Consider the following 129,123-nt stretch of genomic DNA (forward strand, 5'->3'; position numbering starts at 1 on the left):
AAATTTTTTGAGAATCGAAATTAAATTATATATTTTTATGATATTAAAAATATAATTTTATCATTTTAATGATTTATATCTTTATAATTTTTGAATGATTAATTTTTTATCATTTTTGAAGGATCAAATTTTAATTTTGTCATTACTATTTTAAATTTTTATAAATTATAAAAGGGCCTAAAAATGATTATTTTGGAGAGATCGGGGGCTCCTACTAACTCCTGACTCCACCACTACTCAATGACTGACAATTTTAATAGAAAGATTCAAAAGATCAACCTTGTCATTCCTAAGGCTCCGTAGTTGGTGATATAGTCTATTAAATAGTTTGGGTTAACGTATTTTTTGTCTGAATTTAATAGGTGTTCTCACATTGAAGTTTAATTTTTTTTAAATTAGTCATTGAATTTGATAATTGTTCTTACATTGAGGTTTAAACTACACAGTTATTATTGCATCGAGAGTTGAACTTTTTTAATGTCCAAGTCAGTCTCTAAACATTGTAACTGTTCCTACATTGGATCCTGAACTTCTTTTGAAAGAAATATCATAGATTAATATAGACAAAAAAAATAGATCCCAATATAAAAATAATTGCTAAAAATATATTAACCCAAAAAATTTAAAAATTTACATCGCATGTCGTTGTCGTTATTTATTAAGGGTAATATGTGTATTTATGTGTTAACATTTTAAACATGTAGGGAATTGACATGTGTAGATGCTGACAGCCCGATTGGTTTGCTCTCAAACTCTGATGACAATGGACTGAACTAAATATTGGAATAGGGATTGGGCATTGCTAGTTTCATATTTATGGAAGATAGAAGAAAACGAAAAGGGCGTTCCAGAAACCCTTTCCCTCAGGTATCAGAATACATATTGAATCTAAGTACAAATAAATAAAACAAACAGAACAAAAAAACAAATTACTTTTTCATTGTTTTCAGGTCAAAGCATATAGGTTTTTGCGTGCTTTCAACGCATGAAAAGATGGTCTTCAATTCATCATCAAATACGTAAATGAGTAATTATTTTTAAAAGTTGTTTTCAAAGATAATTTTAAATGATTTTTTGTTTGTTTGATGAAGTGCTATCATCATACTCTTCAATAACATATAAAATTATATTTAGTTTATTATAAACATGAAGAAGAAATAAGAAAAATAGACAATCAACCTATTTTTCACCAAGTAAATATATTTGTTTTTGGCTCATGAAAGATATGTTGGGTCATTGACATTCATTCATTATTACTTAACCCTTTTTATGATTGTATGATATAAAAGTCAGGACCAATGATCATATAAGATTAGAAGAAAAACAAAATCACAGTGGGTGGGCTGTTTTTATATATATATAGTTTGAGAGGGCAGAGATATGACATGATTAAGAGTGTTTGTCATTGGTTAAATGACTTTTCTTACACTCCAAGCGTCACCAACATGAGACTCCCATTTAATTGTGCTTTTTTTTTTTTTGCTGTTGGGAGTTGGATCGGTGAACTTACTAATTGTTGGCTTGTTGTTGTCTTCATATTGGGTTTAAAATCACATCGGATGAGCTGCCGGCTATTTCTTCAAAAATATCTAACATTGATGGGTGTAAATAAAATGGGTTTTTCTTTCGGGGTCGATTTGAAACCGTTATCCACTCATAGATTCGGATTCTTTTGTATGACTGGTTGAATAATATTGTAGCGTGAGCCTAAATCTTGTTTGTGTGTTTGTTTTTGCATGGTTACATCGACGAAACCTAAGTGGGGGCTCAACAACCCACTGACTTGGGTCACCAAGTTTGGGACTGGTTCTTCTAGTTACGTCTTAGACTATGCTTTTTTGTTTTATTTTCTCTTCAGTTTAATTATTTCGAGATTCTTTGTTTTCGTTTTTTCTTTTCTAAAAAAAAAAAAAAATTGATGGGTTATGACTCTTTCAATTTCTGATAAGAAAAAAAACATTTGCTCCAAAATTGTAGGCAAAGGGTGACCCGAAAATTTGACGTAGGAATTTCTTCATAATATGAGACAATATGACTCCTTATCCATATTTGCTTAAGACGACAATGCTTACTCAAAAATATCTTAATCTTTTTTTTTCCATTTTATACATAATTTTGTTCTCCTTGTGACGAAACATTTTCCATTCAAATATTTTAAAAAAAAACCCCAGGATTAGCTGAGTTGGTTCGATATTCATTAATAGGCAAATACCGAATTTTGAGTCTTAATAATCTCATTTGAAACCCCTCAAATTATACCTTGTATGTAATAATCACGTAGAAATAAAATTTGAGGTAAGGTTGGAAGGTGAATTTTTGGATTGAGATTTGAGGTTTATTTATGAAGAACGTGTTTAGATGAATTAATCCATAGTTTGGGCTTTTGATAATGAAAAAGCCCAGATGGAAATTGAGTCCGCCCAAACTCTTTTTTTTTTCACGAGGCTGGGAAACCACGAATAAACTGGGTTGAATCAATGTGAGGAAAATGCAAGGTGAGGAGAGAACATTCGGGAGCTGAAAAAAATTGGGGTGGCAAAGCTATAAATGAAAAAGGCAGATTCTGGTATGCGCCTGTCATTTTACTTATCCTACAATCTATATTGAATATATGCCCAGTAGTGACTGACTGATGTGTTCGTATTAATATTTTCTATGGTATCAAGCTTTCGAAATATAGCTAGTAATCTCAAGACCAGTTTTTTGCTTAATGTAAATCTTGAGATAATTTTGTTTTATGAGATTTTTATATATCAAATAAATATATTATGTATATATTTTTAAATTTATTATAATATAATATAATATTATAACTTAATACATCAATAAAAATTTATTATAATATTTTAGATATTCCAATTGGCTTATTCAAGGGCAAAAGTGTAGGGTAAGCAATGTATGGAAGGAGATTAGGCCAAGATCAAAGAAGTGAGATGGAGTAAGGTAATTTGGGGTTCTTTCGATGTGCCTAAGCATTCATTCTTGAATGAATGGTCATTTCAAACAATCTAGCCACAAAAACTGATGGTTTATGTTCGATATGCCAATTGGAACAGGAGACGAGACCATTTGTGTTTTGCAAGGATGTGCTCAAACTATCTTTCTTGCGCAGCCAATTTATTTATTGGTTGTAAGAATCACAGTGGATGTATGTCATTCTTCGATTGCTTTGGAATGTTCCCTTGTATTGGAAAGAGAACTAAACCGGAGTTAATTGGATTTTTAAGGAAATTTTTAGATTTTGATTGACTGATTTAAGAATTAAGGCCAGTTCTTCATTACTTAAAAAAAACACTTCTAACTCTAAAAATATTTTTGAAAGAAAAATTACGAAGAATAAGCTGCTTTTGGCTGAAATTTTTAGCTTTTTAGAAGTGCTTTTCAAAAGCATTTCTGGAAATGAGCTAAAAAGGAGAAGCTAAAAATTTTAGCTTTTCCTCTCCTAAAAGCACATTTGGTGCTTAATTACTTTTTCACCCCTCCAATAACATAATATTTTTCTTTTTTTTCTTGGTGTTTAATTACAATTGTGTTAAAATCATTAATTAAAAATAAAAAATATTTTTAAAATACTAATTACAAATATTTAAATATTTAAAATATAGTTTATATATTCTAATTAAATTTTATAAATAATTAATATTTATTGCTTAAAATATTTACAATTTATATTTTATATATTAAAATATTAACAACAAGTTATAATAATTTTTTTATATTATTACTAAAATATAATAATATTAACTAATTTAAATATTATTTAAATGCATATTTGTTACTTGATAATAACATGTCTAAAATAGACATTTTATTTCTCAAAAGCACTTTTTGACAGCAATGCTAAACACTCAAATTTTAAACCAAACTTTTCAAAAACACTTTTCAAAAGTACTTTTACATAGCACTTTTCAAAAACAATGAAGAACTGGCCCTTAATATGAATAATAGAACCAACGTATCTTATTTTACATTCAAATTAAATGAGTCAAATACGGTAATGTACTGAGTTTATAATTCGATAACCACATGCTTATAGCATTTGAAGATTAGAGGAGTTGGCCTTAGTTCAATTAGCATCTTATTATTACAACAACAACAAAAATATAGGTTTCAACGTAGTTAAGTACATTTATTTTATGATTCACGGATTTGAGGTTATAAATAGAAATAGATACTAAATTAAAAAAATAAAATCTACTGATTCGGTATAGAATTCTTTTCCTATTGATAAAAACTTGTGTTATAATGTTGTGACTAATCTATTTAGACCATAGCTTATCCTTGAGTTTTATAAAAATAAACTAAATTAGCATGTAAATTAAATATGCAACGACAAGATCTTAATATTTGAAAAAAATCTCTTTTGATGTGGTTTATATAAAAATTCCTTTTATTTTGGCTATAGGATAATAAATAATAGAGGGGGTATAAGAGTACTTTAACCTATTTAGTTGCTAAAGTGCCGAGCAGCAGCAGGGATAAAGGCTTTAACTTTACCCTAATTTAAACCCTTCGGCGTTCGCTCTCTTCCTGTCTCTGGATTCCCGTCGCTGAACCTGTAAACTAATCGAAGCCTTGGCCATCTTCTTCGCCAACTAAACTGTCTGACAAAGAAACAAGGACAAAAGAAAAATGGTAAGAGAAAGAGAAACTCCAAAGCAGCAACAACAGGTTTCATACACAGTGGAGCAGCTTGTAGCCGTCAATCCTTACAATCCCGACATCTTACCTGATCTCGAGAACTACGTTAATGAACAGGTCAGTCTCGTTTTCTATTAATGAGCTCATTAGATTTTATTGATTTTCATCACATGGGATAAATTTATAGCCTTAAAAAAAAAAAAAAAACAAAGAGAACAAAATGGTTCTTGTATGTGTTTGATTTGAAGTATTTGAGAATCTGAATATTGGGTCTTATTATATTTTGTTGGATGATGTCGGAATCAGCTTTGATTTGGTTAGCTGCTGCCATTACGGCGACCTGAATTTGTTTGCTTCTTTAATCATTTTAAGTTCGGGCATTCAATAACGAACTGCTTCTTACGGTCAGCTGTTAGCATCTTAGATTGAATTGTTATGAGATCCTTTTTAAATTTGATAGAATCTTCGAGCTTCTGTTTACGTCCTCTAGCCATGAAATTGACATAGCGATGCTTTACTTTTTTTGATGTTAGAATGTAACTTATGTGGGTGAACCCCTTCAGTCTGTTAATACTTGTTTGGAAAAAAAAAAACATGTTTTGAGTTGGAACCCTAAAAGGGAAATTCACATCTAGTGGAGGTTGCTCAAATGATAACAAAATTTGTCTTTATCAGGTTTCATCGCAAACGTATAGCCTGGATGCTAATCTCTGCCTTCTTCGCCTCTACCAGGTACTGCCATTCACTCGTCTTATGTCTTGTTTAGGGTTCACTGTGTGTATGTAAAAGAGAATGGAAGCTAGAGAACACCAAGTCTCTATATTCTTGTAGAATGTGATTTTTTTTTAATTGGTTTAATTGTCTATTTGCAGTTTTAGTCGCTTACTGCTCACAAATTTTTTTTTTTGAAAAGTTACTACTTTTCTAGTTGTTAGTGTTACTAATATGATATTTTCTTTGTTCCTGTAGTTCGAGCCTGAGCGTATGAGCACACAAATTGTTGCACGCATTTTGGTTAAGGCATGTTTAAGCTCTTCTTTATACCTATTTAGAATTATGTATCAGCTTGGTAGTAGGCTAGGATATGTTGTTCCTAATGCTTTCTTTTCCTTCTTCCCTCCTGCTTTTTTGCAGGCTCTCATGGCAATGCCAGCTCCAGATTTCAGCCTCTGTCTCTTTTTAATTCCTGAGCGAGTGGTATCATTCTTTTAGTATATATATATTTTCAGATTTCCATTCGAACTACATCTGCACATCAGCAATCAAGTGTGTTTTTGACTGGGTGTTGGCATATGCTGTCTGTCTTTTCTTTTGGTCTAATTTTGTTGAACGTTTAAACTCTTTTACAATACCCTACGTGTGAATGACAAACCTGTAATTGATATTTGTACTTTGTTAAACTTGAAAGTTTCTGCCAATCTCCCGTAGAACCGCCCAAATCCTGCTTTTTGCTATTTGAAGTAGGCCAAGATAAGTAGTTAATGTCATGTGTATTGCCCATGCATGCACTTTTCTGAACCACTTGGTAAGACACGCATTTGTGAAGGCATGATTGTTGTAAAGCCTAAAGTTCTTCCTTTGTCATCATTCTACTATTACCGGAAAATATTATGCTCGACATCAAGTTTTTTGCTATTTTAAGTAACACTTTGTATTTGTTATCAGCAAATGGAGGAGCAGTTCAAGACACTGATTGTTCTTTCTCACTATCTGGAGGTAAGTATTTTCTTTGGTCAGTAATTTGTGAACAGTGATGGGATTGATGATTGTACTTTACCTACTGCATTTGTAGACAGGAAGATTTCGTCAGTTCTGGGATGAAGCAGCTAAAAATCGTCATATTGTCGAGGCTGTGCCGGGTAATAAACTGTGATGAGATGAATTTTTTGTTTGAATCGATGAACAATGCATCCACTTTCTTTCTTTTTTGTGTGTGTGGTTCTCACTAGAGGATTGAATGCAGGTTTTGAGCAAGCAATCCAGACGTACGCCATTCATGTCCTCTCCCTGACTTACCAAAAGATTCCAAGACCTGTACTTGCTGAGGTATGTTATATGCATTTGTAGTTGTGAGTTTCAGACTATCGAATCTTTCCCTATCTGTAGTTATACGTGTGATATGTCAAACTTATGCATTAGTTTTGGGTGTGGGACAGGCTATTAACATCGAAGGTCTATCCTTGGACAAATTCCTTGAACACCAGGCGGCCAACAGCGGTTGGATTCTTGAGAAGGGTCATGGCAGGGGTCAACTAATAGTCCTACCTCGAAACGAATTTAACCATCCTGAGCTGAAGAAAAGCGCTGCTGATAGTGTTCCATTGGAGCACATCACCCGTATTTTCCCCATTCTTGGTTAAGCCTCTAGCTGGGATGAACACTTTTTTGGAGTTATTTGTGCCATGTTTTCGTTGACATTGCGACCATTCTCTTTGTTTTTTTGTCTTGGATATATATATATATAACTGAGAACAAGCTATTTTAGGATAGACTTGTCAAGCTACCCCAAAGATTAGCTTTGAATCGGTTCCTTTTTATATCTATTTTTTCACTTATCAGAATTTCAGAATATATTTATTTACTGCGCGTTCTTCTTAATTGTTATTATGCTTTTAGCTTTCTGAGTGAGTTCATGGATTTTTCTTTCCTGAAACAGCCAGAGAATTTCTTTGAGAAGTGGAACTAGAAGTTGATTTACCATTAAGTATTGGTTAGAAATTCAATTATTTTGATTTTTTTTTTTTTTGCGTTTAACAAGCAATGTATTAATTATATAATCTGTTGGCATCAATTGAACTTTCAAGCAAAAATAAACAAGGATCTCGTACAAACCAAAAAGGGCATGACCTGTTTTAATAATGAAATAAAGGATCAGATTTGCACCAAAAGTGATTTGGGTTTGGCCCATAAATCATGATTGGCAAAAGAGAAAGATCAACGCACGAAAAGGAAAGTCTCAAATCAAATTAAAAGGAGGAGTAACAAAATAAAGAAAAGAGCCACACCAAGGTTCTCAAATAACCTTATTCTCTTAAAAAATCTCTTGAGAAAAAAGAATGTTTATATAAATATAATATAAAATTTGCTAATTTTATTAGTCATTAGAAATTTTTAATGCTTCGTAAATTAAAAAAAGTCCATGAGATTCGTAACAAGAAATAAAGAGTGCAAAACGCTGCGTTTGCCTGCAGCGAACATTAAACGGGTGGCGGCTTTCAAGTTTCGACGAACCGATCCAAAGCCCAAAGGCTCAAAATCAAATTTTGGAATCCAACAAGAATCCAACAAAGGGGGCATTTCTGTAATTAAATATCCTTGGTCCTCGCGGCTCTATCCAAATTCCAATCTTTATTCGTTCATTAGTCTCACCTTCATTCGCAATCTAAACCCTAACTAGAGAGAAAATTACAAATTAAAAAGATCAAAACCCTAAACTCTTATATTCGTCTATTCACGAGCGTCGAATCCTTAACTTTCTGTAACAAATTACAAAATTTTTATCAATGACTTCCTCGAAGAAATACTACAAGGAAAAAATCGCTCGTCGCAAGTAAGTTTCCCTTGCTTTCTTATTCGAAGCTTCATTTTCTCTAATCCTCGTAAAAATGGATATTTAATGCGAAATCTTCCCTTCAATTTCATTATTTAATAGATTTATGACATTAATTGTGCAGAGAGGAGAAAGCGGAAGAACCAGAGCAACCAAAGTACAGAGACAGAGCTAAGGAGCGAAGAGAGGATCAAAATCCAGATTATGAGCCAACTGAATTAGGTTCTTTTCATGCTGTTGCTCCTCCTGGAACCGTCGATCTTCGGTGAGATTCTACCCTTTTTTCTTGAATGCGTTATTTGATGCATTTCTGTTTTCCGCTTTAGGTTTTTTAAGATGCTCTGCTTCTATTAATCATTTAATTGTTTTTTTTTAATGAATGTGTCTAGGTCAGCTGATGCTCACAAGATATCCATTGAGAAGAGCAAGTACCTTGGAGGTAGGCTTTTCAGTCTTAGAATTTGGAAATTTTAATGACTTGATTGATAGGATGCGTGCAATTTATTTTTTATTTTTGGCTTTTCGGGGGAACTTGCCGCTTCTGTTTAGCACTTTAGCTGCCTTTTCTGTTTTGCTTTTTTTTTTTTTTTAAATCTTGACGGTGTCTCCAACATTCAGGTGATGTGGAACACACTCATTTGGTCAAGGGGTTGGATTATGCTTTGCTTAACAAAGTTAGGAGTGAGATTGATAAGAAGCCTGAAGCCGGGGAAGAAACCGATGGAAAGTCGAGGTAATAAAGTACAATGTTTGTTTATATTAGGTGATGGGCTATAATCATATTGAAGTTTCAGTAATTTCCAAGTTATCTTTAAATTGCGCAATTAATAATCTTGTAATTGTTTTATAAATAAATGTTTTTTGTTCCAACAGAAAATCAAAAGAAGACCAGCAATTATCATTTCGAACAGCCACTGCAAAGGTGCAATAACTTCATCTTGAGTTGTGGAATAATTTTTCCAATACAGTTTACAAAAAAAAAAAGATGCCGTTGGTTTAGGAAGCTGTTCGTGTTGATGTCTCTCCTTTTTTTTTTCAGTCAGTATATCAGTGGATAGTTAAACCTCAAACTGTTATGAAGACAAATGAAATGTTTCTACCTGGTCGAATGGCGTTTATTTTTAATATGGTGAGAATCTCAGACATTTCCATTCTATTCTGTTTGTATTATTTAAAGAGGGATACTATCGGTACTTCTCCATTCATGAACTTTGAGCACTCTGTGCTGTAATTGGTACATGTTTGCAAACATACCCGCATGTTCACTTGCTACATAAAACTTCAATGCATATTCAAATTTGAAGTAAAAATATTCTTTTTATATAATTTCTTTGAAGTTACTTTACAAGTATTTGAGATTATAATTGAATAATTGTGCCAAGTTTTTAGGCATGACTGCCTGTAGAGCATTGTTGATGGTTCTCAATTTTAATACTATAATTCCTATTTCCTGACTGAATTTCCCTTCTTCATTTCAGGAGGGTGGCTATTCTAATGACATTCCAACCACCTTGCACAGGAGTAAAGCTGACTGTCCAGTGCCTGATGTCTGTATCTCCATAATTTCTTTGGACAACTTTTATTTTGATGCTAGATAGTGTTTCAGCTTTTGATAAGACTTCTTGTGCAGGAAATGGTTACTGTCAATGTTGATGGTTCTGTGCTTGATCGAATTGCTAAAATTCTGTCATATCTTCGCCTCGGGTCATCTGGGAAGGTTCTCAAGAAGAAAAAGAAGGAAAGGGATGCCAAAGGTGTTAGCTATATTTAGTTTTCTATTGTAATTTGAAGCCTAACTTTTCAATATGGGTTAATGTTGGATCAACAACTGTATGTGTTTCATATTATTTTTATCTGTGCTTATAGTTATGCTTTTTAATATATATCCTTCTATTTTTCTTATTATAGGGAAGATTTCATCTCTTGGTAATGAATACTATGAAGAGGAAAAGTTATCAAAGCCTAATGATGGAGTGTCTAACGGTAGAACTGAGAAGGAAATTTTGCCCCCGACGCCTCCCCCTCCAAGGAAAAACCATCTTGATTCGAGGGAGAAGCAAGGCCCGACTATTGCTAGAGCAGAAGAGGATGATATATTTGTGGGGGAAGGCGTTGACTATAATAGTCCTGAGAAAGATGCAGTACCAAGCCCTCTTTCAGAGGATATGGAAGAGTCACCTCGACATAAAGAAAGAGTTTCATACTTTCCTGAACCTGCTTACGGCCCAGTGTCGCCTTCTGCTGCTCAGGAATGGCAAGAACTGGTAAGTTGTTTCTACATTTTGTTATTCTTTTTCCAAATGCAGGAGAAACGTGCTGTGCAAAAGGTATTAAATGAAATTGTATAGACTTGTTTGGAGATTAACTACTTAAATTCATTTTTAGCTACTTGAATTTTTATTAAAATTAAGTTCTGGTATACAAATTATTCATTATTCACTTTTCTGTCTGTTTGGTTTCAGAATGGTTACGATGCCCTCCAAACACAGGCCTTGGCTGGTGGGTACCAAGGAGAGTGGCAGGATTACCAATATGCTGACCAATTGGCTTATCCTGAGCAATACCTACAGGCTAGCATGCAAGGTTATGAGGTACAAGCTGGATCAAACATTCCACAAGATCCTCGATATATGACTCAAGAAGAGAAGGACCGAGGATTGGGATCTGTGTTCAAGCGGGATGACCAAAGGCTTCAACAATTGAGGGAGAAGGATGCTCGTGAGAAGGATCCTAATTTCATATCTGAGAGTTACTCTGAATGTTATCCTGGTTATCAGGAGTACAACCGTGAGATTGTTGACAGTGATGATGAAGATGACTTGTCCAAAATGGATATGGGAGGACGAGTAAGCCTATTTTTCCACCTTAAACTAAAAGCTGTTCCTCATTTATTTGGGTAATGATGATGCTTAGACTGGTCTACTAAAATGTAACAGGCTAAGGGTCGTCTTCATAGATGGGACTTTGAAACAGAAGAGGAATGGGCAACGTACAATGAGCAGAAGGAAGCAATGCCAAAGGCTGCATTCCAGTTTGGTGTGAAGATGCAAGATGGAAGGAAGACAAGGAAGCAAAACAAGGACCAGAAGCTCAACAACGAGCTACACAAGATTAACAAAATACTGGCAAGAAAGAAGATGGAGAAAGAATCAGGTGGTGGTGAAGGTGGAAGTCATAGCGATGATGTACAGCCTGGAAAGAAACTTAGGATATCAGGTTAAAAAGTTCCAGTTCCTTTACCAGAAAGGTAAAGAAAAGCTACTATTTCTTGGAGCTGATGTGTTAATTTGTATGAAGGTAGGTCATTGGCAAAGAGTGCAAAATTCATGGAAAAATCTTTTTTTAGAGCAATGAAATGCCAACTAAAGTCGTTATTATAGTGTTCTGAGGCTTTTTTTTGCTTTGCCAACCATAGGCGGGATGCTTTTGTGTCATTTCATTTGTGCTTCTTACATAAAATAAGATTAAGAGATGGAAGTTCAATATGAAATTTACGTCTCATTAGAAGTTAACAGAATAGATTTAGAGTTTAGTTAGAGTTCAATCGCAACCATTTTTATTTTTATTTTTGTAATGTTCATTAAGTGGGATTCGAATAATGACCAAGTTCATTGTTAAAAATAGAAAGCAAATTAATTTTAAATAATGTGTTAGGATATAAAGAGTTCAGGTTCTGAAAGAGAATTAACATCTGATTTAATAATAAAAATCTAAAGTAAAATTTATCGGAAATTTAAAACATGAAACATGAATCGATTCGAATCAAAGCATAATTAATCTCATACAAATTAAACTTGAAATAATTTAGAATCATAATTAATCTCATACAAATTAAACTTGAAATAATTTAGAATCGAGATGATTCAAATAAAAACTTAAAATGATTCGAACCTGAATTAAGTCTCAAATCCAAATTCAAACCTAAACTAATTCCTATCCAAAATGGTTAAAAAGTAAAAATCAATCTAAAACTAAAATAATCTAAACTCAAAATTAATTTAAAAAAAGTAATCCAAAAATTTTAAAACTTGAATTCACCCAACCAACCGAATTCCTACGGCTACCATCAACCTCACACAAATCGGCCTAGACCTAATTTATGGAGTAGGAATTTGTCCTAGAGTACAATCCCTAGCTCTAAGCAGCCCACAGCTTGATATAAGTAACTAATTGGTACTCTAAGGCCCAAAACTATTATATGGGCTACAATTTTAGGATCTAAGCTGACCAATCTCGCAAGTGCCAGCCCAGAGAGTAATTTTATCATATTTCCCTTTTATTTTTTATTTGAGTTTATTCCCTGAGATTTCGTGTATAGGGCGTTTGTTTCGTTCTCTTTATCCTCGAACGACTTCCACCAGAAGCAAGATAGGACACGATAAAACCCGTTCTTCTTCTTCTTCTTATTGTTCTTGTTCATATAATTTAATATTAAAGATTAAAAGTTAAAGACTTCGAAACAAGGATTCAGTTGGATATCTGATCACCTTATACTGATAGTCTGATACGAAAAAGGTACGAATTTTATCCCAATTTCTATTTTCAATTTCCGAATCCAAAACAATATATCAGGCTGGAAAGGTCAACATTTTTAAACCCTAATTCGAGGAATTCTTGTTTTAGTTTGATTTTTTCCTGAAAAAAGCTCCCTTTGATTTATGCATAGGAAAGGAAAGAAAAGTGTTTTTTATCATAGATTTTTTTTCGTGACTTAATTTGCCAAAAACTTGCAATTATTTGTTGTTTAGGGTTTTTAATAGGCGGCTAAGTCGGTATCAATCTTTGAATTTGCCGTGAAATTGCTTCTTGAACTTTGGAATCTGCCTCTTAGTGGTTTGGTTGCATGGCAAGCCTTGAGGGTGGCGTTTCATTTTCATACCTTTCAAAGCTAGAAAAGGGAAATAAAAACGCCTTTCAATTCGATGATGATTATAGGGATGCTGTTTGGACCGTGCCACAAGACAAAAGTATTGTCCCATTAGGCTCAAAGTCGATGAAAAACGATTACCTCTATCAGTTTCGGGCTGAGTCCGATGATTTTATTGATGGAGAATACGATTCTGGTGATGATGTCTCTAAGTCAATGCAAAATGGCTTGTATCCTGAGGTGAACTTGAAGAATGTGTTGAGTGGGTTAGTTGCAATCGTAACTGGGCGTAATAAAGGCTCCCTTGGTGCTTCTGTGGATCAGCAATACCAAAGTTCTAATGTATCATTTCTGGGGTCTGAAAAGAATGGAGATACATATTTGCACTCCTCTGTTTATATACCAAGTGCTCCGCCACTTCTGGAGTCAAGTGGGATAGATTATAACGCATATAAGGAGGTTTTGGAAGCTGAGCCTCCGGAGTGGATTCCGGATAGTTCTACTTCAGTTTGCATGCAGTGTAGTGCTCCATTTACTGCACTTACACGTGGCAGACATCATTGCCGGTTTTGTGGAGGGATTTTCTGCAGAGCATGTTCTAAGGGAAGGTGCTTGCTACCTGTTAAATTTAGGGAAAGAAATCCCCAGAGGGTGTGTGATTCTTGCTATGATAGACTTGATCCGTTGCAGGGTGTTCTTATCAATACCATTAGCAATGCTGTCCAAGTAGCAAAACATGATGTCATGGATTGGACCTGTACACGTGGTTGGTTGAACTTACCATTTGGTTTGTCCATGGAACATGAGATCTACAAAGCATCCAATACGTTGAGAAGCTATTGCCAGGTAAGATCCTACATTTCATTGTTCATAAACGATGATAGATTTATATGTCCAAAACTTTAATTGATGTTGTAATCACACTTCCCAACTAAATTAAGCGTTCACATAGATGGTTTGCACCAGTAATCATCTACCAAAAGACATGCCTTAGTTAAACTAATCTTTTGTATGTTGGATTTACACGAAGAGTATGTTTTGACACTGTGAGAAGCTTCTAGTAGCATTTGTTGAATTGGACAGGTTGCTAGGTTGAATCCAGAGAGATCTATACCATGGGCTGTCTTGAGAGGAGCCAAAGGTTTAGCTATTTTAACTGTTGTTAAAGCTGGAGTTCTTGTTGCATATAAACTTGGGACTGGTCTTGTTATTGCTCGAAGGTCAGATGGAACATGGTCTGCCCCATCAGCTTTGTGCTCTGTTGGTTTAGGATGGGGTGCTCAGGTAAACTTTTAATCAAGAAAAATATACCTGCCCTAGCCGAATATACATGTCTAGGCCAGGCAGCTAAGGGCCAATTGCCTTCCAGGTGGCACAAGTATTTACATGCATAATCTATCAACTAAGTGTTATTTTTATGTGTTTCTTAGATCGGAGGCGAGCTCATGGATTTCATAATTGTGCTTCATGATTCAAAAGCTGTGAAGACGTTTTGTAGTCGAATGCATTTTTCTCTAGGTGCTGGCTGCAGTGCTGCTGCAGGACCTGTGGGGAGAGTGCTGGAAGCAGATCTTCGAGCCGGGGATGGTGGGTCCGGCATGTGCTACAGTTATAGTTGTAGCAAAGGTATTCCATCCTGCAATTTAAATATACCCTTCTTTTGACTAGTTAGTGGACTTGACAAATCCGTTTTGTTGCAAATTTTGCAGGGGCGTTTGTTGGTGTGTCATTGGAAGGGAACATTGTTGCAACAAGAATGGATACCAACCTACGGTTCTATGGCGATCCGTATCTCACCACTGCTGACATATTACTGGGGACCGTGGACAGACCAAAAGCTGCTGAGCCCTTGTATGCTGCACTACATAACCTCTACTCCAGCCTACGCTTTTAGTTCCGGCACTATTTGGCAAAGCAGCTTGTGAAACAAGCAACAGCTTGAGTGCATGGTGCATTTCTTGCCCTGGATGATTTGTGACTGTATGGTTTATAGTTTATATGCATGTGGATGATGGATTGTTATTTGGTGGACGAGTAGGCATTGGGTCAAATATGTATCTACAGTTGTCAAACAAACCATTCAGTTACTATGTAAATATTTCTATTCTTATTCCTTGCAAAAAGATAATATGAAAGCAGTATTTTTATTAGAGCTGCGTTGTTCATATTTTTTATTGATTATTAATTTAGCTGATTCTTAAGATAAAGTCGTATTAGAAAGTGATATCTGATTAGGTATTAAATTTAAATAAATTGAAATACTTTAATTAATTAATTAATTAATTAATCCTCTTAGATTTTAGTTGAAATGATAATATAAAAAAATTTGAAAAATATAGTGTTATTAATTCGGTGTATTCAATTTAGACACAAATAGAGTAAGACTACTTTACAATGACCAGCCCTACAGACTAGCCTATTTGGTAATCGAAGAGTTTCCATGCTATTTGTATCTTTACTTAACGGATAAATTTATTTTATTATTTATCGAAAATAACGACGTAATCAAGGAGGTAGTATCTCAAGTCGAGTATGTCGCATCGTGATTCGTGAATGTGAAAACACCAACAAAGGAAAAGGCAGAGCTAAGAAAACCACTCGAAAAGACAAAAAACAATCCCCTAAAGCAAAGCAGGGTTCAAATTCAAGAAAAGCCTACCATTTTCTTGATGGCTACCATTGATGAAGAAATCTCAATAAAGAAGCGAAGCAGAGCAGGGTTTTCAAAGGATATCGAGATCGTTGACATTGAAAGGGATTCGTTTTGTTTTACACCCATCAAAGACAAAGGCAACTCCAAGACTAACGCGATCTCTGTCGAACAATACAGTGAAGAAAGGGACCTTCAACTTGCCATCAAGCTTTCCACCATAACTTCCGATACTAACTTCATCGATCTCGACAACTACGATGATGGTTTGTTCTTACTTAATTTCCAGCCCCCAAAGACAGATTTCGGTAAAAAACGAGAAAAAACAAAGAAACCCTTCTCTCATCTTTCCGTTACTGAACCAGGAGAGTCATCAAACTGCAAAACTAACCAAAACCCATCTTTTACCTGCGAAATCTGCATCGAACCCAAGCAACCTAACGAGTCGTTCAACATCAAAGGCTGTTCTCACGCTTACTGTACAGATTGCATGATCAAATACGTGGCGTCTAAACTTCAAGACAAGATTACGGTTATAAGTTGTCCCGTTGAAAACTGTGAGGGTTTATTAGAACCTGAGTACTGTCGCAATATACTCCCTAAAGAAGTTTTTGATAGGTGGGGGGATGCTTTATGCGAGGCCATGGTTTTAGGGCTTCAAAGTTTTTATTGTCCTTACAAAGATTGTTCCATGCTTTTGATCGATGATGGAGAAGAGGCCGTGAAGGAATCGGAATGCCCGAATTGTAGGAGACTTTTCTGTGCGCAATGTAAAGTTCCATGGCATGCTGAGCTTGAATGTGGGGAATTTCAAAGGTTGCATAAAGATGAAAGAGAAAAGGAAGATATTATGTTGATGAAGCTTGCTAAAGAAAAGAAGTGGGCTAGGTGCCCAAACTGTAGATTCGTCGTTGAGAGAACCCAGGGCTGTAGGTTCATGAGATGCAGGTTAGCTTTGGTTCTCAGTTTCTTTTTTCCCTTTCATTTTTACAAGCATATAATTCTGAGTTGGATAGCTACTGTTTGAATGAGGGAATTTTGATGGCATTAACACACATATGTGTGTGTGTGTTTTTCCTACGATTTTTCAAAAAGATTTGGCTTATAATACTCTATTGCTTTTGACATTTTTCATGAAAAGAACCTTGTTAAGGGGCCGATCTCTTTGGGAGAAAGTGTTGAAAATATGGTCGTCCGACAGCCGGTCTGTCCTTCAATAATAATATGTATTGTTTTCATGTTGGGTCATCTCTTTTCTCTATCAAGAGCTTTTCCTCAGTGACTTGCAAGACTCAGACAAAACCTCAACACGAAAATAATACCTTAATATTGTTGAAGGCTCGGTTAATTACCTAACAACCTGAACATTCATCGATTGTGCTGCATGTTCTGTTCTTTGCTGATCTTTGATGATTATCTGTAAAACCAGGTGTGGAGGTGCCTTCTGCTACGACTGTGGAACAACCCAAGTGGATAATCATCATCATTATTGCTACAATTGTAAACGTTAATATTCCTTGTGTATATATGCTTCCTTCTGCAGAGTATTCTCTTTGTTAAACTAATCATATTTCTGACAATGGTTTTTGTTTATTATATAATTTTAATATATGTTTTAAGAAAACGTAACACTTTGATGCAGCAGCAAAAGCAATCTACCATTTTAAACTATTGTATTTTCCTATACGTAAAAGTAAACTTCCAAATTCATTAAAATCATAACACTTGTTGGAAAGATTGTCGACCCAAGCACTGACACACTGCAGTAGACTTATGCAGGTAGCATAAATTGATATTTTTGTTTGTATATATAAATATTATTAATTTATGATATATATATATATATGATGCGAATGAAAATTTTTTTTATATAAAATTATGTCATTATTTAAAATAATATTTGTTATTTTATAAAAATAAATTGAGTTGATATTAAATTGATGGGTGATTAGTGTAGTTGGTTCCACGGCAATTTGGCCAGTGTGCATTGTTGAAGTAATAAACTAATGTAATCAACATTCTTTTTGCTAACTCATTGCATGAATAATATTAAATAAAACAAAATTTTTAACTTTTGGCCAAAATGGTAATAAATAATAATATGGTAAGTTATAAAATAGTCACTTAATTATGAAAAGCTATAAAATAGTCACCTAATTTTTAATAAATTTATTTTAGGCCACTAATTATGAAAATTTACAAGATGGTCACTCAACTATTAGTAAATTTATTTTTGATCACCCAACTATCTTGAATTTTTGGTGGAAATCTTATATTTTTAGTGTTTCCATTTCAACGTTAGCCAGTTGGTAACAAAAAAAAAAGAAAAATTAAATAGTTGAATGATTATTTTGTAACTTTTCAAAATTGTGTAACCAAAAAGAAAAAAATCATAGTTGGATAACTACTAGTGTAATTTTACATTAAATAATAAAACATTTATCGAAATATTGTGCATCGGTTTGTGCATGAATATTTTATATATGAAATTTATTTAATACCATCCGTTTGATATTTGTAAATATTTATATATTTGGTAAATATTATACATGTTAAATGTTTTTCATAAATATCGATGAATTTAAAACGATACTGATGAAATCAATACACACGAATTCAAGTAGAGAAATGATGCAATAGTGATTACTTTGTGCACGAACTTAATCGAACACTTAGATAATAGTAAAGATAATTATTTATTAAAAAATAAAAAAATATATTATATCATAATATCAAACATGTAAGATTTAATATTGAAATATATTTACCAATTTAAACAGTAAATATATATTTTATAATAGTTTAAACAGTATTTTTAGGTTTGAAGGAAAAAAATATCTTTTAAGAAACCAATCAATTCAGCTTAACTTTTAAAAACAAAAATAGAAGGCGGTTAAAATCTCCGGATTTTCAGAGACGGATGCTAACTCCTCCTGAACCAAATGACGAAAATGCACTTATTCTATTGAGATTAACAAATAGTTTGCCTTCTTTTCAAGGCTAATTTCGTGAAAAAGGAATAACTCGCGAACGTGGGCTACTGTGACGGCATATTCAAAAAGTCGAAGGATACCTTTTTACCGTATTTAAAGTTTATAAGTAAACGGGGCGAACAGATTATTGGACACGTGAACGAATCAAAATCGCACACGTCACTAGAAAAAACAAAAAAGATACTAAGATCTAAACTAAAAAAAATATTAAAAAGAAAAAGAAAGAAAAAACGAAGGAGCGGTTTCTACGTTAAAAGCTAAACATCTTTTCTTTCTTTTGTAATACAGCCGCTAAGGGAGAAAGCAAGCGAAGCAAACAATTGAAACTAAATTCTGCATTCAACTCTTGAGGTGATACTAACTTACTTTGTAAGTCTCTTGTTGTTTGATCTTTCTTTCTCATTTTTTTTTCTTTTCCTTGTTTGTTTTTGTCTTGAAAATTGGCTGTATTTGAAGTTATTTTTATGGAACCCAGTTTGCATTGCATGTTTGGGAGTTAGGTGTCTGAAAATGGGTTTAACAAGGAACCTGCATAATTGCATATGAAGAGATGTCATGTCTACATATGATGTTTTTCTTTTTTCTGTGAATTTGAGTGGTTGGGGATTTGTTTGCTTAATCATTCTATCATTTATATATATATATGCCATATACTCTTTGCAAATAGCTTCATTACTAACTAATGTTTATATGTCATTATATTCTTGTCCAGGCCAAATACAAAGCAACAAAAAAAAAAAGTGAAGTTCTTGAGAAAGAGTAATTTGGAGTTTTTGAGAGTTTGAATTCGACCGTGTATATAGACAATGGATGATTATCTTGATCAGTATTTCTCATCATCATCATGGTCAGATGTGAATGTCAAGGAAAGATCATATTGGGTCCATAATGAACCTGATCAACCAAATGAAGTGTTTCCTAGTTCGAACTTCAATAGCATCGAGTGTTTAGCTGCACATAATACGCCACCTTTAGTTCATAACCGAGGGTCAGGTTGTAGTGTTGAACATGGTTTGCTGTATGGAGAAGGTGGTTTACAAATGAACGGTGAAAATTGCAGTGGTAACTCTTCACAAGAGATGATGAATGGAAGCTTCGAACTCAGAAACCTGGGACTGCAATTGAATACAGATGTTCATTCCTCTGGCTCATCGAGCCTTGTTTCTTTAAATGATGTTCCAGTTGTTGGTGACATGATCCCATCTTTATCGTTTAATGAGAGAGGGCGTATGATAAGCAATGGAGGTGAATCTTCTGAGTTTCGGAGATCATTTACAGGCTTGGAAACTCTTTCTCCAATTCCACAATTATGGCATCTACAACCTTATGACTCTGTTTCTTCCCTTCCCACTTTGGTGGGACAAACCAAAGTAGATGATGAAGGCAATATTAACAGATTTATTGAGATTGATGAAATTCTGCAACCTGAGAACTTATCTGCTTCCATCAATTCAAAGGTACTAATTTTAATTATGACTAGTATGTATGGTTCATTTAACTGGCTCTACAATATCGTCTGTATTGGGGCTTAATTTCTGAATAATCTCTTGTTGCTTATGTCAATGTATCAGGGACAACAGGACATGCAAAATTCCTTTTACTCTTCTTTTCCCGCTGACCACCCTATAACAAAGACCATGATTGGGTTGCCATCTCTGGTGCAGGTACTTGTAGTGGTCTCAGCCACATAATCTGGGCATGATTTATGGTCTCATCATTTTACTACTACTGATAGATTAGATACAAAGGTTATTATTTGTAAACTTATATTACAGGGTGCATCGCCTAACCTGAACAATGGTTCCGACCGAACTGCGAAGCCTCGAGTAAGGGCACGTCGAGGTCAGGCTACTGATCCACACAGCATTGCAGAGAGAGTCAGTTTTAATATTTCCTGTTGTCTAAGTTTCATATACTTGATTTGTTTTTTGAGATTATAGGTTGCTTGATTATTTGTTCCAATGCAGCTTCGAAGAGAGAAGATTGCTGAAAGAATGAAAAACCTGCAAGAACTTGTACCTAATTCCAATAAGGTATTCTCATCTGGAAGCGACATCTAACCTGGTCTACAGTCAGACATTCTGCTTCTGTTATTGTTTGTTTTTCAATGAAATTTACATGCAATATCTTGGCAATATGAACTGCAAGCATAAATTCTGCAGTTCTTACCCCATCTCAATTAAGTAAAGGTCAAGTAACACACAAGAATGATGAACAATCTTCATCATTCTGAAGATTATAGAGAAAAGAGGATACTTAAGTTTCAAAATAAATTATGCACAATGATTAGCTGATGAGCATTAATGAAACATTGCAGACAGACAAAGCCTCTATACTTGATGAAATCATAGGGTATGTCAAGTTTCTTCAACTCCAAGTCAAGGTAAGACCAACTTTTTGTTAATATCGAAAATCCAAGCGTCAGAAGTTGAGCTTGAACTGACTCGGTTTTAAGTTAAATTTTAACCAGATTTTGGCTACTGTGCTTCTGGAAATTATTTGCAGGTACTAAGCATGAGCAGGCTTGGGGCAGCAGCTGCAGTTGTTCCTCTCATCACTGATGGTCGAGCTGAGGTGTGGCAAATTCTTTCTTCTTTTAAGTTGATTCACTTTTTGATCCTTATTGTGATGTAAACATCATTTTATAATGGTTGGAGCAAAATTCTGTTTGTCAGGTATCTAATGGTTTATCACTTGCACCATTAGCGGGTCAAGGGGTTGATTTTTCACCATCTCCTGATCAAGTTGTTTTCGAACAAGAAGTGGTGAAGCTCATGGAATCCAATATGACAATGGCCATGCAATATCTACAAAGTAAAGGTTTCTGCCTTATGCCTGTTGCACTTGCTGCTGCCATATCCAATGTTAAGTCATCCACATCCTCATCGTCATCATCAGTTCCTGCTTCTGATGAGAGTAAGAAACTTGGCTTCACCAACAGTACTCTAATCAACAACACCTGCAGCAGCAGCAGCAGCAGTAGCAGTAACAGCAGCGGTAGCTTACCTGGTGTTGGGATTCCAAACATCAACGCTGATGGCAATTTTATGACTGGAATGCTTGGTTCTGATATTATGGCCAAAGGTTGTACTGGCACCTTCAAACAAGAGGAACTCAACACTCTTTGCACTGCCAAATGACTGAATCCCAATACCATAAACAGCAAACTTGTCCACTAATATGTCAATTAACCTAGTAGATAAAACACTAGTTGTTTTAAACTGTCGAAGGCTATCTTTGTTCCCTTTTCTATATTTCTATATATATGCATATAGACGACAACCCAAACAAGAGAATGAGAAATAATTGTTTAGCAAAGCTTGAGCAGTTTACTAATTATAGTAGGGAAAACTAGCTTTTTAATTTAAATCATATTCTACAGTTAACTCTTCTTAATCTCTGTTTTGAAGAATACAAAATATTGGGGGGAAAATTGGGGGGCCTGGGTAATGGCTTCATCTATATATGGGAACAACAATGGGGGCAATACATACAATACAATAATTACATTCCTAATATCGTGCCTTTTATCTTATGCATAATATTTGAGGAAGAAAGGCCGAAAAGATTGAAAAATAAAACTAAAAGAGAGATATTTCTAAGTTGTGTAGAATGGAATCTAAAGTGAGTCAAAGGTTTGTCAATAACCATTCACAGTTTTGTGGGGTTTCTTCTTGAAATTTGAGATGCTACAGTGTGGACAAACGTACTCCAGCCCATCTGTTTTTGCATAATCCTACCATTCAGAAGATAAATATATCGAGTTAATTGCAATACAATAGAATAGGTTATTGACTCGATTGCCAACAATGAAAGCAGCTATATTGCTGCGAGACTATTTTTTTCTTTATTTGTGTCTGACAACTCATTTTTGACATATATTGGGTATTGGTATGGGGATATGATCCTCTAAAGACCCTCCATATATATATATAAAACACTCTAGAAAAATTAAATACGCCCCCGTAGGATACATACCCATATCCAATATTCAAACCTGAGTCCGTGTAACTAGGAAAATATTATCATACTATATGTATTGAATTCAGTGCGGAAGACATAACAAACATGTTTTTAGTTGCAGGTAAGGCAAACTTTTGCTGAACTCGTCCAAAACCATACAAAATATAACTTATGTTAGTCTGATGTTTTTAGTTGCATTTCTCTTTTGATAAGTAAATTTTTTAGAAGGTATACCTTAAAGGCTCCAAGACCCTGCCGCCTATCACAGCCAAAGTGTGCCCACTCATCACAAACTCCACAGTTTACCCAGTCACCTGCTGCACTACTGTTGCCACACAGAAACTCACCAGTGTCAGGACTGCAAACTCACAATGGTCATGTAATGTGTGTGAAGTGAGTGCATATGTGTGTGTGTGTGTGAGAGAGAGAGAGAGAGACCTGTGACACAACAAACAGCATTCCCCATCGACATCATCATGAGCCAATTCATACTCTAAAAGGTAAGTCTCATAATGTCTTTTCAGAGTGTTGCCCACTCCCTAGGAACAAACAACAAACAACATTAGACAAAAGCATAGAGTGGAAAACACGAAATGCCATTTAAAGAACTTAAGGATCAAAAGGACAGAAATGTTGAAGCAACGGACAGGATCTTATCATTTTTACTGAAGCTCTACAAAAATTGCAAACTATCTTGAAAAAAAATATTATCAGAAAGGAAATCTACATGGCTAACAACTTGAACACATACAGTCATTCTATTTGTCAATGTGTGATTGCGCATCTTCGAAAAAACTTGTCCCTTCCAATTTATGCCATTCCCAACATGAAAGCCTCCTCTTGACACCACCTGTAAGGGACATATTAAAATACTTCTTTTTCCTTTACAGATTTCAATCATATTTTGCACAAAGAATAGCTTACCTCTCTATACAAGTTGAAAAGGTCAAGCCGCTTTGCATTCAGAATGGCATCAGGAAACTCAGCTAACCCCCCTTGAGGAACAAGACGAGTATGTCCCCGAACTATCAGAAACTGCATTACATCTCTCAGAAACTCTTCCTGCCCGAAAATAAATTGACATGAGGAAAAGAAAAAAAAGAATATATTAGAGGAACATAGTTGCAGAGATACTAAATTATGCAACCTTCAACAATTACTTCTCTAGTTGACTAATAGAGTCACCCAAACACCTATCCTTGTTTGTGGTGAGGAAGAAAAGCAGGTCAACAGAGAGATATAACAGAGAAAATTAACCAATTATTCTGACAAGTCAACACATTTTCTCTAAAAACTTCATTATCACAGTACTAGTTCGTCTCTAGACCTGAGCATGCAATAATAGCCAATTACATTAGAAAAGCAAAATAGTTAATGAATTTTTTCCTAAATCCTGACGCATGCATAAGATTTTTTTTAGAAATATCAGAGCATCAACTATGACATTCCCAATCGAGAGATTGCAAGCCCTATAAGCTAGAGTGGATAAAAATTTGTTAAGTTAAGAGAACAATATCCATAAAGGCATATGAATCTTAGCATAGATCATGATCTTACACTATAGTATGTAAATAAACCCCAAATGCGGGTACCACACAAATTCTTAAACTCTGAGAAGATGACTAACCTCTGAGCAAACCTGTATCGGGGCTCGATCACAACCATGTTTCTTGAGAGGTAACGGATTTAAAGAAATAATCTGCTGGGCCTGATGAGAATTTGATAATGCTTTCCGATGTGTAACAGGAGCAGGTGGCTTCACAGGTACTATTGGCAAGTTAACCTTTCCTTGGTCACCATCATATCTCTCAGCCTCGGAAAATCCAGAAAACGGAAGCATCTTATGACGATGGGTATGAGGAATTGGCCTCATAGCAGCAACATTTGGTTTCAGTCTTACATTACCATTTAAACCTTCCATGATAGTACAGTTTAGAGGTTTAGTGCCCTTAGTTGGCTGTGATCTTTTACGACAAGGTGCCGGAGGCACCAACCAGTTGGGAGATCTAGCAATTACAGAACCATCCCAGAGGGGATCTTTGCCCTGCCTCACGGAAAAGAAAAGCAGACGTTCTGCATCATCTTTTTCAAAAGAAGCAACCGACAACCCTTGAACACTAGCAATCCCCAGCATAACTAAGCTGCGGTAGGATACATCCGGTGCAAGTTGCCTCAAAACCTGTTAAGCCATTCCCAGAAACAGATCATGATTACAAAAATAAAAGCTAAGCTAAGTTAAACAAAATTATCATCATGGAAAAGGCTTCATAAGTATTTCTTAAAACATAATTCAGTGAAAGTTTCTCCTTCAAATGTTTATCCATACCTCCAATGAAGTTTATGGTAAAAAGAACAAACAAAAGAGTTTACACATGCAATAGACACATGAACATATAAGCATATGCATAAAAATAGAAGTGTCATAGAATGAATAAGATGGTTGAAGAGAAAAATCAGACCTGCGAAGCCCATGTAGGAACCTTCATGCACACTTCAAACACACTTGCTCCACAGGCAATTGAGGCTGATCTGCGAGGCTCAGATGAAGGCACTTTGCTTTCATCAGAGCTCGACTGTGCATGGACAAGCTGACTATTCTCGATAAGCTCATTTTTTATATGATTTTCCAATAGCTGAGACAACAAAAGAAAAAACAAGAAAACAAGACTGTTAGGTGTGACCTTAAAGAAATAAAACTAGCAATTAACCCGATCAGATTTACTTGCCTGATCATTAAAACAAGTCTGTGCACTACCGGAAACTAGAAATGATATGTGAGCTGAACTACAGGTTGAAAAATCACAACGCATGGTCATTACACCACGAGAAAATGTCCCAGCCTGAAGAGGTGGTGGTGGAGCACTATAAGAATAGTAGCCATTAGTGTGTTGATGATAATGACACAAAAGAAGCTTGGACATAGCAGTACATGGGGAATGGGAACTCCATAAAAGAAAAGATCAAAGTCACAAATGCTCAGCCCAAAAGAAACTTTAACTAAGCTCAAATTTACAAGTACCTTGCACGGTTATGAAGTTTGCTTCCACGTATCTGAAACAATTGCCATCTAGTTAATAAGTGGTTAAAACAGAATCAAAGAATTAGCACAGATTATGCTCACACATGAAACCACAACACACTGCCAAAAAATCATGGGAATACATGGTGCGCTTTTTCCATGTGAACATGAAAATCAAACAATTGAAAGTTTTCCTGGAATATCATGTCGTTAGGCCCTATACAGCAAAGCCACTGCAAGTGCAACCTTATCCAACTCAATTAGGGCATGTGCAGAATAATATAAATCTCATTCATAAATTTTTCTCATGTCATTTTGATTACAAGGTGATGATGATATGAGCACCCTAGCTAATCTGTGTAGGTATTTTTCAGCTAGCTGATCTTTCCAAGCTAAACTGATTTTTGCAAACGAGAATGCCAACATCATAATGTTGTTTAGACTGTATGGTGAACCAAAATCTAATAAAACAATCATTTTGAAAAATTTAGGAAGAGATGTGAAACTGTTAAGAAAAAAGGAGGAAAAGATTGAGGATCTCATGCTCTCTTCAGCATTAAAAACTCAACAAGTGACTCTAACCAAATTTAGATGCAGCAATAACTAAATCTCTTAGATTACGATGTTCAAAAGATGGTACTGCGAACAAAAATATAAGCTAAAACAGGCAAACTAAGGATATACGTCTAAGGAAAAAAAGCACTTGTACAAACTCACTTCTATGCTCAAGAGGGCATTAAGTCCATCTTCCAGAGACCCCAATAGGAATGCATCCTGCAGGCCATATAGTTAACAACAAATATAAAAAAGTGTGAACAAAATAATTAGTATATGATTATTACCATGAAGAAAATATTAATATGTGATAATTTTTTGAACAAGGAAAAACTGAAACTCAAACCTACCAATAGGCCTGGTGATCCACAAACAAGAAACCTCATAGTAACATGCTCATCATATATCTTAATGGCAGGAAGATTTTCAAGAGAGCCTTCTTCCTCTTGCATATCTACCTCGGATTGAGAAACATCAATCTTGGGAGGCTCACCAAGTAAACATGGTCCTGGCTTAACACTCTGTTTCTGATTATCAGAAGAGGCAATATCGTTGCTCCACAAACAGTACAATCTAAAAGAAGCATGGGCAAATTGGAATGCATCCCATATATGGCTACATGAACTGCATTAGACCAAAACTGCAAAACTTCAGTACAGTCTCTAAATTCCTTCCAGTTTGTAGCCAATAGTGCTATAAACGAGGTGAAGTTTATCTAAAATAGAGTGCATAACTTTAAAATATCAACCAATTTCGGAAATTAAAAGCAGTGGCAGCAACTGCTCTGGAAAACTAATGCACTATAACCACTATTCAGGAAGGTAGGGGAAGTTATTATGTTTTACATACACATACACAGACATATAACAAATATAAGTAGAAGTCTGTACCTTTGAATCACTGATAACAGTGCCTGACGAAAATGGCAAGCTGCATACCGCGAGAATGAATTTTTCCAATATATAACATAAGGGACTCCCTGGCAAGGAGAAATGAATGTCAACAACATTTCAAAAAAAAAAAAAAACATAAAGAATGAATTTCAACTGTTTGCCCGTGACCATAATAAATAATTTTACCTTGGAGTGAAGTGCCTCAGCCAATCTGTCACCATTGGGGGTCTCTAAATAAACCTGCACAAACATTTGACAATAGATTAGTTCAACATATATAATGATATAGAAACCAGTAAAACTAGTAAAAAGAAGAAGCAAAACAAAAGGAAAGGAAAAAATGAACGTAAAATGAACTTAAAATGGGAAAGATCATAAAGTATAAGAAAAACTCAACCGTATCCAGTATCTTTAGCACCATTATCAAACAATTTCAAGGAAAATGAGAACAAACGATAAACGCTACACAGAAATTAAAGTAAAAAACAATCAAGCGACACTAACAGTGGAGGGCAATGTGGAACCAAAGAGTCCGCAAATGGCTTCTGGAGTGGACAAGTCAACATCTCCCAAAACCAGAGAGCCAATATCTTCATCTGCATTCTGCTCTCCTTGAAAGTAAACAATATTTGGCTCCGTAGATTCAAAAACCCGCCGGAACTCATCAATGCTAGGATTGATAAGAAGCTGAACCTTCACTCACACACATGAAAATGTCATAATCTTCAAATACGTTTCAGCTAAAACGTCAGAGTTCTAAAAATATGCAGAACTATTAATCTGAGTTATATACCTCAAGGCGCCCTGAAGAAACAATATCTGGAAATGGGTATCTGGGCTTATGATCAGAAACTGGCTGCCTAAGTTTATTATCAGAAACTTTACTACTACAAAGAACTGCAAGGAGACTGCAATGGTTCCTTGAAGACCCTTGAGCATTAAACATCATGCAAACATGCCAGAACCAATAAGACTCAGGCTTGCCACTAAGTATAAGGCACCAATGCCTGCTTTTAAAAAATCTAAATAACCCAAAAACACTAGAATGAAATAAAATAAAAACCCTAAAAAGCTTGCTGCAAATCAGATAACTAAAAAATCCCACTTCTCAAAAATCTCCAAATTTTCCAAAATTCCACCAGAGAGCGAAAACAAACTTCCCTTTGTATTTGCAGACACTTCAAAATCCCTAAAATACCAAAGCTGGAAACTTCAAAATTTGAAGAATACCCACCGACCCAGATAAGATTATCAAGGGGATCGGGAACCCAAATGAGCAAATTTACCAGAAACGAGGTTACCGAGAAAACTCCCCAATAAACAATAGGATGTAAACGCTCCCAAAGAACAAAAAAAAAAAAACCCTAAGTTTAGAAGATTGACTCTAATAATAAAGAAATCTCAAATAAGAAACCCCGAAAGGACACATCTTCCTTTCACCTAATAAAAATTCTCAAAAAAAATATAGAAAAAAAAAATCAAAATCACGCAATAAATAATTGCAACATAAAGGACTAAAAGCTTTTTCGGATTGTTTAGTTGAGAATCAAACAGCCCAGCCCCCCCCCCCCCTTTTTTTCATTTTTTCTTTGTTGTCAGTTTGCATTTTAATAACTACAGTTTCCTTTTCCCCAATCACATTCTCGTATATCTAGTGTAAGTCAAAAAACAAAAAAATTCATGAACCGTTTGATCAGGAAACCCACAAAATAAGAAAATACCCATTTGTTAATTAAACTCAAATAATCTAAATTGACTTTTTATTAATTCGTTTCTTTCAAGTTTCACGTTTGTTCGACTTTTGAAAAAGCCATCAAGTAAATGACTTCATGTTACCCTGCTTCAAAAGACACTACTACACTGTAATCGCGAACTTCGAGAAGGCGAAATTTTTGTTTATTTTACTCCCTCCTTTTTGTTGTTCTTCACGTTAAAAAAATCTCCTTACTCCACACCATTAGTCGATTACTATAGAGATTCTCATAAGGGATTGGTTTTCTTTTTCCATTTTTTTTTTTCCATTTTTCGGGTTTTCGATTCGGACACGAATTTAGGATCAGGACTGGTTGGTTCTCTTCTCATTGTCCGAGGTTGTCATTATCATTTCCATGATCATTAGATCATTGATAATGATCATCATCAGCAATCTTTTTTTGCCAAAGGAAAAAAAATTCATCAGCAGTCGTTTTTGCTCTTGGGTCTTCCATTAAATAAATTTTTTTAAAGTCTGCTCTATATTATATTAAACTTAATTAGAAACCCAATAAAAAGAAAAAAAAATTAAGTTTTGTTTTTAAGTAATAATCTTGCTTGATAAAACTGTCTGCACTCTGTAAGAACGGGGACTCCCAGGATTTAACTACTTTTATTTTATGCTATAAAGGGAAAAAGAAGTATTCATTTTCTTAAAATTCATTTATTATTCTTTTCTTTTCTATGATCTTCTTCTATTAAATCCCTAACCAGCATGTAATTGATGAAAACCAATAACATTTTACTCTGATCGAAGGGTTTTGTTTTCAACAAATGTTAAATATTTTAATTAAGAATTTTTATACCTGTTATAATTTTTACAATTTTTTTCAAAGTCATAATTATTTATCCTAATAATAAATCAATATTCGAATCTGAATTCTAGCAATGTGGGTGTTGTGTTTATTAAATATCAAACTTGTGTCCAAAATTAAAGTTCACTCGGTGTATGATCTGCGTTAATTTTAAAACTTGATAACATTTCTCAAAATTGTCTCTGATCAAAGTATATTGGTACAACACTTTAAATTCACGTCACATCATCACCTAAATTTAATAACTAAATTTTCATAATTTTATTGCATTTTTAGATTCTATATGATATTTGAAAATTTATAAGTGATAAATTATTTAATCTTATAATGTCACATCATTATATTTTATGAAATCCAAATTTAAAGATTAAATTTAAAAATTATCAAAATTTAAAATTAAATTAGATAAAACACGATTCAAATGGAAGCTAAAATTTGTTAGCAAAATTAGGGATCAAATGTTTATTTATTCCTAAAATATTTATTATATAACCCATTTAGATGTTAATAAAATGATTTTGTCCCCATGTTTTTAACTTCTAGTCATGTTTTTGAAGACTTAAATATTTATGAGTCGCTTGTAAATCAATTTTAAAATTTAAATTAAACCGAACTCTCATATTTAAATTCTAACCATATCACACAAATTCACTTAGAAGCAAAATATTAGTTATCGTAAAACTGTAAATTGAACAAAAAAAATTCATTTATAATTTTTTGTATAGTATTATCACCGTATATGTGAAAACAAAGGAAAATATAGATGCACATGCACGTAAGTCAAAGCTAAAATGGAAAATAATTAAAAGAAAATGGTCAGAACTTTGACGGGCGAGGGGTTTCTTTGAGTGATGGTTTGGGCTACCGTAGCCCAAAGATAGTCCTGATAGGTCAGGTTGGGTCGGGTCCTATCGTCGAAAGTTTCCTCTGTTTATCACCGAACCGACTAGTTGACCCGGAAGTAAAAAAGTGTAGGACAGAAGCTGGTGTCAACTGTCACGCTCAAACACCAAAATTTACAATTTACAGGGATTGTTGACTTCCCGTGCACAGCAAGAAAAGGTCAAATCTTTTGTTCCGTGCCACAAAAAAGTTAAAAAAAAATTGCAGTTTTATTTGAAAAAGGTTAGCTACAAAACTCATTATAATTTTTATTTAATTTTCAAGGTATTTATTGAAATAAATTCAGTAATTAATATATCCCTATTCTGTAAGTCTATTAAAAAGGTAAATATTAACCACAAGTTTTAAAATAACTTTATATCTAGAGTAAAATTGAACCCTTAATAACCTGATTAAGGTAAAAAGACTCTTATCATGTCATAATTTACATCTTTACAATTTTAACAACACTCATATTATTATTATTATTATTATTATTTTGAGTTGAAATATTTCAAAATGTTTATAAAATTAACCGTCAAAACTAAAACGCACTGCAAAATGATTTATTGGACAAATGGCTTTTTATAGATTAACTATGATATATTTGAGAAAATTTTACTTTAAAAATTAATGTAGAAATCAAATTAATTAGAAAATTATAAAATTGAATATTGTAATATTTTAAATTTAAGTTTTATCTTGTGTAATTTTTATTTATTTTATATAAAATTAGAAATTTTTATACATGTGAAAATTAAGTATTTAGAACATAATAAGGTGTTTAAAAATAACACACAATAAATAATAGATGTATGGTTTGAAACTAATTAATAATAGTACACGCATATGGTATTAAAATAAAAAATTAGATTAAACTATGAGTAAAATATATAAATATATTAGATTAACAATATTAATTACGCTATTATGATATTGTCATTAATCTTGAGTTGATATCAAATTAACTTGGGACACTAGTTAAATCAATAATATTATTAATATATACAATTAATTGAGATAATAAAGTGTATAATAAAATTAAAATATACAAAATTTTATAGTAAAATATTAATTTAAGGGTAACATTAAAATTAAATTGGTGTTTGATTGGATATTAATTTAATCCAAAATTTTAAGTATTACGTATGAGTCAATTAGTAATGTCACGTGCCATGCGTGGTTGCCTCATGCACTGCAAAGGCAAATTTGTCAATATTTGAAGTTGCTAAAGTTTTCGCATTTATCATTTTTATGTAAAGGCCGAAGGAAAAGTATAATTATAAAATAAAATAAAACATCTGAAAATAAATTGCTACAGAAAGAAAAATTATGTTTAGACTCATTATTTAAAAAATTAATGAAAAAAATAATTTAAAATGGCGAACACAAGGCGCCCTTTTAACCAATAACCAAAAATGGAAAAAAGCTTTCTAGAAAAGAAAAGGAAAAAGCTTTCACGTTATGTAATATAAAATATTACTCTAAAGTCATAATTTCAAATAATGAGTTGTTAATGATATATTTATTTATTTTTTATAGAAAAATAGTATACAAAATGGTTTAAGTAATATTAACCAATATTCTTTGAATAATAATTAAATATTATTTTAACATAAATTATACATTTAATAAACTTTAAATATTCAAAGATCAAGAAATAAAATGTTCTAAACCCAAGATTCACAAATATAATTTATAGAATATATATTTTAATATGTTGATAATTTAATTGTTTTAATTACATAAACAAAATTTTTTAAAAAATCTTCTTCTTTTTTTTATAAAAAAGAGATTAAAATAAGAATTATCATCACAAACAAAGATCAAGCGGGTTAACTAAAAAGAAAAGGACCGTTGTTATTTGCGAAGAAAAGAAAAACAAGAAAGAACAGAAGAGAGAAAAAGCTAACAATCAAAACGAGAAGTCGAGAACGACACAACAAAAAGCACAGACTTCACAGGAAAACCAAATACACAAATAAATAAAGCGAAACGGGAAACCGAGGAAAAAAGAAGAAGAAAATAATAAGGTAGAATTCTTTCTTTTTATAAAAATAGTAGTAAAAAAAATATTGTTCTTCTTTTTTGGAAAATTCAATCCTGTATTTTTCTTTTGGTTTCATCACTGCCGCCAAATTTTCCACGAAGAAGTCTGGAGGTTAACGGCTTTTGATTTTTCTCTGTTTGGCAGTTCCAATTTGATTTTTATTTCTATACAAGTAGAAATTTAACGTGTTAATTTAGTTTTAATCTATTAAAGAGTAATTCAGTTTTCTTGATGAGATTTTCCATTGCTAGTAGATCCAAACGAACTTTTAATCATATTGTTTTTTTCTTTCTTTTGTTAATCGATCTCTATGAGAATTATCGGATTGATTTAATCTTAGGGTTTCTATGGTATAAGTTATTAATTTTTCAATTTCGTGGTTTTATTGGATGGAGCAGTGAATTGAAGTTACAACTCTAACTGATGAAGAAGATATTGGAATTTGGGGCTTTTGGACAGTGGAACTTGAGGTGCTAGTATTCCAGGTAATTTTTGTTTTTGTATGACTTTCTTTTGAAAATGTTCATGTTATGCTTTTGATGTAATTTTAATTAGTTGCTCAAAGCCTTTAAAAAAAACCATTAGTAGTCAATTCCAATTCAAGTTTTCCCTCCACTTTCAATTAATAGTTTTTTGTTTGGATTCTAAAGTTTCAGAGTAGTAGTTTTGTTGGAACTTAATTGTGTATTTATTTATTTGTTGTGGTTTTAATAATGGCTAGGGTACTGGGAGTAGTGGTTTTTGTAGTTGAGGTCGTGAGAGTGGCAAATGAATGAATCATGATGACTGGGATCAATTTGGATAATTGTCAATGGGCACGTCTGACGACAAACAATCTGACCATGTTGACACTAAGTCGTGGATCCCTAGGAGTGAGCTTCTGAATGTGTCAAGGGATTTTTGGATGCCCGATCAGAGTTGTAGGGTATGCTACGAGTGTGACTCCCAATTTACAATATTTAATCGTAGGCATCATTGTAGACTTTGTGGCCGTGTTTTCTGTGCCAAGTGTGCAGCAAACTCAGTTCCTGTCCCACCTGATGAGCCAAGAGCTGGTCGTGAAGATTCAGAAAGGATTAGGGTATGTAATTACTGCTTCAAGCAATGGGAGCAGGGAATAGCAGTTGACAATAATGGGACCAAAACACCTAGTCCTGATCTCAGTCCATCTCCATCAGCAGCAAGCTTGGCCAGTACCAAGTCCAGCTGCACCTATAATAGTGGTAGCAGCTTTGTTGGTTCTACTCCATATGCAACCGGACCTTACTATCGCGTGAATTATAATTCTGGTCTTAGCCATTGTGAATCTTCCCAAATGAATGGTGCTGAGCAGAACAGTGAGACATCTGGGATGAGTACAGATCAAAGTTCGGCCTTAGTAGATTCTTCTTCAAACCGTTTTGACTTTTGTAGTAACAGGTACTTTCCCCCTTGCTAATGTATTTTTGAGTGAGTAGAAAGTGTTTTTACCTGAATTTGGAATTTCACATGCCTTTGCATGCACCCACACACGTGTGCGTGCGCACATATGTTTCAATGTTTGCTGAGAGCAGGGACCTATAATGGTTTAGCTATGCTTCCTTCATGATACCAATTGTGTCTGGATGAGCTTTTACTTCTTTGCTCAATGTTTTGTGTTACTCTGTCAATTCATATTTGAATTAGACAGCTTGCCCCGGCTGGAATACATGAGTTTTTGTGCTTTTATTTTATGATTTTGGGCTAGTGATCAATACTTATTACTTTCTTAACTGTTGGTTCCAGGAGTGATGACGAAGATGATGATTATGGTGCATATCGTTCAGATTCAGAATCAAAGCATTATGCTCATGCTGAAGAGTATTATGGTGCAATCAATATTGACGAATATGGCCGTGTTTATGGATCAGATAAAGTTCATCCTGATGCAGTAAACATTGATGCGAAATCTTTGAGTGGTTCACCATTAGCTAAGAATTTTGATACAAGTGTGGATGAAATCAAGAAATTTGAAGAAGAAAATGAGCAAGAGAATGCTGATGAGGGTGAAGCTCCTGCTTATGATGTGGATGGTACAGATGCTGAGCCTGTGGATTTTGAGAATAATTGGCTACTGTGGCTCCCTCCAGAGCCTGCGGATGGGGAGGATGAGAGGGAAGCTGCTCTATTTGATGATGATGACGACGATGAGGGTGCTACAGGAGAGTGGGGATATTTACGTTCAAATAGTTTTGGCACCGGGGAACGTAGCAGGGATAAGTCTGTTGAGGAGCACAGGCGAGCCATGAAAAATGTTGTAGAAGGGCATTTTCGAGCTTTGGTCTCTCAGCTTTTGCAGGTTGAAAACCTTCCTGTACGGGATGATGATGGCAGAGAGAATTGGTTGGATATAATCACGTCTTTGTCATGGGAGGCTGCAACACTTCTGAAGCCAGATACAAGCAAGGGAGGAGGAATGGATCCTGGAGGATATGTGAAAGTTAAATGCATAGCTTCCGGGCGTCCAAGTGAAAGGTAATCTCACCGAACCCCATTTTGAAAATTTGTTGATTGTTATGTGAAGAGAATGCTACATCAGCTGTTTTTATTGAGCACCTTTTAATATCCTAAAGTTATTTATCCAATCGCATCCCTTCACATATCTCATCGGCTATCATTTGTGAAGATCCCTCATATTTGTATAGAGTATTCAGAATGCTTTTCCGGTGATTTTTTATGTTCATTTGAGGCAATTGGGAGAGAATAATATGGAAAGATAGTTACAATTAATGATAAAATCAAATTTGCTGCAAAAAGAAAGCTTCATAGGTTTTCTAGTTCTTCATTCTATTTACCATTTACTTTTGCTGATGAGATTCTGATTTCGTTTGTTAATATTTTCTCTAGTGCTGTGGTTAAAGGAGTTGTTTGTAAGAAAAATGTAGCTCATCGACGAATGACTTCGAAAATAGAAAAACCTCGTTTTCTAATTCTTGGAGGAGCTTTGGAATACCAGCGTATTTCTAACCACTTGTCCAGTTTTGATACATTGTTGCAGCAGGTTTGTATTTCTACCGTTCCCTTCTATTTTGGTTTGTTAATTAACCTAGGTTCATAATAAGAGTTAAAGCAAGGAACATTCCTTTGATTCCTACCTTCTAGAACATGAAGCAGTTAAGGCTAATATTTGTTAGCTTACCCTCCTTTCCAGGAAATGGACCATTTGAAGATGGCAGTTGCTAAAATTGGTGCACATCATCCTAATGTTCTTTTGGTGGAGAAATCCGTGTCCCGGTATGCTCAAGATTACCTTCTTGCCAAAGATATTTCACTTGTTCTCAACATTAAGAGGCCACTCTTAGAGCGTATAGCCCGCTGCACTGGTGCCCAAATTGTTCCATCCATTGATCATCTAACATCGCCAAAGTTGGGTTATTGTGATGTGTTCCACGTGGAGAAATTTTTTGAGGAGCATGGAAGTGCCGGGCAAGGTGGAAAAAGATTGACAAAGACTCTAATGTTTTTTGAGGGTTGCCCGAAGCCTCTGGGTTATACAGTAAGTCCTTTCAGTATACATGGTACACATATCGATTTCCTAGTGCTGACATAATCTGTTTATAATTTGGAAAATTTTCCGGTATGCATTGCTGATCTTAATGATTTTTCAGTTATTAAAACTTTTGCATGAAAAGTATGGTTATTTTTTGTATGTTTTGTTTAGGTTATCTTTTATCTTGTTTATGTTTTCCACGGTAACTGAAGATGCATTTGTTTCACAAAGATGAGAGTGATATAAACAGTCTTAAAGGCTCCACGCGCTCAGCAATATAAACGCCTAAAGAGAAACTCAGAAAAAGTCTAAAACAAGCTCCTGCTAAACCTGAAAATGGGTTAAACAGGTCAGGCTTTTAAGAAATTAATGAGCAATCATGGAAGTCTACCCAACATTCATTTGTCATCTCTGACCTGAGTCCAGTATTTTAACCCTGTCTCTAAAGCACGTGGTACAACCAGCAATTCTTTTCCTTAACATTTCAGAGCAATCAGTTTGCACTTTGTTTAACACCATTGTTCCTTTCCACCCATATTGTGTGCACAGCTGTAGTCAAAGTAGTTTATACAGTGGGGCTTTAAGATCATATTACTGTAAGATCCACCTATCCTATTAATTATCATCTACCTGGAGTAACCACAATATGGGGAAGGGCTAATTTACTGAGCTTCATCTGACCATAACTTGATGGAACAATTTGTTTTTACTATAACCATTCTCAGATTCTGCTGATAGAGCAATTTCCTTTATTATCAGGTGACAAATAACTTTGTTAATATGAAAAAGGAAAACACCAGCCATCTAGCATCTTTTGGTTGTCCTATAACTTGCATGTGGAAGAAACCATCTGCCACCTTAACATTCTCCAAATCATCTTCTGCACTCACATCTATTAGAGCACCTTGTGGCTGCAAAAACCCACTTAGGTTCTCTTTGTCATGCACAAGTTTTGGAATAAATTTGTAGTATAGTGTAGCAGTAACTATTGTGGCTGTTCACAGTCAAGTTGTTTGCCAACTTTTAGAATGGTGTGGTGCATGGAATGTGGCTGCATAAAAGCTTTTGTGGGTCATTTCATTCCACTTACAAATTACATTGTAATCATTCTAAAATAATTTTCCAAGTAAAAATGTTTGGTGCTGAGATGGTCTAACTGTTAACTTTGTTTCAGATTTTACTCAAGGGTGCCAATGGAGATGAACTGAAAAAGGTGAAACACGTTGTCCAATATGGAGTTTTTGCAGCTTATCACTTGGCTCTTGAGACATCATTTCTAGCTGATGAAGGTGCCACGCTTCCAGAGCTCCCTTTAAAGTCTCCTATAACTGTTGCCTTACCCGATAAACCATCAAGTATTGACAGGTCTATTTCCATTGTACCTGGCTTTACCATCCCATCCTCCAGGAAGCCGATGGCTTCTCAATCTATTAATGAATTGCAGAAATCCAACAAAGGCGTTGTCTCAGATGGTCCATCATTTGCCAACAATATACAAGGGGACAAATCTACAGGGGCCAATTTATCTTGCTTGTCCAAAGGTCCTCAGACTGTGTCAAACTCCAAGGAATCTGCTTTTGACTCTGTTGAAGATATTTCTTCCTTGAATTCACAGTCTGCTTCAAGGATGGAAACCTCTTCTTGTGACTATGTTCCCTCATCAAATCTTGCATTTTGCAAGGTTGGAGTTGACCCTAAAGAATCTGTACAGAGCAAAACAACTAGCAGTGGAGAAGCTTTAACAGGTAACCAGTTTATTTCTCTTTCTCAAAAATTATCAGGAGCACCACAGCGATGTGGTGGCAGTCATCATGCTGATCGCGCTTTGTTGGCTGCATATCATCTAGATGACCCAGGGATGGCGTCTTCAAAACAAGAGCCTATTAACAATAATGAAGAGGCAGGGTCCTCGAAGGATGAGTTTAGTCCATCACCTTCAGACCACCAGAGCATTTTGGTGTCGTTATCAACACGTTGTGTGTTGAAGGGCACTGTGTGTGAACGGTCTCATCTCTTCCGGATCAAATACTATGGGAGCTTTGATAAGCCTTTGGGGCGATTTTTACAAGATCATCTATTTGATCAGGTATTTTTATTGTTATTATTTCATGTAGAAAGCTCATCTTCCTCTTTGCTTCTCATTACTAAAGATTCTTCTTATCAGAGCTCCCGTTGTCGTTCATGTGAGATGCCATCTGAGGCACATGTTCATTGTTATACTCATCGGCAAGGTAGCCTGACAATATCTGTTAAGAAACTACCAGATCCTCCCTTACCGGGAGAACGGGAAGGCAAGATTTGGATGTGGCATAGGTGCTTGCGATGCCCTCGGACCAATGGATTCCCTCCAGCCACAAGAAGAGTTGTAATGTCTGATGCTGCTTGGGGCTTATCCTTCGGGAAATTTTTGGAGCTTAGCTTTTCTAACCATGCAGCTGCTAGCAGAGTTGCAAGCTGTGGTCATTCCCTTCACAGAGATTGTCTTCGATTTTATGGGTAACGCTTTACATAAGAAATATGAAGTATTATGTTTATTAAAAATAAATATTACAGTCATCCCTTCATAGATTGTATCTGGTGTGTGGTATTGACTTATGAGTTGCCTGGGTCTTCAATGCAAATACTTACACCAGTACATTGGTACAGTTTGTATTACATATAATTAGTTGAGCAGTAATAAGGGATATACCTGTATAGACATATGTATGAGGTTTCCATGGTTAGGGACCTCCTGAAGTTTACCAAATGGCTGTTGCTCCAAGATAAAGTGCCTAATTGCCTTGAATTCCTAGGACTTCCCAAGTCAGCTATTCCCTTCTGGATAAGGAGGGTTATTGGCCTCGAAGGGGATGGAAAGGGCAGGGTTAATTAGTTGTATGAGATATAGATTGTAAAAGAATTCAAAAGGTGTATGAAATAATCAAATGAAAAATATCAGTTGCATGTTGGCCTCTGATTGTACTGTTTTACCACATGCAGATTCGGGAGAATGGTTGCTTGTTTTCGATATGCTTCCATTGATGTCCATTCTGTTTATCTTCCACCTTCCAAACTGGAATTTAATTATGATAATCAGGAGTGGATACAAAGTGAAGCAAATGAGGTTTGACTATCCAAAATTCTTGTTCCAGTTCAAAAAGCTAATCTTCAGTCAACTAACACCTTGAAGATCATTGACGCTGTTTTGCAGGTGAGTAACAGGGCAGGATTCCTTTTTAGTGAAGTGTACAATGCTCTTCAAAAGTTTTCAGAGAAATTATTAGGTTCAGGGTCCAATAATTGTGGCATAAAGGCACCTGAAAGAAGAAGCTGCATCGAAGAACTGGAAGCAATTTTCCAAAAAGATAGAAAAGAATTTCAGGTAGTTGGTTTGAAACTCGTCATGTGCACCCTCTTCTTGTCCCTTATGAGCAACAACTGCTATCTGGTTGCCATAATTAATGCATGAACCTAGTTGTTCAGAAGTTTTACCCATTCTTAAATTTTTTGTTTTTTTATGCATAAAACCACCCTCACATCCCGTCTTGTTTCTTATCTGTTTATTTTTTTTCTTAGGATTCTTTACAGGAAGTGCTTTGTAAGGAAGTGAAAGTTGGCCAACCTGTTATTGACATTCTTGAGGTCAATAAGTTGCGCAGGAAAATGCTCTTTCTTTCTTATATTTGGGACCAACGTCTGATTCATGCATATAGTTCATTTAACAATAATATCCAGGAAGTTATAAGCAGTCCCACCCCAAAGCTTGGACTGAAGCCTACGAGTTCTGTGGAGAAGCTTGTTGAGATGAATGTTAGTCCCAAGCCAACTAAAGTCATTAGTGGCTGCAGCTCTGCCCTAGTTGAGAACAAGTCTGATATAAACATGAATCAAGGAGGCAATACTGATGAAATTAGCAAGCCAGGTGGCGGTCAGAAGGAAAAAGACATGGACCAGGACTTCAATAACAGGAAGGAGGCCGAATCATCTCTTTCTTCTAGTGCAAATAGCAGCCAGAAATCTGATTCTGTGGAGTCTGAAAGAGTTAAAAGAGGGGTCCTGTCAGAAGGGGAATTTCCAAGTATGGAAAATTTATCTGACACCCTTGAGGCAGCATGGACTGGTGAAACTCACCCAGTTAGCGTACTTCCTAAGGAGAATGGTTGCAGTGTTCCTGATTCAGCTGTGGCGGATATGTCAGCTGCAGTAAGTTCAGATCCAGGAAATCGTGCTAGTGGTCGTGGTGAAATGGAAGTGGCACGTTCTCCTCAGTCTGATCTGCCTACTAAAGGACTTGAAAGTATGGAGAAGTCTATGAGCTGGGAAAGCATGCCATTTCCAAATTTTCATGACTCATTTAATAAGAATTCTTCATTCAATGTTCAAAAACTCAATATCAGCGAGTATAATCCAGTCTATGTCTCATCATTTAGGGAGTTGGAAAAGCAAAGTGGTCCCAGGTTGCTACTTCCTATTGGTGTTAATGAGACAGTCGTGCCTGTTTATGATGATGAGCCTGCTAGTATTATAGCCTATGCACTTGTGTCATCAGATTACCATTCACAGATCTCTGAGCTGGAGAGACGAAAAGATGCTGTTGATTCAGCAGTTTCGTCATCACTTTTTGATTCAATAAACCTGCTCTCACTTAATTCTTTTAGTGACATATCTGATACTTACAGAAGCTTTGGTTCTGGTGATGATAGTATATTGTCTTTGTCTGGGTCACAAATCTCCCTGGTTTCTGACCCTCTCTTGTACACAAAGGATTTGCATGCCAGAGTTTCTTTTACCGATGATGGTCCCCTTGGGAAGGTGAAGTACTCAGTAACTTGTTATTATGCAAAGCGGTTTGAGAGCTTGAGGAGGACTTGCTGCCCTTCTGAGCTGGATTTTATACGGTCTCTCAGTCGTTGTAAGAAGTGGGACGCCCAAGGTGGCAAGAGCAAAGTCTTCTTTGCAAAAACTTTAGATGACCGATTTATCATCAAACAGGTTACAAAGACAGAACTAGAATCATTCGTCAAGTTTGGACCAGCTTATTTCAAGTATTTGTCTGATTCAATCAATACAAGAAGCCCAACTTGCCTGGCAAAGATTTTGGGCATATACCAGGTATTCATTATAGTAGTTAAATTTCATGAGTGAACTTTTGACAATTATTCCTAGCAAAAAACTTGATTTAGTACCACAAAGCATTGGTTATCTTTTGCTTTTCCTGTCTTGTCAATTATGCTTTCTGATTCATTTTCAAAACACTCTAGTTAAATCATCTGGCAGTTCTCCCTTTTTTCTCTTTCTGCTAAAAGCACATTTGACAATGTGATATCTTAGGGATATGTGATCTCCTTACTAATCTACTACACCTTTGGCATAGATGTGTCCAAATATGCTGTGATAACACTAGATATTCTAATGTTAAAAAGCCTGAGATATGAGCTGCCTAAGTGCATATCACTGAGAAGATTTTTCAAGTTTTATCTGCTTTGTTATGTTGTAGTTTCCCAACCAAAATTAGTTTTTTTCTTATTTTGTTATAATTATACCTCGAGTTTCTGTTTAATTTTCCTTCTGGTGTCATTATCTTGAAGGTTTCATCAAAGCACCTTAAAGGAGGGAAGGAATCAAAAATGGATGTTTTGGTGATGGAAAATCTTCTCTTCAGGCGTAAGGTTACAAGGCTTTATGACCTTAAAGGATCTTCACGATCAAGGTATAATCCTGATACAAGCGGCAGTAACAAAGTTCTTCTTGATCAAAATTTGATTGAAGCAATGCCGACTTCTCCAATTTTTGTTGGAAGCAAAGCAAAGCGGTTGTTGGAGAGGGCTGTCTGGAATGACACTTCCTTTCTTGCTGTAAGTTGGAATTTAACTTCTCATTTAAATGTCTTGGAGCTGCACATACCATTTTCAATATTTTCTTTATATTTTGCGGTGGTGCTACGGCATATATTTTGGTAATTATCACTATGACATAAAAGAAACAATGGTGTCTAATGTAGTTGGGTGGGGGCTGTCTGTCATAGTGTAGGATTGGTTTCTTCTCATTAGCATTCTTCATTCTATACTATTAAATACGGATGGTCTTCATATTTCTGTTTTGCATATAAGCTAATTGAATTGATCCAACGGTCCAATTTGCCACTTAATGTTCTTCTAATAATTATGTATACATTTTGCAACAGTTAGTTGATGTAATGGACTATTCCTTACTAGTTGGGGTGGACGAGGAAAAACACGAGCTTGTTCTTGGAATAATTGATTTCATGAGGCAATACACATGGGACAAGCACCTTGAAACTTGGGTGAAGACGTCAGGGATTCTTGGCGGGCAAAACGCACCTCCGACAGTGATCTCTCCCCAACAGTACAAGAAAAGATTCAGAAAAGCTATGACTGCTTATTTTCTCATGGTGCCAGACCAGTGGTCTCCTCCGACAATTGCTCCTAGTGGGTCACAAACAGACCTTTGTGAAGAAAATACTCAAGGTGGTAACTCTGTTGAATGATAATGTGAATCCTTTTACTTGTATATGCCAAAATGTAAGTTCAACACTCCTCTCTCTCTTTAGATCTCTTACCTTCTTTAACTTCATTTTTGCCCATCTTCTTCTTTTTTCTCTTATCCAATTGTAATTGTTAAATGGCTGCCACATTTTATGTATCATCATCATCAATGTATGCATCTGTTATTTATTGATGTCCATTGTAAGCTGCAAAAAAGCTATTTTTACTACCTTGAACTAGTGTATTTTCATACTTGTATAGTTTTTGTGTATGATTACTGTTTTTTTTAATGATTTTAAAGCTTTTATATGGAACTGCGGTGGGAATGGTTCCCTTCGCCGGATGCCCTTTTGGCAACGGGACGGGGAACCTAATTCACTTGCGTCATTTGAATAGTTTACCACATCAATTAAACCGTGTTATAATTTTCTTTTCCCTTTTCTTTTCACCAATTAACAACCAAAAGAAAAGCTGACAGTCTCACAACCACAACTTTTAGCATGAATTCTGAGATACTTTTACAACAATTAAAGAGAGTAGTAGCAATGGCTAGAAGTATCCATGCATCTGTTGAATTTTAATCAAATAATGTATTTCTAAATTAAAAAGCTCATTTCATTACAATTTTTCAAATTATAAATATAATTTTTAAAAGTAATTGTTTTTTTAACGAGAAATTCATTAATTCATTCCATGAATGGGATTATACAATTTGGTGAAAAAAATTAACACCCATTGTAAGTGGTGAATGATAAGCTTCACCAACACAACAAACATTTCAATTTTAGCCATAACTCAAATACGATATATTTGGAGCGATTGTAAACAATTAATACAATAATAAAATTAGCACTATATGGTCCAAAACGGTGGGTAAAAATCGATAAAAAAAATTGAGTGTCCATCAAATTGGAGATGATGATAACAAAATCATCCCTAAATTCACTTTCCAAGAGAAACCAATGAAATTTTAGTGACGATTGGCGATATCATTTGTCCATCACAACTTGTGGAGATAACAGAAATACCAACAAAATAAATTTGCAACCTGAAATGAGGGAAGACATAAGGAGTGGATGAGGAAGAAAAAAAAAGAAAAAGAAAAAGAGAATTGGTGGGAGAGAGAAAAAGGTAAACACATTCATTATGCAAAACAAAAGAGAATAAGCAAATCACTAGGAAAAAAAATTGAAAATTTTAAGATATAAACATGATTTTAATTATTTAAATAAGATAGAACTAATAAGCTATTCATATCTAGTGAGCGATAAATCAACATAAATTGATATTTAGTTTCGGTTCAAACTCTAAATTTATTTTATTTTATGTTTAGATAATTAATAATAAATAAATGAAAATAAAAATTGTTTGGTTAAAATGCGGACAATCTGCTTAAATAAATTTCCAATTATAACTTTATTTAAATAGCATTTAATACTTAAATTTAAATTAAAAAGAATTTCCTTAGCAAAACAATAATTAAAATTAGCCAAAAATTAGTAATTAATTTGATATAAGTTTAAAATTTATAATTAAAAAATGTAAAATAATTTATTTTGATAGCTTATTAATAGGATAAATCTTAAAATTATATATAAACTTTGATTTAATGTGTATTTCAATACATGATTTTTATTTGAAAAAATAAAAAGCAATCCAATTTATTAGTAAGAAAAAGTGCAAAATAAAAGTTAAATTGAAATAAACAAATGGACTTTTAAAAATATATTATTAAATCTATTTCCGTTACTTAACTTTCTCTTCTTTTATCCCAATCGAAAACCAACTACAATCTCAGGTGGCAGTAAATACTAACAGTTGAATATCTTTTTCATTCAATAGCTGCAAAATAGCGAATGAAGATTGATTTAGCATTTGCGATCTTAACCATAATTCATTTAGCTAGAAAAGAAAATCTTTACTCTGTTTGGGCTTTGTTCGCAAGTCCAGTACTTGCAACCAAGTAAATGGCCCATTTAAATGTCCAGTGGAGCTCCATAAATGCTCCAAATTTGGCGCTCCCTTCTTCACTCCTTTCAAAATCTTTTCCTTTCTCTCCACCACCATCTCCCTTTCTATTCCTTTCATTTTCTTTCCACCTTTGAGCCATCTCTTTTCCCAGGAGGCTTTTATCTTTAAGCAGTTATTTGGGGTGGTATAGTGAGCGACAAATGGAGCAGCTGAGAAACCAGAGGACGGTTCAACAACAACAACAACAACAAGAGGAGCTTGAGGAGATGCACCATGGCCCGTTCCCTGTGGAACAACTCCAGGTGAAAAAAGAAAAAAAATACACTTCAATATTTTGTTTATTTGTTCTATTCTATTTAAAAATAAGATGCTTTCTATGTGGGTTTTTTTCCAAGTTGCCGAAAAGCTGTTTCTTTACTTCATTTGTCCATATTTTCAGAAGGGATAATTGATAATTCTTTTTTTCAAGATTCTGAAAATCGGAATGGGGTTTTGTCCCTTTCATTGCGGTTAATACTTTTTCAGCGTGGGTTATTTTTCAATATGGTTTTTTACCCTTCTTTTTACCTAATGCTAGAACAAATGGGTTGTATTACTTCGACCGCCTATTAGGTGCGGTGATTTTCTGTAAAGTGTTTCTTGACAATTTGATATGTAATTGTATCTAAAGAAGGGCGCTATGATTCTATTAATGCTTAGCAGTTGTAAATACAATTCTTATTTATTGTCTTCACCTGAAGGAGTTGGGCATTGCATCCCTTGACGTAAAGAAGCTCAAGGATGCAGGTCTTTGTACGGTTGAATCTATTGCTTACGCCCCAAGGAAAGATCTTCTTCAGATCAAAGGAATCAGTGAAGCTAAAGTTGACAAGATCATGGAAGCTGGTATACTGTTTCCACTTTTCACACTTTTTTTTTTCATTTATCTATTATTTGTAAAAGGTTCTGATATTACTATGTTTGTCGTTGGTTCTTGGCAGCCTCCAAACTGGTCCCATTGGGTTTCACCAGTGCTAGCCAGCTCCATGCTCAGAGGCTGGAGATAATTCAGATAACATCTGGGTCAAGTGAACTTGATAAAATTTTGGAAGGTATATGTGCTTTGATGCCTCTGAAGTTTTGTTTGACTTTTGAAACAAAACTCTCCATGACGTTGACTACTTGTTCGACAAGTCAAGACCTAAGAACTGTAATTAATATTTCTGCTAGTTAAGTGATTTTCTGTATCATTACATGCTCATTTGATTTTTCCACAACAGGTGGAATTGAGACAGGATCCATTACTGAAATATATGGTGAGTTCCGTTCTGGAAAGACTCAGCTTTGTCACACTTTATGTGTCACATGCCAAGTAAGAGCTGTTCCTTTATCATTTTCCTGGCACCTACAGTTGTATTCTGCATTTGAAGTTCACTGCTACTCATGTATATTGCACTTGCACATACTGTGGTTTTACTTCCTAACATCAGCTCATTGCAAAGCAGAGCCCTTAACGGTTTATATTATTGCAAAATTGTTGTAATGTTACGCAGTAAGTCACTTTGGCAAGGCATTCTTCTAATTTTCTTTGATGTTTTAGCTTCCATTAGATCAAGGAGGTGGTGAGGGGAAAGCAATGTACATAGATGCTGAAGGGACATTCAGACCACAAAGACTTTTGCAGATAGCGGAGAGGTGATACACGGCTACCTTGAAATGGCCATGCTGGTCCACTGGATGCAGAATCGATACTAAACTGTTGAATGCTGCAGGTTTGGACTGAATGGTGCAGATGTCTTGGAAAACGTGGCCTATGCTAGAGCGTATAACACTGATCATCAGTCGAGGCTTTTGCTTGAAGCAGCTTCAATGATGGTAGAAACAAGGTATTGTCAATACATTTCCTTTGCTTGACATTCTAGTCACCTATCAAGAAGAAGGGTCTACCAGATTGATCATTTGATGGTTTCTTTGCAGGTTTGCTCTTATGATAGTAGATAGCGCTACTGCCCTCTACAGAACAGATTTTACTGGAAGGGGTGAACTCTCTGCCCGACAAATGCACCTTGCGAAATTCCTTAGGAGTCTTCAGAAGTTGGCAGATGAGGTAGGGTGTTTGTATATTTATTTTTGCAAGTATAATTAATGAATTGCTTTCCTGCTTGATTACTAATATCAGTTTATCATGTACTTGAAACTTTTTGTTATGAGCTGCTATAGGTATGGAATTGTGAGCCCTTTATATCACTTGTAATTATCATGTTTTTTCATTGTCTATGATTGTAGTTTGGTGTGGCTGTTGTAATTACAAACCAGGTAGTTGCTCAAGTGGATGGTTCAGCAATCTTTGCCGGTCCTCAAATCAAGCCTATTGGTGGGAACATCATGGCTCATGCTTCCACAACAAGGTTTGATATCAAAAGACCTAATATCCCACTTTCCTGACTCTTTTCTTTAAAATCCGCTAACTATAAGCTCTTACTGACAATAGATTGGCTCTCCGTAAGGGAAGAGCAGAGGAGCGTATTTGTAAAGTAATAAGTTCACCTTGCTTGGCTGAGGCTGAAGCCCGATTTCAGATTTCTCCAGGAGGTGTTTCTGATGTCAAGGACTAACCCATTTTAGCTCATTGTTTGTTTCCGAAACAAAAGTCAAAGCAAAGCAAACTCCTACTGATCAATATGTTTTTGTAGCATACCACAGCTCTGTAATTCTTGTCTGCTATGAAGCTTGCTGGATTTTGGAAGAAGCCATTTATATAAAACTCGCTGTACATTTCGTTGTATATAACATTGGCATCAGGTACTAAGTTTATTGTGATGGAGAGTCTAAGCCTAGTCAAAACCTGACAGTCTAAGCCTAATTCATGCAAGAGATCAATGGCTCAGTTTCGATCTCTACATTTTCCGATAATCATAATTTGGTGATTCTTAGCTTAAGGGTTAAATCACATTTTGGGGTTTGAACTTGATAAATTTTTCCATATTGAGGCTTGAATTTTTCATTTAAGTTAGACCTTGAACTTGGCAATTGTTCTTATATTAGGGTTTAAGCTTTTTTTTTTTTTTTTGTTCAAGTTAGGCTTTGAACTTGGCAAATGTTCCCACATTGGGATTTGATTTTTTTTTTTTTCAAGTTGGTTTTTGAAAATCTTAAAGCTCAAGCCTCAATATGAGAATAATTGTCAAGTTTAGGTCTCAATATGAGAACAATTGTCAATTTTTGAGCTTAACTTGGATAAAAAAAAATTCAAGTCTCAATGCGGGAAAAATTATCAAGTTTTAGTCTCAATGTGGGAATAATTGTCAATGTTTAGGACCTAGTTTGGATAAAAGAAAAGTTCAAACCTCAATGTGAAAAAAATTGTTAAGTTCAGGCTCAATTAGTGATTTAACCCCTAGCTTAATCATAATTTTGTAGGTGATTTTTAGCTTAGAAATGTCGTCTATGAACTTAAAAGTTAAAAGGTAGTATTAACATCCATGAAAATTCAAATAACAAAAAAATAATTCATATTTTTTTTTTGAACATGATTTTATCTTCATCATTCTAAACTTGATTCATACACCATACTATCCTTTGGCAACCACTGGTTTCCCTGAATAAGAGACTCTACGGTAAATCTTCTTGCTTCTTCAGTGGTGACATTCGGCTTAACACCGGGCCAATTTCTTCGTTCATTGATCCCTGATCCAGGCCCCAAATTTTCGTACTCCGCATAAAATATAGTATTAGGCGGATCAACACCCTGCGTCCATTGGGTCCAACCAGCTGGGTCCACAACATCTCCAATATGTGATTGCATGAACATTGTAGTTGCAAAATCCTTCCAAGGCCTACCAAGGTAGGTGGTAGCCGTCAGGTTGTCAAAAGGAGTAATCTGGCACCGTTGGATCGAAATACCGGTGTTCTGATTTGGGTCAGTCTTGCTTTGCGCAGTAATGGTGTTGAACTGGTCAGGCCCGGGCTGCCTGGGTTGAATGCTGCAATTTTGTAGAACCACAGCGGCATTCCCAAAGATGAAATCAACGGTTCCTGTGACATGACAATCACGGTAAAACTGGCGATTGGAATGCACGTAAAGAGTATCCTGATATGCATCAAAATAACAGCGGTAGAACACAGATTGGTCCGAGGACGAACGCATTGCAACAGCTTGCTCTTTTTCTGGGCCTGCTGTGTTTATGAAACCCATGTCTCTTGCTATGAATCGCCTACCAGCAGCAACTGCATCATGTAAAGGGATGAAACCATTATTATTTTGAATCACAAAGAGGAACCTAACAAGCAATAACTAACTATATTTCACTTACGTAAAGTGCCTGACGAAAAGGTAGGGGTTCCATCGACCTTGTTCAAGCTGCCAGAGACGATAGTCTTGTACATTCCATCTCCATAAATCATTACATTCCAATAATCCTTATCGATACTCACGTTCTCTAAATATACCCCTTCTTTTACGTAGATAACGAACCTGGTTTTTTTCTTCTTTGGGATTAATTCAACTGCTTCACTTATTGTTCTAAAATCTCCACTACCATCTTTAGCCACGGTAATATTCGGTATAGGATTTTCCTCCTGAAGCAATCTCCTGTCCCCCCTACGAACCCAGAGAGGAAAACGGGGATCGAATTCAAGACCGTGGTGGTGGCGGTCGAATTTTAGCAACTTCCGATGAATCGGAACTTGGAAACTCTGTAGGATGGTCATTATGTGGGTTGCAATAGCTAAGCTGTTGCTGCTGAATTCAGTGGAGTTCCTCGTAGCATTTTCCATTTCTTGGGGTATAGCCGCATGGTTCGCGGCTTCCATTAGTCCATCTAAACATGTTTCCTGGTTCGTGATTGCGCTGCTGAGCCACGTCTTTATATCGTTAATCTTGGCCGTTGACAACACCATCTCGTCTCCCTGCCCTCCTTGCACGGCTGATATGGAGTCATTGATATACTCAACTGCGTCCTCGAAAAGATTTTCGCAAATTTCCAACTCTTCCCGCACCATGGGATCGATGTTCACATTAGAAGAAATGATCTTTTGGGGCAAAGACGAGAGCCTTATCAGTTCACCGACCGCAACTTGCATGGACAGTGTGAAGACTTTTGAAGGACCAGGGTTTGGGTCAGTATCATTTGAGGAGCTCCTTATGGCCGCTATGCTTGAACCACAAGAATCAGGATACCTGGTCACATCACATATTGCTTTGATGCTCTCTGCAGTATAAGTTGGTGGGTTCTCGTTGGATTTTGAGGATTTTACAGGGAAAAGCGTCCCAAAGACTGCACCAATGATGATGGCTATCAAGACGATTGTAGAGAGTCCGATGATGATTAAGCGCTTGCGGGTCCTTCTCCGATAAGCCTGTTCTTCGAGCTCGTCTGCCTTGCAATAACTCTGGAAGGATTTCATTGAATCCATAAGACTATTCTCCTTGTATTACAAATGTTACAAACAAGTGTGTAATGAATATATGAAAATCCATATCCATATGATTTTCACCCATTTTACATGGCTGGTGAGCCAACCATGGGCTTGTTTGAAATGGTCGAATGATACTGAGGGTCAGCTAAACCAAGTCAACTTCCACTCCTTTTTGTTTTTCTTTTTAGGTCAATATCTTCAAAAAGTCCTTAAACTATTACACTTGATTTAAGCAAGCCCCTATATTGTTTTTGTATCCTAACTTATGATTTTTTAACCATGAAAGCTTTTGATTTTAATATTAAAGTACAATATCTTTTAATTTTTAAACTAATTTAATGAGAATAATTTACTAAATAAATAATAAAATATATTTTTTAAAAGTACTAAAATAAAATAATATTTTAAAATTTATTTAAAGTGTTTATATCCATAACACAATTACTCTTTTCAAAATTTTGATTACTATGTTAAAGTATATATAATTTCCACTGCATTAATAAAAAATTAGATAATACCTGCTTTAATATTAAAATCAAAGACTTTTATGAATAAAAATCATGATTTAAGGACTTATTTAACTACAAAAATAATTTAAGAGCTCATTTAAATAAAGTCTAGTAATTTAAGGGTTTTTCAGCATATTAGCATTCTTTTTATTTGCATTGAAATTGTAAAGAAATTGTTTTATATGTGAAGAGTGTAGCATGGAGCAATATCGTAGAAAAACAATATCTAGAGATGAAGTTGGCTGTTTTCACTTGTTGTTTTCAAACAAAACTAGAAGTCTTGAAAGGCAATTTATCTCTAGTTACAAGTAGTTTCCATTTGTCCCTACAACTCGGAAAACTACGTCTTCTTGAATGGGTCTAGACGGCATTGTCTTATTAATTATCTGAAACTAATGGCTGTCAACCACCACGCGGTTTACTGTATTTTTATTTCTTGAGCTATCAAAAGTATCTTCATCAACTCTTCTTATCAATTAGGAATCAAACAATTAGGTTGGTCTCAGTTCATCTTTGTTAGAAAAATGTATCTTTTTCTTTGCAGAATCTTGCGTTTCTTAACTTGCTTCCATTGATATCCGATAAATTGTTGAAAGCTGGACTGCAAAGCAACATGTGGCCAGCAGCATGGTTGGCTGTCGAGCTTGGTGTGCAAGACTGAAGCTGAACCAGATAAAGCAATCAACTTTGGATGTTTTGTTCTTTTGTAACTTAGTTTAGTTCAACTTTAACTAGTTTCCAAAGTTAGTTGGATTAAGTTTGTGATTGGATTGATGATGTAAAAGCTGATATGTCAGCTTATTTTGTATTTGACTTAAGCTTGTATTAGTTTAGTTTAAGTGGGAGCAGTTATGTCATTAGGTAACATCAAATGAATCAAATTTGTAACTCTTTTATATATTCAAATTTTGAATGAAAGATTGGGGTGTTCGATTACAATTTCTTTGAATATTCATTTTGTTCACTGTTTTTGCTTTGCTTGTTCTCTTTTGCTTGATACTTCGTGCTTCGGTTTTGCAAATTCATTTTGCAACTTCATTTCTTTTCTTCTTGCCATTGTTCCAACAAATGGTATCATGAGCCCGAGTCTTTGAGGGGCCTTTGTATGCAATCTGTTGTGTTTAAATCAAAACCAACAGCAAGTTCAAAATTTGGTAAGATCGAAGCATCTGGATTCAGTCTAGCAGGATGAGTTTCACTCCACCACCTCCATCTGTGTTCACTGGAGAAAACTATCACATTTGGATAGTTAAAATGAAAACTTACCTCCAGGCACATGATCTCTGGAGTGTGATCGAGAATGATACTGAACCACCTCCATTGAGAGCCAATCCCACTATTGCACAGATGAGGCAACATGCTGAGGAACGAGCTAAGAAGCACAAGGCTATGGCCTGTCTGCAGAGTGGAGTGTCTGATGTGATATTCACACGCATCATGGCATGTGACACACCTAAGCAGGCTTGGGACAAGCTGAAGGAGGAGTTCATGGGGACTGACAAGACAAGGCAACAGCAGGTGATCAACCTCAGGAGAGACTTTGAAAATTTGAAGATGAGGGAGTCTGAGACCATCAAGCAGTACTCAGACAGGATAATGGCCATTGTCAACACATTAGGCTCACAGGAGTGGACTTCACAGAGAGCGAGTTGTTGAAAAGTCATTACAACTCTCCCCGAGAAATTTGAGTCAAAATCTCTTCACTTGAGGACTCGAGGATTTATCGGCCATTTCATTGTGCGGTGATAAACTCCTGTATGCACTTGAACAAAGGAGGGCAAATAGGCAGGAGGAGAATCCTGAAGCTGCTTTCCAGGCTAAAGCCAGTGAAGGCTCGAGTGTGATTGCAAAAGGCAAGAAGCCTTGGCACAACAAAAGGGTCAAGTCAGGAAGAGATGAAGCAAAAAGGGTGTTCCCACCATGTGTTCATTGCAAGAAGACAACACATTCGAAAAAGTATTCTTGGTTTAGGCGGATATTCGATTAGAAAGTGTAAGCAGTTTGGCCATGTGGAGAAGGTGTGCAAGGGCAAACCAAGGGAAGCTGCTCTGCAACAAGCTAGACCTGCTGAGGACATTCAAACTCAGGAGGAGCATGTGTTCACAGCAACTTGTTTTGTTGGCACAACCAAGGCCAGCAATGATTGGCTACTAGACAGTGGTTGCTCACACCATATGGCTGCAGATGAGAAGCTGTTCAAGGGCCTAGACAGAAGCTTCCACTCGAGGATTAGAATTGGAGATGGCAGGCTGATTGAGGCTAAAGGCAAGGGCAATGTGTTGATTAGCACTGGTTCAGGTAATAAGCTGATCTCAGATGTGTTTTTTGTACCTGACTTAGACCAGAATCTGCTTAGTGTTGGCCAATTAGTTGAAAAGGGCTATACATTGGTTTTTAAGGATGGTTGCTGTATTGTTCAAGACATGAATGGTGCAGAGTTAGTCACCGTCTCTATGGTGATAGGTGCTTCATCTTTGGATGTTAGCCAAATAGAAAGAAAGGCATACACCACCTTGTTGAAAGAACTGACTTGTGGCATAGGAGACTAGGCCATGCAAATTTCAGATCCATCGATCTACTACATAGGCTGAATTTGGTTGATGACATTTCAAAAATTGAAGTTAGTGGGAATGCTTGTGAAATATGTCAGCTTGGTAAGCAGGCTAGACTGCCTTTTTCTGCTGACAGTGCTTGGAGAGCTCAGAACAAGCTCGAATTGGTGCACTCTGATGTTTGTGGCCCTATGAGAACACCTTCAATCAGTGAGAACAGGTACTTTGCCCTGTTTATAGATGATTTAACAAGGTTGTGCTGGGTCTACTTCTTGAAGCAAAAGTCAGAAGTGTTTGAGACCTTCTGCAAATTCAAGGCATATGCTGAAAATCAGTCAGGCTGTAAAATTAGAGCCTTGAGGACTGATAATGGCTCAATAATATGTGTGAGAGATTTGAAGCTTTGTGATAGTCTTTGGAATTCACCATCACTCAATGATCTATACTCCTCAATGAATGGAGTCTGTGAGAGGAAAAATAGGGCTATGCTAAATATGTCTAGGTGTCTATTATTTCAAGGCAAGCTTCAAGCCGGTTTTGGTGAGGCGGTCAACACCTCGGTGTATCTGCTCAATAGACGCCAACTCGGCGATCAAGGATAAAACACCTTTTGAGGCTTGGCATGGAGTCAAACCTATGGTAACACATTTAAAAGTGTTTGGTCAGTATATGTTATGCTCTTATTCCAGAGAGAAGAGGACCAAGCTTGAGAGCGAGGCTACTCAGAATCTTTGTTGGCTATAGCAGAACAAGAAGGGTTATAGAGTGTATGATCCTCACAAAGAAGGTCTTAGTCAGCAGAGATGTAAAGTTTGATGAAGAAAAAGTGTGGAATTGGAATGGTGTTGAAGCTGACATGTCTGAAATGGACCAGTTGGACTTGGTTGATGAACCTATAGAAGAGGGACCAAGTGAAGATGTCAGATGACATACCGATGAGGGCACCAGGACTTTGGTGATGTCTATCGAGGTGCAATGTTCTTGTGATTGAGCCCTCGGACTTTGAAGAGGCGCCAAGGATGTGTGGATGAAAGCTATGGAAGATGAGTTAGAAATGATCAACAAAAATCAGACTTGGGAGTTGGTAACCAGACCAGAACACAAGAAGGTCATTGGAGTTAAATGGGTGTACCGGACCAAGTACAATGCTGATGGCTCACTGAACAAGCACAAGGCCAGGCTTGTGGTGAAGGGCTACAGTCAGCAGTATGGTGTGGACTACTTGGAGACCTTTGCTCCAGTAGCAAGACTGGATACAATTAAGCTGCTGTTTGCTTTAGCAGCTCAGAAACAGTGGAGAGTTCACCAATTGGATGTCAAATCAGCATTCCTAAATGGTTTTCTCAAGGAGGAAATCTTCATTGAGCAACCTGAAGGTTTTGAAGTTGCTAGACATAAAGACAAAGTGTACAAGTTAAGAAAGGCCCTCTATGGCCTGAAACAGGCACCAAGGGCCTGGTATGACAGAGTTGATGCTTATCTGACCAAGCTTGGATTTGTGAAGAGCCTTAGTGAACCTACTATGTATGTTAAGAGGTCGAATTTGAAACATTCTGATTATCTCCTTGTATGTGGATGACTTGTTAGTGACGGGAGCAAAGTTGAGCTCATTGATGAGTTCAAGGTCCAAATCTGACAAGTGTTTGAGATGACGAGACTTGGGGATCATGACTTACTTCCTTGGCATGGAGGTTCACCAGTCTGATCGAGGTATCTTCATCAGCCAACACTCATTTGCTTTGAAGATCCTAGACAAATTTTGCATGCATAACTGTAAAGCAGTCAGCACACCTGTGGCCCAAGGTGAAAAATTGACAAGCAATGGTGATCAGCAAAGGGTTGATGAGAGGCATTATCGAAGCCTAATAGGTTGCTTGTTGTATCTAACGACAACTAGGCGGACATTATGTTTGGTGTTAGTCTGCTATCAAGGTTCATGCATTCTTTGTAATGAGGCGCATTTGAAGGTCGCCAAAGGGTTCTTAGATACATCAAAGGCACATTAACTTTGGTGTAATGTTTGGAAGTGGAAAGGAACTGAAACTAGAAGGCTACTCGACGGTGGATCAGGCGGGATCCTTGATGACATGAAGAGTACCTCGGATACTTCTTTACACTTGGATCGGGATGTTTTTTGGAGTTCAAAAAGGCAAGAAAGCTGTTGCTCGATCCACACCGAAGCAGAGTACATTGCAATTGCAGCAAGATCAATCGAGCCATTTGGCTCAGAAATTGCTTGAGACCTTAATGAAACACAAGTGAAGCAAGCTGAAATTTGGGTGGACAATCAATCGGCAGATTGCTATAGCTAAGAACCACATGTTTCATGGGAAAACTAAACATTTTAAGATAAAGTTACACTTTGTTCGAGAGGTGAACAAACAAAAGAGATCGACCTTGTTCATTGTAGCTCGAGGCACAATTAGGCGATATCTTGACTAAGCCCTTAGGAGCTGCTAGGTTTGATGTATTGAGAAATGGAATTGGTATGTGTTGCTTACAGGTCAAGGAGGAGTGTTGAAAGTCGGATCAAAGCAACATGTGGCCAAGACATGGTTGGTCGTCGAGCTTGGTGTGCAAGACCAAGTTTGAACCGGATAAAGCAATCAACTTTGGATGTTTTGTTCTTTTGTAACTTAGTTTAGTTCAACTTTAACTAGTTTCCAAAGTTAGTTGGATTAAGTTTGTGATTGGATTGATGATGTAAAAGCTGATATGTCAGCTTATTTTGTATTTGACTTAAGCTTGTATTAGTTTAGTTTAAGTGGGAGCAGTTATGTCATTAGGTAACTGTCAAATGAATCAAATTTGTAACTCTTTTATATATTCAAATTTTGAATGAAAGATTGGGGTGTTCAGTTACAATTTGCTGAATATTCATTTTGTTCACTGTTTTTGCTTTGCTTGTTCTCTTTTGCTTCGATACTTCGTGCTTCAGTTTTGCAAATTCTGTTTTGCAACTTCTGTTTCTTTTTGCTGCTGCCATTGTTCCAACATAAATCACGATTCAATTGAAACTATTATCTTCGTATTTTAATTAAAGTAAATTGAGATATTCATTATGTAGAACAGTTTTTTAGGAGAAACACAATGGTAAAGAAAACTGTATATATAATACATTGTATTGTAATTTTTCTATTTCGTTTCTTGGTAGTACTAAGCCTTTTGATATATATATATATATATATCGTAGTATATATGTATTAATTTAGTTGAGGAGTATAAAAAAAAATTCAATAAAATATCAATTACGCTCAAACTTTTTTTTGGTTTTTTTCAACTCAAGGAAACACTTGCTAGAGATGAGAGGAATCCAAAAACATCTATATTCATGGCATTGAATATATCTCTGTTTCACTAGTTCCGTTTCTTGAGATATAATCAATATACGAGAAACGAATCCTTAACTCCCCAGTCCCATACGAACAGGAGCGCCTGCTTCCTTTACCCATGTTCCCTTTAAGAATGTTTCTACTGTATATTTCTGGGCTTCTTCTCTGTTAATATCTCTTCGTCCTGCCCATTTCACCCTACCGTCAGTTCTTGCGCCAGGCCCTGTGTTGTTGAACTCTCCATAGAAAAGGGTACTTAGTGCAAAGTCGCCTTCCCATTCAAGCCATCCAGCAGGGTCAATGAAATCCTCGATCAGTGTTTCCATTATGATGGTCCTCGAGTATACCTTCCATGGCCTTCCTAGATAATTCTTGAATTGTTTTGCGAGCGGTTTGAATGGTTCCTCTGGTAATATTTTACTGTTTTGTATAACGATGCCCGTTGTTTCTAACTTGTCTTTCCTCCCTTGGGCGGTGACGATGTTCTTTTGGTTGTCGTTGGGCTTCCTAACATAAATTAAACAGTTCTGGAACACGACTGTCGCGTCGCCGAAGATGAAATCTATGGTGCCGGCGATCACGCAACTTCGGTAGAACTGACGGTGAGTTTGTGTGTATAAGGTGTCTTGGAATCCTTCGAAACGACAGTTGAGGAAAATGGCCCTGTCACCATCGACTCTTGCGGCCACTGCTTGATGTTTATCAGGCCCAGCGGTGTTTCTAAAGCCCATGCTTTTTGCGATAAAGCCAGGACCAGAAGCCACTGAAACAAAAATTCCAATTATACTGCAAATACATGTAAAAAATGGAATGAAAAAGAAAAAGTTGCTATACCATAATATTAAAAGAAGTCATGGCTTAGCATACCAAAACTTGCCGTCTGGTAAGTGGGGAATCCATCAACAAAATTTTTGGCTCCAGTGATAATGCTCTTTTGTGATCCATCACCAAAAATGGTAAGGTTTACCATTTTCTTTGGAACGATTACAGTCTCGTCGTATATTCCTGCCTTGACATATATTACATACCTGCATGTTGGAAGTGGATAAACAGCAGCATTTATGAAAATTATAATGGAAATGATGAGGTCAATTCAATGATGGATTATTATTTATATATAGCATTACGCCATTACCTTCCCCCGTATTTTTGTGGCACAGCAGCAAGTGCTTCATTAATAGTTCTGAAATTTCCGCTACCATCTTGTGCCACTGTTACATTGGGAATTGGCTTCTTGTCATCATCTGCTTCCTTCAACAGCCTGCGTTCTTCATGGTTAAACCAGCTCGGATACCCACCCTTGGCCAACAAAGGAAACTTGGTTTGTAAAAGACGGCGTTTGGCTGGTGGCTTTTCCTTACCTAAAGTCATCAAAGAAGATAATTGTCTGACCATGGCAAGGGAATTGCTAGTGTAAACCTGGCTAGAGTTAAGGGTAGTCCTGAAATCATTCTTCAATGGTCCATCAGGGAAACTATCAATGCAGGTTTCTTGGTAAGACATTACAGCACTTAACCAAGTGTTCAAATCACCATTGCTTGGTAACTTCCCTGGTTCTATTGTTCCTACTCTATCAACGGAACTCTGTAATTCTTCCTTGGCATTGGCCATCACTTCTTTACAAACATCAAACGCTTTTCTCTCCACATCGGTTTTCAATTCGAACGTGCTGGCTTTGGTGAAAGCCTTGTCAAGCTCATCAGTTGTTTTGGTGATAAAAGACTTGACAAGTTCTTTGGGTTGAGTCGCGGATTGTGGATTTTCTTCTAGTGTCTTCCCAATAGTGTTGGCGCAGTAGTCCTTGAAAGTAGAAATTTCGCAAAAGGATTTTATGAATTCACTCGCTCCTTCCCCGAATGAAGGTGATGGAGCTGGTGCAGATTTTGGGGCTGGAAGTGGAGCTGGGACTGGAGCTGGTGGAAATGATGCTTTCGGAGCTGGAGCCGCTGCAGCTAGTGGTTTTGGAGCTGGTGGTTTTGGAGATGGTGGAGATGATGGTTTTGGTGGAGACGGTGGGGTCGACGGAGTTGAGGGTGGGGTTGAAGGAGTTGACGGAGGAGGGTTATCTTTTGGTTTACTGTCGTCGGCTTTACTATTATCATCGCTTTTGTTTTTTTCTGATTTCTTGCTACTATTTTTCATAGAGATAAAAGCAAGCGCTCCGGCCGCCGCTATACCAGCAATAACAAAGATAGCCACCAAGGCAATGATAAGCCTCTTTTTGAGTTTCCGTTGTCTCTCCTGTCTTCGACGTTCCTGTATTATATCAAAATCTTGAAACACCATTTTTTATTATTTTAAATAATATTTTGGTTCAGGCAGAGAACTCTCTGCCTTAGAATCAAGCTAAGGCAGAGAGGGGAATCAAGAAACCCAACGACAATATATATTCCTATATCTCTTCCTTTATCGTCCTGTTGTTGTTCGGATTTTGAGGTTCAATCTTAATGCCATGAACGTCAGAAATGGAGTCTGGACAGGAGAGCTTTCAGGCATTCTATTTAAAAGTTTGTTATGTTTGCAATTAAACGAATGATACACATTTTCTCTCTCCTAACCGCATTTCCCTCCATTTTAGCTTTTTGGTATTCCACCATTGACCTTGATTTGCTTTCCACCGCATGCTATAAATGGCTGCTCATCTAAATTAGGTCCCATTTTTTTACAAGGTTAATAAATTGCCTCACCTGCATTGCTAAACTTGGCCAAAATCGCTTTGCTTTAATTTCTTTGTGGCTCTTGTCCACCGTTAAAGCTATTGTTAAACTAACAAGAGACTGGTCGGTTCTTGCTAACAACACCGGACCATAGATTCATAAACACCCCTCTCTACCAACAAAGCAAAGGACCAAACCAGAATATATATATAATGCAAGTAGGATGAAAAAAATGTTGATGGGAAAAAAATCTTGATAATATTCAAACTCGATTGCTCGGAATTTAATCCATTTAGTTTTAATCCTAGAAACAACTACACACACTGCCTTCTTTCAGGTACATGCATACATTTAGCTACCGAATAACTTATTGCTAAACTTATATGCTCAAGGAACAAGTTGATTCAATGTCAACAAGAGCAAACGAAAACTAGGAGATGATACCCTTATTTCGAATCTGAACCTGAGCTTTTATTCAAAGATCAAGAGAGAAAGGAAAGCCCGTGGCGTTTAACCAATTAGCTCCCCCAATAAAATTCCGCGCAGTATAGGTTTGTGCCTCCGATATGTTGGTGATCACGCTATACCCCTTCCATGTAACCCTGCTTGACGTGTTAGCTCCGGGGCCAGTATTCTGATATTCCCGATACGTCAAAGTGTCGAGTGCGAAATCTTTGTCCCATGGGAACCAACCAGCAGGATGAATAATATCACTTATAACAGATTGCATGATAACAGTCCTCGAATGTGTCTTCCATGGTCTCCCTAAATAAGTTGCAAAATCGGACTTAACTGCTTCTAAATCCGAGGTTGCACCGATCCTGCATTTCTGAATCACAATCCCAGTGTTCTCGTTTGGGTCACTACGGCCTTGTGCGGTGACCATGTTCCTTTGGTTTGGATTGGGTCGACGAGCATGAATGTCGCAGTCTTGCAACACTGCTGCTGCATTTCCGAAAATGAAGTCCACGGTGCCTGCTACAAGGCATTGTGAATAGAATTGGCGAAGGCTGTGGACATAGAGAGTGTCCTGGTATGCTAAAATGTCACACCTGTAGAATGCTGATAAATCAGAGCCCACACGCAGTGCCACTGCTTGGTGCTTCGATGGTCCAGCCGTGTTCTGAAATGTTATATCCCTGGCCAAGAACCCGTCCCCTACCGCAGCTGCAATATTGTATAGAAATTTGTAAAATTTTCCAAATCTGAAAGGGCAGTTAGATAGGCATTCCAGACCCCATACAACATGATTCACAATTTAATGTCTGACAGGTACAAGTGATGGCACTGCAGCCACATTGTTTGAGATCTAAATTAGGCTCTTCGTGTTATGGACTTTATTTTATTTCATTTACCATTAAATATAGTTTATTTTTCACCATGCTCAACAATCTATTCCCCTTGTCCTATGGAAATTAACAAATTGCAGTCTTCAATAATATGGCATGGAAACCCCAAAAACTAATTTAAAATTAAATGGCATGTCCGGCTTCATTATCATTCAAATTTTCAAGCAGATTACTCACCAACAGTGGCAGAGTGGAAAGTGGTGCTGCCATCGACAACATTTCTGCTAGCTGTGATGATGGTGTTGACCCTCCCATCTCCCACAAACATGAGATTGGTTTTCTTCCTTGGAACATCCACGTTTTCACTATACACTCCAGCTTTAATCTTAATAATGTACCTCGTGGTGCTTCTCTCCGGTGCAGCCGCCACCGCCTCAGACACCGTGAGGAAGTCTCCACTGCCATCAGCGGCCACTGTTACATTAGGAATCACTGTTGTAGCCTGTAACAGTCTCCTATCTCCCGCCGACAGCCATTTAGGCCATTCTGTTTGGTCTTCCTCCTCAAGTTGCCTCCCTGATGATGGATGATAACCCTGGCTTGCCATGTCTGTGTCCGTCAAGTTCTTGATCATTGCCAGGGCATTACTACACATATGAAAAACATGCATCTGCCCGTCAAGCAACGCTTGCCTCACCTTTAAAACCAACAAGACAATGATTAGTTCAATCAAAACAGTAACATATCAGAAACACAAATGTTAGTTGAACTAGTATGATTGAGTATTAAAAAGAAAAAAAAAAAACCTTTTTATCAGCTTTATCGTGAGAAAACCCATCAAGGCAAGTTTCTTGGTTGGTCATTGCAGCACTAAGAAGACTCTTAAGGTCTTCAGCATGTTGGGAAATTGACTTGTTAAAGCTTGGATAGTCACTGAGATCATGTTCAGCTACCAATAGCTCATCCAAAGTCTCATCCACTAGTTCAAGACAGTCGTTAAGGGCAGCCTTTTCGCGCTCCGTGAGGCTCTTCCTTCGGGTACTAATGAGCTTCTTGATGGACAAATAGTTACTCTGAACAGCAGTCACCGTCAAGTTCAACGACATTTCAATCACATCCTTGGGGTTCTTGACCTTGGTCTCAGCATGTGGTGCTGAAGAGATTGTTGAGTAGCATAACTCTGGGTACAACGTGGAGCTGCACGAAGATTTGATGATGGAGTGAGCTGCTGCAGTATTACTGGATTTCTTTTTGGAAACGGAGACGGTGGTGGCAATGGTGACTATGGCAGTTACCAGAAGGATTGACGCAAAGAGAGCCAAGAAAAGCTTTTTCTTGCGGTCACCGGAGATAGCCATTTCAATGGCAGCCAAGCCAATTAGTAGAAGAGAAGGGGATAAAGGCTTATTATTTCAGTACTTGGTAGTAGTAGCTGTAGTGCTATTAAAAATGGCCACAGCATTTATAGTAAGAGTAAGATGCCTCGATCCAACAACAGTGGCAGAAGAAGATTTGGGTATTCTATTTTATTTTATCGACAATTAAATGCCTTTGTCTCTTGTCTTACTATTATAATTTATTATGACTATGTTTAAACATTTGAGAGGTTTTAAAAAGGTTGCACTGAACATGACATTGCTATATTTATATATTAAATACCTTCACGTCAACTTATTTTATTGCTTCGTATCTTTTGGGTTTATAAACTATATTAATGAAGTTTTCCTAAAAATATATTAATAATTATATTTTAAACCAAATTTGAACCTACTGTTTAGGGTTAGTTTAGTCATTGCCTTTAAGAAGCGGTGGAAAAATTATTTTAAAAATACTTTTAAGAAAATAAAATTTTCAATTTAGACATGGTGTTATAAAATAATAAATATGAATATAAATAATGTTCAGATTAATTATTATGACGATATTTTAGTAAAATATAAAATTATAATTTGTTGTCAATATTTTAATATATAAATTTTAAATTTTAAATTTTTTAACAATTAATATCATTTATTTATAAAATTTAATTTGAATATAATTTAAATATTAAAATAAGTTTTAATTAAAAAAATAAATATTATATAAAATATTTTAACGTTAAACTAAACCAAAATGTTTTGTTTTATTAGATTTGTTTAAGCTTGGGGGTGATGGGCCATGGGATAAGTAAGATACGACCGAAAACAATAGTCTGTCTTTTAAAATTGCAACGGTAACTGACATTAGCAAACACCGACACTGGCTAAGGTGATTCTGTTTTTTGAAAAATTGTGTTTTATTTTTTTATCTTTTTCAAATGAGAAGAAAACTTGACTCTGGTTTTCATCATCTTATTTCCTTTCTGCCTTTTCGCACCATGTAGGAAGTTGGGGCGACTTACAGAAGGATTGGGTGGACAGCTCCTCAAGAGTGCATCAAGTTGTTAAACACAGATGTGAATTCTTTGCCATCCTAAAGGATATTTTATTATACTTTTACATTATCATAAATTTAATTCTCAACCTATATATTTTTATCAATTTCATCTTTATTTTCTTTTCTTAAATTTGAATATGGACTAAAATGTTACATTTTTAAACATAGTAGTCCACATGACATACTACATGTACTTCATGTTAATTTTAAAAATTTTATGAATTTTTTAATATTTTTTGAGTTTTAATATTTTTATAATTTTTAAATTTCTATTGATATGCCATAAAAGCGAATGATGTTATATTAGTATAAATTATGAAATGCGCATGGACTACATAGATAATCACTTAGCTATAAAAAAATTTCATTAGGTACCCAAAATAAAAAAAAGTTTGCAATTTAAGTGTATTATGTAGTTCGGTCATTTTGATCACTCTCGTTAAAATCACAAACGGTAAGTTGATGTGACAGTTAAAAAAAGTGATATAATAACAAATTTAGTCTTCAATTTTTACATATTATATTGATTTAGTCATACTTTAAAAAATTAACTCTCAAATTTTACAAATGTTCTCAATTTTATCCTATTTCTAAAAAATTCAAAAAAAATACATAAATATTTTAAAATAATAATAAATTTATATTTATATTTATATTAAATAAAAAATCATTATATTGATATTAAATATAAAATACTCTCCCACCACTATCCCTCCCTACCCCCCCTATATGGCTCGTGGGTAAAATGAAATAAAAATGACGGGTGGTGGGCAAGTGGAGAGGCAGAGGGATGGAGTGAGGTAGGATTTTTTTTTATTTAATAATAATAACAATATAAATATAAATTTATTGTTATATTTTTAAAAATATTTTATAATTTTTATAATTTTTTATTTCCTTATAATTAAGATGAAATTGAGAATATTTGTAAATTTTAAGAGTTAATTTTAAAATTATGAACAAATCGAAATAATATGTAAAATTAATGACTAAATTTGTTATTATACCGATTTTTAACTGTCACATCAACTTATCATTTGTAATTTTAACGAGTGGCTAAAATGACCGAATTACGTAATGTGAGTACTTAAATTACAAACTTTTATTTTAATATTTAAAATGAAATTTCTTTTATTATTAAATTAATATCTATGAAATTTACCTTAATTTATAAGTAAAATCAATCTTTAAAAATTAAAACTCTACAAAATATTTATAATATTTCAATAATTACATAAAAAGTTTATAAGTAATCTGAAATTTATAAGTTAAAAATGATAAAAGCTAGATCTTTCACCTATAGAAATTTATTAAATTGTGCAACTTTCACATAAATATTTATTCTATAGTTTTATTTATAGTTGAAGAGACGTGACTATACAAGTAAACCTCTCTTTTGATACTTTTCTATATAAAAATTGAAATTCATATTTATTAAATTTAGTCATATTGTATTTTATTTCCTCCATTTAAAAATTGGGTAAATTAGTTATTGTACATTAGATCGAAGAGTAAATTGGTTCTTTTGTTAAATATTTCATCAATTTTTATTGTTAAAAACGATCTCTATAAGTCGGCATGAAGTACACATGATACGTCAAGTGTTAATATATGATTATTCCATCAATTATGCTAATTTTTAATCGTATAAATAGATGAAAGTTTTAACATAAAATATCAATTTACTCTCTAACCTAACACATAAATACTATTTTATTTTAATTTTTTTAATAAAAACGAAATCTAATTTTCAGTACAAATAATTACCAATGAGGCCAAAAAAATCCATTCCAGTAAATGGATAGGGTTATTTAAGACGAGTGGAGGCCAGGTTAGGGAGTTAGGCACGGAGTGGCCCAGGCCTTAAATTACCATTTGTCAATACTTATAATGTCAAACTCGGGGGCACGTTTTGTTTAGGATAAATTACATTATTAGTCACTAAATTATGAATAGGTTTTTGTTTTGATTACTAAATTAAAAAAGGTTACAATTTATTCATTAGACTATTTGAAAGTCTTCATTTAAGTAACTGAACTATTCAAAAAAATTATTTAAGCCACTGGACTGTTAAGTTTTTTTTTTTTAAGTTTCGCCAACAATTTCTAAACGACGATTTGACAATCGGTACGGTAGATCAATTCCTACCGATAAGTAGAAAAACATATATTGGATCCAATTCGATTTGACAGCCAGTGTCAGAAATCGAAAAAAAAAGTTATTTAAATTTTGATTCACAGATATGTGATGCCCAAAACTGTTTCATGAAAAGAAAAATGAACCATAGAAGAGAAAGTGAAAGAGAGTTTTTAATTAGTGCAGGTGGTACGAACAAATAAAATCATATAACATCAATTTTAACAGCCCAATGATTTAAATAAAACTTTTGAATAATTCAGTAACTAAATTGTAAATTTTTTAATTAAATCACCTAAACAAAAACTTACCAATAATTTAATAACTAATGGCTTAGTTTACTTTTTATTTATTTGGTACATGGGAAATTGGTGGGATCTTTTTCCTTTTGTTTTAGGTTGAAAATTGAAATTTTATTATATAAAAATAGATAAATTTCAAAATTATACATCGATTGGCTTAATATGTAATTTTATACATGAAATTTTGATTTGATCAAATTCTCACAATTTATTAACACAATTATTGATATAGCTTCATTTTATATTTATATATTAGATACACAAATAAATATATTTATCCAAGATAAAAATAAATTGATATATATTTATTTATTTAAATGTGTATGATTAAATCAAAATTAAAGTTTTACAATCAAAGTTTCATGTATATAATTGCACCATATTAAAGCTCATGTATCAAATTGCACATTGAATCAAAGTTGATTTATAATTTTGAAATTTATCCTATAAAACGTAACATGAAATTTTCTTGGGGGATTGAAATTGCACAAAGTAAATAGAATTAATGAAAATAATTTGGATGCTCCTTATGATTGATATTCACCCGAAACAAAAATAATCCCAAAATTTTATCACTAACAAATAAAATTTGATTGACTCATCAAATATATAGATTCCAAAATATCTGAAAATGATAAAAAAATATTTATCCAAGGAAATTCAGATGAAATCCATAAATAAAATAAATCTTATTAATTCCTTTCCAAATTGTTTTAAATCCATATAAAACCCTAAGTTTATTAAAAAAATCCCCCCAAAAATCCTTCTGACAACTCATGTCATGTAATGATGCAAGCAACAGCAATCATTTTTAATGTTAAGAAACGACACCGTTTGGGAACTAAAAAGGTTAAAGGAAGGATATAAAATAAAGCCGTGAAAACAAATAAACAAGTGAAAAGAGGAAAAGGGGCATGTGAGTGTTGTCGGGTTTATGAAACTCCCGCCTGAAAAGCGGAGAAGAGGAGGGGCATATGAATATGATAGATCCCACATTTGCAGCAGCTGTTGAACTGGGGTCGCTTTATTCATGCTTGTTATTGTTAACTCTTAATGTTTAGTATTTTTTACACCCCAAAATCCCATCCCTTAGACCCCACTTTCTCTTTGTAGTTTGTCCCTTTTCTTTGATTCTTGCACTTGAAAACAATTCCTTGTTTTTCCTTTTCTTGAAAAGGCTGGTCTTTTCTTTGTGGAGTGGAGGTATTAGATTCCTATGGTGTCAGCATTGCTAGAAGAAGACATGAACCAATAAATTTACTTGCTTTGCTTGCATCTGGGGGGTTTCATTTGATATTTTTTTCCCTTTTCTGGAGTGATGCTTTGTCTAAAGGCTGAAGCTTTGGAAGAAGACCATCGTATTCATCCTCAAAATCTTGATAGTAATTGCAGTGATGAGAGTGGAGATTGCAATGGTGGTAATAGTGGGGGTTTTGTTTTACCAATCAAGTGGTGGGTCTTCTTCTTTTTCTGTTTGTGTTTTTTTTTCCTTCTGTAATGGTAAATGTGGTATGGTGGATGCCTGGAATGGTTTTGCAGGGCAAGCTCTATTAATAGGTATTTGCAATGGAAAAGCGGCAAGGTTTGGAGCAGGTCGTTTTTGGCTCCGGACGACTCTTCTTCTGAGTTGGAGGTAATTTGTAAAGCTAATTTCTTGCTCCCAATTTTATTTTTATGTAATTCTCAGAATGCAAATTACCATATGAGGAGTTATTAATTATGGTGTGCCTCTATTTGGACTTATTGAAGATTCTTAGATTCTGAAACACTGTTGTTGCCAGGAGGATGCTAAGCCCCAGGAAATGAGCGGACAAGAGAAAAGTAAGCAGATGTGTCATTATAGACACCAGCTTGAAGAAGAAGTAAGAAGAATTTGTATATGAGCCTGCATATTGCCCTTCTCTTTTGCAAGTTATGATATTGGTTTCTTTCACTAGATTTTTGTTTAGCCTTCATCTGCAAAAAAAAAAGGGTTGTTGGAGATGTTTGTTTTGTCTTAAGGTCATGTGGCCTTTTAGTTGTTCAAAGTCGATGCCATGGTTCTTTGATGCATAAAATCTCCAGTTGCTGTTGTAAAGTTCATTTTTCGTTGTCATTTATGATTTCTTGAGTTCGTACAAGTCGGGAAAGTTCTAAAGAAGTGTCTTAGGCAAGGTAATTAGATTTGTCAACTGCTAAGTTTTGTAACATGAAACAAGGGATGGACAAATGATCAGTGAATTCCAGACCTGTTGCAAGATGATTGTGCTTTAAGCCACTGAACTCCTTTGTTGCAAGATGATTGTGCTTTCTTACTAAGACAATGCATGTCTACTCATAGAGAGTAACACTTGGTCTAATGAATGATTATAGAAGCGCCATGACATTCAAGTTTTGGATTTTTTTTCTTAGAGGGCTAGTAGTAGTAACAGCCAACCCTGTGCAACATGCTAACTCTTGGATAATACAGGTTAAAAAGTTGCAGCAGCAGTTGCAGGAAGAGACTGATTTGCACTTAGCTCTAGCAAGTGCGGTCGAACACTCTGGTTCACATTCACCTAATTCTCCCAGCAAGCTTCCGTATAAGGTCAGCCTCCCTGTGCATGGTTTCTCTTCTGTTTTTATGTGCTTTTCTCAATCTCCTAAATTTGGATTTCAGGCCCTGGAGCTTTTAGATAGCATAGCTGTTCTGGAGATCTCAGTGTCAAAGCTTGAGCAGGAAATTCTTTCTTTACAATATCAGCTCAGTCAGGAGAGGAATGAACGACGTCTTGCTGAGTACCATTTAAAGCATTCTCCATGTCCGACAACATTACTTTTCAATTGCTCTCTGGCTCACTTAACAGAACCAGTACTGTCATATATACCATTAAAGTGTTATGCCAGTGATTCTTTTGCCTTTAAATAGTTACAAAATTCATTATCATTTCGATTTTACGCATTGGCTGTTCTTTTTAACAGTATATTTTATGTTTCAGATTACGACGCCTTGCAATGAAGAGGAAGCAGAAGAAAACGTGGATGATGTATGTCTATCAGAGGCTGCTATTGATAACATTTATATTGTGGAGAACCTTTGGCATCATCCCAATCAGCTATCCGAAGAAATGGTCCTGCGCATGAGAGATATTTTCCTCTTCTTAGCAGATTCATCAAAGCTTTATTCTTCAGATCATTTGGTGTCACCAGCTTCACCTCACTGTCCCCTTGCCAATTTTTTGGCATCTTTCTTGGACTCACCTATAGTGACTTCCTTAGTAAAGAGTCCCTCAGTAGGTGGAGCATCTGATCCATATGGAGTCTCTGGCCAAGTCGACTGGAAATGTAATATTGGGACCTACAGCACAGCAGTTGAAGTCTCATGTTTGTCTGTTGGAAAGAAAGAACTCGAATATGCCACAATGGCTCTAAAAAGATTCAGGTTTAATATCCTTGTTTCATTGGCTTCTAAGCACTTGGTCTAAAGTGAGCCTCACAGCTGTTGCTTTTATTGTTCCTCTTTGTTTGCCTGCAGATTGCTTGTTGAGCAGTTGGCTGAAGTGGATCCATCTCAAATGAGTTGCAACGAAAAGCTGGCATTTTGGATTAACCTGTATCATGCTCTGATTATGCATGTAATACACTTATATTTATTTACAATCTATGCATTCTACTCTTTTGCACATACACAAACAATGCATAGAGACACTCAATAATATATGGGGTGTCTTGATTGAATTTAATATGTCTGATTTTTTCTCTTTTCTCTGCTTCTCAGGCATGTTTAGCATATGGAGTTCCGAGAAACATTAACAAACTATTTTCCTTAATGCAGAAGGTTTGATGGAGTAACTTTTCCTTGTTGTCCCTCCGCTCTTTCCCTCTTGTTCCTTCTCTATGCTGTTTTGAACAAATGCTAACAGCAGGGCATGATGACATGCAGGCTTCCTATACTGTTGGAGGACTATCAGTGAGTGCAGCAGTCATTGAATGCACTATTCTAAAAATGAACCCTGCTACTTATCGTCCACAAATTGTATGTATAATAACTCCATTTACTTATATAGGCCCTTGTAATGGAAATTTTCATGATGCAATAGTAGCTTCCTTTATCGAAAATTTGGTGGCTTTCTCCAAAGATGAAATCAAGTTTTACCATGCCTCTTTTCCATTTTTGTGGAGGGTTATTTTCTTCTCTCTTCTGTATCAGAGATTCTTCCTTGATAGTATTCTCTGCCATATGATCATTTTTAGGCTGCAGCTGTTGCACTTCAAAAATTCAACTCTTCTAACGAGCAGAAAAAGTATACAGTTGATCATGCAGAGCCTCTTCTATATTTTGCTTTAAGTTGTGGGCTACATTCTTCGCCGGCGGTAACTTCTCATTTCCCCTTCTAGTCGTTTGAGTGTCTATTTGTTCCAAAAGGCATCAGAGTTGGCTAATATTTTTGAAATTTCAGTAATGACTAATTAGTATTAATGAATTTTCTATTTGATATGATTGGCTTCTAGTTTTACTGAGTTGTCCTTTTGTCCTCATTTCTTGTAATCAGGTGAGGATTTTCAGCCCTCAAAATGTGAATGAGTTGCTGAAAAGGTCAATGAAAGATTACATTCAGGCAACTGTTGGTATAAGTAACAAAGGGAAAGTACTGGTGCCTAAATTGCTGCATTGTTTTGCCAAAGGAGTTATCGAAGACTCGCTTTTACCTGATTGGATTTGTCGATTCTTGACACCGCAGCAAGCTTCCATGGTTAAAGACTGCTTATCTCGTAATAAGTGGAAGCTTCTTGGTGCTAGGAGCTTCTGTGTTCTACCCTTTGATTCTAGGTTTCGATTTCTCTTCCTATTGGATGATGATGGGAACTCCCTTTCCTCTACATCATAAGACCAACTATGCTTCGTTTTTTAACTACAAAAGTAGGCAGGCAATTCTTCAGCACAAGGGCTGTTTCCATGTTATCTACTGCCTTGTAAATTGATCTCATTGTATGGTAGTTATGCATGGGAAAAAATTCAAGCCAAGGTTCCTTTTTTTTTTTTCTGTATCAGACCTAAATTTTCTTCGGAATGCCCATTCAACCAATATAAACGTACTACGTAAAATAAGAACAGAAAAACAAGAGCAAGAGACCAAAATATCAGATTCATCTCATAAATCATCACAGGTTATATACAATACAATCAAGATTTCCAAAATCGAAACAATAGTCAAATTAATCAGGTGATTGATTTGTCAGTTCAACTAGTTTAATTAAATAAATTATTAAACAATTCATAAAAATAAAAATATTAAAAATTTGATTCAACTCTCGATTCAATTGATTTTTTTATCTAGTTTAATTGGTCCAATGCCCTTCTCTAGTCTAGTATCCCAATTGATATTCTGCCCAACTGGTCCGATTGGCTGTCAAGTCTGGTCCAAAAAATCCTTGCATACAATGTAAGTTACGGATCTTTTTTCTCAATAAAAGCAAGTCTTGTTCATTAATATTTCGGAAATATTCCAAAAAAAATGCAGCAGAGAATGTCCAAAATAAAATCAGCGACCTTCAGTAACTAAAGTAGTTCTCCTTATAAGACTGAAAATTTAGAAACAGATATAGTTCTTTTATTTGCAACTCTGATATATTCATTTACAACACTGAAAAATTTGATACAGGAAATAGATATGTTTTGGACAGGGAAAAAAAAGTAATAAATGGATTATTTTTCTAATAGTTAGTAAAAGTAAAGTATTAAATGCGCAATATTTTCTTAAAATGATAATTAAATAATTTTTAAAACTGATACCTATAAGCACCCGGACCTTGCGAAGAAGATAAAATGTCAATTTTCAACCATCTATTTTCCTTGATAAACATTAATTCTTGCCTATGGTCCTAAGGAATGTGAAGCGACGCTGAAAACCATTCCTTAAAAGTTTCTCAACAAAATAATTCGTTATTAAAACTCTTACGGTAGGAGAGCTTTCAACTGCACCCTAAAAAGATCACCTAGTGCTCCACGAATATCCATCTGAAGAAAAAGTAGTTTCAATTAATTATCAACCGATTTAAAGGAGATGTCAATATGTGGATTTTAGAAACATCAATGAACTTGTTTCACATCATTTGTTAAACACTACTCAAAAAGAAAAACACAAAAATGGCCTACAGTAATATCTGCATTCTCGCAAAGTAGGGCACAACATGCTGATTTTTTTTTTACCAAATCTACACAAATGTTAAAAAAAAAAATCACCTCCAAATTTAGTTAATATTGCTCTAATAATATAAATTGAAGACTCATAGCAGAGAAATACATTAATCAGTTACACCAAGTCTAAAATATTGTTTTTAGCAAGTGATAATGCCACAGCATCATAGTACTCCTTTCAGTATGAAAGGTTGGCAGCTTAAGCGTTTTATTACTTTTAAGAGCCATAATTGAAGTAAATAAAATGACTAAAATCGTATGAAAATCCAAGTTGCTCCCTATGTTGTTCTTTGTTGTTAGTATTAAGCTACAAATGAGAGTATTATGCAAAGTATAAATTATTGCTAGACTTGGATTGGGAGAAGTTGAATCATTGTGGCTCTGTTTACTGTCAATAGGTTTTATGTCAGATAATTTTAAGAGGAGAGTACGTCGGGACGAAACTAAATGCAGAGTAGTGGTGATTAAGTCATAAAACAGTAAATATTAACCAGAAACAAAATGCCTCAAAACCAAATACAGTTCATGCATTGCATACAATCTTGTACTGGAAATCTATTAGGACTTGGGAGATCTAAGATACAGGCAAAGAGAAATAAAGATTACCTGGTCACAGCAAATAAGTTTTGTAAGCAATGGATAGAACACCCCGAGGTGATTCCTGAAAATCTTATTGTTCATGAAACACATGCCTTTAAGTACCTGCAAGAGCAAAACGGCAGAGATTCTCTATAATCACTGAGAATAATAGAAGTCGGAAGTGCAAAGAATCAAGTTAACAACTTAACATTCATATCCACTCCAAGAATGAGGTGATCTTAAGGCGAACTATCTGATCAATAAAAGCAACTAAGAGATAATTTGACCAATGAAAGAATGGGAACGAGGAAGAAGTTCACTTCAATGCTAATAGTTCAACAGGTTTCCAACAGAGACAGCAAGAATAAAAAAATGGTCAGGCCCGATAGGGAAGTAGGGAAGGAAAAAGTAAAAAAAACAACCAATCCGCACAGCTATTCTCAGTCAACATCAATGTCTGCATATATGCTGCAATTATAAGCATGATCCAGCCATTCATGAATCTGCACTAATATAAGTTTGGCAAAGGCTATATTGTATTACTGTTTCATAGACAAGGCATAGTTCTACCATGATATCTAACTAATGACTAATAAGCAACTAGATGTTATTGCATTAAAAAAATGGTCTAAACCTTATCATGTTTTAATATTTTTTCAAAGAGAAAGTGTGAAAATGAACTTTGTACCTTAACGATAACTGGAGACCGCAACTCCAGAACTCGATGAATATCCATGGAACTTGTTTCCCCTATTGTAGATTGGAGGTCAGATGTGTCCCTGAGTACCTGTGCACAGAAAGAGACCAGCTTCTCTTCTGCTATTCCTTCCAATTTTGTTTCTTCATAAGAATGTTCAGCCAATTCCGAACCGTTGTTGTCTGAAGATACATCAGTATCTTGAGAACTTTTAGGTTCTAGAAGTTGCCCATTATTGTCATTAAATCCAGAAGTTGTTTTGTGCAAGACATCCAGATAAATGCAAGTTCCTGCCAGTTCCTGGCGAAGAAGATTTAGAGGGGGCCTGACAAGATACGAAGGTATTAGAAGCAAGGTTCCCCCCAGAAGCAACAAGGAGATGATAAACACTAAAATCAGGAAAACAGATTTTTCTTACCTTTCTGCAGGAATGTGTTGCATACGTGTTCTGAAGTTAGAGTATGAATTATATGATGCAGCAAATTCTACCAAGGATAACAAAATGTCCATTATGGCAATTTTCTGAGGTTCTTTCAAATTCTCCCAATACTTTTTCTGCCAATTAAGACATATTTTAATTGGTAAAAGATTACATAAATTATAACACATGACACAAAGTCCAAAGATGCAAACCTGAATGCCATCAATAGCACCAAGAAGTATTAATTGAGTGATGCACTTGCCCCTAACAGTAGTCATCAGTGGACTTTCCTCCTCATCTTTGGCTTCAGGTTCAACAGCCTCAGGAAGCTAGAAAATCATTAGATGAAATAAAAGAATGGTAAGTAAAAATGAACAAGGGAGAAGGCAAATAGCGTCAATAACACGTTACATACATATATGAAGGTGTGGCATACCCTCTCTACCAGTTTGTCATTTGATCCTTAAATAAAAACATTTGCAGGTTTGAAATAATAAAAACAGCTTCTTGTAACCAATAATTTTATAAACATAAAACAAACTGACCGCAATAAATAATTTTCCTTTCTTTTAATATAATGGGTGAAATAACTAATTAAGCAAGCATTTAATGGCTTATGTGCACCTACACCCCAATAAAATAATATTTGAAAGTGGTGGAGAGTGGAGACTGATAATCAAGAACTTCTAAAGTGTCTTCTATAAGGTGAAAAAATTGAAGTGCATAAGTAGAACACCTCTTGTAATTGATCTACCAGAGATATGGGATAAGACTACTTAACACTAACCACAAAACAGCACAACCAAAGATGAATTGCTTACCTTTGGTGGTGAAGAAGGAGCTGGAATATCTGATGTGCCACTCTTTGCTTTTGCGGAACGACTTCTAAGAAATATGTTATCCATCATATTCCCCATAATTCTTTGACCTATTGTCTGGCTTCGATGGAGGCTTGCAGCTTCAGCAGACTTCTGAGCTTTATCTGATGGTGAGGGAACACCTACATGACAATGATGTATGGATTTGTAAGGTTTGCTAATGGACAAATTTGAAATGTCAGGATTGGGCTGTTTCATGGATAGCATAAGTGTCCATTCACTCATAGTATGAAGGAAAACTGGACATCAGAATAACATAGAGGAGAACTGAGCTTAAATAAAAAATTTGGCAGATTTCTACAAACTGATTTCGAATATAATTGGTATTGACTAATGACAAATACAGCTTCCTAGTTGTATAAAGTTTAAGCAATAACAAGGGGAAAATTCTAACAGCTAACCTTCAGATTGTAACCCAGATTCTTGATGGTGATCTTGTGAAAGTGATGCATTAGTATCCCTTGTGCTGCTATTATTACCTGAACTCAGTGATGCAAGTGGTGAAATCTTCCCGTTATCAGTAGAATCAAACTGCCGGACTTCACCACTTGTATAAACCTTTAAATCCCCTAGTGCAATTGAAGGGTTCATGGGATTCTCTAGACCCAACTCATTGAGTAGCTCAAGCGGTTGTGTTGTGTATGATGCATCTCTGGTGATAGAAAAAAGTAAACAGAATACATGAGTAAAAAATTCAAATTCAAATTTTCAATGACTTATGAACTAAGTTCAAGCCTGAAGACATACAGACCTTATGCTCTTCAACAACAAATCCCAGTCACTCTCACTGAACTGGTTTCCACCAACCTCTATGAGATGCACCAACGCACTAAGAGAAATTGAAACCACCATTTGGTCTGTCTGTTTAGCACAGTCCAACAGCAAACTCAAGAGTGGTGGCAGCATAAAGCACACCTCCTATAGAAGAAAAAGAGTTCAGGCTAACAATAATTTTCAGGGAAGTTCCAAAGTCAAAACACAAGATTATATGTACCATTAGATCATATTGTTTCCTGTTACAACCTAAACCCCACCCACCCCCTCCATTTTTAAGTCACGCGAATAATACATTTAAGAGGACTATTAAAACTTGCCCACCTTGTAAAAAGTGTTGAAAAGGTTGCACAGCAACTGAAGTGAGTGAATGCTACTTTCACGAAGCCACTCATCTCCGGCAGAAAATAAGCTTTCCTCCCCAGCATGTCTCACATGATCAAATATGGGAAACAAGACACGATGGAAAATGCTTTCCCAAAATGGAGTTGAGAACTTCCTACCTCTTTCATTCACCAAATCAAACAAAACTTCAAGCGCACAACTCCTAACCTCCGGTCTCAAATCTGATGTTAGATCAGATAAACCAGCCAGCATTGGGAACCAATAATACTCAGCATCAACATTAGTCGGTTTCAGAGCTCCACCAGGTATACGTCCCTGTAATTGAAAGGTATATTGAATCATGTAAGCAAGATGTCCATTACAAAGAAATTAAGCAGACTTTCAAACACTGCTTGAAATAATCACTGAGAGCAAACAGTTAACCTGGACCTCTTTTTTCTCTGAGAAGGAAAAAGAGTTCATATAAACCTTCACAATGCCAAGCAAAAACTAAAGCATACTTATAATAAGAAAGACATCTGTTAAGGAATGTGTAGATATGTAATCGTAGGTTACTTGATTACTAGGGATTTGATTCGATTTTGATTTTGTTCTCCTTTATTTTCTTTCCTTATAAAGTAGGTTCCAACCTGTATATATGTATTATTTGATGGTGTGCAATATATAGAATTTCATTCTCTCTCTCCTTGTGTTTTGTTATTTCACTTTTACTATTTCGTTCATGGTATCAAAGTCTCTTGGCTCGATTCAGAGGGTTTGTGTTTTGTTGTTTTGAATGCAAACAGTTTGGGTTTTTGTGGGTCACTTTTTAAAAATGATTATTTGGGTTCACCGCCATCTTCACAGGCAGTCTGCAAAGTTTGGCGACCAAAAACCCCACGCGTGAAGCTCATGCGCCACCAGAAGGCCAACAACCTATCTTCACACACCGGCGCATGGGGCAGTGTCAGGCCACCAACTTCCGTCCCTGACATCTAGTCCTTGGGGCAACCATAGCTCAGGGGTACTTGATTGGTAAAGGTTTGTGAGTCGTTTATTGATTTTTTGAGTCTTTGCACTGTTTTGATACTGTTTAAGCTTGGTTACTGTTTCAAGGCTCTTTTTGTTGCTGTTTGGCGTAGTTTGGGCTGTTCAACTTGGTGTGATTTCAATTTCCTTGTTTTTTTGAGAAGTACAATGGAGGAGACAAAAGTTATGATGAGCGAGATGATTCTTGTAATTCTTGTAATGTCCAAAATTACGGAACATAAGGTCAATGGAACCAATTATTTTGATTGGAGTAAGATGGTCTAGATCTATTTGAGAAGCATGTCACATGGATCACTTGACCGATGATCCACCCACTAGTGAGAAAAGGCAAGCATGGCTAAGAGACGATGCCAGATTGCTTTCGCAGATTCACAACTCTATTGGCAGTTAGGTAATTGATTTAATCAATCCTGTGAGTTAGTTAAAGAGTTAATGGAGTATTTGAATTTTTTGTATTCTGGGAAAGGCAATATCTCTCGTATGTATGAAGTATGCCAGGCGTTCTATCGTCCAGAGAAGCAGGATAGATCCCTCACAGCATACTTCATGGATTTTAAGAGAGTGTATGAAGAACTCAATGTGTTGTTGTTCAAATGTTAAAGTGCAACAGTCTCAGCAGGAACAAATGGCAGTCATGAGTTTTCTTTCTGGTCTTCCTCTGGAATTTGAGGCTGTCAAATACCAGATTCTTTTGAGTTCTGAAATTTCATGTCTACATGATGCCTTCACAAGAATACTGCGAACTGAAAACTCATGTTCTACTTAGACTCGTAGTTATGCATTGGTGAGTCATAGAATAAGATACAGGGATCAACTACTCGTGACAAAAGTGGTGATAATCACGAAACAAGGGGAGTGCTGTGTTATTATTGTCATGAGCCTGACCACACTAAGCGGTATTGCCAAAAGCTTCAGAATAAAGCTAGGAGAGCAGTCAACACATGTTACAGCAACGAGTACTGAGACCATTTCATCTTCTCAAAAATCCGCTCCTATCACTGCTATTGCCGAGTCAGGTAACTCCACTAAGTGCCTCCTTTCCTCATCCTCCAACTGGGTCATTGACTATGGTGCTACAGATCATATGACAGGTAATCCAAATCTCTTTTCAACCTTTAAGCCCTATACACATACACCTAAAGTTATTTTAGTGGATCCATCCACTTCTTGTGTTCTTGGATCTGGCACCGTTATCCTACATTGTCTAAATCCCTAGTAATCAACTAACCTACAGTTACATATCTACACATTCCTTAACAACAACAAATGGAGTTTTCTTGGTTGAAAGGCTGATGACTATGACCAGTTTTAAATCATAAAGAGAATAGTTCAATTAAATGGCCCTAATTGTTTTCCAAATTTACAAGTATGTTGAAGACTAGAAAGGCTTTGAAGCAATGGCATTGACCACTTGGATATAGAAGACTAGAATCTGCGGCAGTTCATTTGTTCAGATGCTGTTCCACTTTTGGGGGTTGGAGGCGGCTGGCTGTTCTCTTTGATTTTAGGCCAGATTCAGGGATTTTCCTACAGCTGTGAGGAGCAGATGACATTTTGAGTTCTTAAAGCTAATATTTTCTACTGTTTTAGAAAAAAAAATTCTCTGTAAAGCATTCAAATATGTTCTGAAGCAGAATATGTTCTTTCGGCATATTAATTATTAAGCCAGGAAACTACTATTGCTGTTACTTATTGCTCAAAGCGTAGGTCTTATAGTAGGATCTATTTGCATCACCTGGGAGACTCACCAACCCGCTAAGCTAATCGAAAATTTAGGATAAGAGTCTTCAAATAACATGGTTAAATCTAAAGGAATTCCTTTGACCGCATCAAAACTATATATGTAACAACCCAAACATGATTTTCTCTTTGGCTCAACCCTAGATTGGATATCTTCACTTTTATTCTATACTGAAATTAGTGAAAGCAAACTAACACATTTCAATGCAATGTAAGAATAAAAGCAAGCAATGCAAGATGTAAATATATTTTAGAATAACAAACAGAGGCTCAACCCAGACCTGAACCCAATTACTTTCTGCAAGATTTGCCTAAATATGGCAAGAGTTGACCAAATGACAAAAACCTGAGCAACCATACCAACCGAATTAACTAAAATGTTACAACCCAAAGCCAAAACAGCCCAAAGCTGACTTGTCTGACTCCGGCCAATTGCCGCCGTTATGAAACAAACTTGCTTTAATAATAGTAAGGATATAAATGCAGATCAATTGAAGATGTTGGCCAATGCATTAGTAAAGAAAAAAGTATCTTCTAGAAGAGGGCAAATAAAATGATGAAAGCTATATTTTTTTAAGAGAGAAAGGAGAGAACAAAGCGCTCAATTAAAAAATCAGGCTGAAGGACAGAAAATGAACCTCTGCAAGACGATTTTCACATATACGGAGAAGGGCAACAGCCTTCAAACTAATGTGGTGGGAAGTTTTATTGTTGGCAAACCTAATAAGACAGTTGATGCAGTCCATAAAACAATCTCCAACAACTTGATCAAATCGTTCCAGTAAAACTGCAAGGAACATGATGCTAGATTAATTGGAAAAGAAAAAAAAAAGAAGAGAAACATAATTTTGGTGGAAGAATAATGGGAATTTCTTACTCTGTTCCACATTCTCAAATGCCTTTTCAATAATTGATTCCAAATCATCATCCGCAGCAGCAGTGAAAATCATAAAAACACTTTGCCATCCAGACTTTATGCCTGCAACCTTTGATTTAATCAGCTGCGATAACATCAATTATCATTCAAGGTGTCACACACGTGTCCAATGGAATAAGGAAAAACTGACCGCTATAAGTTTATGACTGAAAATGTATTAACTTCAAAATATACATAGATAAAAGAGCAGCAAGCGAGAGGGCTAGATGTTTAGGAAATCTGAGCAAGCACACACACATACTTGAACAATGCAGTCCACAATAAGGCTTCTTATGGTTTCACTTCGACTATTCCGCATGAGAACAACAAAAGGTTTAAGGATATCATTTTGGAAAGTAAAACTGGTCAATTCAGCGTGCTCCAAATACTTCATACCAAGCTGCCTCAAAGAATCTATTGCATACACAGCAACCTTCTCATCAGCATGGCTGCCAGCAGAGATAAAATGATTTGCGAGTACGGTCCATATTCTAGCCCAGACCTGGTAGACATTTTGTTAGATAATATTATGAAAATATTCTAGCATAACCTCAGGAATTTTATTACATAAATATTCTAACATAACCTTAGGGATTTTTATGTTGATTTTATTTGATTTCTTTCCTTATTTCAACCTATGTCACTTGTATAAATTAGCTTGCCTTTGAGATGTAAACACAAGAAAATTCATTTTGTAAATCTTCAACTATCTCCTATTTTTGTAATACATATTATTAAAACTTTTAAAATGTAAACCAGTCCAAACTTTGGCAGGAAAAGACAAATGATTTTCAATCTATAAATCAATTCACGAACTACAGTTAGATTCCACTAAATCAAAAAACAGCTGATGAGTGATCAAATTACAAATCTCAAATTAATTCTTTCTTAAAAATGCTTTTGCTGGTGAAAATAAAAGATAAATTAATATAAAAGGCTCTATTCTTGTAAACTAGTGTAACTTTACATGTAATGTTGATTCATTGACAAAACTTAAATTTCTTTCAGAATATTCTCAACATTTTATCAAGTGGCATCAGACAAGTACATCATGCAATTCTGAACCATTTTCCTAAAAAACCAAAACTATCAAGAAAGGAATGAGAAGCAATTTGAACTGAGAGTTACTTGAAATTCAAAAATGGTCAGAGCATGCTCTTAAACAGTTTTACATGCTTCTCCTTTACATTCCATATGCCATTTGAAGTGATGCAGATCCTAATCCACATATTAAGGTTCAAAGTATGACTAGCCACTAAATCTTGATAATAATTATAAACATAAACAAGAGGGTATTGTGGAGCTCAGTCAGTTTAAGGAAAGTACCATACGTATACGAGCAATATTGTAGTAACTGATCTCAACAGCCCTTTGCAAGCTGAAAATGCGAGCTGGACTTTGTTTTAGTTCTTCTGCAGATACACCACATAGAGCAGTGAAGAACTCCACAATAGAATTGCTAGGCAACTTTTCACTATTCACAAAAACCTGTTCAGCTGGTTTCCCAGCCTGTTCTTTCAGTGCCTGCAAAACAGCTTCCTTGGAGATCTGATTTAATCCATGCATGACAGTTGCAGCAACAGCAGGAGTTGTCGTAATATGTTCAAGCCGAGAAACACACTCAAGAACAGCATTCCATGTGTCTTGAAGACAGTCTGGCTCTACGTCACATAAATCAAATAAAGTCCGCAATGCTTCCACATTTTTAATACGCATTTCCTTTGGGGAATGCAAGAAAGTAAACCTAACATCCAAAATATACAGAAAGAATTACAGCTAAGTCATTCCCCTATGGTTAAGAGAATTATAATTATTGAGACATGGACTGCCCAGTTAAACAAATGCAATAATAATTGATGCAAGGGCTTTATGATGTAATTAGCTGTACTTCTTTAGAAAATAGAGAAACCGGACAAGGTAAGAAGAACAGAACAATTACAATGACAAAGCACAACAAAGCAATGGTTACAAACGGAGGTGGGGTAATGGAACTAGGTAAATAACAGCAGCAAAAGGAGCTTTTTAAGAACAAGACAGCTGTACCTGATCAGAGATGTTACAAAGGCAAAGCGCATAGTATCCATTCCAAGGGCATAAGTGAGATGTATCCCAGCACTAAATCCTTCCATAGAAAGAACAACCATTGGCTTGTCTTCACTTTGCTCCATTGTAACAGAGAAGGTGGCCAACAATGACCATCCTACAGCTTCAACCATTGGTCTTACAAGTTCAATCTCTTGTGCAGTATAAAAAATTCCTCTTTTTGCTCGGTTCTGGATAATAGCCTGTGTCTGCTTAATTATTGCTTCACTTTGGGGCTTAGCATCACTTGAAGACTTCGTTTTAGGGAGAGACAGTTTAAGGATACTAACAAGGTGGCCTCTTTCTTCACCCTCTGGCTTTTGCTTGCTATCTTTCCCAGTGCCAGCAGCTTCATCTCTCATTTTTATCTCCTCTTTAACAATAGAATCATATATCTCCTCCAGAAGTTTGATAGGGGCATGCTCTTCAGGGTTATATGTGTTATTCATACATATAAAATCTGACTTTGACATTTTAGGCCAGACCATTGGGTCATGAGCATCAGTATTCAGCATTATAACTGCATATGCAAGAACATATGCAATATCTGCATTCTTGAAAAGACCTGGATTATCAGCACAATACCTGTCAAAAACAAAATGAGACAACTAATCATCATAAGTGGACAGTAAGAATTGTACTAGAAGAACATTCACCATAGAACATAGTAAAATGGTTCATACAAGAGTAAAGATCATATGCAGAAAGCATTAGACTCTTATTTACATTGGCTGCACAGCCTTGTTGTGGAAGAATCTCTATAGAATTTAAAGAACAGGTTCAGCATGATGTAGCAGAGATTTTGGGATTTGATGATGACAGTTATACCACTTTCAATCTTAGATAATCAAACAAACGAAAAATGGAAATCTGAAGGATGCTTAAGATATGAGAACATTGTTATAAAGACAACAGAATTTGTTCATCTAATGAGGATTTCCATTCAAAAAAGAAAAAAAATTATCAACACTTTTTGGCTTAAAACCTAGCTATAATGGCTGGCAAGAATCCCCTAAACTAAAGCATGTTTAAATCTGTCTCCGTAATTAAATTAAGCGTTTGTTTTTATGTTTTAGGCACAAAAGTTATAGAAACCCCCATACCTTTCAGCGAACTTTTCCATGATTCGATCTATCTTTTGAGCCTCCCCAGGAAGATAAAATCCTTTGAGAAATTCACGTATTGCAGTATCAAACTTCATTCCTGAAAATGTTACTGAATCTACATAAGCATGCATGACAGCAAGGGGAAACTCCTCCTGTTGACCCAGATAATCACCAATCATTGCCTGCAACAATGCTAAGAATTAGACCACTTCCCAGGAATTGAGCAAAATTTGCCTCAGATAAGAGCTCTACCTTGTCCAGATTGAGAGTATTTCTCAGAAATTGGGCAACTGAGGCAGGAGTATTTTCCACCAATTTATTTGATATCAGATTCTCAATACCCTTCACCGGTTGCCTGTTAAACTACAATATAATTAAAACTATGTTTTAGTGCCTAATTACAGTAAAAGAAACTTGATTCCCACTATCATATCTCACTGCAGAAAACTTCCAGTCTAAAATAATGAATTGTTAGTATAAAACCTGACCAACTACCTCGGAGATGGCGGCTGCCATGGTAGATTCATGACCTTTTGTCTCAACAGATTCTCGTGCCAAATCTTCTTCAGGAGCCCGGTCACCTCTTCTATTCCTTTCTGGTTGTCTTTTAGATTTCTCCCAATCAATCAGTGATTTTAGTATGTTGACAAGGCACTAAAGAGTTTAAAGAAGTAAAGCTTTATCAAACAACTACAATGGACATGGAAGCATACAAATATAAACCAAAGATGGTTCTAATAATTGAAAATCAGATTTTATAGAGTTGTCAGATAGATAAACCTACCTGGAGTGAGGAACTCTTAATAGATGTTGTCTGGTTGGCAGCAACAGGGTTTGAGTCGGCATTTTGAGGCACTTGAGCTATTTTAGACAGAGCTGTCACCTAAAAGGCCAGAAGACAAATGGTATGCTTAACTAAAAAAACCTAGATTAAATATATAAATAAATGTTGGGTTAACAAAGTTCATACCATGCGTTGAAATAAGCTAGGTGCCTCATGATCACAATCATAATTCACATAAACATCAACAAGCATCTGGGGATCTTTGCAAATTTTCTCAAGCATTCTAGAAAAATAAAATTAAAAAGGTTAGATAGTATAAAGCAAATAGCAATTTGACATGGTGATGACAACGTGTTGAACAGTGAAAGAACGCACAGAAATAACTAAAACCAATGCCCCAGTAATTGCAACAGCCACTCAACTAGAAAGGGCACCGTACCTGAGAACACTCATTTTTTGGTTAACGGGGAAGTCTGAACCATCCAATGACCGCAAAATAATCAAGGGAATAAAGACACCAATTTCACCCTAAAATGGAATAAGATAAAAGTAGTCAAGCATGAAGCAAAGATGTTGTCTATCACAGCAATAATGCTTTATTTGAAGGAACTAGCTTTCATAATCTCTAAAGATAATAATCATACTTTAAGACTCTCTCGATATCGCAACAAAAGCACAGAAAATATCCCAGTAGCATACTGCAACATAGAAATGCATAGTCAGAGAAAGATTCTCATAGCAGATTATTCTAAAACAGGATAAAGAAAAGATATTATGTAGACACAGATAACCTGAAATATGACAGCGGATTGTGAAACTGAAGCCTGCAGCAAAGCAGATAGAAGATATGCTTTCACTGAATCAATTAAATGGAAGTTCTTTGTAAATGAATGGCTAACCCCTTCCAACAAACCCTGCAATACCATAAAGGCCAGAAAATATAATTAAGGATATTAGCTAAGCTACCCATTCTTTATTACAGATAAATTTTAGCATTTTAAAACAATGAGTATATTTGAATTTCAGAGTTCCCTATCTATCCAATCTCAAATATGATGATGATCACGAATGCTTTCCCTGCCAATAATAAAGAATAAAAAAAGCAAATATATCCTTTTAACATAGAAAAAAAAAAATGAAGCATAAATAAAAATGACCCAACATTGTTGGGACACCGCTGTGTTCTATTATCGGTTAAAATACTTGGGAAGTCCCTGTATTATAGGGACCGTATCAAATTAGCCCTCTATTATTAAATGGATCAATTTAGTCCCTATACGATTAAAAAGAATCAAATAAGTCCAAATTGGTAACAAAGTCTATATAAAAAATGTTTTTAAAATTATATTTTTCAACTGCAATTCAATTCCAAACAAAAGATTTCAGTCACAAAACCATAAAAACTTTAAATATATTAACTCTATTAAACAATAATTGACTTATTTTATACAATAAATGTTAACTCTATTCCAGTTTGGCCTTATTTGATTCTTTTTAATAGTATAAGGGCTAAATTGATCCGTTTAATAATAGAGGGACTAATTTGATCAGGTCCCTACAACAGAGGGACCTCTAAGGACATTCACCTTTATTATCCAAAGACACCAAACATTCTTATATAAATTAAATTCATAAAATTAACCTGAAGAAGCTCAAGAGACAGAATCTGTGTCTTGGTGTCATCAGTATCTTCCTTCTTGCTCATCTGGAAGAAAAAAACATTTCATGAAGGGAATCCTAGCAGAGACTTCAAAATGCAAAGAACAATTGGTGACAGTATAATTAGTACCTTGCAAAGGGTGCGGAACACTAGTAATGCATCACGTTTACCAAGACTCATGTTCTCAAGGTCAATCCCTCTGAGATAAGTTTCAAAAGAGTCAAGATAGCGAGCATCAACAAACAATTGCAACAAAAATGTCAGCCAAAGTAAGATACAAAAACTAGCAAACAGGGAAAAATACTTTGGCACATACCTCGTGATCTTTTTACCATTCTCAACATGCACAACATTGTCAAGAGCAGCCTCTAGACCCTATAAAACAATAAGTTCCATATTAAGAACCACAAAATCAAAAGAAAACTTCACTAAAGAAAACACCTAGCAAATGCTACAAAGGTTAAGGCCCACAAATCAAATGAATCAAAACAAATAACAGCAAATAGAAGAAGGATGCACCTTGAGGTCAGCACCTCCAGCTAGTTTTTGAAGTTCCTCAATAGATGCAAATGTTGTATCCTTGACCCAGTTTAGTGCATCGCCTAAAGTCGTTCCATTGTCATTTTGGTCGCTTGAGGAAGCAGCTTCAGTATGATCTGCAGAACCGGATGAAGTAGGGACCTGAATTTCATGTAAGAAGCTATTATCCTTTCCCAGATATAACATGGAGGCAAAAGATAGTTGAAAGCTTAGAGATAAAATTCCATACTACATCAGTCTCCATTCTCCTAAATAAGATGCTAATCATCTGTGTCAACATTGCCTTTGATGTTGCTTGGGTTATAGGGCTCTTGCTACAAATCCAAGCCACAAATTATGAGAATGACTTTAAGTTGGTGAATAACTATCATTAACAAATATAAACACCACCTGTGAAGAGTAATATTGTAGCAGACTCTGATAATTCCAAGCAAAGGTTCCCCATGGACTGCAATTCCAATTAGAAAATTGCAACAAGACTCAGTTCATATACTAGACAAAGAACAAGATAAATAGATCCTGGACAATTTACCTCTGAACTTTGTCGATGCTACAGCAGTAAGAAGTACCTTCAGAACTTGCAGGATTGTACTGCAAATTGTTTTCTGGAATTAAAAAATGCGTAACAAGTGACATATGCTAAAAACAAGGTTAACAGACACGAGAGCTCATACCTGTCAGTAGAAGAATTATCAACACAATTGCAAACCATATTCAGAATGTCTGTAAACAGAGGAACATTTTTACCACCATCTAAACCAGGATCTCCCTCCAGATGATCATAGGCAATTAGTTTCTGTTCTTATGAAATTACAGACCATGTCAGTAACATTATGCAAAAAATGAAGCATTTGAATTTCCAAAATCAAATTGAACAAAAATAGGGAGGTGGAGGTCCTTTCAGAATATAAATAACAAGCTTTCAGATGGATTATGTCTTCCCTTAATGCTATATAAAAAACATACAGAAGACTATTAAGCAGAAAATAAACATTGAAAAATTGTAAATCTAGAAAGAAAGCAACTACATACATGAAGACAATCCAAAGCTGGTTCAAGGATTTTTAAGTTCTTAGTCTCGAATGCAAGTCGAAGAGGATTTAGAACAAGCTCCACCTCAGCCCCTTCCAAGGTGTATCCTGCATTTGCCAAGGCAGTTGTGATGGTTCCACTAAGACCGGTTGGCTTACTAACATGCTGTGTATCCCCAGTGGAGCTACAAGTAAAACAAAAAAACAAAAATTGGAGGTCATCCATGAGGTAGCTATCTAGTTTTAGTTCTGAGGGAACTGCAAGTAAAACAAAAAACAAAAATTGGAGGTCATTGGTAATTGTTACAATATCAGACATGACCACATTACCGCAAATGATATCAATTCCACTTTAATTTTAACAAGGCCATTTAAAGTGTTGGCTGAATCTGACAAAGGCTATAGTGATGGGTAAAAACTTTAGCTCTGAACTATAGGGAGCCTAAATAATTGTAAACAAATTGACCAAAAGACATAAAAAAAGGCTATTTCATTGGGTTTATATCTTGGATAAGAAACTAGGGCCGAGAAAAAGAGAGTAGCAGATTATAAGATTGTAAACAGAGTAAACCTTCCATCTCCAGGTCTAGGCTCGGTGGATGAAGAATGTTGATTCCTTTGTTTTGGACTATCTGAGGAATGCAAAAATATAACAAAAAGTTAATAGGTGAAAACTGTGACCAACCAGCAACAATTTCAACATGAAATTACAGGAAACCTCATCATTACTCTCCCACCCTCCTCTTCTTAATGACTTCTTATTTCATGTAGCAACCCTATCAGCAAGATTGCCTTCTAGAGAATTAGTCAATCGGGGGAGAAGAAGAAACAACATACTCCTAGACTCATCCATTTTAACAAGAAAAAGAACAAAGATAACTATCAATTTGTTTTTCATGGTTCTTTTATTATTCCCTTTGGATAAAAACAAGTTTGAAATACACAGATTTCCCCTACACATCCCTTCTAAAATCCATCAGACATGATAGAGAAAATCCTAATCATTTTGCTCATAGAAATGTAGAAGTACTTGATAGAAACATGAAGCTTCTTAATCAAATCTTAGAACAGATCATAACTTGTAAGTTCCACAACTACTCCAAAACCCTACTGTGTGTCCTAAGTACCATTCTAACTGCATTTTAAGTAATTTAATAGTTGAATGCGATTAAAAAGGAAGGAAAAACTCAAATAACTGAACAACAGCTAATGCTGTACAAAATTCAATAAAGCATGTTCCAGAGTCAGGAAATATGACTTTTTAAACTCGCATCGGTGTTTAAATTCACTGAAAATCAAAATTAGACTAACGAATAACAATAAGAAGAAAACGTACTAAATGCAAAGAAATTATAATTAAAGCACAATTACCAGATAAAAGAAGATCAATAAAAATCGCAAGGCAAATTCAGCTTCGAATCCAAAGAAACAATAAAAAGAGTAAAAGACAAAGATCCATGAAATATGAATTTAAAAAGAAACTACAGATCTGACCTAAATAAGTTTGAATAGCCTTTTGAAGATCAGGATTCTTTTTGGAGGAACATTCCTTGAGCATCGACTCGAATGCTCGACTCACAAATCCACCTGCCGCCATTTTATTCTTCTCTTCCCCGACGCTTGAGCGCAATAGTTTCGGAGTTTCTCGCTCTCTCACCTAAAACGCAAAATCCATAGACCAAACAGATAAATTGGGCGCTTCTAGATCGTCAGAGGAAGAGGTAGGATCTGCGAATGTATACACACAAATAGAGAAATATATACATACATGTAAGGAAGAAGAAAGAGGAGACTTACACACAAATAGAGAAATATATACATACATGTAAGGAAGAAGAAAGAGGAGACTTACCACGCTTTATAAATTGCTCCGAGAGAGAAGAAATTGTAGCGAAAACCCATGAAGATGTGGAAAAGAAATAAGCAGATTTAGCGAATTGATTATATTTGCAGGAAAATGTTTAAAAGAGTATGCATTGTATGTGTTTACTGGGCTTTAGTTGCGATGAACCCGGACAATCCCGGATTTTGATTGGGTTTGGCGTTAGGACTAATAACGGTCAGATTTGTCCTTTCGATCTTTGCTAAAATTGTTCTCTTTTTATTTTAATTCTATACAATTATTTTCACAATATAGTACAAGAAATTAAATGTCAATTAATTTTGTTCGGAGCTAACACTTGTTTTGAGCGAATTTTTGAAGTGATGTGTATACTTTATAAGGGGTTTATAGATTTCTCAATGATTGTTGATATTGTTGATTTTATCTTAAAATTTATCTTTTGATTTCGTAAAAAGTCTTTTAAGGTTTCTAGCACCTTACTCGACAAAGAAATATGAGCAGTTATCCTCTACGGGATTTGAATCTATGTCCCTCTATGACATTTGTAGGTAAGATGGGTGCATGCCTTTATATACGCTTCTACCGTATAGATCCCATTGTTGAATTGGAAGACAAAAATTTAAATATTAAATTGAATATTTTGTTAACTTCCCCTAAACAAAAAGGTACTTTATATAAAATTTAATGTGTATCAATTTACTTCTAATTCTGATAAAATGGTAATCTACCAGTAACATTTAAAGGAAAAAGCATTTCTCTCTCCTATAAATTTCAATATGTATTGATTTACTTTTAATTTCTAACAATATGGTAATGTATGTGTACTGTGTTTATCAATATTTAAAGAAAAACATAAGGGTCTGAAAATATATAGATCATATTTTCTTAAAATCAGTAAATTCTATATATTAGATTATAAAATTATAAAATTGATAATAATTTTTTTACTTTTAATAAACAAAAAGTGTTTATGACAGCTTTTTTTTTTTAAATTGCCACGTAAGTTATAATCTTTAATGCATAAACTATTAATTAATTGCCAACTATTTAATATACAATCAGATTAGTTGATAAATTTCACATAAGACGTTGCTCTACTCATAAACTTTTACATAATTAAAAATATATATCAAACCATTTGCATCAATTACCCAAAAAAAAATAGAAAACTCAAATTTTGAACCCAGTTTCAAGCCCAAACCCCCTTGGATGGAATCATGGAATATTGACTTCGAATTCGGGCCAATAAAATGGGCTCAAGAGATGTAAAGAGTACTCGTTTCCAAATTCTATTCGATTGACTCTTTTTATATGTATTTTTAGAAAAAGTAAAAATGAGGAGAGGAATTTCCTATACCGCGGAGGTGGAGGTGGAGGTGGAGATTCTTGATTATCTATCAACCACTTGCTTTTTTGTTTCCTAGCTTTTCCATTTTCACAATATATATATATATATAAAATACTCTCAACGAACCTAGTGAATTGGTCTAGAAAAAGGAACTATTGTAATTTTATTTATACCTCTTTAGTAAGTTATTATCTCACTGTCCAACTTTACTATTAGCTATATATATGTATACCACAGAGAAAAACAAATTCATTTTATTATTTTTTAAAATTTTTGACATTGGATTAAATTTATCACATTTTGATTTTAGTTGTCAAAATTTTAAGCTCCAACCTCTTTTTTTTTTAATTTCACTATAGATAAAAGTTTTTAAAATATATTATAAAACTTCCATGGAAGTAGTTTTGAATTACATTGGTATAAAATTTAATTAGTTGAAATATTTATAACAATTGAATTTTAATTTTAATTTTATTAAAAATATGGATACTTTTACCCAGGTAGTTTAAATAGATGATACATATAGCATCTCTTAATTTTATATGTAAATTATTTAAATTTTTTTAATGTGCAAAAGGAAACCCGAAAAAGGAAAAACTTTATATAAAGTGAATTATATATGTGCGGTCCAGAGAAATCCCTAAAAATTAATAACACTAATATTATTAAAAAATTAGCAATCAAAAGCTTCCTTGACCAAAGTCTTTGACTCGTTCATCCACTCATTGCAAAGCTATATTATTAATATATACATATATAATTTTACATAGTTTTTTTTTTTAACTCAGAGATAATAGGCAATAGGCATGTTAGGAATACGAGAAAAATAACACAAGAAAAGAATAATATGTATTTCATTATATATACATACATCTATTCAAAGGATCAAGCTTTTAGAGTTTAGACCACTTGACTGTATTTTTTTTTCTTCTCTTCACTTTAGACTTCCCCAAAGAACAAAATTGACCCTTGTCCCTATACCCAAACCATCAACTGACTACTAAATATACAATAATTATTGCTCCAAGCTCTATCTCCATGATGAATTGAGCAAATAATATGTTAAAAAGAAAAGAAAAAAAAAACTGTAGAAAATAGATGAAAGGACGTAGATCAAGGCAGAAGATCGTCCCCGAATAGGTAAAGGAGTCGCTCGACGGCCCAACTAGGTTCATTCTTAGGCCACACCGAGCATTGTGAAGAAGTGAGTAAAGGGGCCCTGCACAGGGGGCAAGTCTTGTGATTGTTACTATCATCTTGATCATGATCATAATCATGATGGTCGTGATCTTGATCTTCATCATAGTCAACCCATCTGTCAATGCAATCTTTGTGGAACACGTGACAACAGTTCCTCAATTCTCTGACCTCGTCACCTTCCTTCAGCTGATTCAAGCAGACTGCACACGTGTCAGAAACCCAAGGCACCCTTTCCTTAGCATCTTCGAAGGTTGTCAACACCAGGCTGTCTCTAATCATTTGTGAAGAAACCAAAGAAGAAGAAGTGTTGTTTTGGGAGTCAGATGAAAAAATGAAACTAAATAAACTCGTGTCTTTAAACCTAAGAGCCCAAGACCAGACCCATCTTAAAACTGCTAAAACAACAGCTGTTTTGTAAAGAAGATGGGTTACAATTAGCCCTGGATCTTCTACAAAGAAACCCATTGAAGCAACGGAAAAAAAAAAACCAGCAATGAAAGGGAGAGAGAATGGAAAGTAATTGGCAAGAGAAAGGAAAGGAAAAAGAAAGGGGGGGAATTAGAGGAGCATCTGAGGGGACTTATATAAAAGTCAAGAGCCCAAGTGGGGCAGAGATAGTGGATTTCTTTGTTGGAATTTGTTGGTGTGTGAGTAAGCTTTGGAATAAAGGGAAGATAGAGAGGCAGGGGGAGGTCGAAGGGTCCAAGTGAGTGATTACGGCATTACGCCACCATCGGGTGCAATCGTGTAAGTCACAGCTCACAAGGACGGTGGTCGATTATCTCAAGTATCTTTCAAAAAAGAATTTTGTGGTATTTAATTGGAAATATATATAAATTTTCTTTTAGAAAATATTATAAAAAAAGTTATCAAGACAAGGAGAAGTAAAAATATTGGGAGAGAACGCATTGGTTAGATTAGATCCAATAATTTATATAATTATACATGGGCGGTTAAACACGTTATATTATATATAAGGTATTTATATTTATATAAATTTTATACATTATTTATTTGTATTTTGTTAGTATATTGATAATACATATTTTTATTCTACAAACAGTCTTAAAAATGATCATGTGTCTTTTTTTAATATTTATTTTTTACTATTATACTCTACTTTTATAAAATACTTATCAATTCATTGATCCTAATTATGGTGTTAACTAAATATTATTTCATATTTTCATACGTACACATTAACTATTTTTAATGTTGTTTAAAGTTTTTGTATTTAAAAGGATTAAAGTGCAGCGTAGTGTATCGTATCATGAGAGATTGTGGATGTACTAAATGAATCTGGTGTTTGCTTTGTAAGGAATTAGGTAATGGAAAGTCTATCAAAAGGTTGTCCAGCACTAACTACATTGTTTGCAACGATCAAATTTTTTCTTAAATGACAAGATAAAATAGAAAATTAATTTTTTTACGTGTCTGTTTTTTTTTAGTTACCAGATTCTTTGATTTTAAAACTATGATTCATTTCACTTTAACGTATTATTTAAATGTTTATTTGTTGAATGAGATAATAGTGATAATTAATTTTTTATTTTTTTAAGAGAAGTTTGTGAGGTATTGTTTGTTCAGAGTCATCAATTTTTTCAACAAATTTAGCATTGCCTTTAATGGGTGGCTTTTAGATTCCGCCAAGAATTCAAGTGCCTGAAAAAGAGCTATAAGATGAGATGGCGGGTTCATGGAGTGAGAAAGTCTTGTGGTTGGATGTTTACCCATATATAGGGCACAAGTCCAAATTCCAGCAACAACAAATGTTGATTTTCTTGGTGGGTGGCCATGTCCATTCGCATGATCCTGCCTTTTCAAGCACCCGATGAGGCGATCATATGCTTTATGAACCCGCTGCTTCTTTAGACACTTGGGTTTTCAGCAAAGTCGAGATACAAAACCCTCATTGGGAACAATACCAAATGTGTTGAGGGGTTCACCAGCTCTTAACAGGCAAAACTTCGCAAACTTCTACCGACGAAGTTGGTCACCCCACAATAGAATGAAGTTTGTAAAGTGTAGTCCGTTGGTGGACCCTTTAATGGGTCTACATTGTCCCCAACAGGGGTTTTGTCTCTCAAATTTGTTAAGACCTTGAGTTCTCAATAAGACATGGCCTCAAAAGGCAACAAGTTCACAAAGTGGGAGTACCACACCAGGTGCTTGAGAATACAGACCATGTGGACGCACATGGTCACTCACTTAGGAAATCTCAACATATTACTCTTGGTGGGATTTGAACTATTGCCAAATATATGACACTTATGAGTAATTATACCTTTTTTGTTGAGAGGAAGTTGATTCTGTCAAGAGAAATCTGTAAACTGTCGTTCGTCAAAAGCTAGTAAACTCCTCAACAAGTTGGTATTGTCCTTGGTGGGAGGGTTTATCTACTAACAGTTTGTGTTTTTGAAGAGACTGCAGGTTCATAGAGGATGATTAATTCGTTTGGATGCCTAATAAGGTGAACCATGCGCTCGGGCTCATAAGTTCACCTGACCTACAAATGTATATACCTCTTCAATTAAATGTAAAGTTATCAATAAAAAAAATAACACATGGCCTACAAGTGCCTCCGTTAGTACCTCTTTAAACCATGTAATCACCGATGGATACATTCTCTCTCAACACTATTTCCCCCTCTCCAACTCTCTACACCCTTTCCTCCTCCACTTAAAACATGAAATACCACTCGTGGCTCTTGGCCCTACGAGTGCATCGTCGATATGAACGGTCTCCAAACTTCTAGGACATGTTTGTATCGACATTTCTAAATTGAAACATGTTTTCATATTACAGGATTTTGATCCAGGAAGAAATCAATAAAAAGATAAAATATTTCTCCATTTCAGCCGTGATTGAAGCTAAAAAAAGATGCTGGACTTATTTTACATGAAACTGTGTGCTTTTACTTTTTCTCCTTTAAAGAAAAAATGAACTCACAAATTCGTTTAAAAATTAAAAATTGAATATGAATGATGTCTCATAACAATGTCTTAAAGTACAAAATATATAATGTAATATCGTGTATAAATTTGTTTATTTACCTCTAACACTTTTTCATATTTAAATATATAAAATATATCAAAAGAAAGAAAAGAGATTGACCAAATCTTATTTATATGTATTCTCTAGCTTTAAGAGATCGTGTCAGTGTCAATTTTTATGATGTAGTGTTTACTTTCATAATAAAACGTAGAAACACATATTGTATAACTTATTGTAGTGATAAAATATGAAACAAAAATATACTAGAACCGTTATTAAAAAATCCATGGAGGTTAAGATTATATTTATGCAGGCCGATGGACCCATCTTGTAGGTTAATTGAAATGCTTTTCTCCGGCATGTGCTCTATTGGTTGCTGCCTCTTTATTTTGCCTGAATCTGATGTGTGCCCCAAGGCCTAAAGCATCCCATTCAACTCTAAAGGCACCGACAAGGGAAAAAAAGAAAGGAAGGGCAATGAGGTAATAGTGACTCATTTTCAATCATCACACGAATCATCCATTAAGTAAAGAGCATAATAATTTTAGATTGTTAGGTAGAGGATAGGAAAATCTCATTCCAGCTATGTACGTAAAAACAAAGAAGATAGCTTTTGATTTTTCACTGACACGTTAGAAATGGCCCCCATCGAACGTGGGTTTCCACAATCCAAGTCAGATCCCACCCGGTCACTATAACAATGAGGGAAAAAATACATTAAAGAATGCATTAAAAATTTTAAAAATTTTGGACAATAAAATCTTGGTACAACTGGTAAATACGGAGACTTTGGATAGTGAATATTTAGTATATGTTTATTTTCATGTGTGAATTCTAATCTTGTTAAGTAAAATTGTGTGAATTCTTAATTTATTCGTGTTATGATTATTTGTGTTAAATTTAAAGGGTAAACTATTCCAACAGTCACTCAATTTTGGAGTAGTTTACAAAACAGTCACTCAAGTTTCAATTCAGCCACTCAACTTTCGAAAAATAACAAAACAGTCACCACCATTTTCCGTTACAGACTTCCATTTTTCATCCCCCTATCCCATCCCTGTCCCTCTTCCCATAGTCCAACCCTCTTCCCCTAATTTGATTCTTTCCCTCTCCCCCACCATCCCTCCTCTTACTCCAATTCTCCCACTCTCTTCCTCTCGAAAATCATTAAGTTTGCTGCTTTGGCCATCGGTAAGTGATTGAATTCCTTAATCCAAATTCTCTTTTTAATTCCAGGGCTAGGGTTTCATAGCTCTTTTTGTTGAAAACCCTAGTCTAATTCCACTTTCTAGGAAATTTGGAGTAGTTTCCCAATGAGGAATCATTGTCTCCATGCTTTAAAAGATCCCAGATTTCGTGGAATTTTCAATAGATTATTTGCTTTGATTTTGATTTTGATTTTCCTACTCTACACCCGGGTTGATTTATTAAGAAACCTTCAATTCGCCAGTTGTCTCGGTTTATTAACCATGTGACTCGAGGACCTGGTTTCACTAATGGGTGTGATCATTTTAGTGTTATTCATACAAAAAACAGTGAACTTGATGCAAATTCATCAAATTTAGCTGATAAGAATGCTCAAGAGAATGATTTGAGCATAAGCTTGAGCAACCCTGCTTTGTGTTATGGATTGTTTAATCATAAGGGTTTTGTTAATCCATGTGAGTTCTTGAAAGCTCATCCCCAATGTTATTCGGATGGTTCTTTGATTACATTAAGTTTTTCTATTGTGGTTGTGAAGAATTTAGGATAGCAGAGTATGTGGTAAAATAGGGACAAATACAGGTGAAATGGGTCTTAATAGTGTGTTAGGTGGTGCAATTTTTATTAGTTGTGTTTTTGTAGGGACTATCTCCCTTTGTGTAGAAGAGAAGAGGATCCAGATTGATAAACGATGCTTTATTAGAGAATCGGAGTAGGGGGAGGGATGATGGATTAGAGAGAAAGAATCATAGGGGGAAAAGGGATAGTGGGGGGAGGGAAAGCATGAGAGTAGGGGGAGGGATGATGCTTTGTTAGCAAATGGATGATGTGGGGGGGAGGGAAAGCATGAGAGTAGGGGGAGGGATAGTGGGGAAGAGGGAGAGGGACAGGAGAGGGGGTGGAAAATGGAAGTTTGTAACGGAAAATGGTAGCTCTGTTACAGACGTAACGGAAAATGGTTAGTGGTGACTGTTTTGTTATTTTTCGGAAGTTGAGTGACTGAATTGAAACTTGAGTGACTATTTTATCAAGTACCCCAAAATTAAGGGACTATTGGTGAAATTTACCCAAATTTAAAAAAAAAAAACAAAAAACAAAAGAGAAAAAACTTAACCATCAATCGCTCTGACTTTTGGGAAACAAAAGAAATTTGTTACCTAAAAGCCATCGAGGAGTTCAGGCAGACACATGTAAGAAAAATGAAAGCCATCATCTGTCATTTCCTAGTGACTAGGCCAAGTTTGATTGTTATCATTGTTTATTATTTCAATGTTGGCAAACTTGTGATTAAGAAGATTTTGTTGAATAAATGCGGAAACTAAAAAAAGTAGAATTCGACCCCCTTAATCCATAACCTTTTTCACCACGCTGCATTCTAGAGGTGCTCATGGGCCGGGCCGGGCCCATAAAAAAATTTCAGCCCGTGTCCTAGGCCCGGGCTCGACCCTGCCCGAAATATGGGCCTAAAATTTTGTCCAGGCCCGACCCGGGGAAAAAATCCTAAGCCCGGGCCCAGCTCGGCCTATTTTTTAATAAACACCAAAAAAATAAAAAAAGTATTTTAAAAATATTTTAATATTTGTAAAATATTTTTAAAAATAGAAAATAAAAAAATATTTATTATATTCGGGCCGGCCCGGGTCAAAAAAGTGGTGCCCGAGGCCCGCCCGTTTTTAAACGGGCCTCATTTTTTTGCCCAAGCCCATATTTCGGACCTATATTTTTATCCAAATCCTCCCATATTTCGGGCGGACCGCATTATAAAAAGAAAAAAAAAGATTAATTTTAAGTTTTAACATACCATTTAATATTTTTTTGTTATATTTATATTTACAGGATGGAACGGGACAGGCCATGTGACAAGCCCAAAGCATAAAATTGTTTAATTCATCGACCGACCAAGGTGGCCCATATCACATTCTCTCACACGTTGTATGTTAAAACAGAACAGTAACTTTATTAACAAGATGGGGCCATCACATTCTCTCACACACGTTACGTGTTGCCAGAACAGTAACAAACCTAACTCGTTAGGTAAATTACACGGGAAACTTTTATCATTGCCTAACAAACAGCAACTTGATTGAGCTTCCATGTCGTGCGACGACCAGTTTGATGGATTGTCTACACATGTAATAACATACATACACTTGCAGCATTATATTTTGATAAATTTTTTCGAACCATAACAATAAAAATTATTGTTGAAGTTGACGGCATGCATACGTGTCGAGTTCATGCATGTCGGTTAACAGAGTGAAATGATGCACCTTCCTTCACATTTGCTTGTCTATTTGATTTCATACCGTGATCACTCTTTTTCATCTTCATTTTAAGTGGTGGGTGGTGGTGCAAAATCCATTGGTGTTTTCGCCGGGAATTTATGTGGTTCCAAAGTGTATTGTCATTTGCATCCAACATGGGAATCATATAACTATTCAATCACTTAATTAAAGAAAGCTACCTCTCCATGAAAATCATAATTCATCTGAAATTTATCTACATGAAAATCATAATCCATGATATTACTATAGCATCCAACTTCAGGTTTTCACTTAATTGATCACAAGGCCAATAGGCAGAGTACGGTAAAAGAATGGTAGCCAAATTAACATTATATATATAAAGACTTAACGTACCATTTAATACAGTTTTAATATTAAATTTAATACTTAAATTTTTTATCTTAATTTAGTATTTAAATTTAAATTTAATATTTAATTTAATACTCGAATTAAACAACATCATGCAATCCAATAAATGTTTTATATTTGCTCTAGTAAAATAATCAAAATATTAAACTAAGCTTAATATTAATGAGAGTCGAGTTTCAGGTTCAGATCCAAAGCCGAACTCGCATGTTTCTACATTAAGGGTCCGTTTGTTTGCCAGTAAAATATTTTCTGTAAAATGATTTCTGGAAAATATTTTACTTTTCTGTAAAATGATTTACAGAAAATATTTTCTAGTGTTTGGATGAATCTGTGTAAAATATTTTCTGCTGTTTGGCAGATTTCCTAAAAATATTTTCCGGAAAAGTTGTTTTTACATATATTTTCCTGAAAATAACTACTGTTCTGCTGAAAAAGGTCACTAATGGCACAAGCTGAATCCTCAGTATGTGAGGCATTTAAATGTTTTTAATGTTTATTATTTATCAAAAGGGACACAAAAGCCCGTAGACCATTGTTTAACCCATGGTGAACTAAAACATGGACTATATAGGCATTGAAGATATAAGTGCCCTAATCGCATAAAATGTTTTCAGTGAGGAATCAACACCTATGCATTCTTTCAGAAGTTTTGTAACACCCCTTAACCGTATCCAACACCGGAATAGGGTACGAGGCATTACCAAAACACATACACTTGTAAACGTATTTAACCGAGTTATAAAATTTCATCAAAATTAAAACTTTCAAAATAATTAACATGTTTCTATAACTTTTCACAATATATCCTCAAAATATTATAATCATAATAATTAGGGCCTGCGAGACCCGATACATACTCATGCAATTTAATGCTTCATTTCCATTTCATTCAATTCGCAATTTCTCATGCTCATAATTTAAATCATATCACTAGCAATTTCCATTTAATTCACGTACAATTCAATGACATCAAATTCAAAACTAATACGTATTTACCATTTAACTCAATGTTTATTGATTATACCATTCAATAACACATTTATGAAATTCTCAATTTAGCAATAAAAATATCACTTTAGTTTGAATAACAACATCGTCCTGATATAAATACACTACCACTTATCCATTTACTTTAATTCTTTCGGGCCCATTTGTCACTTACCATCCTTAATCAAATTAGGGAACGGTCACGGAAAATTGAGTACTTCACTTTCACTTTGCCATAGTATAACTATGGTCTTACGTATGATCACTTATCACTTGTCCCTGATCAGATAAGTGTAGCCACCTATCACTTTGTTTCTGATCAGATAAGTGTAGTCACTTATCACTTTGTTTCTTGATCAGATAAGTGTAGCCACTTATCACTTTGTTTCTTGATCAGATAAGTGTAGCTAAAGCTATTACTTATCACTTTGTCTCTTGATCAGATAGGTATAGCCGAAGCTATCACTTATCACTTTTCACTTGTCACTTGATCAGATAAGTGTCACTTATCACTTTCCACTTTCCACTTGTCACTTGATCAGATAAGTGTAGCTGAAGCTATCACTTATCACTTTGTCACTTGATCAGATAAGTATAGCCGAAGCTATCACTTATCACTTTGTCACTTGATCAGATAAGTATAGCCGAAGCTATTACTTATCACTTTCCACTTGTCACTTGATCAGATAAGTGTAGCTAAAGCTACCACTTATCACTTTTTCACTTGATCAGAAGTACTCAAATCCGGCGTTCCGCTCAATTTGATCATTTATTCATATATCAGGCTTACCAACATGTGTTAATTCATAAACCATTCATGGTATTATTTCATGCCAAATCATATACTGAATATACCATACACACATACTATGAAACTTTATTTTCACACATGAGCTTAAACCATGACCAATAATGCACAAAATAAGCATCATTCATATTTCATCGTTTATGAGTTATAATCAAACATATGACCATTTATACACGAATCATTCATATATTTCCCAATTTTCCTCCTCCTCCTCTCCATTCCACATCCTTAATGTGTATAACACACTTAAACAACATTAACCATAATTTCAATATTCACTAACATGTATATTCAAAGCTGTTTATCCGAGTCAGAGTCACTAAATTATTTTTATCTGGAGCTACAGAGCTCCAAATTAAGATCCGTTAATTTTACCTGAAACTAGACTCACATATCTTCATACCATAAAATTTTCATAATTTTTGGTTCAGCCAAATAGTACAGTTTATTCTTTAAAGTTTCCCCTGTTTCGCTGTCTGACAGTTCCGACCACTCTTCACTAAAAATTAATTATCTCATTGTACAGAATTCGGATGATGTTTTAGCTTGTTTCTTCTAAAAATAGACTCACTAAGGATTCTAACCATATAAACTATAACTCATAATCATTTTTTTACAATTTTTAATGATTTTACAAAGTCAGAACAGGGGAACCCGAATTCATTCTGACCTTGTCTCACAAAATCTATTATATCTCATGATTTACAATTCCATTGCTTACATCATTTCTTTTATAAGAAACTAGACTCAATAAGCTTTAGTTTCATATTTTATTCATCCTCTAATTCAATCTCTACAATTTTGGTGATTTTCAAAGTTACACTACTGCTGCTGTCCAAAACTGCTTTAGTGCAAAATGTTGATTTCCATTTTGCCCCAAATTTCACAGTTTATACAATTCGGTCCTTTCTCAATTAACCCTCAATTAATCTAATTTTCTCAATTAGTACTTTACTAGACATTATAAGTTGTTACACAACTATTGAAATTCAGAATTTCCACATATAACTCTATCTTCAAACTCTTTTACTATTAGGTCCCAAACATTCACTTTCTATTCAATTCTTTCAATAAAATCAGCATATGAACAATTTAAAGCTCTAATTTCATGGTAAATCATCATATACTTCCAGCACATATTCATATCAACTTTCAACTTCTTTCATAAAATCAAAAACTAATGAATTTAACAAGTGGGCCTAGTTGTAAAAGTCATAAAAATACAAAAATTTCAAGAAATAGTCAAGAATTGAACTTACTTGTAATAAAATATGAAGAACCAGCTTGAAGAAGCCCTTCCATGGTGTTTTAGCTGATGAGAATTCAGAAAAATGAAGAGAAATCTAGATAATTCCACTTGGGTCCTAACTTTATTAAGCAAATTTTCCAATTTTCCAATTTTGCCCTTAATTCTCCTTACTTTCTTGCTGATTTCATGCCTCTGCCGTCCAGCCCAAATAGACCTTGGGTCTATTTGTCTTTTAAGCCCTCTTCCTTTTATCATTTAAGCTATTTAATCATTTCCCAAAATTTTGCATTTGTTACAATTTAATCCTTTTTGTTCAATTAATTATCGGAACTTTAAAATTTCTTAACGAAACTTTAATACTAACTTTTTAACACTCCATAAATATTTATAAAAATATTTATGGCTCAGTTTAAAATCCCCGAGGTCTTGATTCCTCATTTCAATTCTAATTATTTTAATATTTATTTCTAGTGCACTATTCACTATTTCAAAAATTTTCCTAACTTCATATTTAACTTATACTTACTAAATTAATAATATTTTCTACCCATTTGTCGAATTTAGTAATCTCGAATCACCGTTCCGACACCTCTGAAAATTCAAGCCATTACATTTTTTTTCGTCGGATTTGTGGTCCCGAAACCACTGTTCCGACTAAGCCTAAAATCGGGCTATTACAACTCTCCCCCCCTTTAGGGATTTTCGTCCCCGAAAATCTTACCAGATGGTAGGTTAATGATTTACTTCCACAGTATATTTCAAATTCACACATGATTTTGGATTTTCATATCTTTTACAGATAATCACATAGATTCATAAGAAAATCAGGATAGCGATATTTCAGCATCTGAAGCTACACAAAGTATCGAAAAATTACAATCCATATAGAATGATATCCATTTTGATAATCTGAGTAGTTTTCAGAACTATCAAATATTTCTCTCTTTTTATATTGTCCTCATTTTCTAATTCATTCACTTTTCCGACCACATTATTATTCTCCCGTACACGAACTTCTGTAACACTACACTCGTAAGCTTATTCAACCAAAATCTCACAAATTTCATTGTAACATTTTACTAATATGGGGTGAGTGTAGTAAAGCCTCAAATTTATCTTACACATAAATGCATAACACATACCATCACAAATAGCCAATTCATTACTAAGTTCACATTCTCAAAGCATTTAATAAACATTTGCTTTTAATCACTTTTGTTCTCAACACAAAATTCTAACTCAAATCACTAATTCACAATCAAAATTTCTATATAGCATCATAATCCAAATATCATAACTCATATGCTTGTATAATTATAACATTCATCAATAAAAAATGTTTTATTCTTTGATCCATACCTTTATGAGTTTCAACTCATAATCAATACATTTTCACTCAAACATTTTAGTATTTATTTCTATACTATTAGAATTAACTCGGTTGAAAAACATATCTGTCTCATCAAGATAATTTTCGTCATAGAACAATCTTGATAAGGGGTGATGGTGAAGTCATAAATCTTTCAACTTGCTCTCATAGATACATATATATATATATGATTTTGTATTCATCATCAATGTAATACCATCATAACCACGTAATTCATTCCAAGCAAATTAACACATCTATTTATTACAAATGTTTTCTGTCACTCACAATTTCACACAACGAATTTACTTACTTAAGCTCAATGTTAATATCTAATTAAATTCCAATACTTGGCTTCTATTTTACTTACCGACATTTGCCAAATTAGAGAACGTCTTACGGAATTGAGTACTTCGTTTTCTCGATGCCATAGTCCAACTATGGTCTTACACGTAATCACAAATCACATACCGATGCCATAGCCCACTATGGTCTTACACGAAATCACATATCACTTACCGATGCCATAGCTCACTATGGTCTTACACGAATCACATATCACTTACCGATGCCATAGCCCACTATGGTCTTACACGGAATCACATAATCACATGTTCACATGTTGCCATGGTCAAACCATGGTCTTTTCCAAATCAATTCATCACATATCACCGAGCGAAAGTACTCATTCCTGCGTTCTACTCAATTTGACTTCCAATTCAATTTTTCATACTATTATAATATTCATGGTTTAGACATAAAACAAAATATCTTATTATCTTTAATTTAACAATTAAACATAAGATTCTATCATATGAACATACTAATTTCACTTATTCAAGCGGATGTACATACACACGTTCCATCTATTTAAGTAAATTTGCTTATCATATTCACTTAATCAAATATGTTGAGCACATAGCATTATATAATCACCAACATACTTGGATGAGCTTATCACAACATAAACTTTTTTTAACTTATAGTCATCTCTTTTCATACATGAACACATCCATATCACAAATTTTATACTTACCTTTCCAAATTCCAACATAACGTGAGCATATTTCATTTATCTCAATATCATTTTTAGCATTATCGAAAATAGCTCGATTGAAAATCATCTCTGTCTTAACAAAGCAATTTCGTTAGAGCCCGGAGATATCACATCATCAAGAGTAATAACGTGGCATGTATAGCTAGGCTCACATATGCTACGTTTGGTCCGAGAACCGACTAAACCGTAGCTCTGATACCACTAAATGTAACACCCCTTAACCGTATCCAACACCGGAATAGGGTACGAGGCATTACCAAAACACATACACTTGTAAACGTATTTAACCGAGTTATAAAATTTCATCAAAATTAAAACTTTCAAAATAATTAACATGTTTCTATAACTTTTCACAATATATCCTCAAAATATTATAATCATAATAATTAGGGCCTGCGAGACCCGATACATACTCATGCAATTTAATGCTTCATTTCCATTTCATTCAATTCGCAATTTCTCATGCTCATAATTTAAATCATATCACTAGCAATTTCCATTTAATTCACGTACAATTCAATGACATCAAATTCAAAACTAATACGTATTTACCATTTAACTCAATGTTTATTGATTATACCATTCAATAACACATTTATGAAATTCTCAATTTAGCAATAAAATATCACTTTAGTTTGAATAACAACATCGTCCGATATAAATACACTACCACTTATCCATTTACTTTAATTCTTTCGGGCCCATTTGTCACTTACCATCCTTAATCAAATTAGGGAACGGTCACGGAAAATTGAGTACTTCACTTTCACTTTCCCATAGTATAACTATGGTCTTACGTATGATCACTTATCACTTGTCCCTGATCAGATAAGTGTAGCCACCTATCACTTTGTTTCTGATCAGATAAGTGTAGTCACTTATCACTTTGTTTCTTGATCAGATAAGTGTAGCCACTTATCACTTTGTTTCTTGATCAGATAAGTGTAGCTAAAGCTATTACTTATCACTTTGTCTCTTGATCAGATAAGTATAGCCGAAGCTATCACTTATCACTTTTCACTTATCACTTGATCAGATAAGTGTAGCCGAAGCTATCACTTATCACTTTCCACTTTCCACTTGTCACTTGATCGATAAGTGTAGTGAGCTATCACTTATCACTTTGTCACTTGATCGATAAGTATAGCCAAGCTATCACTTATCACTTTGTCACTTGATCGATAAGTATAGCCAAGCTATTACTTATCACTTTCCACTTGTCACTTGATCGGATAAGTGTAGCTAAAGCTACCACTTATCACTTTTCACTTGATCGGAAGTACTCAAATCCGCGTTCCGCTCAATTTGATCATTTATTCATATATCGGGCTTACCAACATGTGTTAATTCATAAACCATTCATGGTATTATTTCATGCCAAATCATATACTGAATATACCATACACACATACTATGAAACTTTATTTTCACACATGAGCTTAAACCATGACCAATAATGCACAAAAATAAGCATCATTCATATTTCATCGTTTATGAGTTATAATCAAACATATGACCATTTATACACGAATCATTCATATATTTCCCAATTTTCCTCCTCCTCCTCTCCATTCCACATCCTTAATGTGTATAACACACTTAAACAACATTAACCATAATTTCAATATTCACTAACATGTATATTCAAAGCTGTTTATCCGAGTCAGAGTCACTAAATTATTTTTATCTGGAGCTACAGAGCTCCAAATTAAGATCCGTTAATTTTACTTGAAACTAGACTCACATATCTTCATACCATAAAATTTTCATAATTTTTGGTTCAGCCAAATAGTACAGTTTATTCTTTAAAGTTTCCCCTGTTTCGCTGTCTGACAGTTCCGACCACTCTTCACTAAAAATTAATTATCTCATTGTACAGAATTCGGATGATGTTTTAGCTTGTTTCTTCTAAAATAGACTCATTAAGGATTCTAACCATATAAACTATAACTCATAATCATTTTTTACAATTTTAATGATTTTCCAAAGTCAGAACAGGGAACCTGAATTCATTCTGACCTTGTCTCACAAAATCTATTATATCTCATGATTTACAATTCCATTGCTTACATCATTTCTTTTATAAGAAACTAGACTCAATAAGATTTAGTTTCATATTTTATTCATCCTCTAATTCAATCTCTACAATTTTGGTGATTTTTCAAAGTTACACTACTGCTGCTGTCCAAAACTGCTTTAGTGCAAAATGTTGATTTCCATTTTGCCCCAAATTTCACAGTTTATACAATTCGGTCCTTTCTCAATTAACCCTCAATTAATCTAATTTTCTCAATTAGTACTTTACTAGACATTATAAGTTGTTACACAACTATTGAAATTCAGAATTTCCACATATAACTCTATCTTCAAACTCTTTTACTATTAGGTCCCAAACATTCACTTTCTATTCAATTCTTTCAATAAAATCAGCATATGAACAATTTAAAGCTCTAATTTCATGGTAAATCATCATATACTTCCAGCACATATTCATATCAACTTTCAACTTCTTTCATAAAATCAAAAACTAATGAATTTAACAAGTGGGCCTAGTTGTAAAAGTCATAAAATACAAAAATTTCAAGAAATAGTCAAGAATTGAACTTACTTGTAATAAAAATATGAAGAACCAGCTTGAAGAAGCCCTTCCATGGTGTTTTAGCTGATGAGAATTCAGAAAAATGAAGAGAAATCTAGATAATTCCACTTGGGTCCTAACTTTATTAAGCAAATTTTGCAATTTTCCAATTTTGCCCTTAATTCTCCTTACTTTCTTGCTGATTTCATGCCTCTGCCGTCCAGCCCAAATAGACCTTGGGTCTATTTGTCTTTTAAGCCCTCTTCCTTTTATCATTTAAGCTATTTAATCATTTCCCAAAATTTTGCATTTGTTACAATTTAGTCCTTTTTGTTCAATTAATTATCGGAACTTTAAAATTTCTTAACGAAACTTTAATACTAACTTTTTAACACTCCATAAATATTTATAAAAATATTTATGGCTCAGTTTAAAATCCCCGAGGTCTTGATTCCTCATTTCGATTCTAATTATTTTAATATTTATTTCTAGTGCACTATTCACTATTTCAAAAATTTTCCTAACTTCATATTTAACTTATACTTACTAAATTAATAATATTTTCTACCCATTTGTCGAATTTAGTAATCTCGAATCACCGTTCCGACACCTCTGAAAATTCAAGCCATTACATTTTTTTTTCGTCGGATTTGTGGTCCCGAAACCACTGTTCCGACTAAGCCTAAAATCGGGCTATTACAAGTTTAAACAGAGATATACATTTTCCAGGAGAAAAAAACATCCATCATTTCATATCTGAATACACTTGTTTGGTACAAAATTGCTGAAATGAAAATTCTACAAACCTCAGTAAGAGAGATTTCAGATGTAATTTTTCAACAGACTAAGGGGGCAACTAGGGAATGCAAAGAAAGAAAGTAGTAGAGTAGCAACTACATCATGGCTAAAGATCCAGAGCAGCGTGTTGCGCACATACCTCCTATTGTTGCACCAGGCCCTGCAGGTCAACATGGTTTAAGATGATAATGTTACACTCAAGCCAATAAATAATATATATATATATATATATATATATATATATATGGTCCTTTCATCAAGGAGTGTAGCTGAATGTTGCAATAAGTTATTTTTCATTAAGAAAATGATATGTTGCAAGGATAACTCTAACAAACTGACCTGGATCAAGAGGGAAAAATAAACCATAAGGCTCCAAGTATTCATTAAGTTCCATCCATCCAATTCCGGGCTCAACTACAACATCCATGTCCCGAATATGCAATGCCTTAACTCTCTACAAATTTAAAAAAAAATCACTCCTAGTATCACAAATTAAAAAACCAAATGGATAGAATTGCAAATTCATTTTACACGATGGAACATTGATGATTTTATCACAAAAGTAATTGCAAATTCAAGTACCTGATTACAAGCATGAAAGAACAATTAAAATTTTATACTTGCTCAAGAAGAACCAAGACATTTTGTAGTAGTTCCATGACATTACAAAACATCTTATTCAGATGTATGTAATAAAATACAATGAGACTCGCAAATGGTTTATCACAAATCTTCGCTAGAAGCCGACCTATGTAAGAAGTTTCGGTTTTGCTACATGTTCAAGTTCAACATAATCCTAGTAGTAGTTCCATGACATTACAAAACATCTTATTCGAACATTTATTTGGGTGATTTCTTAGTTATCCAAGGAAAACAAAAGGGCATAAAAAATTTGAAAATTTTCTCTGAAACAACAGTTGAAACTCAAATTTCACTCAATCAAAAATGACAAAAGTTTCCTCGATCTGAAATTTACAATTGAACCCAATAAAACATAATATGAAACTAATGAAACATGTCCAAAATATAATCCTTCAATAAGCATGATAAATTCCACATCATTATCCCTTAATATGAGAAAATGCAGGATCAAATGTTAAAGTATTGAAGTAAAAGAAATGACCAACATATCCTTGTACAAAATGCCAAAGAAGATATCCAAACTTTTATTGACACTTCCAATAGAACTAGCATGATCTTGTCCTTCATCACATGTAAATCACCTTCTCTTAACTCTCTAAGAAGGAAGAGCAATTCTATTGCTAGGACGGAGGACGATACATAGAAAAACTAGCAGATCCCTAATGTATAAACATAGCATTGAAGGACAATTTCTGAAGCACACTATTAACCTTGCAACAAATGCCAACTCAACAAAGTCAAATACTTGTGGCAAAATTGTGCAGGCAAGCTCATCAAGCAAAATCAGAAATCAGGCAACTATTAGCAAGGAATTATTGTTAGATATTATATATGTATAGTTTCTGTATTAAGAGATTATGACTGAACAGACTCAAATTCCTTTTTCTTCTCGGCCTCTCTTCTCAATTCTTGATTAAGTAAAATTTGGTTTTAGAGCTAGTCAAGATTCACCATAGAAATTTGGAAAAGCACAAGAAATACAAAGAAATGGCAGAAGGAACTAGACTCAATACCCATTCTAGATTCAACTGGACACACTTAAGGAATCTAACAACCAGAAATATGCTAACTTTGTGGAAAATCAAGAACATATCACTAGAATTTTGGAGTTAATGGATAAAAAAGGACTACTAGCAAACCAGAAAATACTAACAGATGAGTCTAAAGTTAGTGTGAGTCCAAGCTAAGATCAAGCAATCATTTAAACCCAACACTCAATATCCACATCATAACACAAAACTGTAGCTCAAATTGATCGGGTAAGACAAAGTTGAAAAACGAAGGGCTTCGATTTTTCTTTTTTATTATTTAAAAAAATTTTTGTATTACATGAAACAAAAATTAGAGAGAAAAGGAAGGAAAACATAAGAGTAATCGATCAGAGATGAGACATTAGAGAAATATGCAGATACCTTGAGGAGATCAGAGATGAATTTTTCTCGACTGTGGACCCTAATGTTTTAGGGTTTCTTCAGAATACAGATGTAACAGCCCAATTTTTAGTAGTGTCAGAATAGTGATTTGAGATCACTAAATCTGATGAAAACGTTAGAAAAATTTATTAATTAATAATTATAAGTTCAGCGTGATTTTAGAAATATTTTTGAATGAGTGAATTTTGTGATTTAAAAGAAATTACTAGGTAAATTGGGTCAAAAACGAGGTATCGAGACCTCGATACTATAAACTGAGTTGTAAATATTTTTATAAATATTTAAGGAGTGTCATTAGGGTAGTATTAAAGTTTCGTTAAGAAATTTTAATGTTCCGATGATTAATTGATTAAAAAGGACTAAATTGCAACAAGGGTAAAAGTTTAATTATAGATTAAAGAAAAGTTAAAAGGACTAAATAGGTAAATATGCCAAGCCCCATAAATGAGGCGGCATATGCATGGTAAAAATCTGAGATTTTTTTTAAGTATATTATTATATTATTATATTGTAAATTATATTAATTATATTATATTACTATATTTTTAAATAAACAAAATTGTTGACAAATGCATGGTGTATAGGATGACATGTGGAAAAATGAGATACATATATATTAGTAATGATTACATATTTACTTATTATTTAAGTAAGTAATTTTATATTATTATTTTATTGTTATTATATTAAACTAATTAAATAAAAGAAATAAAAGATGGAAAAGAGGAATAGAAACAGAATAGGCAAACGAAACAGAGAAGGAAAGAAGGAAAGGAAAGAAAAGAAAAAAAAGGGAAGGAAAGGAAGAAAATTTGGGATTTTAAGCTTTCAAGCTTAATTGGTAAGTTAAATTAAGTCCTTTTCTTATAATTTTTAGTTTTTGGTATTCTAGAATAAAGTATTATTGGATTTATGTTGAAATTTTTGAAGTTATTATATTTCTAGACATTGATTATGTTGAATAAATGAAAGAATTAGGGTTAAATTGATTAAATTTCAAGTTAAAAGTTAGTAAAAGGTTGATTTGTAAAATAAATTATAGGCTTTGAATTAATAGGGACTAAATTGAGAGAATTTCAAAATTAAGGATTTATGGTGAAAATGAAGAGTTAAAGTGAATTCATAGTAAGAATTAAGAGAGCATATGGAGTTAGATTGGGAAAATAAAATTAGTATTGATAAGGGATTAAATTAGAATTTAGGTAAAGTTTAGGTATAAATGGAAATATTTTAATGAAATTGTGTATTAATAATTTTTAATTGTTTAATTACGTAGCTAATGTCGTGCAAGAGTCATTGCCGAGAAAGGAAAGGGGAAGGTGATCAAGGAGTGACTCGAGAAAATTTACGGTTAGTATTACCATAATTCGAATTTAATTATTAATTGTTAAAATTTAAATTAATATACATGATAAGCAAATTGAAGTAAGTATCATGATTGAATTGAATGATAAATACGTATTGATATTGAATTTATTAATAGCAATTGTTGAATTTTGAATAATATGTTTAGTAAATAAAAATAAGGTGAATATTGATATTGAATTAAATGATATTGAATCGTATGTGAATTGAATGAAATTAAATGAAGTATGAATATGTATGAGCATTTGATGGTATACTGATTGGAAGATGAAAAATGTATTGAATTAAATTGTGATTAAATTGGAATTGAAAGTATGAGAAAGTGATTGAATTGAAATGTGATTCGAATACCCTATTAACTTATCGGACTAGATTGGATACAAATGGCATGCCATAGGATTTGTGATGTGATAAGGAGATTTGTAGCTCGGCCGAGAAGATGATTATGTTATTATATGCTTCGGTTTATCCGAAAAGGCATTTAATGTCTTATTGGTGTGTTTGGGAGGATATGATATATTGGGTGTGTTATGGAGGATTTATATTTATTTTAGGTGTGTTTTGGTTGGATATTCTGGTGTGTTTGGGTGGAATCCGCGTATCTGTCAGAGTCCGAGTCAAGTTAATAGGGGTAAATGAATAATTTTGATAATATAAATTTTATTGAATGATCTTGAATATGAATCGAAAAGAAAAATTAAATTGAGATATAGAAAATGAAATGTATGAACCATGGGTTCAAGAAATAGATAATGATATAATTCATGAAATGGTTTTGGTAGTAAGAGATGATGTAAAATCTAAATGAAGAAAAGCAATTTGAAATAGCTTTTGTTGAAAAATGAGAAGTGAAAATTAAATGATTTGAATAGTGAAATTATATGTGAATTTAATTGAATACAAGTTATTGAAATTTATTTATGGATTTAATGTATAAATTGAGTGTTAAAAGATTATATGTGTAAATTGATTTAAAATGAGCGAATCGAATTGAAAGATAGAAATTTTATAAAATTAGTTATTATTATTATTGAAACATGTTGGTTTAAACGTTTAATTTGATTATTAAAAGATTAAAAGTATAAAATGAATATAGATAGAAATGATAATGAATGAGTTGATAAAGTGATTGAATTTGTATAAATTGGAATGAGTTACTAGAATGAGATGTTGAAAAATCCAATAGAATTGAGATAGTGAAATAAGGTATGAATACAATTAAATACAAGAATTGAAATATTGCTTATTGTTATTAATTATCAAGTTGGTTTTATTTACGAGATAATTAATGAATAATTATAGACATAAATTAAATGTATATAATTTATCGATTAATATTATTAATTTGAATTATAGTAATACCATTGAGTATTCCCATGCTCACGTCACAGTTGTTTCCGTGCGAGTTAGTAGAAATCCGATGTTCGGTCCAGCATCCAGAGTAGTCCCGACCTCAGAGAAATTTTAGTGATGTACCTTTGTTTGATAATGTGGCATATACCTAGGTGATGTATAGGTTAAGTATAAAAGTTTTGTTATTACGGTTGTAGAATGATGTTTATATTGGTTATAAGTATGAAATGGAACCAATATGACATATTTGATACAAGTATGCTATATCTGTTATTTAATTGTGAACTAGTTATAAGTTATCTGATATATCTGGTAATGCTCCGTAACCCTAATCCAGCGATGATTTAGGGTTAAAGGGTGTTACATGTAGTGGTATCAGAGCTATCGGATTTAGTCGATTCTCGGACTAAATCGGGCTCAGAATTGAGTTTAGATGTACATGCCACAATCGAGTCAAACTGAGTCGGGATTTTTGGATGCTGATATAATTATTTGTTTTGTTTTATAGTTAAAATGTCGAATGAACACGTGGAAGATGTAGATCAAGAAATGTATATCAGAGATAAAGAATTGGATGAAACAGAATCAGCTACACCGAGTGTAAATCCATTAGGTAACCAACCTAATATAGAACGGGAAAATGTTAGAGACAGAGATGACTCTCATTTACTGAGAATTATAGCCGATGCTTTGCAACGAGTAGCGAGAACTGTACCTGCTACGACATCTACTCCTACTACTAGACGGGCCCCAATCAAAGAATTACGAAAATACGGTGCTACTGAATTTTTGGGTTTGAAGGGAATTGATCCACCCACTGCAGAAAATTGGATGGAATCAACTAAACGAGTTCTGCAGCAATTAGAATGTACCCCCCGAGAGAGCTTGATCTGTGCTGTTTCTCTACTGCAAGGAGAAGCTTATTTGTGGTGGGAATCTGTAATACGACATCTACCTACAGAACAGGTGACATGGGATTTATTTCAAAAAGAATTTTAGAAGAAATATGTTGGGGAGCTGTATATTGAAGATAAGAGGCAGAAGTTTTTGATGTTGAAACAAGGTAACCTGTCTGTTGTAGATTATGAACGTGAATTTTCCAGACTCAGCCGATATGCTTCTGAGTTTATACCGACAGAGGCTGATAGTTGAAAAGAGGTTAGAGTCTCGGTTCAGCATCCAGGACAATCCCGACTCCAACATAAAGATTTTGGTGATGTTTTCTTCCTTTAAGAGAAAGTGGCATGTACATAGGATTTATAATAGTTATTTTGGCATGTTATATAGTTTTGTTGTAAAGTAAGATATTATGTGTTTTGATGAGTATATTAGAAAAATGGTATAAGTTATTTTTATAGCATTGGTATCAAGTTGAAATGGCTTAGTTAGTTTTATGTGTTAATTAGAAATGATAATTGGATTTTATTTACTTAAGTTGTTATGTCTATAAGTCAAGTAGGATTAAGTATATAAATGCATTGGTTGAAATCTTGAAATTAGGTTGGTTATGTTTGAAATTTTGTAGGGGGTTTAATGTAAAAATAAGTCGAAATCTTTTAAATTTTTATAAATAAAAATAAAAAAATGAATGAAATCAATTAGTACAAATTTATAACAATTTATGAATTATTTTAATATGTTGGTTATTTATTTCGATTTATTTATAAATTGTTTGATATGTCCGGTAATACCTCGTAACCCTGTTCCGGCGACGGTTTGGGGTTAGGGGGTGTTACAACAGAGGCAAGGCCGATGGTCGACCGACAGAGACGACGATGCAAAGATGGTGCGGTGAGGCCAATGAACGGAGATGAGGAGTCGGAGGAAGAGGGAGAACCACTACTTAGGGTCTGTTTGATTGCCAGTAAAATATTTTCCGTAAAATGATTTCTGGAAAATGTTTTACTTTTCTGTAAAATGATTTACTGGAAAATATTTTCTGGTGTTTGATTGAATCTGTAAAATATTTTCTGCTGCTTGGCGATTTTTTGAAAATATTTTTCGGAAAAGTTGTTTTTACATATATTAATATATATTAATAAATTTTTATATTTTAAATTATTTTTACATATATTGCATTGATTTATTTATAATAATACTCAATTATTAAGCTACAATATTAATCGTTATAAATTGAAAAAACTAATATCAAATAAATTATTTGTAATTGTGTTAAAAAATAAGTATTGAATAATTAAAAAAACAAGTTACTGGAAAATCGATAAACAGAAGTAATTTTCTACCGAAAATGAAGGAAGGAATGAAGGAGGCGATAGAGAGGAGAGCACGGAAAATGTCTTACGGAAATTGAAAGGGTAAGACATTTTCCCTAAAATGTAACCCATTTTCCCTTATTTTGGAGTTCATTTTCCAAATGGAAAATATTTTCCTCCAATCAAACGCTGGAAAAGTTAGAAAAGATTTTTCGAAAAATCAATTCCGTCAATCAAACAGACCCTTAGAAGAGAAGAGGGAAAATGTCTTACGGATTAGAAATCGGTAAGACAATTTCCAAAATTTGCTTTTGATTTTACCCGTGTTTGTAAAATGTTTTCATATGGGAATTCATTTTACACAAAACAAACACCGGAAATTTCGGAAAATGTTTTCCGGAAAACATTTTACACCAAACAAACGGACCCTAAGACGGGCACATTTTCTTGCTGAGGGTATGAGCCCGTTGCTTTGTTGTTGGACTTGGCCTGATGACCATTGTTTGGTTGATATGTCCTTCGGACTTTTAGGCCTTTCGTCTTCGAATTAATGATTTTTCCGGTTTAATAAAAAATGATTTTTCCTGGAAAAAGAGAGAGAGAGAGAGAGAGCAAGAATAAAATATTCAGCTTATAAATCAAACAGACAAGTGAGTGACCTGACAAAATGACACGACATTGCATATGTCGCTTTGCTTTTGCACCTCGTAGCCTGGTCCCCACTCCACTCAACCTTTGAAAACCACGCAATTTTCCTTGACAATTTTAATATCAATCCATCAAAAATTTGGTTTCTTATATGATTGACACGTGTTACTACAAACAATAAACACAACCATCACCCTTGGATCGGTTAACTTTTCACTTTCACATTCTTTTTTGCAGTTTTTAATCACATTTTGGTCTGCCTATAGCAAAACAGATCCAAATTCAGCAACAAAAGCCAAGGTCAAACGAAGGCAAAAATAAGGTTTTCCATGGAAGGGGAAGCTGGTTCATACGAGGACGTTAAGCCAAACGTCGTCGCTAAACAAAGTAATGGCGATGTTGTCGGGGATAATGGTGTTGGAAATCTGGGATCCGTTGAAGCCCCTGATTTTCTTTCCAAGAAAAATTTCCAGAACTGGTAAGGGTTATTTATTTTCTTTCCTGGGGAAGGAAGAGAAAATTTATTTCTGGATATGGGTATATTATTAGACTGCAGTCCGGTTATTGTGGCATTTTGGATTCGAAAATAGAAAGTTTTCACTTTGAGTTGGTTAATTTATCTTAATCATGTGAAAATTAAATGCTTAATTAATTACCCTAATCTAATTTGTTGAGGATAAATTATGCGGCTATGATTTATTCTTTTTTCCTGCTGGGCTATTTTATCGACACTGCATAATTCTAGAATATAGTAGTAGTACTATTAGTTTTTGTTGAGATATTAAATGGCTGGAAGGTGACCCACGGCTTTGCATATTTTGAAAACATAGTACTACTACTGTTAATTGAGATGATGGTTGGAAGGTAACCCACGCTTTTTTCGATTCTTTCATATAGTCAATCCTTGTAAAAGTGCAGATTAACAAGTTTCAGTTGAAATTGCAGCACTTGTAAATTTCAATAATTTCTTTATTTCCTAATTACCGTCTTTTTATTTTTATTTTAAAATAAAAGGAATGGGTAGAGGTACAGCAAGCTTTAGATATTAGATTCTAGGTAATTGTTAGGATTTGGTTGAATTCTAAATCTCATAGTTCTTTTGAGGGCTTCTAGTTCTAGTTATGTTTTCCCTTGGTATATAGCTTTTTCCATAGCACTTGAAGATGTTCTATTCTTCTTGTATTCTACAATATTTATAGCGGGACAAACTTAAAAGGAAACGAGGAAAAAAAAAAGAGCAATCAATTTATGGTTGTTGTTACCGCATGACGATGTATCTAACCATTTTGTTGAATTCTAAATCTCATAGTTCTTTTGAGGGCTTCTAGTTCTAGTTATGTTTTCCTTTGGTATATAACTTTTTCCATAGCACTTGAAGATGTTCTATTCTTCTTGTATTCTACAATATTTATAGCGGGACAAACTTAAAAAGAAAAGAGGAAAAAAGAGAGCAATCAATCTATGGTTGTTACGGCATGACGATGTATCTAACCATATAACTAACATCAGAGAACGGTATTAGTTTGTATAAAGTCATAGATATAAGGAGAACAACTTCTTTTTGGATGTGCATGTACCACTTGTATGTTATGTTCCTATGACAGGCTTCTATAATGTTATCAACGCTTTTTCTTTCGTTTGTGAATAAGTTCCGTGGCAACTCCTGCATCTGGACTGAATTCCACTAGCCCTGCTCCATCTCAACTAACCATCTTCTATGATGGACACGTTTGTGTGTTTGATGCAATTCCTGTGGAAAAGGTTGGCCTTTTTACTTACTAAGTTCTAGCAGAATGAGGTCTTATTACAAAATTCAACATCGATTCATGTCTGTCAGGTGCGGGAGATTATGCTTATTGCTGCAACTGGTGCTGCTAACTCTGTTGACATGAAGAAAGTTGCAACTGATTGTGCCACCACCTCACCTGTTCTTACGAGGTCTCCTTCGCTTCAAAGTACTGCTACTGCAACTGCTCTGGCTTCACCACAGGCACAGGTGTATCCTACTAACAGGACCCCTTTCTGCAAACTGAAAGGTCAGTGACTCTCAACTAATTTATCTGGAAGACGGATGAATTTAAAATGTAAATATTTTTATGATTAATCATTTCAACTCATGTTAGCTAATATAGCTTGATGCTTCTGTAAATATCTATTGGATCAGAACTACCAATTGCAAGGAGACACTCCCTTCAGCGATTTTTTGAGAAGCGGCGGGACAGGTACCTCTTCCACACTGAACTACCAGCCTCCTTGTTTCTTTCTTTCTTCTATCAAGCAGAATAAAGTCTTCCTTTTTCATGTTTAGGTTTATGTTTCTAAGCATTCATGATAGACACTTAATATATACAATAAGATGATGTTATATCAATACAAGTATTGTTAGTTATTGTTGTGATTTACTTTAGATGAAAACTATCAACTATTCACTAAGTGGACAACATTATTATATGATAGTCGTACATCTTCCTTTTCCTTCTCCCTTTATATATATATATATAAAAAAATAACGGTTATAATATAATATTAGCTATTTAGAATTTGTGTCAAGCATAGGGATTGGGGAATATAGTCGAGGTGGTAAGTGTTACCATTTGCTTGTTTCCTTTTGCAGGCTGGTGAACAGGAATCCATATCCTAATCCATCAACACCAAAATCATTTGATGACACCAAAGCTAACCTCAGTGCTGCAACTTCATCAGAATCGGGTTGCTTTGGTAAATCACCTGTTGCTCAAGAAGAATTCCATCCAAAAGCTCCAGCTCATGTTGCATAAGTTAAGCATATACGAATCCCTATATATATTTGATAAAAACTAAACTAGCTGTGTTATTATTGTGAAATGCAAACTGAACTAGGATAATGACTTTGATCTGTCGGTGGAGTTGATGTTGTTTGCAAGTGTACAACTTAAAGTAGGTCTCATGGTAGGTTTGCTATTGTTTGCCATGAGAGTGTTGTCTAAATGTAGAATCAATTCTCTTGTTCTCCTATTGCCTCTAGGGGGCCGTTGTGATGTCTTTTAAACCTAGGCACCATGTCTATATTCTTTCTGCCAATTAACAAACTAAGCTATCTAGGATCTGCTATGTATGTATCTTCACCTTGGTTGTTTCTATCTGTTATTTTCGTAAGTGAAGACTGATGATTTGTGCGATCTTGATAGAACATTTGACGTTGCATTGATTTGCAATTAGCATCATATGCATCTATAGAGCTTAGATTATAGAAGCATATGAACTAGGCCATCATTTATACGCATCGTGGGCAAAAATTTAATTGAAAAAAAAAATGAAGAAAAAGAAAAGATGTATTAAGTGGCAGGTTTTTATCTCTTCTAACACACTAGAGACGTAAATTACTCGTCTTTTGCAACATAAACAGACATTACCGAGGTCTATTAATGAAAAAGGAGGGACTTACCAAGCCCAAGGGATGAGCCTAAAAGTGGTTTTATGGGTAGCTCAGTAAAGACGTAACAACCCTCGTGCAAGAGGCGACTTTTGGTTGCCGCTCTTCATGTAGCCCCATAACGCCTCCCCGTTTACATATCTACCTGAATGAATCAAAATAATGTTTTTCGCATCCGGATTTGGTTCGCTACATGTGAGCACACTTAACCACCTGTCAAACTTTGGGACATTGACAAAACAATCTTTTTCATACTACCGCCATCCAAAAACTTCCCTCCTTCAGTCTAACTGTCACTTCCACCGCTATTATCCCCATCACCACCGCCTCCTCTTCAGTTCGCGTGCCTACTTCGATGTCAATTCCTCCTCCCTTGGCAGAATAAACAAGGAGGTGGTGCTTTAGCCACTTCTTTAAGCTTTCTTTGGCATAGCTTTTGGCTCTAGTGCGTTGAAGTTAAAGGTACTTTTTTTTTCACTGCAATGCACCAGTCAGTTCTGCTGTTTGGCACACCACCAGTCCAGTGAGATTGTCTCACTGGTTGCCAAGAGCTGAAAATATCGGGCAATCATCACCGTCAAAGGTTGTAGCCTTTGAAATGATTGAAGCTTTGGGCTTTGGCAAAAGTGGAAGAAGAGACGTACATTAAACACCATCAGGTATCAATAAATCAAAATCAAATCTGCCAGTCCCTTTTCTTTTTGGACTTGCCTCTATTTTCTTTTCCCATCCTTGGACTTTCCAGAAGAAAAGGAATGGATTCAGTGGATATTAACCAGGCCTGGGCTCTTGTGTCTAGGAAAATGGGCTCAATCCATAAAAACTTGGTATGGGTTAAGAACTGCGGTGCATCGAGATCCGAGTCTTTCTGTTTTGATTCTGAAAACTCAGCAGAGAAAAGAGATCGTAATTAACGGCTTTTTCTTTTGTCTTTAGAGTTTAGATTAATGGTTTAACTGTTTTTTATTTTTGGGGTGAGGTTTGTAGGAACCGGCTCTTGCTTCTTGGGCATTTTGACTTTTAATAAACAACATATACTAATCTGACTGCGGCCAAAGCCAAATGAAAGAAAAAAAAAGGAAAAGAGATGAAAAGATTCCTCAACGAGGAAGGCAAACAAAATAAAGCAAATTATACCCAACCAGAAAAAAACACTGTTTATCTCTTTCTTTCGGTTGCTTTTGCTTTATGGTGTATATATTATTATTAATATTATTATATATTATAAAGGTCAGCAACCGAACAGAGTCTCTTCAGACAAGCCTCAACCCTTCACGGTCTCACTCCTTTGACATAGAAATGCCATTCTTTTTTGTTTCTTCTTTTCTTTTACTCAACCAGGGTTACGTGTGTTTTCACTTTCTTTTTTTGATTAAAGTGCAAATACAACAAACAAAATTCTTGAGCTTTGAAACTTTGTTTTTGTTCACGGGACGGCCCGACCCAGAATCCAATGCACACACCTCTCTCTCTCTCTCTCTCTCTCTCTCTCTCTGTGTCTCTGTTACCCTATACTGACCCTGTCTTGTAGACTACCCTTCCTTGTAGAGTTGTAGAGTTAAAGAGTCAACTCAGTAGATTTTGTTTTGCTTTAGCTGCTTTTTTTTCCTCTTTTCTTCTCTCTCCACTCGTGTGTGTGTGTGGGAGTAATGTGAGCCTGTGACTCTTAGAGAGGCTTCACCTTCACTTTTGTTTTCGTATGAGTATAAATCTTTGGTTTTGTTCTCTCTCGCTCTTATGCCCTTCTATTGTCAACGCTTGCAAAAAAGAAGTTTACTACCTCCCTTCTTCCTTCCCCTAAAGCCCATTTACTTTCCCTCTCTTTGCTATTGCTTTCCCTTTTGTTTTGTTTTTGGACTGTCTCCATTTCAACTTTGTCCCTTTGTATTATCCCCCCATAGCCCCCACTAAGCTTCACTCTACGCTTCCCTTTCAGCTTCATATCACCAGGTACATTTGTCCCTCCCTTTATCTTCTCATCTTCTTCTATGTCAAGCTCATTTCTGCTTCTTTTTTTATCAAGCTAAATGGGTTTTTTATATATATATATATAGTTGAAAAATTAAAATAGTCTCCTGCAAAATGCAAATAAATGGTATTTAACACAAAACTTACCTCTTTTATACTATCTTGAGGTTTCCTCTTTAATTTGTGGCTTCCCATGATTGTTGCTCTTTTAGTAACTTTGTTTGAAGAATTTACTCTATGCATTCATTGAAGTGAAATTGAGTGGAGCTATTTCGTGTTCGAATTGGACCCCTTTCGGGAAAAATAAAGGAAATTTCTATGGCCCTTTTGTCATAACTTCTAACCAAGTTGTTATGATGTTGTCATTTCTTTAATAGTAGTACTATTCTTTGCTCTTCTTTACCCTATTTATTTTCCCCAAGAGACTTTTTGGTGAGTGAAGAGCTTAGGAAAAGGAGAGCCTCTTAGTGCTTTCAAGTCATGTGTGGACCTTTGATGCTTATGTTAGTTAGGTTGTCAAATTTTTCCTAATCTTTAATTGATGTGATATATTCAAGCCTTATTTGCCTTGTTTCATATATACCCTACGATGGGAGATATATTTGACAAAGAATTTGGGTTTTTTGGTTCATCTGTTTAATGGTTAAACGATGATTTATAATGGCCTTTTATTAATAGTGTCGCTATCCTCACTTTTATCATTGCAGGTAATTTTCTGAAATAATCTACCAATGGAGAAGGCTAATGGCTGCATTTCAAGGCCATCTAGGAAGAGAAAGTTGCCACAAGAAGGCAACGATGTGTTGAACTTCACCTTGGATGAACTCAGTGACGACCTCCTTGAAAGGGTCCTTTCATGGTTACCAACCTCGACGTTCTTTCGCTTCAATTTGGTGTGCAAGAGATGGAAATCAGTTGCAGCTTCTGAAAGTTTTAAGCTAGCTTGTTCGAGGATTCCGTCACGGGAACCTTGGTTTTTCATGGTGGATCCCAATCTTAATCAATCCGTAGTCTTCGACTCTGTTGAGAGAAGTTGGAAGAAACTCAGTCATCCGCCTCTCCTCTCGCAGAACTGTAACTGCAACTCCATTCCGGTTGCAGCAGCTGGCGGACTCGTGTGTTTCCGCAATATGTCCGGCGATTACTTCGTTTGCAATCCCGTAACAGGATCATGTCGTGAACTCCCTCCGGTGAATCCGGATTCTCACCATCGTTCCCTTCATGCTATAGCAATGAATGCATATTCCAATTATCATGGCTCCTACAAACTATTCTTAGTCTCGGGTGATCTTCCGAAGCTTTCATACAAAGTTTATAACTCTAGTGCTGATTGCTGGGAAGAAGAGATTATGCTAAGGAGAAAAACCGATGACTGCACGGGATTCGATTTTGATTCGAACGATGACGATGATGCCGTGTACTTCCTTAGCAAAGCTGGAAACGTAGTGGCAACTAACATGCAGAGAAGCCCCTCCAAGCAGTTTTCATCAGTTATTACTCATAAAGATGGTGAGGAGATTGTTTATTTCCTTAGCTCCTCCGGAACAGTTGTGGCTTGCAATCTGACCCAGAAGCATTTCTCCGAATATCCCAGACTGTTGCCCGTCTTTTTAGAGTACTCCATCGACGTAGTGGAGTGTAAAGGCGAGATGTTGGTCGTCATGTTATCAGAGTTCTTCGAAAGTGCAAGCATTAGAGTGTGGAGATTTGATGAGAAAACCAAGACTTGGAATCAGATTGCAGGCATGCCTCCTTCGATGTCACACGAGTTTTATGGCAAGAAAGTTGACATAAACTGTCTTGGGGCTGGCAACCAGATATTCATCTGCTTAAGCTCTGCTGAGCTTTGCAGTTATTTTAGGTGTGATATTGTGACTAATGAATGGGTTGAAGTTCCCAAATGTTGTCTGAATGGTGAAGCCATGGAGTTCATGTCGGCTTTCTCGTTCGAGCCAAGGATTGAAGCTTCTGTATGAACACATGGTGTGGACTTTTGCTATGTTTTGAAAGATTTGATAATGCCGTCTGTGATTCCTTATTTTTATATTTTTGCTTAATTTATTTTGTACTTGTATTCTTTTAGAGCATTGATTTTTTCTTCTCTTATTTGAATTGTTTAAGCAAATTCAGCCCCTTTGCTGATGTATTAATTAATGAGATAATGTTACCTATTAGAGTATTGGTTGCCATAGAAAAAACTTAATTGTCTTTTTTACTCAATGCTAATGTCTCTCAACATATTTATTTCATTTACAAAACCAACATAAAAAGCTGATGCCAGAAAGATGATCACTATCTCTATATCGCCTTTCCCAAGTTTCTGAAAGAGAGATCCACTGGTTCTTAAAATATGTAATCCAACGCTGCTCCATTAAAACGGCAATGCGTAGATCACGTTTCGTAAGGCACGCAACTGAGGAAGTAGTTTCAATGTTTGATTAATCTTTGGCTTCGTTAGTGTCCCAAATAAATCGAATCCCACGTTAGCAGAGCATAAAAAAAAAAAATCTAAAATTCAGCCACATCTGGAGAGCAAGTGAAAGCTACAGAATGGGGATGGTGGACCAGGAAGCATGCTATAAAAGCATAGGCATGTCATATCTGAAGGTCCAGCGTTTTTTTCCAATGACTTATATCATGATGTTCCTCGCATTGTCCCTTCAACCTTCACATTTCTGCATGATTACTACTTGTACCATCCCTCTCTCTTTCCCCACTTGTATATATATACATAATACACACTTTCTTGCATGTTATGGTAAACTGAATAAAGGTCTAAATCATAACAGGTCGTGTTTACTATGATTACAAATTGAACTAAATATCACCGCAGTGGGTTGCATTGAAGATCGACGACAAAAAGCTAAATATCACGACATAGTGAACATAACCCCTTATTTTTAACACTGATTATTATTTGTGTTCCATTTAATTCAGCATAAAAGTCAATAATTTCGTTTTTCGATGCCAATGCATGCAGACAATGCTTATGGTTCAATTGGTTCCACATTATAATGATGGGTAGGTTTAATTTAAACATGTCTGCAGGTTGCAGCAGCTACTGCACTCTACTGAAAGTTTCTGCTAAACTATATATATATATATATATATGATTGTTCTAATGTTTAACAGGCTTTGAATAAATGTGGTGTAAAAGATAATCATGGCATTCCTCTGATCTTCACAACAGTGGCGAGTGAAATATGATATAAAAAAAACCTTTATTTCAAATAAAGTTAACTTTTAAAAATAACTAAATGACCAATTGAATTAAACTATTTATCATGCAATAAGAATGCAACTTATTACCATATGTTATGGTACTTACTATTTGCTTCTTAACTTTTTCTACTTTTATTATTGCTTCTGCAATTAAATAATCTTCTTTCCTGTTCAAACTTTGACTTAGTTTCTGAAGAGCGACTCTTGAAAAAAATATGAAAGTACACTAAATTGTTTTGAATTTATGGGAATGGGCCATTGCCACTATAACCCAATATCTGAAGTTCGTTAATAGCGTGGGCCTAGCTGCAGGGATTGGGCAGGAAGAAAGCAAACCAAAGATTGGACCGCTTACTTCAATTTGGTTTTATGTGTTCAATTTTGGAAAATTCTCCTGTGACTTTTAAGCTCACACTCAAATTTCTACCGTTTTTATAAATATTTTAATATATATATATATATATATATATATATATATATATATTAGCAATAAATTAATTAATTAATAGTATATAATTATTTTTATTGCTTATTTCTAAAATGAATTTTTTTCCTATTTCAAATAGATGTTATTTTTATAAGAATTATTACTTCTTTTTTAATTTTAAGTTTAAATTTATATTATTTATTTTTATTTTATATATAATTATTGTAATACATATATAATAAATAATTTTTTTGTTATCACACTAATAACAAAACAGAGGATTTTATGGAACAACTACGAAGGAAATTTTTGACAAGTTAGTCATCGGTTGATTTACGCTTGCTTTAAGTCTTTTGTTGACATGGACAGATTCCCTTCCCATTACCACTAATCAAAATTAACATTTAAGTTTTCATAAATCTGTTGTTCCAAGTGGCCTCTGTAATGGACCAATAAAAACATTGTCTCAGTCAGCAAGGGCAGGCTTGGTCAGCAAAATGGAAAATTCTTGTTTTAGTCCTCTAAAATTTATAAAATCTTAACTTAATTTATGGTAAAATAATTGTTTAATCTCAAAAAAAATTAGAATTTCAATTTAATCCTTCTGAAAACTATAAAAATAAAAATCAATACAATGATAAAATTGTATTTTAACTCTTATAAACTCGGTTTCCTTAAAAAAAATTTTTGTTTTATCCCTTGTCGGTAAAGGTACTCATGGGCTGGGTCAGGTTCGGACCAGGCTTAAAAATGATATTAAAACACTTTATACTTGTCAAAGTCTGGCCCGATCCAAAATATGGGTCTGAAATTTTGGTCAAGCCCACTCATAGTTGTAAATGGCTAACCCCAAGCCCATTTTAGACCCCCATATAATTTTTAAAAAAATTTAAATATATATTTTATATATATTTTAATTTAATATTTAATGATTTAATATTTTTATTTATTTATTGTAGTTTTATATATAGTCATCTTAATTTTTTTTAATGTTTACATTATAGTATTTAATTTTTATGTGCTAGAACTTACATAATATATAAAAATAACATAATATAAAACATCACAAACTTGAGTAAATTTTATATATAGCCTTGAATGTTTAAGCCCGAGCTTGGCTCATATTTTAAACGGGCCTAAATTTTTTGTCAAAACTCATTTTTCGAACCTAATATTTTTACCAAAAATCCTTCCAAATATTAAGTAAGCCTTAGACTTGCACGGATAACCCGACCCGTAAACAAATCTACTTGTAAATATGGGATAGATTCAATGGTAATTTGAACAATACTCTTCTTTTTGCTTCTTTATACTTGCAAAATGTAGCAGTATTGGACAATAAATGTTAATTGCATCGACACCCTCAAATTATAACTCTCGATCTAAATTAGTTTATAGACTTTTGACGTTTTAATTATATCTCAAACTATAAAGGTTATATTAATTAGGTAATTTCGTTACTAAAATAGTTCATATATCTATTAAATGACACATAAAATCTCATATGACATAATTTAAAGTGAATTTTCAAAGAAAATTAATAATGAAAAAATGGATGTTGTAAAAATTTTGGTTTTGAGGTTTTTAAAATTTTTACAAAAGCTTTATGATTCACTCTCACTAGACCTGTCCATGGGCCGGGCGGCCCGACCCAGCTCGACGGCCAGCCCGAAATATGGGTTTGGGCAAAAAACGAGGCCCGTTTAAAAAACAGGTCGGGCCTCAGGCACCACTTTTTTGTACCGGGCCCAGCCCGAACATAATAAATATATATTTTTTATTTTTATTTTTTAATTTTAAAATACTTTTAAAATAATTTTTTTATTTTTAAAATATTTTTTTAATGTTTATTTTAAAAATGGGCCGGGCCGGGCTCGGGCTTATGATATTTTTCTGGGCCGGGCTTGGGCAAAATTTCAGGCCCATATTTCCAGCCGGGCCGAGGCCGGCCCTAGGAGGCGGGCCAAAAATTTTTTCCGAGCCCGGCCCGGCCCATGGACAGGTCTAACTCTCACACATTCTCATTATTTCTTTTTTTTTTTCTAATTTAACTTTTAAAGTTTATGTGTTAATATTTTACTTTTCTTTTAAAAAATTATTTTAAATTATCTTGCATAAGATTTCATACCTCATTAACGATTAAATGAAATGATAGATATAATTTAGGAAATTTGAGGATTTTAAGAATGTATAGTAGAATTTAACTTGGATAATAATAAATAAGTAAAAGAGATATTATTTAGAAATTGGATAAAATTAAATCGTAAAGATGACTGTACAAATGGATTAGGTTAGGCTGAAGAAAGTCCTTTTTTTATGAAGGAAAAGACATGAATGATGCAACAAACTGAAAAGAAAAAGAAGGTTGTAATAAAAACAAATGCAGATTTGTCGACTTTAGGAGATGTACCGTTTCAAGCGAATGAATCAGCACCCACATCAGCAAACTTAATTGGTTTCAACACTCACTGTAACTCTTCAAATCAATTGAAAATTGCTCAGCAATGGTGTTTTTTTGGACGGCTTTCAATGTGGTTCCATCCAAAATTAATCCATCAACATGTTGAGCTAAATGACAGATTTCATCCCAAATTAAGAAAAAAAAACACAGATATAGAGCATGAAATTGCTGTCTTAAAGCAGCTAAGTCGAGTTGAAAACTTGTTTGTCTCCTTTGAAAGAATTGAATTTGGAATAACCTTTAATCCACTAATAAAATTGGGTTCAATCGTCTTTAACCATTCACATTAAATGGTAAAAAGTTAAAGAAAGGATGATATATATAAATCCAGAAAATTCCACAGTAATGTTAGCTGTTAAAGCAATTTTTTTTTTGGTTCATTCATGGATAGCCCATTGCTTCTTAATTTGAATGCATGCATGCGGCTGATAAGTCTCTGATATATTTCTTTCTTCCTGCATGCATGTCACCTCTCACCATCAACTCCTATCATGTGCTTGCATTAAAGTGGAATAAAATTTACATATCTTTCCAATATTACACCTCAAATCAATGAGAATAACAGTGTGTGCGTGTGAAGAGAGAGAAAGAGAGAGAGAGAGAGAGAGAAGGATTTTAATTATAAATGATAAGATTGAAAGATATCAGGGACTATACTGCACTGCAGTTTTCTCTTTGTGGTCATCCTTTTGCACTTTATATTTCAGAGAAAAAAGACAGTGTTTTGGCATAGAATTGGATTGATAATGCTAGGTTTTTATTGGCTGCAACTTGTCATTCAAAAACCATAACCAAAGCTGTAATGTTAAAAAAAAGGGTCCAAAACATTTGATGCGATCATCTCTCTCATCTTTGGGGTTCTAGAAAGAGAGTTGTGTTTGCAGTAGTAGCAGTATGTTGTTGGTGGCAGATTGAAAAATAAGGAAAAAAATGGTCCCACCGCCACCACCACCCCCACGCCCTCCCACTTATGGCGGAAAGTGACCATACACTTTGGAGGGTAAATGGAGATGAAAAACAGTACGAGGGGGATGCATCGATATCCTATGAGAAAACAACTCAACTCGGATTTAAATTTCAATCACGTCGTATTTATGATAATCGTGAAAGTAACGAATGGTATCGCGGTCAATTGAAAAATCGAAACCGTATCACTTAAAATGACACCATGGACCAGAACTTCATTTTACCAAAATAAACACAGCTGCGGTTATTAAATACTAACAGGATATGTTAAACCCTGAAAGTCAAATTCAAATTGGAAATCATTTAAGCCATTCTTGATGGCAATGGCATTGACCACTGTTTTTAATTTTACCAGCTGATAGAATTCAATATGTGGAAGGGAACTTAAATAACTTGAACGGCAAGTAAAAGATAAAAGTTCCACAGTGAATAAGAACGTGCGAAGCAGTATATTTCTAGTTCTCCAGTATTACAGATAAAACAAAATAAAGGGTTTTTTCCAGGGATGAGTTGAAGATAGGCATGCAGAGAAAGGTTTTTTCAAACAAAACGGTTTTAGAATTATAGTGGGTCAAGTTGATTGAATATGATATTAATATATCCAAAGTTTTTAATTTTCTTTCATCATGCATAAAATCCAAACAATATAGCTTGTGGTTACAGGTAAGCTTTGCATTGTTAATTATTGGACGTCTTCTTTTTTATTATTATTTTTATCAACAATATGTTAATTTAGGTGGATTAGAATAGTGAAATTACGGAAATGAAGATGTTACGGTAGGGAAGCGAAGAGGAAGGGGGGGGTGGAAGGAAAGGAAAGGCGCAGGCTTTTTCGGCGGTGGGCAGTGACAGCCAAGAAGTTGTCCCTTTCCGTGCAATCCCACGTGGCAAACTGCCTCTGATTGGAGCCACATAGGTATAACCACGTGGCGTGAAAATGTCAGGAAATGCTCCCTCAGTGGAAAATAGCCGTTTGATTATGACCCATCATATCATGTCCGTCTGTCCTTTGCAGGCCGGCGGTCCCACCCCCATTCTTAGGCAATTGGATAATCAATTCCATCCTCTTCATCCCTCCCTCGAGACACTGTAATATATAAGAGGAAAAAAAAAGAAGAAGGAAAAACCTCTGCTCAATGCTCCTGCAATCGCGATAACGCCTAAAATGACAAACAAGACACTTCCGGTTCTATCCACATATATATACAAAATCACAAAATACATCAAGAATCCATACTAGTATTCGTGTTTTAAAAGTTTTATCTGATCAGTTGTTACAAATATATCCAGAAACTAAAATAACGATATAGTAAAAAAATTGGGCTAAAAATAGGAATTCTTTTTTAATTTAGAAATTAAAAAATTATTATCTAAAATTTTAGTTATATTTTCTCAATTTAATTATAAATTTAATTAATAAAACACATCAATTTAATTATAAATTTAATTAATGTCTTTGAGATTAGTGTATGAGAAAATGATCAATTATTGATTTTATTTTACCTTAAAAGATTACATGCAAAAGAATAAAAGAAAAGAAAAATTGGGTGCCAAATTATTAAAGGTTTAACTATAAAATTCATCTTCTCTGCAACATTCAATAAAACTATAAAATTCGACTTTAAACTATATACAAATTAAAATATTTTGATTAAAATATTTAAACTATTAATTTCAATCTCATTTTACTTTAAAAGTGTGCAATATCCATTAAAAATATGTTACATGCCATTCGATGGTATAATATTTTAAGAGTAAAATGTGACCAAATTTAATACTTTAGATACTGTTTTTATAAATAGAAAAAAAAAAACTTTAGGCATCTAACTAGAAAAAGTGAAAAAAAATTTATGGTCATTTTTACATTTAAGCCAATTATAAAATTATAAGGAATATTTTTTTATACAATACTTACATTTACCTATAATCTCAAATCATTAAGGGTGAGTTTGGATGAGTAATGCGTTTACTTGCGGTTAGTATAAAAACAGTGGTGGCGGTGAGATTAGATACTACAGTATGAAATAAAAAGTAAATTAAATGCATCGCACCGTATTCCACCGTCTATTCAAATCCACCCTAAATTAGAGAAAAATTCGTGATTAAGTATAATCATTCCATTGAATATTGTAATAATAACCAAACCAAGTCTCTATTTGCGTGAAAAAATAAAAAAAATTTAAAGAAAACGGTATTCTACATGTCTTAAAACCTTTTAAGTTCTTAAGATTTATTTACAGAGCATTATGTAATTTGCAATTGAAATTACTCAAACAATAGACTCATTTGTAAGCATTCAAATAATTGTTTGGGTAATTATTTTGTATTCAAGTAAAAATTTAATTTTATAGGCAGGTTATTGATATTTAAAGATAAATTAAATGAAACATTTTAATTTTAATTTTAATTTTATGGATTTTTGTTTAATCAACGAATTACATGATGTCAAATTTTAAAATTAAATTCACTTCTATTTATGATGATGTATCACATCTAATTTATTAACAAAATTATACGCATCAAATATTAACCATAAGCAGGAGGGATCTAATTAAGAGACCCCAAAGAAGTAACGCCGTTGCTGCATTAGGAAAAAGAAAAGGTTGGAATTGATGCCCTAAATAAAATGTGCGGATGGTATAGGTAAGGAGAGCTAGCTGTAGCAGTATTGTTGTAAAAGGATAAAAGGGTAGGTAATTTACAGAGGCAGAGAGGGCAGTGGTGTGAATGGAATCCAAAGGCATGCAGCGATGCTAAAGCTAAGGCATGTATGAATGGAAACATGTAGGGGGGGATGGATGGATGACGATGATGTGCTTGCTTACCTTAGCTTACCTGCTTAAATAATTATTTGGTTCGTTGAAAGCGATCTTTTTCATCTAAGGGCCGGCATGCCATGCAATTTCTAAGCAACCTGAAAAACCCTCTTCAATGTCGGAATGCTAGTTGCATTGCTACTTGCTAGTGCCTAATACCATGCATCTTTATCCATTTCACACCAGC

At 34.7% G+C, this 129,123-nt stretch overlaps 16 protein-coding genes and 2 long non-coding RNA genes across 24 annotated transcripts; 11 read left to right on the forward strand and 7 right to left on the reverse strand.

Moving 5' to 3' along the window:
* The first annotated feature begins 4,464 nt into the window (after positions 1-4,464).
* On the forward strand, positions 4,465-7,239 carry LOC105770032 (eukaryotic translation initiation factor 3 subunit K). Its single transcript, XM_012591063.2, has 8 exons — positions 4,465-4,758; positions 5,317-5,373; positions 5,611-5,661; positions 5,776-5,838; positions 6,307-6,357; positions 6,434-6,500; positions 6,605-6,687; positions 6,798-7,239. Exons 1-8 carry the CDS (start codon positions 4,633-4,635, stop codon positions 6,999-7,001), a joined length of 702 nt encoding a protein of 233 aa, XP_012446517.1. The 5' UTR covers positions 4,465-4,632; the 3' UTR covers positions 7,002-7,239.
* A 747-nt stretch (positions 7,240-7,986) lies between these two features.
* Positions 7,987-11,570, forward strand: LOC105768861 (suppressor of mec-8 and unc-52 protein homolog 2). Its single transcript, XM_012589087.2, has 11 exons — positions 7,987-8,191; positions 8,316-8,456; positions 8,581-8,630; positions 8,810-8,924; positions 9,065-9,113; positions 9,231-9,320; positions 9,670-9,738; positions 9,822-9,945; positions 10,100-10,455; positions 10,654-11,037; positions 11,128-11,570. Exons 1-11 carry the CDS (start codon positions 8,145-8,147, stop codon positions 11,410-11,412), a joined length of 1,710 nt encoding a protein of 569 aa, XP_012444541.1. The 5' UTR covers positions 7,987-8,144; the 3' UTR covers positions 11,413-11,570.
* A 916-nt stretch (positions 11,571-12,486) lies between these two features.
* LOC105768862 (uncharacterized) lies at positions 12,487-15,208 on the forward strand. The gene is made up of 5 exons (XM_012589088.2): positions 12,487-12,706; positions 12,940-13,904; positions 14,142-14,342; positions 14,489-14,684; positions 14,768-15,208. The coding sequence occupies exons 2-5, from the start codon at positions 13,035-13,037 to the stop codon at positions 14,950-14,952; spliced, it is 1,452 nt and encodes a 483-aa protein (XP_012444542.1). The 5' UTR covers positions 12,487-12,706; positions 12,940-13,034; the 3' UTR covers positions 14,953-15,208.
* A 158-nt stretch (positions 15,209-15,366) lies between these two features.
* Positions 15,367-17,321, forward strand: LOC105768864 (E3 ubiquitin-protein ligase RSL1). Its single transcript, XM_012589089.2, has 2 exons — positions 15,367-16,656; positions 17,138-17,321. The coding sequence occupies exons 1-2, from the start codon at positions 15,728-15,730 to the stop codon at positions 17,217-17,219; spliced, it is 1,011 nt and encodes a 336-aa protein (XP_012444543.1). The 5' UTR covers positions 15,367-15,727; the 3' UTR covers positions 17,220-17,321.
* Positions 17,322-18,936: 1,615 nt separating this feature from the next.
* On the forward strand, positions 18,937-22,012 carry LOC105769282 (uncharacterized). Of its 2 annotated transcripts, none has more exons than XM_012589806.2 (8): positions 18,937-19,070; positions 19,414-20,158; positions 20,273-20,365; positions 20,477-20,578; positions 20,669-20,734; positions 21,019-21,084; positions 21,207-21,275; positions 21,377-22,012. In XM_012589806.2, the coding sequence occupies exons 2-8, from the start codon at positions 19,508-19,510 to the stop codon at positions 21,839-21,841; spliced, it is 1,512 nt and encodes a 503-aa protein (XP_012445260.1). In that variant the 5' UTR covers positions 18,937-19,070; positions 19,414-19,507; the 3' UTR covers positions 21,842-22,012. The 2 variants fall into 2 exon arrangements, with proteins under 2 accessions (XP_012445260.1, XP_052487183.1); XM_052631223.1 differs by having other exon boundaries at positions 18,951-19,052.
* Positions 22,013-22,037: 25 nt separating this feature from the next.
* LOC105769281 (AT-rich interactive domain-containing protein 4) lies at positions 22,038-29,190 on the reverse strand. Its single transcript, XM_012589805.2, has 15 exons — positions 27,925-29,190; positions 27,636-27,824; positions 27,318-27,371; positions 27,129-27,217; positions 26,589-26,862; positions 26,401-26,457; positions 25,684-25,715; positions 25,391-25,526; positions 25,124-25,297; positions 24,292-24,843; positions 23,589-23,726; positions 23,416-23,514; positions 23,103-23,203; positions 22,899-22,989; positions 22,038-22,437 (listed from the first exon to the last, which is right to left on the reverse strand). The coding sequence occupies exons 1-15, from the start codon at positions 28,078-28,080 to the stop codon at positions 22,342-22,344; spliced, it is 2,238 nt and encodes a 745-aa protein (XP_012445259.2). The 5' UTR covers positions 28,081-29,190; the 3' UTR covers positions 22,038-22,341.
* A 3,222-nt stretch (positions 29,191-32,412) lies between these two features.
* On the forward strand, positions 32,413-42,822 carry LOC105768933 (1-phosphatidylinositol-3-phosphate 5-kinase FAB1A). 2 transcript variants are annotated; one of them, XM_012589221.2, is made up of 14 exons: positions 32,414-32,613; positions 33,029-33,115; positions 33,352-34,049; positions 34,395-35,123; positions 35,496-35,649; positions 35,800-36,144; positions 37,313-37,883; positions 37,986-38,224; positions 38,303-38,634; positions 39,118-39,241; positions 39,329-39,499; positions 39,694-41,229; positions 41,706-41,972; positions 42,302-42,822. In XM_012589221.2, the coding sequence occupies exons 3-14, from the start codon at positions 33,442-33,444 to the stop codon at positions 42,623-42,625; spliced, it is 5,400 nt and encodes a 1,799-aa protein (XP_012444675.1). In that variant the 5' UTR covers positions 32,414-32,613; positions 33,029-33,115; positions 33,352-33,441; the 3' UTR covers positions 42,626-42,822. The 2 variants fall into 2 exon arrangements, with proteins under 2 accessions (XP_012444672.1, XP_012444675.1); XM_012589218.2 differs by having other exon boundaries at positions 32,413-32,613; positions 37,313-38,224.
* A 1,818-nt stretch (positions 42,823-44,640) lies between these two features.
* On the forward strand, positions 44,641-47,473 carry LOC105771048 (DNA repair protein RAD51 homolog). 3 transcript variants are annotated; one of them, XM_012592452.2, is made up of 9 exons: positions 44,641-44,896; positions 45,335-45,479; positions 45,575-45,685; positions 45,854-45,945; positions 46,174-46,268; positions 46,346-46,459; positions 46,551-46,680; positions 46,890-46,981; positions 47,065-47,473. In XM_012592452.2, exons 1-9 carry the CDS (start codon positions 44,795-44,797, stop codon positions 47,186-47,188), a joined length of 1,005 nt encoding a protein of 334 aa, XP_012447906.1. In that variant the 5' UTR covers positions 44,641-44,794; the 3' UTR covers positions 47,189-47,473. The 3 variants fall into 3 exon arrangements, with proteins under 3 accessions (XP_012447906.1, XP_012447907.1, XP_012447904.1); XM_012592453.2 differs by having other exon boundaries at positions 45,854-45,889; positions 46,184-46,268; positions 46,860-46,981; XM_012592450.2 differs by having other exon boundaries at positions 44,642-44,896; positions 46,860-46,981.
* Positions 47,474-48,021: 548 nt separating this feature from the next.
* LOC105771047 (pectinesterase 3) lies at positions 48,022-50,111 on the reverse strand. Its single transcript, XM_012592449.2, has 2 exons — positions 48,887-50,111; positions 48,022-48,800 (listed from the first exon to the last, which is right to left on the reverse strand). Exons 1-2 carry the CDS (start codon positions 49,986-49,988, stop codon positions 48,118-48,120), a joined length of 1,785 nt encoding a protein of 594 aa, XP_012447903.1. The 5' UTR covers positions 49,989-50,111; the 3' UTR covers positions 48,022-48,117.
* A 649-nt stretch (positions 50,112-50,760) lies between these two features.
* On the forward strand, positions 50,761-55,926 carry LOC128041311 (uncharacterized). Its single transcript, XR_008196104.1, has 2 exons — positions 50,761-51,361; positions 55,839-55,926. It is a non-coding gene; the product is annotated as an uncharacterized LOC128041311 (long non-coding RNA).
* Positions 55,927-56,236: 310 nt separating this feature from the next.
* On the reverse strand, positions 56,237-59,134 carry LOC105769465 (putative pectinesterase/pectinesterase inhibitor 45). Its single transcript, XM_012590116.2, has 4 exons — positions 58,463-59,134; positions 57,520-58,255; positions 57,252-57,412; positions 56,237-57,147 (listed from the first exon to the last, which is right to left on the reverse strand). Exons 1-4 carry the CDS (start codon positions 58,668-58,670, stop codon positions 56,456-56,458), a joined length of 1,797 nt encoding a protein of 598 aa, XP_012445570.1. The 5' UTR covers positions 58,671-59,134; the 3' UTR covers positions 56,237-56,455.
* A 142-nt stretch (positions 59,135-59,276) lies between these two features.
* Positions 59,277-61,802, reverse strand: LOC105769464 (pectinesterase). The gene is made up of 3 exons (XM_012590115.2): positions 61,137-61,802; positions 60,568-61,027; positions 59,277-60,208 (listed from the first exon to the last, which is right to left on the reverse strand). Exons 1-3 carry the CDS (start codon positions 61,686-61,688, stop codon positions 59,517-59,519), a joined length of 1,704 nt encoding a protein of 567 aa, XP_012445569.1. The 5' UTR covers positions 61,689-61,802; the 3' UTR covers positions 59,277-59,516.
* Positions 61,803-66,090: 4,288 nt separating this feature from the next.
* LOC105768716 (hypothetical protein) lies at positions 66,091-70,180 on the forward strand. The gene is made up of 11 exons (XM_012588830.2): positions 66,091-66,635; positions 66,723-66,816; positions 66,965-67,045; positions 67,633-67,749; positions 67,822-68,013; positions 68,141-68,583; positions 68,677-68,776; positions 68,920-68,979; positions 69,085-69,177; positions 69,396-69,515; positions 69,695-70,180. Exons 1-11 carry the CDS (start codon positions 66,502-66,504, stop codon positions 70,028-70,030), a joined length of 1,770 nt encoding a protein of 589 aa, XP_012444284.1. The 5' UTR covers positions 66,091-66,501; the 3' UTR covers positions 70,031-70,180.
* Positions 70,181-70,731: 551 nt separating this feature from the next.
* On the reverse strand, positions 70,732-87,940 carry LOC105768714 (brefeldin A-inhibited guanine nucleotide-exchange protein 5). Of its 3 annotated transcripts, none has more exons than XM_052631366.1 (34): positions 87,775-87,940; positions 87,417-87,650; positions 86,494-86,554; positions 85,924-86,107; positions 85,566-85,687; positions 85,424-85,482; positions 85,282-85,339; positions 85,121-85,205; positions 84,871-85,032; positions 84,668-84,726; positions 84,481-84,550; positions 84,334-84,396; positions 83,483-83,605; positions 83,336-83,389; positions 83,131-83,219; positions 82,878-82,974; positions 82,692-82,790; positions 82,403-82,561; positions 82,160-82,270; positions 81,905-82,089; positions 80,763-81,386; positions 80,046-80,463; positions 78,982-79,221; positions 78,681-78,804; positions 78,442-78,590; positions 75,014-75,349; positions 74,667-74,833; positions 74,317-74,567; positions 73,859-74,037; positions 73,250-73,366; positions 73,035-73,171; positions 72,608-72,941; positions 71,947-72,042; positions 70,732-71,160 (listed from the first exon to the last, which is right to left on the reverse strand). In XM_052631366.1, exons 2-34 carry the CDS (start codon positions 87,517-87,519, stop codon positions 71,098-71,100), a joined length of 5,178 nt encoding a protein of 1,725 aa, XP_052487326.1. In that variant the 5' UTR covers positions 87,520-87,650; positions 87,775-87,940; the 3' UTR covers positions 70,732-71,097. The 3 variants fall into 3 exon arrangements, with proteins under 3 accessions (XP_052487326.1, XP_012444282.1, XP_052487327.1); XM_012588828.2 differs by having other exon boundaries at positions 87,417-87,579; positions 87,775-87,873; XM_052631367.1 differs by lacking the exons at positions 86,494-86,554; positions 87,417-87,650; positions 87,775-87,940 and having other exon boundaries at positions 85,566-85,692; positions 85,924-86,048.
* Positions 87,941-89,940: 2,000 nt separating this feature from the next.
* Positions 89,941-90,872, reverse strand: LOC105770672 (brassinosteroid-responsive RING protein 1). The gene has a single exon (XM_012591987.2). The coding sequence runs from the start codon at positions 90,776-90,778 to the stop codon at positions 90,227-90,229; it is 552 nt and encodes a 183-aa protein (XP_012447441.1). The 5' UTR covers positions 90,779-90,872; the 3' UTR covers positions 89,941-90,226.
* A 23,023-nt stretch (positions 90,873-113,895) lies between these two features.
* On the forward strand, positions 113,896-116,822 carry LOC105767628 (protein TIFY 3B). Its single transcript, XM_012587202.2, has 5 exons — positions 113,896-114,142; positions 115,314-115,425; positions 115,502-115,700; positions 115,829-115,886; positions 116,279-116,822. Exons 1-5 carry the CDS (start codon positions 113,994-113,996, stop codon positions 116,439-116,441), a joined length of 681 nt encoding a protein of 226 aa, XP_012442656.1. The 5' UTR covers positions 113,896-113,993; the 3' UTR covers positions 116,442-116,822.
* A 135-nt stretch (positions 116,823-116,957) lies between these two features.
* On the reverse strand, positions 116,958-119,327 carry LOC128041404 (uncharacterized). The gene is made up of 2 exons (XR_008196422.1): positions 119,192-119,327; positions 116,958-117,955 (listed from the first exon to the last, which is right to left on the reverse strand). It is a non-coding gene; the product is annotated as an uncharacterized LOC128041404 (long non-coding RNA).
* LOC105767627 (F-box only protein 13) lies at positions 117,921-121,150 on the forward strand. Its single transcript, XM_012587200.2, has 2 exons — positions 117,921-119,026; positions 119,752-121,150. The coding sequence occupies exon 2, from the start codon at positions 119,776-119,778 to the stop codon at positions 121,018-121,020; it is 1,245 nt and encodes a 414-aa protein (XP_012442654.1). The 5' UTR covers positions 117,921-119,026; positions 119,752-119,775; the 3' UTR covers positions 121,021-121,150.
* The last annotated feature ends 7,973 nt before the right edge of the window (positions 121,151-129,123 follow it).

The sequence above is a fragment of the Gossypium raimondii genome, chromosome 5 (genome assembly GCF_025698545.1).
Source record: "Gossypium raimondii isolate GPD5lz chromosome 5, ASM2569854v1, whole genome shotgun sequence".
NCBI classification, from domain to species: Eukaryota; Viridiplantae; Streptophyta; class Magnoliopsida; order Malvales; family Malvaceae; genus Gossypium; species Gossypium raimondii.

Excerpts from the sequence above, each read along its gene's own strand:
- LOC105770032 (XM_012591063.2), top strand. The coding sequence starts at position 4,633 with ATGGTAAGAGAAAGAGAAACTCCAAAGCAGCAACAACAGGTTTCATAC. Across the intron at positions 4,759-5,316 it reads AGAACTACGTTAATGAACAG|GTTTCATCGCAAACGTATAG; the intron begins GTCAGTCTCGTT and ends TGTCTTTATCAG. Across the intron at positions 5,839-6,306 it reads TTTTAATTCCTGAGCGAGTG|CAAATGGAGGAGCAGTTCAA; the intron begins GTATCATTCTTT and ends ATTTGTTATCAG.
- LOC105768861 (XM_012589087.2), top strand. The coding sequence starts at position 8,145 with ATGACTTCCTCGAAGAAATACTACAAGGAAAAAATCGCTCGTCGCAA. Across the intron at positions 8,192-8,315 it reads GAAAAAATCGCTCGTCGCAA|AGAGGAGAAAGCGGAAGAAC; the intron begins GTAAGTTTCCCT and ends TTAATTGTGCAG. Across the intron at positions 10,456-10,653 it reads CTCAGGAATGGCAAGAACTG|AATGGTTACGATGCCCTCCA; the intron begins GTAAGTTGTTTC and ends GTTTGGTTTCAG.
- LOC105768862 (XM_012589088.2), top strand. The coding sequence starts at position 13,035 with ATGGCAAGCCTTGAGGGTGGCGTTTCATTTTCATACCTTTCAAAGCTA. Across the intron at positions 13,905-14,141 it reads CGTTGAGAAGCTATTGCCAG|GTTGCTAGGTTGAATCCAGA; the intron begins GTAAGATCCTAC and ends TGAATTGGACAG. Across the intron at positions 14,343-14,488 it reads GTTTAGGATGGGGTGCTCAG|ATCGGAGGCGAGCTCATGGA; the intron begins GTAAACTTTTAA and ends TGTGTTTCTTAG.
- LOC105768864 (XM_012589089.2), top strand. The coding sequence starts at position 15,728 with ATGGCTACCATTGATGAAGAAATCTCAATAAAGAAGCGAAGCAGAGCA. Across the intron at positions 16,657-17,137 it reads TGTAGGTTCATGAGATGCAG|GTGTGGAGGTGCCTTCTGCT; the intron begins GTTAGCTTTGGT and ends CTGTAAAACCAG.
- LOC105769282 (XM_012589806.2), top strand. The coding sequence starts at position 19,508 with ATGGATGATTATCTTGATCAGTATTTCTCATCATCATCATGGTCAGAT. Across the intron at positions 20,159-20,272 it reads CTGCTTCCATCAATTCAAAG|GGACAACAGGACATGCAAAA; the intron begins GTACTAATTTTA and ends TCAATGTATCAG. Across the intron at positions 20,579-20,668 it reads CACACAGCATTGCAGAGAGA|CTTCGAAGAGAGAAGATTGC; the intron begins GTCAGTTTTAAT and ends GTTCCAATGCAG.
- LOC105769281 (XM_012589805.2), bottom strand. The coding sequence starts at position 28,080 with ATGATGTTTAATGCTCAAGGGTCTTCAAGGAACCATTGCAGTCTCCTT. Across the intron at positions 27,218-27,317 it reads CTGAGGCACTTCACTCCAAG|GGAGTCCCTTATGTTATATA; the intron begins GTAAAATTATTT and ends TCTCCTTGCCAG. Across the intron at positions 25,527-25,683 it reads AAACTTCATAACCGTGCAAG|TGCTCCACCACCACCTCTTC; the intron begins GTACTTGTAAAT and ends CTATTCTTATAG.
- LOC105768933 (XM_012589218.2), top strand. The coding sequence starts at position 33,442 with ATGGGCACGTCTGACGACAAACAATCTGACCATGTTGACACTAAGTCG. Across the intron at positions 36,145-37,312 it reads CGAAGCCTCTGGGTTATACA|ATTTTACTCAAGGGTGCCAA; the intron begins GTAAGTCCTTTC and ends ACTTTGTTTCAG. Across the intron at positions 41,973-42,301 it reads ATGACACTTCCTTTCTTGCT|TTAGTTGATGTAATGGACTA; the intron begins GTAAGTTGGAAT and ends ATTTTGCAACAG.
- LOC105771048 (XM_012592450.2), top strand. The coding sequence starts at position 44,795 with ATGGAGCAGCTGAGAAACCAGAGGACGGTTCAACAACAACAACAACAA. Across the intron at positions 45,480-45,574 it reads TGACAAGATCATGGAAGCTG|CCTCCAAACTGGTCCCATTG; the intron begins GTATACTGTTTC and ends GGTTCTTGGCAG. Across the intron at positions 46,681-46,859 it reads TTCAGAAGTTGGCAGATGAG|TTTGGTGTGGCTGTTGTAAT; the intron begins GTAGGGTGTTTG and ends CTATGATTGTAG.
- LOC105771047 (XM_012592449.2), bottom strand. The coding sequence starts at position 49,988 with ATGGATTCAATGAAATCCTTCCAGAGTTATTGCAAGGCAGACGAGCTC. Across the intron at positions 48,801-48,886 it reads CTTTTCGTCAGGCACTTTAC|TTGCTGCTGGTAGGCGATTC; the intron begins GTAAGTGAAATA and ends TACATGATGCAG.
- LOC105769465 (XM_012590116.2), bottom strand. The coding sequence starts at position 58,670 with ATGGTGTTTCAAGATTTTGATATAATACAGGAACGTCGAAGACAGGAG. Across the intron at positions 57,413-57,519 it reads CCACAAAAATACGGGGGAAG|GTATGTAATATATGTCAAGG; the intron begins GTAATGGCGTAA and ends TCCAACATGCAG. Across the intron at positions 57,148-57,251 it reads TTACCAGACGGCAAGTTTTG|TGGCTTCTGGTCCTGGCTTT; the intron begins GTATGCTAAGCC and ends TTTTTGTTTCAG.
- LOC105769464 (XM_012590115.2), bottom strand. The coding sequence starts at position 61,688 with ATGGCTATCTCCGGTGACCGCAAGAAAAAGCTTTTCTTGGCTCTCTTT. Across the intron at positions 61,028-61,136 it reads ACGATAAAGCTGATAAAAAG|GTGAGGCAAGCGTTGCTTGA; the intron begins GTTTTTTTTTTT and ends TTGGTTTTAAAG. Across the intron at positions 60,209-60,567 it reads TTTCCACTCTGCCACTGTTG|CTGCGGTAGGGGACGGGTTC; the intron begins GTGAGTAATCTG and ends ACAATATTGCAG.
- LOC105768716 (XM_012588830.2), top strand. The coding sequence starts at position 66,502 with ATGCTTTGTCTAAAGGCTGAAGCTTTGGAAGAAGACCATCGTATTCAT. Across the intron at positions 69,178-69,395 it reads CTACTTATCGTCCACAAATT|GCTGCAGCTGTTGCACTTCA; the intron begins GTATGTATAATA and ends GATCATTTTTAG. Across the intron at positions 69,516-69,694 it reads GGCTACATTCTTCGCCGGCG|GTGAGGATTTTCAGCCCTCA; the intron begins GTAACTTCTCAT and ends TCTTGTAATCAG.
- LOC105768714 (XM_052631366.1), bottom strand. The coding sequence starts at position 87,519 with ATGGCGGCAGGTGGATTTGTGAGTCGAGCATTCGAGTCGATGCTCAAG. Across the intron at positions 85,206-85,281 it reads TACAATATTACTCTTCACAG|CAAGAGCCCTATAACCCAAG; the intron begins GTGGTGTTTATA and ends TTGGATTTGTAG. Across the intron at positions 75,350-78,441 it reads GTGAAAATCGTCTTGCAGAG|GGACGTATACCTGGTGGAGC; the intron begins GTTCATTTTCTG and ends TTTCAATTACAG.
- LOC105770672 (XM_012591987.2), bottom strand. The coding sequence starts at position 90,778 with ATGGGTTTCTTTGTAGAAGATCCAGGGCTAATTGTAACCCATCTTCTT.
- LOC105767628 (XM_012587202.2), top strand. The coding sequence starts at position 113,994 with ATGGAAGGGGAAGCTGGTTCATACGAGGACGTTAAGCCAAACGTCGTC. Across the intron at positions 114,143-115,313 it reads AAGAAAAATTTCCAGAACTG|TTCCGTGGCAACTCCTGCAT; the intron begins GTAAGGGTTATT and ends TTTGTGAATAAG. Across the intron at positions 115,887-116,278 it reads TTTGAGAAGCGGCGGGACAG|GCTGGTGAACAGGAATCCAT; the intron begins GTACCTCTTCCA and ends TTCCTTTTGCAG.
- LOC105767627 (XM_012587200.2), top strand. The coding sequence starts at position 119,776 with ATGGAGAAGGCTAATGGCTGCATTTCAAGGCCATCTAGGAAGAGAAAG.